Genomic DNA, 144,179 nt, shown 5'->3' on the forward strand with positions numbered 1-144,179 from the left:
CAGAACTTAAAACTCATCCACTTGGACACAGGTTGAAATGAGGGTTCAAATGAAAGTAAAGGCAAAAGTACTCACCAAGTCTGCACTGCAATTAAGAGTCTAGATGAGAGGGCGCCTGGGTGGCTCAGTGGTTAAGCCGCTGCCTTTGGCTCAGGTCATGATCTCAGGGTCCTGGGATCGAGGCCCACATCAGGCTCTCTGCTCAGCGGGGAGCCTGCTTCCTCCTCTCTCTCTGCCTGCTTGTGATCTCGCTCTGTCAAATAAATAAATAAAATCTTTAAAAAAAAAAAAAGAGTCTAGATGAGAAGATTCAGCTCCACGTTGGCTGCCAGAATGATGTGGTTTCGAGTGGTAGAGTTCAAAGACCACGGTCAAGAGAGATTTCTTGAGACAACTTTGTACGAAATGGTGGCTTTATTAAAACACAGAGACAGGACTCCTGGGCAGAAAGAGCGGCACTGGGGTTGTGAGGAGTGACTCATTATATAAGATTTTTCTGTCCTATGGAGAGGTGGTTGATGTTAGGACTCCAGGAAATTGAGTCGATAGGTTTCTGGAGATTGCTTTTTTTTTTTTTTTTTTTTTTGGTAAATCATTAAGACAGTTGCAAACTGATGTGTCCTACAGGACTGTGATCTCTATCAGTTAACTACTTGCTTTTTCCTTTCCTTTGTTCTTAGGCAGCCAGGAGTGCCTGAGGAACATCACACATATGGCCACCCCCCTCCATCCCCGCCACCCCCAGGGGGTTGCAATTTTTGTGCAGCAGTTCTGTGCTTTGCCTTTAGCTTGCCTTTTGCTCCCTAATCACTGAGATCATAACCTTTTTGGTTTTTGTTTCGTTCTGTTTTTGTTTTTGTTTTGCAATCAACAAAGCTATTATGAGCAACCTTTACGTCTTCATGTTAGATTTCCAAAAGTGGAAATTCACTCTTAACGCCCTGGATGTCTCTTGTCAAATTGCACTTATGAAGGGTTAAGAAATGAAAATTGCAATTCTTCTGAAAATTCCTATTCTCTAGATTTTTATCATCATTATTATTATTTTGTCATTTTTTTAGAAGAAAAATCTACATTTTATTTTATCTTCTTTTGACTTTTAGTATGGGTCAATCATATTTCCTTTGTGGTAAATGCCTATTTATGATTTACTTATTTTTCCTTAAATGGGCAGCCTTAAAATATTTATTTGTAAGCATTTTTTTAAACAGCAAGCATATTAGCCCGTAGTTAAAGTTGCAGACTTTCCTGTCTATTTGCTTTTTCTGACATAGAGGGAAAAAACATTTTAGTTTAATGTATTTAGATCCATCAATAGTTTTCTTTTTTTTTTTAAGATTTTATTTATTTATTTGAGAGAGAGAGACAGTGAGAGAGAGCATGAGCGAGGAGAAGGTCAGAGAGCGAAGCAGACTCCCCATGGAGCTGGGAGCCTGATGCGGGACTCGATCCCGGGACTCCAGGATCACGCCCTGAGCCGAAGGCAGTCGTCCAACCAACTGAGCCACCCAGGCGTCCCTCATCAATAGTTTTCTTTATGATTTTCTTTTTTTGGAGTATCACCTGGGAAGGCTTTCTGATGGTAAAAAAAAAAAAAAAATGGGAGTTTCCCAGCTATAATCTGAGAGGCCACACCTCCCCCATCCACTGGGAGTGCAGGGAGAGAAGGAAGAGGCATACCACTCCAGGGAACTAGGTGACATGTTTTTGTTTGTTTGTTTTTACAAGCATCACTGGGGGACAAATAAAGATGTCTTTGAAATAAGATGTTTTTTAGCCTTAGCCTTAAGCTGTTTCCTCTTAGAGTTGAAATATCCCCAGAGTCCTTATTATTCTGTAGAAGGAAAAAAGAAATCCTTTTCTCGTAACATCTTATAAAGGTCCTTCTGGTCAGTCCAGTTTGCCAACTTAGGTCACTTACCCATCCATGGACCAAGCTGACTTCCCAGCTTCTGTGTTTTGGACTGATTGGATGCTGTGTCCTGGAACTAAAAATGATTTTCTCTCTCCTAGAATTATGAGTATAGGTGTACACTTAAAATGTGTCTACTGAGGGGTAAAACTAAAGGGAGTCATCTTTGGTGGAAATGTATTTATTGTGCAACTTAATACTCTAATCTTTTTGACTATTTGCCTTTTGATGTCAAAACTTGGATTTTTGTTGCTTCAGGGAGGTAGTCATATTTCCTTGTTGCCTTTTTAAGACATATTATGGTAATTTGGAATACATTTTCAACAACTTTCTGTTAAAGAATGATAATATATTTTTGGTAGAATAATAGAAAAAATAAGCTTTATTTTTTAAAGGAATAACCAAGTGAGTACAAAAATAGAAGATGCCTGGGTGCCTGGGGGACTCAGCCAGTTAGACATCTGCCTTCAGCTTGGGTCATGATCTCAGGGTCCTGGAGTCAAGCCCAGCATCAGGATCCTTGCTCAGCAGGGAACCTGATTTTCTCTCTGCCTGCTGCTCCCCCTCATTGTGCTCTCTCTCTGCCAAATAAATACATAAAATATATTTTTTAAAAATTTACTTAGTATGATTTTTACTCTGTGTATGTTGGCCATGAAAATAATGCAAGGAGAATAAATCCACTATTTCAGAGTTACAAAACATAAAACCAAAGACCAATAATCAAGAAAGTCCACTATCTAAAATTTATTAATTGTATAATCAGAATGTTTAATAAATCTTAACTCAGGTAAGCAAATAATTGGGATATACAATATCAAAGTATTCTTAAATTTTTAATGGTTTTTTTAGGCTTAATTGAAATACACACTGAGGATTTTATCATCTTTTTAGATTTTTTTTTTTTAAAGATTTTATTTATTTACTTGACAGAGAGAGATCACAAGTAGGCAGAGAGGCAGGCAGAGAGAGAGAGGAGGAAGCAGGCTCCGGGCAGAGAGCCCGATGCGGGACTCGATCCCAGGACCCTGAGATCATGACCTGAGCCGAAGGCAGCGGCCTAACCCACTGAGCCACCCAGGCGCCCCATCATCTTTTTAGATTTTAATAATTTTTTTCAAGTATTCATCCCATCCTGTGTTGAGCCTTTGGTATTATAAACAGTTTTAGAAGACATGGAGCTTTCTCCCATTAGCCCATCTTACTTCCACACCAAGTTTTGTGACACACTAATTACCTTAAAGCTTGAGGCATTGACCGCTGGTAGGCAGCAGTTTGATAAACAGAGGGAACACACATAGAAGTCTTCCTTGGGTGGCAACAAGATGAATGAATCCCCACACCAGCCCACCAAATCTTAAAAGTTTATAAAAAGAAGTTTTAACTAGGTTCAGTAACATATACTGTCAGGTGTTCTTAACACCACATCATTATGTCAAGCCTGGGTCCTTGGATCAGTCTCTGGGAGCAAGAATGGTAAATGGAACCCACATTTCAAGGGGGCGCCGATGGGTGGTGAGGAGGCCCCCACCTCAGTGCGGGGGTCCAGCACCTGGGTCAACCAGCAATTATTTTTTTCTCTCTCTTTTTTTTTTAAAAGATTTTATTTATTTATGTTAGAGAGAGATAGGGAGAGGGGTAAGACAAGCACAGGGGAGCTGGAGAGGGAGAATAAGGCTCCCCTCTGAGCAGGGAGCCCTGAATGGGGCTCCATCCCAGGACCATGGGATCATGACCCAAGCCAAAGGCAGATGCTTAATGACTGAGTCACCCAGGCTCTCCAAACAGCTGTTATTACTTTTCCATGACCTTTCCCAACACTTTCCCTACTCCAGGATAATTGTAAAACATACCTATTTACATAACCTTGTAATGTCATTTCTTTAAAAATTCTTGTGAAAAGAGTACGTGGCTGGCTCAGTCATTAGAACATCTGGCTTGATCTTGGGGTTGTGAGTTCAAGCCCCATGTTGGTGCAGAGATTACTTTTTTAAAAAATCTTGTGAAAATGACATGCAACATTCATCCTATTTATCTATGAATGTTTACTTTGTACAAAAAGGCAAAAAGAAAAAAAATGCATAGTCATAGTCTTACAACTCTGTTTAAGAAATAAAACTTCACCAGTGTAGTTGAACTCTGCTTCAGTGCTTTTCTTATTACAACAATCCTTGGTAGATTAACTCCTACCCAGAAAGTATTTATCACGCCCATAAATTTCTTTGTACTTTTATGACATATATGTGTATCTCTTTGCAACATTTTTTATTAACATATATTGTATTATTTGTTTCAGGGGCACAGGTCTGTGATTCATCAGTCTTACACAATTAACAACATTCATCATAGCACATACCCTCCCCAATGTCCATAACCTAGCCACCCCATCCCTCCCACCCCACCCCCCACCAGCAACCCTCAGTTTGTTTCCTGAGGTTAAGAGTCTCTTATGGTTTGTCTCCCTCTCTGGTTTCATCTTGTTTCATTTTTCCCTCTGTTCCCATACGATCCTCTGTCTTGTTTCTCAAATTCCTCATATCAGGGAGATCATATGATAATTGTCTTTCTCTGATTGACTTATTTCACTTAGCATGATACCCACTAGTTGCATCTGCATTGTTGCAAATGCCAAGATTTGGAGGGGTTTTGATGACTGCATACTATTCCATTATACATATTGGGAAATATTATATATATTACATTACATATATAATTACTATATATAATATATATTATATATTATTTATATATTGTATTTATATATTATATATGCTATCTATATTTTACACATTTATTATATTTTATTTGTATTATATATGTATATATATAAAATATCTTATATATAAATATCTTCTTAAAAAATATATCTTCTTTATTCATTCATCTGTTGATGGACATCTAGGCTCTTTCCATAATTTGGCTATTGTGGACATTGCTGCTATAAACATTCGGGTGCACATGTCCCTTCGGATCACTACATTTTTATTTCTGGGGTAAATACCCAGTAGTGCAATTGCTGGGTCATAGGGTAGCTCTGTTTTCAACTTTCTGAGGAACTTCAATGCTGTTTTCTAGAGTGACTGCTCCAGCTTGCATTCCCACCAGCTGTGTAGGAGGGGTTCCCTTTCTCTGCGTCCTTGCCAACACTTGTCATTTCCTGACTAGTTAATTTTAGCCATTCTGTCTGGTGTGAGGGGGTATCTTAATGTGGTTTTGATTTGTATTTGCCTGATGCCGAGTGATGTGGAGCACTTTTTCATGTGTCTGTTGGCCATCTGGATGTCTTCTTTGCTGAAATGTTTGTTCACGTCTTCTGCCCATTTCTTGATTGGATTATTTGTTCTTTGGGTGTTGAGTTTGCTAAGTTCTTTATAGATTTTGGACACTAGCCCTTTATCTGATATGTCATTTGCAAATATCTTCTCCCATTCTGTCAGTTGTCTTTTGATATTGTATACTGTTTCCTTTGCTGTGCAAAAGGGTTTTTTTTTAAGATTTTATTTATTTGACAGACAGAGATCACAAGTAGGGAGAGAGGCAGGCAGAGAGAGACGTTGAGGCAGGCTCCCTGCTGAGCAGAGAACCCGATGCGGGGCTCGATCCCAGGACCTGAGATCATGACCTGAGCTGAAGGCAGAGGCTTTAACCCACTGAGCCACCCAGGCGCCCCATTTTTAACTTTTTTTTTAAAAAGATTTTATTTATTTATTTGACAGACAGAGATCACATGTAGACAGAGAGGCAGGCAGAGAGAGAGAGGAGGAGGAAGCAGGCTCCCTGCCGAGCAGAGAGCCCAATGTGGGGTTCAATCCCATGACCTGGGATCATGACCCAAGCCAAAGGCAGAGGCTTTAACTCACTGAGCCACCCAGATGCCCCTGTGCAAAAGCATTTTATCTTGATGAAGTCCCAATAGTTCATTTTGCCCTTGTTTCCCTTGTCTTTGGCAATGTTTCTAAGAAGTTGCTATGGCTGAGGTTGAAGAGGTTGCTGCCAGTGTTCTCCTCAAGGATTTTGGTGGATTCCTTTCCCATATGGAGGGGTTTCATCAATTTGGAGTCTATTTTTGTGTATGGTGTAAGGAAATGGTCCAGTTTCATTCTTCCGCATGTGACTGTCCAATTTTCCAACACCATTTGTTGAATGTCTTTTTTCCATGGGACATTCTTTGTCAAAGATAGTTGGCCATAGAGTTGAGGGTCCATTTCTGGGCTCTCTATTCTGTTCCATTGATCTATGTGTCTGTTTTTGTGCCAGTACCATGATATCTTGATGATGACAGCTTTGTAATAGATCTTGAAGTCTGGTATCGTGATGCCACCAACTTAGGCTTTCTTTCTTTTTCAACATTTCTTTGGTTATTCAGGGTCTTTTACAGTTCCATATAAATTTTAGGATTATTTGTTCCATTTCTTTGAAAAAAGTTGATGGTATTTTGATAGGGATTGCATTAAATGTGTAGATTGCCCTAGGTACCATAGACATTTTCACAATATTTGTTCTTCCAATCTGTGAGTATGGAACGTTTTTCCATTTCTTTGTGTCTTCTTCAATTTCTTTCATTAGTACTCTATTGTTTTCTGAGTATAGATTCTTTGTCTCTTTGGTTAGATTTATTCCTTGGTATCGTATGGTTTTGGGTGTAACTGTAAATGGGATGGACTCCCTAATTTCTCTTTTTTCTGTCTTGTTATTGGTGTATAGAAATGTAATTGATTTCTGTGCATTGATTTTATATCCTGACACTTTACTGAATTCCTGTATGAGTTCTAGCAATTTGGGAGTGGAGTCTTTCCAGTCTTCCACATAAAGTATCATATCATCTACAAAGAGTGATAGTTTGACTTCTTCCTTGCTGATTCAGATGCCTTTTACTTCTTTTTGTTGTCTGATTGCTGAGGCTAGGACTTCTAGTACCTTGCTAAATAGCTGTGGTGATAGTGAACAGCCCTGCCATGTTCCTGACCTTAGGGGAAAAGCTCTCAGTTTTTCCCCACTGAGAATGATATTTGCTGTGGCTTTTTCATAGATGGCTTTGATGATATTGAGGTATGTACCCTCTATTCCTACACTTTGAAGAGTTTTGATCAAGAAAGGTTGCTGTACGCATCCCTTCCTGATTAAAACTCTTCAAAGTGTAGGGATAAAGGGTACATACCTCAATATCATCAAAGCCATCTATGAAAACCCCACTGCAAATATCATTCTCAAGGGATAGAGGGCACATACCTCAATATTATCAAAGCATGGTACTTGATGATGGTACTGGCACAAAAACAGACACATAGATCAATGGAACAGAATAGAGAGTACAGAAATAGACCCTCAACTCTATGGTCAACTAATCTTCGACAAAGCAGGAAAGAATGTCCAATGGAAAAAAGAAAGCCTCTTCAATAAATGGTGTTGGGAAAATTGGACAGTCACATTCAGAAAAATGAAATTGGACCATTTCCTTACACCACACACGAAAATAGACTCAAAATGGATGAAGGACCTCAATGTGAGAAAAGAATCCATCAAAATCCTTGAGAAGGGGGCGCCTGGGTGGCTTAGTGGGTTAAAGCCTCTGCCTTCGGCTCAGGTCATGATCCCAGGTTCCTGGGATCAAGCCCCACATCGGGCTCCCTGCTCAGCGGGGAGCCTGCTTCCTCCTCTCTCTCTGCCTGCCTCTCTGCCTGCTTGTGATCTCTGCCTGTCAAATAATAAATAAAATCTTTAAAAAAAAATCCTTGAGGAGAACACAGGCAGCAACCTCTTCTACCTCAGCCGCAGCAACATCTTCCTAGGAACATTGCCAAAGGCAAGGGAAGCAAGGGCAAAAATGAACTATTGGGATTTTATCAAGATCAAAAGCTTTTGCACAGCAAAGGAAACAGTTAACAAAACCAAAAGACAACTGACAGAATGGGAGAAGATATTTGCAAATGACATATCAGATAAAGGGCTAGTGTCCAAAATCTATAAAGAACTTAGCAAACTCAACACCCAAAGAACAAATAATCCAATCAAGAAATGGGCAGAAGACATGAACAAACATTTCAGCAAAGAAGACATCCAGATGGCCAACAGACACATGAAAAAGTGCTCCACATCACTCGGCATCAGGCAAATACAAATCAAAACCACAATGAGATATTACCTCACACCAGTAAGAATGGCTAAAATCAACAAGTCAGGAAACGACAGATGCTGGCCAGGATGCGGAGAAAGGGGAATCCTCCTACACTGTTGGTGGGAATGCAAGCTGGTGCAACCACTCTGGAAAACAGCATGGGGGTTCCTCAAAATGTTGAGAATAGAACTACCCTATGACCCAGCAATTGCACTACTGGGTATTTACCCCAAAGATGCAAACGTAGTGATCCCAAGGGGCACGTGCACCCGAATCTTTATAGTAGCAATATCTACACTAGCCAAACTATGGAAAGAACCTAGATGTCTATCAACAGATGAATGGATAAAGAAGATGTGGTATATATACACAATGGAATACTAAGCAGCCATCAAAAGAAATGAAACCTTGCCATTTGCGACGATGTGGATGGAACTAGAGGGTATCATGCTTAGCGAAATAAGTCAATCAGAGAAAGACAACTATCATATGATCTGCCTGATATGAGGAAGTGGAGATGCAACACGGGGGGTTAAGGAGGTAGGAGAAGAATAAATGAAACAAGATGGGATTGGGAGGGAGACAAACCATAAGTGACTCTTAATCTCACAAAAAACTGAGGTTTGCTGGGGGAGGGGGGTTGGGCGAAGGGGGGTGGGGTTATGGACATTGGGGAGGGTATGTGCTATGGTGAGTGCTGTGAAGTGTGTAAACCTGGCGATTCACAGACCTGTACCCCTGGGGATAAAAATATATTATATGTTTATAAAAAAAAGAAAAGAAAGGTTGCTGTACTTTGTCAAATGCTTTTCCAACATCTACTGAGAGTATCATATGGCTCTTGTTCCTTCTTTTATTAATGTATTGTATCACATTGATTGATTTGCAGATGTTGAACCAACCTTGCAGCCCAGGAATAAATCCCACTTGGTAGTGGTGAATAATCCTTTTAATGTACTGTTGGATCCTATTGGCTTATGATTTCATTTTTTTAAAAAGATTTTATTTATTTATTTGACATAGAGAGAGAGAGAGATCGATCACAAGTAGGCAGAGAGGCAGGCAGAGAGAGAGGAGGAAGCAGGCTCCCTGCTGAGCTGAGAGCCCGATGTGGGGCAAGATCCAGGATCCTGAGATCATGACCTGAGCTGAAGGCAGAGGCTTAATCCACTGAGCCACCCAGGCGCCCCTTATGATTTCATTTTTAATGCTCAGTCATCAGCAATTCATTTTAGAGTGCATGAGATAGGTATTTAAATTATTTTCTCAAAAAGTAACCAGTTGTTCCAATGATATTTGTTGGACAATCCATGTTCTTCATATGTTTGAAATGCTACTCTTGCCAGAGCCTGAAGGTGGGCTTCTGGATGTGCCTTTCTGTTTCACTATTTATTCCTGAACAACGCATTCTGGATGGTTATGGCAATATCTCACATTTTAAAGTTTAAGATGAATCATTTTTTTCTGTTTGCTTTTCAAAATATTTGTAGCTATTCTTCATGTGTATCCTTTCAAGTGAGCTTTTGAGATCGTTTTGTGATACTTAAAAACAAACTCTTGGGGCATGTGGGTGGCACAGCCAGTTAAGCCTCTGTCTTTGGCTCAGGGCATGACCCTGGAGTCCCCAGACGGAGCCCCACATCCAGGGTCAGCTGGCTTATCCCTCTTCCTCTGCCCCTCCCCACTCATGCTCTCTTACTTTCTCTCAGATAAATAAATAAAATCTTTATAAAACTCTTACTAGGAATTCGACTGGGAATACATTTAGGTTTACATGAGTAGTTTTCGAGATTGACACCTTTTAAATTTTGTCATTTTTTTCATCATCTATTCATGACTCTGATTAAAGTTTTGTAGCCTTTTATCTCTTGGCATGCACTTATATACTATTAATTTTTAAAAGTATTTTGGATTTAATAATTATCTTCAATTAGATCTTTTATTATTTTTTTAAAAAGGTTTTATTTATTTATTTGACAAAGAGACATCAAGAGAGGGAACACAAGCGGGGAATGGGAGAGGGAGAAGCAGGTTTCCCTCAGAGTGGGAAGCCAGATGCAGGAAATGATCCCAGGACCCCAGGAACATGACCTGAGCCAAAGGCAGACACTTAATGACTGAGCCATCCAAGGGCCCCTGAAATAATTCCTTTTCATGTTACAAAGCCATCAACTTTATAGATTACAGGCGTATTTGTTTCATTTTGCTTTTCTTTTTTGAGGAGAGTCTTAAAATTTTTGATTTATTTTTATGGCTAAAATCTTGTGAAATATTTACATGTTTCTGAATTCCAGTCTACAGAATAAACTATATTCAGAGAAGTCTAGAGCTCAGAGGAGGTGTCCCATGGAGCTAGGAATTAAACCTTTGAGGGGACTGTTCCTACCTGGGTGCTCAGTTACTGGTAACCCTGAGGTGCACAATAAGGGTGGTTGATTATTGGAAAAGAGATGCAAAGTGAAACCAACTGCCAAGTAAACGAATTGATGCTGCCTGGGCAAAGCGCCACTGTTGGGATGACGCTATGGGAATGGAGCCAGTCGCTTCTCCTTCTTGTCTCAGTCTCCTTCTAGTCCCCACTATGGATGGAACCTAACAGGGCCAGTTGAATAAAGCAGAAATAGTTGGCAGAGTCTCAGTATCATGGAATTGAGTATAAAGGGGTGAGTATGTGGACATGAGAGGCAATAAGTAGCAATACGTGCTTATGTTTCTCTAGTGTCATTGAGAATCAAAATCACTTAGTACAAAATCACTTAGATCTTTACATTTCAAATTTTATTAGACTTTTCTAAAACTCACACTTAACAATTTTGATATGAAAAGGGGGGCGGATTTAGAGAATATCACCTAGGGCACTACGTCTCAAATTTTAACACCACCTGGGAATCTTGTTAAAAATGCCGAATCTGGGGTGCCTGGGTGGCTCAGTCCATTAAGTTTCTGATTCTTGGTGTCAGCTACCCGCCCCCCCCACAAGGAGCCCCCCCCCTTTTTAAGGGAGCCCACTTTTTAAAAATGCAGAATCTGATTCAATAGTCCTAAGGTGGACTTGACAGTCTGCATTTTTTTAAAAAAAGATTTACTTGTCTTTTTGAGAGAGGGAGAGCGCGCACAAGGAGGAGGGGTTAAGGGGGAGGGTGAGAGAACATGAAGCCCACTGTTGCTGTGTGCACAGAGCACAGAGCCAGAGACGGGCTTCAATCCCAAGATGCCCAGATCAGAACCTGAGCTGAAATCAAGAGTGGTAGCTTAACCAAGTGCGCCATCAGGGGGTCCCTCTGCATTTCTAATACACGCCCAGGTGATTAGAATGATTGCATTTTGCGTCAACCATTTCCCTGTTTCCACAGCCACTACCGTGTCATTCTTCCACTACCTTTACGTGCAAATGGACATAGTACGGATCATCCTAATTTCCTACCGGCTAAGAGAGGAACCAATCCGGTTCCTTGAAAGCGGGAAAAGACAGGATTTGAAGCTTCAGGGCTCATGCTTGGCCTCTTATTGGGCACGGATGACGTCACTCATAAAGGCGGGGCTCTAGTTGTGACGTTTCCGGCGGCGGATGATGAAGGACGCGGCGGGAGGCGGGAGCGGAAGTGGGGCGGTGGGAGGGCGGGGTGGGTGGCGGAAGGGGAGGGCCGGGGAAGTCGCTCTAGTCGGCCCTTTTCCGGCGACAGGGGCCGGAAGTTGTGGCCCGGCCGTGTCAACCAGGGGGCTGCGGGCTGAGAGTGCGGGTGAGACTGCGACCATGGGCGGGAAGAACAAGCAGCGGACCAAGGGAAACCTGAGGGTGAGTGCGGAGTGGCTCGGCGGACCGGGGAGTCCTCACTTCGCAGCCGCTGTCTGCACCACGCGCGCGTCCAGAGGGCGTGTGGAGCGCGGCTGTCGGGAGGCGTGTGTTTGCGTGTCGAGTGTGACCTCTCTGTTGTGTGTTCGTCCCCACGAACGGGGTGGGTTGTCTGTGAGCAGATCGGGGATTTGTGAGAGAAAAAATGTCCCATGCCAGAGCTGTCTCCACCCGAGCACACATCCTACAATTTCCATTAAGGAATGGTTCAGTATCCGTTTCAATGGGAAGGTTACCTGGCCAGGCTGGCGGGGGTGGGGGTGGCTGGCACTGGGAACAAGGGAGTTGGGTAGAAAGCATTGAAAGTGAGCCTCGTGTGCAGGGCATTTCGGATCATGTCGCTCTGTTGCTCAAAAACCTGCTGGGGCTCCCCAGATTCCTCGGGGTAAAGGCCAGATCCCTAAACGATGGTAAACATGGTATGTGGTCACCCTCTGGCACCATCTTCAGCTTCCCTCCTCGCTGGCTCGATCCAGCCACACTGACTTCCTCACCGAGCCTTGACCTTGCCTGGCAGGCTCCCTAACGCTCATTAGAAGGCTACAAATTTTGCCTGAGACACCCCAGTGAGGTCTGTCATGATCGTCCTATTTTAAATAATAGCCCTCATCCCACTCCCTGTGCTCTTTTCCTGCTTTATTTTACTCTTTTGCACTTAGGACTTCTTACAGACTGTGTAACTTACTAAGTCTGTCTTCATTTACTGCCATGCTTCACTGAGATGTATTAAGAAGGCAGGTGTTTTATGAAGGCTGTTGTCCTAGGAGCCTAGAACAAGGATTAGTGTGTAGTAGAAGCTCACCAAATACTCTGTTTTTTAAAAGATTTTGTTTGTTTATTTGAGAGAGAGAGAGAAGCCACACGTAGGGGGAGCAGCAGAGGGAGAGGGAAATGCAGGATCCCCACTGAGCAGGGAGCCCACCACCGGGGCACTCTGTCCCAGGACCCTGGTATCATGACCAGAGCTGAAGGTAGAGGCTTACGGACTGAGCCACCCAGGTGCCCCTAAATACTTGTTTAAAGAGGACCCAAAAGTAGATTAAACTTATGATTAGGGATATTATCATAATGTATTTTTACAGTATTTAGCTTGTTTTGGCACAGTTCAATGTTATGAGAAAGCATTTTTCCTGTTTCTGATCAAATTCTAGTGATATCAGTACATTTTGTTAGATCTGTCACTTAATCTGTTTTTGGCCTATAGTACCAACTGTAATAATAGTAACTTGCCTTGTGCTGGTCTTGTGTTAAGCACTTTACTTGCATTTTCAGTTAAGTTTAATTTTCTTATTTAAACAATTAAAAAAAAATTTTTTTTTAAAGATTTTATTTATTTATTTGACAGAGAGAAATCACAAGTAGATGGAGAGGCAGGCAGAGAGAGAGAAAGGGAAGCAGACTCCCTGCTGAGCAGAGAGCCCCATGCGGGACTCGATCCCAGGACCCTGAGATCATGACCTGAGCCGAAGGTAGTGGCTTAACCCACTGAGCCACCCAGGCGCCCTAAACAATTAAAAATTTTTTAAAAAATATTCCAAATATAAGGATAAGTTGCAAAAATATTAGACTGACAAGCCATATGTTTTTTTTTTAAAGATTTTATTTATTTATTTGACAGAGATCACGAGTAGGCAAAGAGGCAGGCAGAGAGAGAGAGAGGGAAGCAGGCTCCCTGCTGAGCAGAGAGCCCAATGTGGGGCTCAATCCCAGGACCCTGAGATCATGACCTGAGCCAAAGGCTGAGGCTTTAACCCACTGAGTCATCCAGGTGCCCTAGCCATATGTTTTTTACCTAGATCCATCAATTGTTAATATTTGGTCACATTTAGAGATGGTCACATCTCTAAATATATGTATTTTGCTGAACCATATGAGAATTGTTGCACCTATCATGACATTTAACTGCTGAGTCCTTCAACACATATATTTGAAACAAAGGCAGTTCTTTTTCATAACCATGAACAATTACAACATGCATAAAATTTAACCTCAGTGTACTACTGTCTAATAATATGTAACATTGTATTCAGATTTCTGTAGTCATCTCAATAATGTTCTGTATAACTTGTTTTTAGATACAGCATTTTTAAAAACACTTAGGATACAATGAAGGATTGAGTGATTCCATTCATTTAACCATTTAGCTCTAGGTAGTTTTCCTTTGGGTTTTTTTTTTTTTTCCTTTTCTTTTTCTTTTGAGGGCAGTTTTTTAATGACGGACAATTTGGGAAAGTCTAGGGCACTTTTGCTTATTTAGAATTGTCTGATTGTTCCTTATGCCTAGAGTCAAGGTAAACAGTTTTTGATAGGAATGCTTCATAGATGATATATCATCATCAGTGCATCAGGGTGCACATGCTGCTTGTTTGTTCCATTTTTGGTGTTGTTTAATCAATTGGTTACCATGATGTCTATTATAAAGGTATCTTTTTCTGTCGGCTATTAACAAATAACATGGGGAGTGGTATTTTGAGACTGGGAGCAATCTTTTTTTTCTCACAAACTTTCACCTAATGGTTTTAGCATCCTTTGGCGATCCTTGCTGGAATCAGTTTTAATGGTTTAAACATTTACATTTAATTTTGATAATCCAAGAAATGACTTAGTTACTATTTCCTCATTTTAAAGTTGATGGTACTGGGGCATCTGGGTGGCTCAGTTGGTAGGCATCTGCCTTCGGCTCAGATCAAGATTCCAGGATTCTGGGATCCGAGCCCCACTTCGGGCTCCCTGCTCCACAGGAAACCTCTTCTCCCTCTTCTGACTCCCCCTGCCTGTATTCCTCGTTGTGTCTCTCTGTAAATAAATAAATAAATAAAATCTTAAAAAAAAAAAAAAAAAGATGGTGGTACTAAGGCTTAGAGAAAGGGCAAGTTGCTTAGTTGAGATTTGAATTTAAGAATGGCATTCTTGGGTGGCTCAGTGGGTTAAGCCTCAGCCTTCAGCTCAGGTCATGGTCTCAGGGTCCTGGGATCAAGGCCAACATCAGGCTCTCTGCTCAGGAGGGAGCCTGCTTCCCCCGCTCTCTCTCCCCCACTGCCTCTCTGTCTACTTGTGACCTCTCTCTCTCTGTCAAATGAATAAATAAAATCTTAAAAAAATTTTAAAAATGGCATTCTTTCATTCAGCAGAAGACTTTGAGTACTGAATGCCATGTACTCAAAGATCATAGATTTTTTTTATTTTTGAATTATTAATTTGTTGATAGACATATAAGTAAGCAAATGATTATAATGTATTAAAGAATTATGATATAGGTATGAATAGAAAGAAGATGGGAGAACAGAAAAAGAATGGTAATTGACCTGAAGGAGGCAAGCAGTGAAAACAAGAGTGTGTTTTAAACGATGAGTAGTCTGTCAGGCAGTGAAAAGGAAGAAAAGGTTTTCAGGTGGAGAGAAAAGATTACACAAAGATCAGATTGTGAAAGGCATAGCGTATTCAGAAAACTGAATTGGGATGGAGCATAAGTGGTGGTAGCAAAATTGGGAGAAGAGCGGGGGAACCGTGACAACGGAAGAAGAGTGTCAGAAGATAAGCCTGGGGAAAGCTAAGGCCAGATGGGGAAAGACCTTGTAAGTCTTCCTGAGTTTGGCCTTTGAACTGTAGACTTAGGATTGCTACCTCTACTACTTCGAGAGGACAGGCACAAAAGAATGTAGGTAGAAGAAAATTAACTTCCAGAAATAGAATCAAGGTTCTTATTCTTGAACTGGGGGTATAAGCATTTAACATGCAGTAGAAGAAGTAACAAGAAACAGTAACTATATTTTATCTATCTATTTATTTATTTATTATTAAAAGATTTTATTTATTTATTAGACAGAGATCACAAGTAGGCAGAGAGGCAGGCAGAGAGGGGGAAGCAGCCTCCCCGCTGAGCAGAGAGCCCCACGCGGGACTCAATTCCAGGACCCTGAGACCAGGACTCGAGCCGGAGGCAGAGGTTTAACCCACTGAGCCACCCAGGCGCCCCCCCCTTTTTTTTTAGGTTTTATTTTAAATCTTAGAGAGAGAGAATGCATGTGAGCAGGGGGAGGGCTAGAGGGAGAGAGAGACTCTCAAGCTGACTCCACGCTGAGCATAGAGTCCAGTGCAGTGCTCAGTCTCACAACACCTGAGATCATGACCTGAGCTGAAACCAAATAGTCGGAGGCTTAACCAACTGAGCAACCCAGGCGTCCCAGAGGTATTTTTCTATTAGATGACAATGAATATGTTACATTCTTTCAGCAGTTTAAATATTTTTTTTTTGTTAAAACCAGCTCCTTAACTTTTTGTACTAGAAAGCTACTATATTGAGTATCCATCTAACAAAGTACTGACTGTGGTTCAAAGGAGTGTGTCTTATATGCTGACCATTGAATTGATTTTATGTCCATAGTAATGTAATTTGTATCCATTATAGCTTAAAGAAGTTAGGGTAACTCTGTATGTGGAACTGAGTGTGCCTACCTTCAAGGAGCTCCTAATCTTAAAAACAGCCGTCATTAGACTTGTCCCATGGTGGTGGTTTAATAAATATTTGTTGAATGGATGAATGAAAAGATGTAAGTCATGTGTGAATTAATTTTATATCATTACTTAGTACACATATGTGTGTGTGTGTATATATTTAATTTGGAAATTAAAAATTTTATTATATAGTACTTATTCTTACCAAATGTGATGCATTCTGTGTTTTAAAGTTTTATTCTATTTTTTTCGAAATGATACTGTGAGCCACTAATGGATTGTATCTAATTTAACCAACATTGTTTTGATGTTTAGCAGACCAGGAAATAGCACTAGGGTCATTATTTTTTTTTTTAAGATTTTATTTTATTTATTTGACAGACAGAGATCACAAGTAGGCAGAGAGACAGGCAGAGAGAGAGGGGCAAGCAGGCTCCCTGCTGAGCAGAGAGCCTGATGCGGGGCTCGATCCCAGGACCCTGGGATCATGACCCGAGCCGAAGGCAGAGGCTTAACCCATTGAGCCACCCAGGCGCCCCGCACTAGGGTCATTATTGATAGGTTCTTGGTGATGGGAACATTGCAGTAGATGAAATCTTAGGCTCGGAAATAAGAAGTTCTCAAGTAAGGGTGCCTGCGTGGTTCAGTTGGTTAAGCATCTGCGTTTGGCTCAGGTCGTGATTGATTCCAGGGTCCTGGGATCCAGTCCCATGTCACGCTCATTTGCTTTTCCCTCTCCCTCTCCCCCAACTTGTGCTCTCACTCTCTCACTCTCTGATATTAAATAAATAAATAAATAAAATATTTTTTTAAAAAGTTATCAAATAAAAGCTTGTTCCTCTCTGAGAATTGTCAAGGACAAGAACACAAAGTTAAATTTTGAATGCTTTCTGTACTCTGAATTTTTTTTTTCCCCAACTTTCTTATCAGCCTTCAAACAGTGGCCGAGCTGCAGAACTGCTTGCCAAAGAACAGGGAACGGTGCCTGGATTTATTGGTTTTGGAACATCTCAGAGTGACCTAGGCTATGTTCCTGCTATTCAAGGAGCTGAAGAAATCGACAGTCTTGTAGATTCTGATTTCCGAATGGTGCTGCGGAAACTTTCTAAGAAAGATGTCACGACAAAATTAAAAGCAAGTTTTGTGTTTTTCATAAAAATGATAAAAAAAAATCCTTTTGTTAAAACAAAATGTCATTGGTATACTTTATGTAAAGAAAAATGAGCAATGATTTATCACTAAAAAGTTATTTTACAGTTGTATTTTTTTCTGACACACAGATGTAAGCTTAGTTTTTACCTTTTATCTTCTGGGTTATAAATTAGTTTGTAGTTCTGTGCGTATTTGAATCACTTTGGAATTCTGGGTGTATGGTTTTCCCATCACAGAACATAATTTTGACCGTATCGTATTAAATGGAGTTTTTAATTTGTATACATTTTATTTAAAAAAAAAGAAAAGAAAAGTTTCTGTGCTGTGAAGGAACTCTTCAGATTAGTCCCATATGGCATAAACAGAAGCAGTGTATTCTCCTGTTGTATAAAATAGACTAAGCTTCTGGAACAGAATAAATGTAATCAATAGCCAATATTGTGTCTGTTGGTCCTTAGTAATGTTGCTAATTTATTTTTAGGCTATGCAGGAATTTGGAACCATGTGTACAGAGAGAGACACAGAAATTGTGAAAGGAGTCCTTCCTTACTGGCCAAGAATTTTCTGCAAAATTTCACTTGTAAGTATTCAAAACGTATGCTAGGGTTGTTTGTTTTGTTATAGTTTTTGATTGAAGTCATGGGGACTGTTAAATTTATATGATTCATTTTTGGTGAAAATTATAAAATGTTATGTCAGTATTATGCAGATTAGATCATGTTAGTTGTATAAAGTATATTGGGAGTCTGATTTCAGAAATTAGGTAATTACTAGAGAATTACCTAGATACTTTCTAGTCATAGTAAAATTTGACAGTTTAATTTCTTTGCATCTTTGCTGCAAAAGAGTGAGTGTGACTTGCTCAGTATTCAGTGCCTAATCTTGAGTCTATCTTGAATAGTTTTTATCCCATGCAAGAAGGGGAAAAGGAAAAATTAATCAAATTCTTATAATTTTTAAGCTTAATAATTTTAGTTTAGCACTGCCCATAGGTGAATTTTTATTAATGGGTCATCATAGCATATCCAGAAATGTCTGTATTTGTATTTTTATGGGCTAGAGCTATTTTAAACTATGTTGTATTTTCAATAGGACCATGATCGCCGGGTTCGAGAAGCCACACAGCAGGCTTTTGAAAAACTTATTCTTAAAGTGAAGAAACACTTGGCTCCTTACTTAAAAAGTTTAATGGGCTATTGGCTAATGGCTCAGTGTGATACTTACACACCAGCTGCATCTGCAGCAAAAGATGCCTTTGAAGCAGCTTTCCCTCCAAGCAAGCAACCTGAAGCCATAGCATTTTGTAAGGATGAAATTACTAGTGTAAGTTCTTAGAACTGTTCTCTATTTTTTTTTCCTCAAATATTTAAGGGATATAAGGCATATTATAATAATAACTCTTTTATGTGGCCTTGTAAAAGAATAAGTAAGTGAAATATTTCTAATGGAAGATGACCTTTTAAAAATGGTGTTTAACAAAATTGACCATTTTTGATTTTTTTTTTTTTAAAGATTTTATTTATTTATTTGACAGAGAGAAATCACAAGTAGGCAGAGAGGCAGGCAGAGAGAGAGAGAGGGAAGCAGGCTCCCTGCTGAGCAGAGAGCCCGATGTGGGACTCGATCCCAGGACTCTGAGATCATGACCTGAGCCGAAGGCAGCGGCTTAACCCACTGAGCCACCCAGGGGCCCCGACCATTTTTGATTTTTAACTTAAGTAACATTTTGGATTGAATCTTTATAAGTTATTTAAATGTTTCATCTTTAATTTATAAATCTTAGTTATAGTACTTAAAAGGTTTATGCTTTATGTTACAAAATCTGAAGAAAGAATACATCTAAAAAATCTAAATTTATTTTTCCTCACATTTCTATATCAGTACATGTGTATAGATCTACTTCATTCTTTTTTTTTGGTTTTCTGATATGGATGTACAATGGTTTATTTAATTCCTTTTATATTAATAAACATTTGAGGTTTTCCCTCAGTTTTTTATTATAACAAATACTGCTTCAGTGAACAATCCTTGAATAGATCTCTTCATACCCTGTGGGAGTGATGGAATTTATAGTAACCATATGTTGGGTCAAAGGATAAGAACATGTAAAATTTTTGTAGATAGTGATAAATTACCCTTCAGAAGACCATAAAAATAGCCTTATATATCTTTCCACCTAACACCTCTCCTACGTACACATGTGTGTTCTGTTTCCGTGTTTAAGTTCTTGGTTCTTCCATTATTTTTCAGGTTTACCAAGTTTGTTTTTCTAGGGACAGGGTTTGTAACTTTAGTCGTATTCTCAAAGGGAGTTCTCTAATCCAAGAATCATTGGTTTATTTAAAATATCAAAGTGATAAGTGTTTTGAGAGTGAAGTGTGATGAGTTGGAACACCTACGGGTTTTAGAAAATGGACTTTGAGACAACTGATTTGGCTGTTCATAGTTTTTCATTTGGTTGATTTTTTTGTTCTTGATTTTATTATGGATGGGTAACTGTTCACTGAATATGTGGATTGTTTCCTCCATTATTCTCCCTTTACTTGGTTATGTATACAGATACTGAGTTTGAACTTTTCCAAGTTCAAAACCAATTTTGTAGAGAAGAGTTAGGCAAATGAAGACCAAAATGTCAGATTTATAGGTATTACATTATACTCTACATAAGAACATAGATTCTGAGTCATACCATTGGGTATGCACCATTAGTTTTGCATGTGACCTTGGGCAAGTTTCTGTGCCTTCATTTCTTCATCTATTAAAGTGGAAATTTTACCTTATTGTGTAGTTATGAGGATTAATTTAATTAATGGATGAAGTTGTTCAAAGCAATACTGAACATGTGGAAAAGCTAACTAAATGTTACCTGTTGTTATTGCTGATAAAAGGGGTACTAGAACAGTAGATTGCCTAGTCTGCACCCTGGAAGTAGGCAGACTTACCCACTTTGAATGGAACCTTAGACTTTCCTCCATGATGAAGCAGAGCACAACATGTGGTCTCCTGTGAGCTGGGAGGCACTCACAAAGGGGTGGGGAGAAGAAAACAACCCAATTTCTCTCCCAAACTTGCTCATCGGGAATTCAACTGCTGCGTAGAAGAGGAATGGAGGAGCAAGAGACCAGGAATATTTAAGGGAAAATTCCTCTTGACAGGTATTGGGAGATGTTCAGAAGAAGTACCCTCTCCTTTTTAGCCCCAAAGCAGTCAAGCTTGGGGATTGATAGGGAAAGAAAAATAGGTAAAGTTCAAATCTTTTAGTTTGCTCCTTAATTTGCTACTTTTTTAGGATAGGGGTAAACACTTTAAGGTCAGATAAGGTTTATGCTTGGACTGTTCACCATTGACAGTTCAATAAAATCTCAAGGCTATGGAATTTTCACCCCACTATAGGTGCTGCAGGATCATCTTATAAAAGAAACACCTGATACACTCAGTGACCCACAGTAAGTTATGTTCTATCTATGTAACTCATGTTAAGGATTTCTTTCGCTTATAAATAATAAGATGACCATTTCAAGGTCACATTTTTTTTTCCCCAATTTATTTATTTAAGGTCACATTTTTTAAAAAAGGGTTTGTAAAAGTAAAGTTGGAAATACTTAATATAATGCTATATGTTAGGTGCTGTTTTAAGTGTTTTTACTTGCAAGTTGTCCTGTTATTGGAATTATCTGGAAGTTATGTTCATATTCTTTTACAAAGAAATATTTTTATATTTTTCCCACATTTACCTTTTGATAGTCCTAGCAGGAATCATTTTAAGGTCTGGTTAAAATAGTGAAGAACTATGGATAGTTCTGTTGAAAGAGTAGTAAAATGTCCCATTTACTTGTATGTACTAATAAACGATTAGAAGTTCATAATGGGAAGTAATCTTAGATGCACTGATACCCGTTTCCTAGCATCATTTTGCTACTGAGAGCAGTATATTTGCAGTTTTTTTCAAGCCACAGCTTTTAATCTCTTTGACCTTGTATTAGTTGAAAATATGTGATTAAAATTCTGTTTATGTTTGTATTTTAAGGGAGAAAGTTTGACACAGGGAGATAGAATGTAGAAATAAATCAACTTCAGTAGCTGTTTAATGATAAAACATTTAAAATAGAAGTGCCAAATATGTAGTTTGGCTTATTCTCAATCCTTATATATATTTATTTTCTTTTCACATCAAGAACGGTTCCAGAGGAAGAAAGAGAAGCTAAATTCTATCGGGTTGTAACTTGTTCCTTATTGGCATTAAAAAAACTGCTTTGCCTGTTACCTGATAATGAGCTTGATTCTCTGGAGGAGAAATTTAAGTCTCTTTTATCACAGAATAAGTTTTGGAAGTATGGAAAACACAGTATACCTCAGGTATCATAATCTTTTATCGTAAGCATTTCTGTGATTCTTTTTTTCCACGTTGATATTGTTTATATTTTTGCTTTATGCATATTATTTGTGTTTAAAACTCTGTGAACATATCTTCGTGGTGGGACGGAATTCCTCTTTTACTGCAATATTAATGTATTTTCACTTTTTTATTTAGTTATTTAGACCTCAAATTCTGAGTTATATTATCATATTCCTCTGTTCATGGCGCTTCAAAATCGTTTTGTATGAGGCTCTTCTAACTTAATGCATTTTTTTCTCTTTTGTCTCCGCTTCCCTCTCCATCCCCTGCTTCTACCAGCTAACCATTCTAAATGTGCATAGCGTATGTCCTTTTGTATAGAAAGTTGGTGCTTGTTATTCATGGTAATTAGATTATGTGAAGAACCTAGGAACATCGAATTAGTGAATACTGAAGCATTGCTCTTAGGGGAAATACAAGATTAGATGCCTGCGAGTCTTTGGTCTCATCGTTTTTTTTAGTTGGTCAACATATAACCTTGTTTAATGTATGTTTAAAAACATCTTAATATGTATTGCTTACTCATTAACATTAAACTCGTGGACAATAGCACTAGAAGTCCCACCTGAATGAAGCTTATCTAACACGAATTTTATCTGTTAGGCGCATCACAGCCTTTTTCCTTGTATTTTTAATTCACATAACTGGTATTATATTTCATTCCATTTATTTTTTACTTAGTAGTTCTTTTTTTAAAGATTTTACTTATTTATTTGACAGAGAAGACAGCAAGAGAGGGAATACAAGCAGGGGGAGTGGGAGAGGGAGAAGTAGTTGGGAACTCGATGTGGGGCTCCATCCCAGAACCCTGGGATCATGACCTGAGCTGAGGGCAGACACTTAACGACTGGGCCACCCAGGCACCCCTTACTTAGTACTTCTTAAGTACTGGGTGGCTCAGTTGGTTAAGTGTCTTAACTGTTGATTTTGGCTCAGGTCATGATCTTAGGGTCATGAGATTGAACCTTTTGTTGGGCTCAACTCTAAGCATGGAGCCTGCTTAAGATTCTCTGTCTCTCCAAAAAAAAAAAAAAAAAAAAAAGGAAAGAGTACTAAAATACTTTAAATCTATCATGTTCTTATATGTATATTTGGGCCATGCCTTCTAACTACTGTGTAGTATTCAGAAATTTGCATCCCTTCCATTTTACGCGCACTGCCTTCTCTCAGTGGTTGAGACCCTGATTGCCTCCACCACCCTGCCCTTACAAACAGTGCGGCAGTGGACATCTTCATATACCTTCAGATCTGCAAGGATTTCTTTTTCTGAAATTCTCTTAACTTCTGAATTGCTGAATCAGAGGGTATATGCATACTTAATTTTTTAAGTGATGCCAGATTGTTCACCTGAATATTAGTCTCAACTGTCATTGCATGATGAGCCCTATATATGTCCTTATATTCCAGCCAGAACTGAGCAGCATTCAGCCCCCCAATTTTTCTCTCTCTAACAGGAGTTCAAGTGATAGTTGTAATTACTCTGCTGACTGGTGACTTTTCGCATCTCTTCATAAGCTTTTAAAATTTTTGTGTTTCTTCTGTAAACTACTTGTGTATATCTTTCTCTTCTTTCTTTTGAAGTTTTCTTATTTTACAAGAGTTCTTTGTATATCCTAAATACTTCTGTCATTTCTAGGCATTGCAAGTAATCTACCATTCTGTCACCTTTCCTAAGTCGTCTTTATTTATTATTTATTAATTTTAAAATATTTATTTTTTTATTTATTAGAGAGATAGCAGGCACAAGCAGGGGGAGAGGCTGAAGGAGAGGGAAAAGCAGACTTCCCACTGAACAGGGAGCCTGATACAGGGCTTGATCCCAGGGTCCTGGGATCATGTCCTGAGCCGAGGGCAGCCGATTAACTGCTAACCCAGGTTACCCTCCTTTGTCCTCTTTAGAAAGAAATTGTGATTTTCCTGTAATCAAAGTCACTGATTTTGGCGTATGAAGGCCTTTTCCACTTTAAGCCATAAAAACCATTTTTAATAGTTATATCTTTTATAGTATTTTTACTTCTCATATGAAGTTTTTAATCCATTAATAATCTACCTTTTTATACAGTGTTAAGTAGAGATCTAGTTAGTTACCTTTCTCTTCATGTATAATGAGCCAGTTTTCCCAACATTACCTAGTAAACTGTTCATTCTTTTCCAACAAATTTATGATCCTGCCATTGTGGTACATTAAATTTCTACATGTTCATGGGTTTATCTCTAAACCTTATCTTCTGGTCCATTAGTTTTTTTTTTTTTTTTTTTTTTTTATGCCAGTACCAGAAGTTTGCATCCATTCCATTTTAATATGACATGTTAACATGACATTATGATATATCCTAATACTACGTGGTCAGATGAGTCACTTTTTTTTAATCCTTGTCTTCAGGATTGACCAAGTTGTTTTAGAACTTTATTTTTCCAGGGCACCTGGCTGGCTCAGTCAGTACAGCTTATGACTCTTGGTCTCAAGGTCACGAGTTCAAGTCCCATGTTGAAGTTAGAGGTTGCTTAAAAAAGACAAAACAAAACAAAACCACTTCATTCTCCTATATAACTTTCAGTAAATTTATTGAATTCCTCACTGGGATATTGATTGGCATTGTAGTGAATGATTTGGAGGGGCTTGCTCTCTGTTGCTCTCTTTATGATGAATCTGGTGTATCTCTCAAATTATTCATGGATTTAAAAAACATTTAGAATATATTTATTTAAGATTTTATTTATGTATTTTAGAGAAAGAGCAAGCAAGGAGAGTTGGGGAGGAACAAAGGGAGAGGGAGACAGAGAATCTGAAGCTGAGCATGAAGCCCACACCAGGGCTTGATCTCATGACCCTTAGGTCATGACCTAAGCCGAAGTCCAACGCTACCCAGGCGCCCTCCTAGAATAATTTTTAAACCAACTTTATTGTGGTATAGTTTACTCATAGTCAAATGGGGCCATTTTAGGCAGAGAGTTTGATAAGTTTTGACAAATGTATATACATGTACATATCCATATAAATACTATAATCAAGATATAAAATATTAAAAAAAGATAAAATGTTGTGTCATCCTCCCCGTAACTCTAGGCAACCAATGATCTGCTTTCTGTTACGACAGATTAGTCTTTGTGGGTTTTCATATAAATGGAGCCAGACATTACTGTTTGGCTTCTTTTGCTCAGTATAATGTTTTAAGATTCATTCATTGTTGTTGCATGTATCAGTAGTCCATTCCCTTTTATTGCTTAGTTTCATATAGTCTTTGTATGAACATAGGTTTTCATTTTTCTTGGGCAAGGAAAGAAATCAGTTGATAAGGTACATATATGTTAAATTTGTAGGAAGTTTCCAAACTGTTGACCGAAGTGATTGTATACACTTTCATCAGCAGTGTGTGAGATTTTTAGTTGCTCCATATCCTTATTGCAATATTGTCAGTTGTTTTAATTTAAGCCATCCTCATGGATGTGGGATCAGGGATTAGTAAACTATATATATATCTCATGTGTCAAAATCCTGCACATCTATTTTTGTAAATAGCACTCTGTATTGTCTTTGGCTGCTTTCAAGCAAGTAAAGCAGAATTAAGTAGCTGAGCGAGAAACTAGATGGCTTACAAAGCCTAACCTGTTTCCTGTCTGGCTCTTTTTTTTTTTTTATTTTTTTTTTATTTTTTATTTATTTGACAGAGAGAGGAAACACAAGCAGGGGGAGTGGGAGAGAGAGAAGCAGGCCTCCCACCCAGCAGGGAGCAGATGTGCGCCTTGGTCCCAGGACTCTGGGATCATGACCTGAGCTGAAGGCTGACACTCAACAACTGAGCCAAAATTGGTGCCCTTACTGTCTAGCTCTTTAAAGAAAATGTTTACTGACTCTGGGATAGAGATTTTTCATTGTGATTTTAATTTGTGTTTTACTGATGGCTGATGATATTGAACATCTTTTAATGTGTTTCTTGGCTATTTGTGTATCTTTTTTGAGGTGTTTGTTCCAACTTTTCTCTCACTTTTAAATTTTTTATTTCTAAAGTTTCTACTGGCTTTTTGTATTTTTTTTTTTTTTAAGAGAGTGCACATACAAGCAAGCAGTGGGGGGAGGGGCAGAAAGAGATGGGGAGAGAGGGAATCCCAGTCTCTATGCCCAGCACGGAGCTGACATGGGGCTCCATTTCATGACCCTGAGATCATGACCTGAGCCAAAATCAAGAGTCAGACACTTAACTGACTGAGCCACCCAGGCACCCCATTAAAAAAAAAATTTATTTAAAAATTTTAAAGTAAGCTTCACACCCAGCATGGGGCTTGAACTCAAACCTGAGATCAAGAGTGCATGCTCTACCGACTGAGCCAGCCAGGCACTCCTCTTTTACCTGTGTTAAAACTGAGTTTTTGGTTTTTATTTTTGAGTTGTGAATGTGCTTTACATATTGTGGATGCAAACATTTTGTCAGATAAAGAATCATGAATGTTTTCTTCTAGTCTGTGGCTTAACTTCTCATTTTCTTAATGTTTTTAGAGAGTAGGTTTTTAATTTTTATGAAGTCCACTCTATCATTTTTTTCTTTTATGATACTTGCTTTTGATTTCTTATCTAAAATCTTTGCCTACCTCAAGGTTGCAAAGATTTCTCTGTTTTATTCTAGAAATTTTATAGTTTAGGTTCATTTAGAATTAATTTTTGTGTGTCACATAATGGTGAGAATCAAATTAATTTTTTAAAAGATTTTATTTATTTGAGCAAGAGAGAGAGCATGAGGAGGCAAGAGAGGGAGAGGGAGAAACAGATTCCCCACTGAGTAGGGAGCCTGATGTAGGGCTCAATCCCTCAACCCTGCGATCGTGACCGGAGCTGAAGGCAGAGTCACCAGCTGAACCTCCCATGTCCCCATGTTAACTTTTTACATAGAATTATTCTGAAAGTTGAAAGACTGTCTTTTTTTTTTTTTTTTTTAAGATTTTATTTATTTATTTGACAGAGATCACAAGTAGGCAGCGAGGCCGGCAGAGAGAAAGAGAGGAGGAAGCAGGCTCCCCACGGAGCAGAGAGCCTGATGTGGGGCCTGATCCCAAGACCCTGGGATCATGACCTGAGCCGAAGGCAGAGGCTTTAACCCACTGAGCCACCCAGGTGCCCCCTGAAAGACTGTCTTATCCTTATTCTGGCACCTTTGTAAAAATTCAGTTGACCGTCTATCTTGGATCTTAATTTTAGACTCTATTCTGTTCCATTTATTTATATGTTTATCCTTACACCAATACCATACTCTCTTGATTATTGTTATTTTGTAGTAAGTTTAGAAACCCTCCAACTTTATTTATTTTTCAAAAAATTTTAGGCTATGTTAGGCCCTTTTCATCCTAAAATAATATTTTATAGTGTGTTCTATCCTGAACAAGTTTATAGTTTTTGGTGCTATTGTGAAATATGGGGTTTTTTTATTACATTTTTATTACATTTTTGTATTTTGTTTGTACTGATGTAGGTATTTTATACTTTTGTATGTTAATTTTATATTCAGCAACTCTCTCAAACTCTTGTTAGTTCTAATAGCCAGTGTTTAGATATTTTTGAATATTTTTCATAGCCTGTTATTTTGCTATGACTATAGTTACTTACTTGGGTTACTTTCCAATTCTTTTTTTTCCCTTGTCTCTTTGTATTAATTAGGTCCTCTAGTTGAATAGAAGTGATAGCTGGCATGCTTTTCTTGTTTCTAACCTAAAAGAAATAGTTGTAGACTCTTAATATTTTGAGTATGATGCTTTCTAGATTTTATAAGGCTTAAAATTTCCTTTTTATTCTTAATTTGCTGAGTAGTTCTGTCATAAATTAATGATCAAATTTCCTTGATTGCTTTTTCTGATATGTTTAAATGATCATATAATTTTCTAGCCTAGCATTTAAGAGAGAAACTTAGTCATGCTATGTATTTATCTTTTAAAGTACATTGCTAACATTGATTTGGTAGTATTTTATATAAAATATGCAGAAATAAAGTGCTTTATGGGGTTAAGTATGTATGTATATGTATTTTTCTAATCCTGGAAAATATTATTAGTATACTTTGAATCTTCATTTAGATTTACCTACATATTTGTTGCTTTGTTTGCTCTTTATTCCTTTTTTCATCTCTTACCTTCCATTTGGGATCATCTGCCTTATATGTAGAACATGTATGTAGAACACAAGAACATGTCTTGATTTTATACAACAATGATGAAATCATTTTCTTTCCTCTATCAGATATTTTTATTTCATTTTCATTCTTTTTTTTTTTTTTTAAGGTTTTATTTTTTCAAGTAATCTCCACGAAATGTGGGGCTCAAACCTACAACCCTGAGATCAAGAGTCTCGTGCTTTACCAACTGAACCAGCTAGGCACCCCTTCACTCTCATTGACATAAATTTTTACTGGGTACAGGATTAAATACAGGCAGTTGTTTTTTGTTGAAGATATTCCACTGTATTCTGACTTAATATTGTTGCTATTGAAGTTAGATGTCAGTCTTACATTCCTTCCTTTGAAGATAGTTTGTCTTTTTCCTCTGGCCACTTTTAAGGTTTATTCTTTGTTTTGTTTTTGTTTTTGCTTTTGTTTTTTTGTAGTTGCACCATTATGTGTCTTGTTGTGGCTTTTTTTTCTATGTATCCTGCTTGGGATTTTTTGGATTTCTTGAGCTGTAGATTGGTGTATTTCATTGGCTCTACAGAACGCTCAGCTATTAACCTCTTCAGATATTTCCGTTGCTTCATTCTCTCCTCTCGCTTTGGGATTCTGATTTAATATATATTAAACCTTCTTTATCCTCTGTGTCTTATGTTGTCCTTGCTGTTTTTCATTTTTTTTCTCTTTCCGCGCTACTTAGTGGATAATTTCTTTTGCTCTTTATTTCTCATTATCTGTTCTTAAACTGTGAATTGAATTCTAATCTATCTATCATGTATCTATATTTCTTTCTGCCTCTTTATTTCTAGTTTAGAAATTGTGCTTCATTCTTTTTCACATTTGCTGTGCTTTTTCTGAGATCCTTTTTCCTTTCAGATTTCTTTAAACCTTTATTTCTTTAAATATAATAAAAATTGTTGATAAGGAATTTATAACTGATAATTCTAAGATTTTAAGTCTCAGATCTCTGTGTCATCTTTTGTTTCTGTTGATAGTGGCTCATGGTTTCTTAGTTTTTGTTTGTTTGGATGTGTTTAACTTTGTGCAGCCTCGTAGCCTTGTGCATCAATAGGAATAATATGAGGCCCCAGCTGAAGGCCTCAGCTACTGGAGAGGATCTGTGTTTGCTTCAGCCAAAGAAATAGAAGGTTGAATTCTTTCTGCCTTCCCTTTTATGTGGTAATTTCTAATGTCTTTTCAGCCCCCATACTCTATGGAAGACTTTAAAATGTTTTTTGTAGTCTTTTTAGTTTTATTAATGAGAGGGCTAGTATGAGTAAACTATCAGCTATTAAGTAAAAAATTTCGTGGTAGGTCTGTTAGGCTTTGATTTAATCCAGCTTTTCGTTTTTTTGTTTTAGATCCGCTCAGCTTATTTTGAGTTAGTTTCTGCTTTGTGCCAGCGTATTCCACAGTTGATGAAAGAGGAAGCATCTAAAGTGAGCCCGTCTGTTCTACTTAGCATTGATGACAGTGACCCCATTGTGTGCCCAGCTCTCTGGGAAGCTGTACTTTATACACTCACAACTATTGAGGTGTGTAACACAGGTACATTTAATACATCGGGGAGTATTTGTTGTCTTAGAAGTTTATATTTTAGAAGCCTTAGATATGTGTGAGAGAGAGCCTATCAAATTATACTATCTAAAACTTACTGGGAAAAAAATGCTTTCTTAGAAATAAAATACTTAATCCGAAACTTGGTTTAAATCTTTAAACTGATTATAAAATGGCACTGAGTTTTTATTGTACTTTTTTGTTTAGCCAGTATCAATTATACTTTAAACCTTATGTGGTCCAGTCAAGTCAGTATATCTGAATCTTATATTTAAGATTGAATACTGCTGCCCCTTTTATAGAACAGCTTTTATAGAAGTCTTTTACGTTAATTATTTCTGATCAGTTATGTCCTAAGCATGTGGGGTATATGATTTCTATATGTAATAAATTTATTAAAGTTTCTGAGTTTTAGTTTAAATTTAGTTTTAGTTTTAGTGTGAGAGATTTTAGCCTAAGTAGAATACATGATTAATACTTCTGAGAGCCTGTATGTCTCCTAATTGGGAAAAGTATTCTATGATCTCTAATTATTAATATAATCTTTCCTTTGTTAGGACTGTTGGCTTCATGTAAATGCAAAAAAAAGTGTGTTTCCGAAGCTGTCAGCTGTGGTCCGTGAGGGTGGTCGGGGTCTGGCTACTATCATATATCCTTATCTTTTGCCATTTATCAGCAAACTTCCTCAGACCATTACAGATCCAAAGTTGGATTTTTTCAAAAATTTCCTCACCTCTGTTGTTGCAGGGTAAGAAGTTTAAATTTCTTGATCGTTAAAACGAGAGATTTTTCTTGTTTGCATACATGGATAGGATGACATACTCATTATTGTCTTATTTAAATTTTCTCCATATTGTTTTGCTCTTCATTAAACACTTTTATTAAAGTTTTCAGAGAATTACAATTGGAATGCTTTTCTTGGGTACTTCTAAGGCTTCAGTGGTAATACACAGTAGAAAGTGCAATGAATATTGTAAGACCTTAGATGGACATAGACCATTTTTAAAATGTCATTTTTTGGTATGTTGATAAATACAAATGCCCAAATGGAAAAAAATAAACCTCTGAAGAGTTTGTAACTTCCATAAACTTAAATATGATAGCTATTTAAAGTCATAATTAAAACAAAAATTTCACTGTACTTATTGAACTTAATAAAAGATACTCAGTTTTATCTAGTAAAATATACTCAGTTTTTTTAAATGATTACAAAATTATTTTTTACTACATTATTATCTTTATTTAAGTCCTGTCATTAAAATTTGGAGGTGGATTTGTTTCTGACTAGAAAATAGTTGTGTATTCTCTTTTGTTGACGTATTTGAAATTGTGCTTTTTTCACACTTCAAGTTCTTATTGTTCTTAGTTTTCATTTTAAGAATTTAACTGTAAAAAATTCTCTTCTTTTGGTATGATCTATGTCTTTATTTTGGTGTTTTTGAGTTGCGTATTTTCTTTTTTGTGAAAGAATAAGCCATAATTATTTATTATTTCTTAGGCTATCCACAGAAAGAATAAAAACCAGCTTTTCAGAATGCTCAGCAGTAATATCAGCTTTTTTTGAATGCTTACGTTTCATCATGCAACAAAACTTAGGTGAAGAAGAAATTGAAGAGATGCTCGTCAATGACCAGGTACTTACAAATGTAAAAATCATCAGTGCCTTTGCATGTTGACTTATAAAATTAAGCTCATTGTATCTTGTCATTTTATTAATTAGTCTTCATATAGATTTCATTTTTAAGTAATGTGTATTTCTGACCAGCTAAATAAAAATTCCATGTTGTTGGTTGCCAGAATAATACCATAATTTCTGAGTACTAGTTAGTCTCTGGATGTGCAAACCCTGTTTTGTAGAGTTGTAACACAAAACATAATTACAAAGTTGTTATTTGTGGTCTTTTATATTATATGTAAATTATACAATAATTTGTTACTTCTAAAATATTTAACTCCTTTTGTGAAATATTGTGCTTGGCTTTTAGAACCAGTGATGAAAGCAAGTTCTGGAATATGGTTCCTTATGTTAGGAAATTAATGAAGTTACATAAGCATAGATCCTGGTTGATATCTCACTTAATTACTCTTCGCAATTTAAGAAAAAGGGTTCTGAATTCTGTTAGTCCTATATGTCTTTCATATTGATTTAGAAAAAAGTAAAAAACTTGAATAAGTTCAGGGTATGCGAAGAAAACTGTATTATTTGTTAATGACCAATAATTTTGGTTAATTATATCATAAAAAGAATAATTTAGGGGGAATGCAGTGAAATCTTTAACCTCTTTGTATGTTATAAAAACGACCTTCAAGTTGACTCTTCAGAATTTTGAGGGGGAAAAATTCAACATTTTTCAGTTATTAAATATGGAATTTTATAGTGTTTTACAAATACCTTGGTTTTTTTTTTCTTTCTTTTTTTTTTTTTTTTTTTTAATTTTGAGAGAGAGCGAGCAAGCAAGCAAGCAAACGAGAAGAGGGGCAGAGGGAAAGGTATAGAGAGAATATTAAGCAGGCTTCATGCCCAGCTCAGAGCCTGACTCTGGACTTGATCTCAAGACCCTGAGGTCATGACCTGCGCCAAAATCAAGAGTTGGCAGCTTAAGGACCTCCCCGCTCTTGTTTATTTCATTTAATTTATTTTTTTATAAATACCTTGTTTAAACTTTATTTCTCCTGAAAATGGAACTTTTCCATTTCTACCTTCTCTTTTAGTTGATTCCTTTTATTGATGCAGTTCTCAAAGACGCAAGATTGCAAGATGGGCAGCTGTTTAACCATTTAGCAGAAACTTTAAGTTCCTGGGAAGCCAAAGCAGATGTGGAAAAAGATGATAAAAAAGCTCACAGTTTGGACAAAGTGCTGCTAAATTTTTGGGAAAGACTGTCAGAGATCTGTGTGGAGAAAATCAATGAGCCAGAAGCTGATGTGAAATCCGTGTCAGGTGTATCTAACCTGCTACAGGTCCTTCAGAAGCCAAAAAGCTCGCTGAAGTCGAATAAAAAAAAAGTTGGTAAGGTTAGATTTGCTGATGAGCTGCCTGAAAGTAATAAGGAGAATGAAAAATGTGTTTCCTCAGAAGGTGAGAACAGTGAAAGCTCTGAATTAATGACTGAACCTTCTCTCACTCATAATTGTTCAGAGCTTATATCGCCGCTAAGGAAGAAACCTTTGGAAGACTTGGTCTGTAAACTAGCAATGATGAGTTTTAACTATGTCAATGAGCAAAAGTCAGAGCAACATCTAAGGTTCCTTTCTACTCTGCTCAGCTCTTTCTCTTCAACCCAAGTATTTAAAATGCTGTTAGGTGATGAAAAACAGAGTACTGTCAAAGCCAAACCTCTTGAAATAGCCAGACTTGCACAAAAAAATCCTGCAGTGCAGTTTTTATACCAGAAACTGATTGGTTGGCTAAATGAAGATCCAAGGAAGGATGCTGGTTTCTTGGTGGATATTTTGTACAGTGCCCTCCGTTGCTGTGACAATAATATGGAAAGAAAATATATCTTGGATGATCTCATTGAGGTATTGTTGTTGTCTATCTCTTTATTTATTTATTTAAAGATTTTATTATTTGACAGACAGATCACAAGTAGGCAGAGAGGCAGGCAGAGAGAGAGGAGGAAGCAGGCTCCCTGCTGAGCAGAGAGGCCGATGCGGGGCTGGATCCCAGGACCCTAAGACCGTGACCTGAGCCGAAGGCAGAGGCTTCAACCCAGTGAGCCACCCAGGTGCCTCTGTCTATCTCTTTAAACTGTAATGGTTTATATTGCCACAATAATTATAGATGAAAGTAGAATGAGACCCACATGGAGGTTATTCTTGGGTGGTTTCTTGGGTGTGAATATCTATTTAAAGAAGAGCAATATATTCTTTCCAATTTTAGTATATGTGCTGCCGAAGCAAGCACAAGCAATGTATTCTTGATTGTGATGGGGAAGTGTGTGAGAACAGTGTGTGTTCAGTAAGTATGGTAAGTTGATGAATGCTTGGTAATAAAAGGCAGAGGTTTTTAGTCTACTTTTTAAAGTTGAAGTTGCTAAAAAAGTTTTTAATTTTGTAGTGATTACATGGTGACTTCATTCCGTCTAGCAGATTATTTCTCTCTCCTCTTTCAGGGGGATCTGAAGTGGAATTCTATTCTTCAGGTCATCGAAAAGGTATCTTAGGGATTTTTTTCTCCTTTTTTTGTATTTGTGGGTATAGGAAAATTAAAACCAGTCATATTCACATGCTGTTAGAGAACTTCCTTCTTATTGTACCTTTCTTCCCATATTGGGAAAGCTTTTGCTGTTTGCTTTTCTGAGGTATTATTTTTCTGGATAGGAGTATCCGTAAAGAGGGACTAGACTCTGGAAAATCCAGTGTTTCTCCCCTAACAGATAACAAAGGGAGAGTTAAACATTTGATTACCTTTAAATTAAGACTATAGATTTTACCCTTAATCTAGTTACGCTTTCTTCTATAGACATGGATTGAGTGGTTTTAGGTTTGGCTAGAACACCTCAGGAAATTGAGTTTGTCCCACTTTGGAATACTGTACAGGTAAATTAAGATCTTGCAGGCTTTGTCTGATTGCCAGTTGACTAAATAAGAAAATTAGTGATAAAAATAATGAAAAGAAATCAAGGAACCTAAGCCATTTAGAAGTTTTAGAAATGGCTTAAGTGTTTTATCCTAATGAAGATGTGATGACACAATACTTCCAACCATAGAAATGTTTAGACTAGTTACCTAAAATTTTATTTTAGCATTTTTTATTATTTTTAAATTTTATACAGATAACTTTTTAATTTACAGTTTTTTTCCCCTCTATCTTTATTTCAATTATGGTAAAAGCTTCATAATAAAACTTGCCATCTTAACTATTTCTGAGTTTACAGTTCAGTGGTGTCAACTGTATTCATAGTATTGTGAACCAGTCTCCAGAATTTATCTTGGAAAACTGAAACTCTATGCCCACTAAATAGTGACTTTCTATTTCCCCCAGTAGTTTTTTTTTTTTTACAAAATAAATACAGAATATTAATTTACTGCTTTCCAGTCAGAGATATAACATATCAGAGCGCATTTGCATTAGTTTATCCAGTACCTTCTCTCTCAAAAGGCAGGGTATATGAAAAGCCAAATTATCAGAAAACTACTTGGTAAGTCTAGAATCAGAGCAAAAAGGGTTGGTAATTTGATAAGAGAAGACCATTTCCAACCTAGGAATGCACTTGGCAGGTAGTTCAAATATTCATATCCGTTTGGAAGACTATCCCTTCCTGACTACCTGGTTCTTCACCCCCTTAAAGCTGGTCAGTTTCTGTGGATTTGTTAAAACATTAGTATTGTACTTCATGTCTTGCTAACTTGAGAGACATTTAGAAGTTTACTTCCTGGATTCTATAAAATAGATCAGTTTTATTTAGTAAACTGTATTAGCAAAGCCAATGTTATAGCTATCCAGACTCTAGTTTTTCTTTTTTGTGCAACTTTATACTTTATGATCAGAGTTATAAAGTCAGCTTCTTTAAACACAAACCTGAATTTTGTAACCGGAAAAGGACTTTAGAGATTTTCTAGGTTAATTTTCATTTCTAAAATGAGGAAAGAGGCCCAGGTTGGTTAAGAGATTTGTTCAAGGTCATAAAGCCAGAATAGTGGTAAAGCTTGGGCTAAAATAAAAGTTCTGGTTACCTAAGTTTCTTAAATAAGAGGATTAACAGTTTTTTAGGCACTACCAATCCGCACTTGGATTTTTTTTTTTCCAGATTGCTTTGAAATGAATCAAGTTGCAAATTCCTTTCTTGTCAGCCCTAAAGCAAAAGAAGCTCTGGAAACATGGATCAGCATGCTTTTGGGGGTGGATTTACAGTTTTTTTTTTTTCTCTTGCTTTCCCACTCCATGAAAATAAACCAGTTGCTGTTAGGTATCTGGCCTCAGTTACTATTGCAGAGAATAAGAGGAAATAAGAAGGCCCATTGTTCATATTGAAGTAGCTTACCACCATTAAATAATGGTTTTTTAATTTTAGTAAAATTAATGAACAAAAATTTAAAATATAGAGCATTTTAAAATCTGTCTTTCAAGTTCATCCATTCATTATTCATTGAACATATCTGCAGTGTTGATAGCAGGTATCAAAGAAGTTTAAGACAGTCTCTACTCTCAAGGAGCTTACAATCCCATTGGAAACAAGACATACACAGATGAAACATTATAAATAATAATACAATCCAGTAAGTGCTTTAGAAATTCAGAGAAAAGCAGTGCAGAGTATGGACTAGAGTGGATGGGGGAGATTTCGTAAAGCAGGTGGGCTTTGTAACAATTCCGAGAGAATGGATGGGATTTTGATAAGTGAAGAAGAGGGGAAATATTTGTGGTTGGGAAGATAGCATGAGTAAAGCATGAAAGTGTATGTAAGCAAGGCCTAGTGGGGAACAGGGACAATACCAGCTTTCTTAGAACTTGAGAAAGAGTGGGGGGCCATGATGATGAAGGGAGGTAATATAGTTCAAGTAATATTTTAGGCAGATACATTTTTTGATCTTCCTTCTAATCTTTGCTTTGATTTTATGGTTTTAGGCATGTTCTAGTTCAGATAAACATGCTTTAGTAACTCCTTGGCTAAAAGGAGAAATCCTTGGAGAGAAGCTGACATCCTTGGCAGATCACCTTTGTAGTAAGGACTTGGAATCCTCAGGATCTTCTGAATCTTACTTCTCAGAAAGATGGGCTCTTCTAAGCTTGGTGTTATCCCAACATGTTAAAAATGGTAGGCAAATATATGGCTTTTGTTTTTTAGTAGGGAATAAATTTTCACTTTTGGGGAGGGGTTCCACGTTTGCTTGTAATTGATTGAAAACAACAAGACTTCATTCAGATATTTTAATCTTATTAGCACCCTAAATGTTTATTAATCTTTCTAGCATGACTTGGAAGACATTGTAATACTTTCAGTTTTATATTCTAAAGGGTTTTAAATAACAAAGCTGTTGAGTAATTTTGTAGAGCATTGCTTTTTTTCTTTTTACTTAATTAAAAATTTTTTTTTTACATGAGGGCTTTTATGTGTGTGAGATCAGATTAATTTGTTGGTATAAGTTCTTTTGTCTACTACATTTTTTAATACACAGATTTAATATTTTTTAAATTTTTAAAATATTTTTAAATATTTTTATATTAATATTATAATTTATTTTTTAAAGTTTTTTGTCTGTGTGAACTTTTTTCCCTCTAGATTACTTGATTGAAGAAGTATATGTGGAGAGAATTATTGTTAAACTTCATGAAACTTTATCCAAAGGAAAGGAATTGTCAGAAGCTGAAAATAATGACTTGTCAGTGTCTTTTATCTGTGATGTGGCCTATAACTATTTCAGCTCAGCAAAAGGATGCTTGCTAATGCCATCATCTGAAGACTTATTATTAACTCTCTTTCAGTTATGTGCTCAGAGCAAAGAAAAAACACATTTGCCAGGTAATAGCCTACTGCTCAAATGTTTTGTTGGGAATCTCCGGCTCTGACCTTCATAGTGTAAGTGCCCAGGCTTTATTAATTGAATCATAATGTACTTGAAAGTTGAAAGCATTTTGAGTAAAGGGATACAAATCTTAAACACTTTCAGCTTCAGAAACCAAGTTAAAGATGGATATAGACATTGTCTAAGTTCTTTCTTGATACCAAAGATAACAGTTTAAAAAGGGGCCATGATAGATGAGTTAGAATCTTAGCCTCCTTACTGAGTGGCTGTGGTTTGGCAAGTTGCTTAATTTCTTGATGTCTCAAACTCCACACTCATTAAGGGGGAGGTATTAATATGTCTTTCTCTTCTTCACTGTTGGTAGATATCAAAAAGAAATTGAAATTGCCTTTTTAAGGACTATATTGCCTTATATATTAATTGAGACTTACTTATGAAAGGAATGTTAAAAAATACTACTATTGTTACCCCTCCTCCCACACCCTTTTATACTAACTTCTCTATTTGGAAAAGGTGTGATAAATTTTCACATCTCCAAAAAGAAGAGTGCTCTTGTAAATAAGTTCAGAGAGGAAGAAAGCTAACTTTAAAAATCTTAACTTTTATTTACATGGCATGAGCTACCTTGTATTATTACAAATTTATGATATAATTTTTTTGCTTTGGAAAAATTTTATATTTTCCTTTTTTAGCAGTATCTTAAAAATCTCGAGTCTGCACTGAGTTATTTCAGACATTTTGTATGGATGATAGTTGCTTCACAGGGATTACAAATTACTGTTGACATCTTGATTTTAGACTTTCTTATCTGTAAACTGAAAAATACTTGGCTCTCTGGTGTGAATTTATTGATCCACCAAACTGGCAATACGTATAAACAGAGTACCTTCCTACGTTTGTCTGCTCTGTGGCTGAAGAACCAAGTTCAGTCTTCATCTTTGGATATCAAAAGGTAATTAATGTCTTTTGTGCTCATTTGCTCATTTGCTCTCTCTTTAATGCCTGATCACTGTCTTGAAATAAGATCCCATGATTAATATGAATGAATATGAAAAACAATTTGCTATATAAGAAATCTCTAGGATATAAGAAATCTATGGGACTTGGGGCACCTGGATGGCTCAGTCGGTTGAGCATCTGCCTTCAGCTCAGGTCATGATCCCAGGGTCCCGGGATCGAGCCCCTGCATCAGGCTCCCTGCTCAGCAGGAAGCCTGCTTCTCCCTCTCACACTCCCTTTGCTTGTGTTCCCTCTCTTGCTGTGTCTCTCTGTCAAATAAATAAATAAAATCTTAAAAAAAAAATCTATAGGACTTTAAGAGAAGATCCAGACAAAAAGATTTTTCCAAAAGGAATTTGTTTTAATGATCCTTCATTTAAACTCCCTTAGTTGAAGAGTGATTTGTTTTAGAATATCTGCTGGACTCCCGATTTATGCTCAGTGATGTGCTGATGGTGCCATCCTGTTTCTTGTGGGCTGGTGTGGATTATAGCAATGACCTCTCATGGCCACCACACACAGTGATTATTCTTCAGTATTTTGGGGGGCCTGGTAGCCACTGTTTTAAGGTGTTGAATTGCAAATCTATTTCACAACTCATGCCTAAATCCGTATGTAAAAGTGAAAAACCAAGAGAATGCTTCCAGAGGCTGTCAGGGTTTAGGTCATATATTTTTCTGAACATCATGGTTTTGTTCATACAGTAAGGTATCTGTATTTCAGAAATATTTGATCTGAAATAAGTTAAGGCCCCTTCATTCTGAGGTAGAAGCAGCACTCAATTCCAAATCATAAATAATGGATTAAATCCACAGTTTTGCTGTGTGTATGTTGAATTTAGGGTAGAGGAGTTGCTTAGCTTCATTTTTCACTAGGCTTTCATTCAGGTAAGTTGTTAACCTGCCACAGGGTATTTAATGTGTACCAGGGTGTTCAAGTTAGTCATAGCGTAACCATAATAGCTACATTGTTTGCATTATTTTCAGTCTTCAGGTCCTCTTGTCTGCTGTTGATGACTTGCTAAATGCACTTTTAGAAAGTGAGGATACTAATCTTCTGGGAGTATATATTGGAAGTGTAATGCCAAGTAACAGTGAATGGGAAAAGATGAGACAGTCTCTTCCTATGCAGGTATGTTTAAGATTGAACTGTGCTTGTCTTATTCTGAAGTTTGGACTTTGTGCAGCCTTTGACATTTTTATTTTGTTCTGGGGGAAAGAAAAAGTAAACAAACTGTCTTCTTTTGTGGGGAGGAGAAAAAAAGATGAAATGAGTATTTGCCTTGCCTTTATATCTCTGAATGCTCATATATTGGATGTTTGTTTGTAAGACAGTGGCAGTTGCTGTGGTGAATTGAAGGAGTCTTAAATACACATGTTGATAATTTCCTAAAGTAAAACCCAAACTTGTAAACTTCTGTGATTTTGCTAATAAACTAGTAATAACTTCACTTTTGAAGTAATTCTAATAACATTTTGAAGGTACTCTAATAATTTCATTTTTCTTCCCTGTCTTAATTATATAGGTAGTAAATAATTTAGAATATCTAATGATTTTGTATATAATTTAATGTATTCTTTTTACAGTGGTTGCATAGACCTCTTTTAGAAGGAAGATTGAGTTTGAATTATGAGTGTTTCAAAACAGATTTTAAAGAACAAGATACAAAGAAACTTCCCAGCCATTTGTGTACTTCAGCATTATTGAGCAAAATGGTATTAGTTGCACTGAAAAAGGAAATAGTCCTAGAAAATAATGAGCTTGAGAAAATAAGTAAGTATATATGAGCATTCAGATATAATAGAAATGTTTTGAAATAATTGCAATTTTGAAAGAATTTTGATTAACCTCCAATTTAGATAAGAATCTTCCATTCCTATTAGCTGTTTTAGTGATTAAAAACCTGAGGTTACTTGAGTGATGAGTGGTAAATTGCAGATTGGGTGGAAACATACTGAAATCTTGCTATAATCTTGTTAGCTGTAGAGCAGAATTTGGTATAATATCAGTTACTGAAGCTGGTAAGACAGGTTCATCCTATGGCATATATCCTTAAAGAAAGTGGTTAAGTGAGTCTAGTATTTCATCAAGGATTCTGAATTTTCAATTCTTGAACCACTATATCTTTGTGTTCATAGGGATATGTGTGTATCTATATACACACACGCCACACACACACATACATTTTTTTCTTTTTTTTTCTGGCAAACAGAGGTTCAAATGTTGAATTCCAAGGGGATTTTGGACTTCAAAAAATTCCCCCATTTCAGGAAATGGTATAGAATTGTAGGAAGCAGTGTGACCTATACAAAATTATTAAAGGTACATAGGATTTGCATAATTTCTCTGTCTTGTTTGTAAGCCTTCAGCTATAGCGTAGTTACTAGTAGAAGAGAACATATGTCCTGGGGAAGAAAGCTTCTCCACAGGCAGTTAAGGGCGAGGAGTTGAGTACAGTTTCCATTGCCCACAGAGTGAATCTATACAAAATAGAACTGGAAATCGGAGTGATGATCTTGGTAATACTTGTTCTTGTTAACTGTGTTACTAATGACAAACTGACCACATTATGTATTTAATCTCCTTATCAACCCTATCAGATATTATTACTGTTGTTTTTCTCACCTTGTTGTTTTCTTATCTTGAGTTGATTAAAGTTACTTAGCTTGTAAGGGAGAGGATTAGATTTTGAATCAGGTCTCAACTCTTCTGACTGCAAAATCTATACGTGGCTTTACAAGAGAGTGTTGTGACTAATTATGTGGGCTACTATGATATGCTAGGTTTTGTGATAGGTACTGGTCATTGAATTCTCACAGCACTCCCTGTGGCAGATTTTCACACTCTAATTGATAACTATATGTACAGCTCATTTGAATCCAGACCAGTCAGTCTGTCGTGGAGATCCCCACCCTATTTACTATATCATGGTATTTCCCATTTCTTAACATTGGCTTGACCTTCTCATTTCAGGTGTTGGGTTCCTTAGTTGTTTTTGCTTTAAGTATCTTGTTAACACTTGTGGCAAAAATAGTAGGAAGATTCTTCCAGTGTTTCTGGTAACTTAGGCTTGTCGCATTCTTAACTAATCAGAAAAGGGACCAAGTAAGATTTGGGAGGAGACTCATATTTTGTATCGAATATTCTCAGAATTCATTATCATAAAACATCTCAAAGCAGATTTGAAAATCAGTTGATAGACTGATGGACATAGCAGTATTAGAAAATGGGACAGAGAAGTGAAAATGATCAAAGGCCTCTTCACAGAACACTCTTGATGTGTTGTCCATTCTATAGTTGCAGAACTGCTCTATTCACTGCAGTGGTATGAGGAATTAGATAATCCACCTGTTTTTCTAACTGGATTTTGTGAAATGCTTCAAAAGATGAATATTACATATGATAACTTATGTGGACTTGGTAATACTTCTGGCCTTTTACAGCTGTTATTTAACAGGTAAGAATTCCTTTCAACTTCCATTTTTATATGATAATTTTACTCATTTTTGGCTTTGTTTCTGTAAAATGTAAGCTGACTTCATGCTAATCCTTCAGTCAGAGGATTGATCTAAATTAAACCCAATTCTTTTTTTTTTAAAAGGTTTTTTAAAAAGATTATTTATTTATTTATTTGACAGACAAAGATCACAAGTAGGCAGAGAGGCAGGCAGAGAGAGAGAGAGAGAGAGAGAGGAGGAAGCAGGCTTTCTGGACTCTGGGATCATGACCCGAGCCAAAGGCAGAGGCTTTAACCCACTGAGCCACCCAGGCGCCCCTAAAGATTTTATTTATATATTTGAGACACAGAGAAAGCGCATGCAGGGGGAGGGATATTAGGGAGAGGGAGAAGCAGACTCCCCGCTGAGCAGAGAGCCTGACTCTGGGCTAGATCCTGGAGTCCCAGGATCATGACCTGAGCCAAATAAAGGCAGGCACTTTACCAACTAAAACACCCAGGTGCCCTACATTAAACCCAATTCTTAATGACAAATACTTTGTGGATTCAAGTTCTCGATTTACTCATCGAGATATTTGAACTTTGCCTGTGTTCTTAAATCCATAAATACATTCAAGAATGGGACAGATGACAATGAAGGAAACAGAAACTTTGTAGAAGTTGTTTTGGTATCTGTGATCCATCCTTCCGCTATTCTCAAATCTAAGCTTTTACTTTGCATGTTGATACAGATGTGTCTTTTTTTTTTTTTTTAAGATTTTATTTATTTATTTGACAGAGATCACAAGTAGGCAGAGAGGCAGACAGAGAGAGGAGGGGAAGGAGGCTCCCTGCTGAGCAGAGAGTCCGATGCGGGGCTTGATCCCAGGATCCTGGGATCGTGACCCAAGCTGCCCGCAGAGGCTTTAACCCACTGAGCCACCCAGGTACCCCCCCAGATGTGTCTTAAGATTATAACCACGGGAGCACCTGGGTGGCTTAATGGGTTAAGCATCTGCCTTCAGCTCAGGTCATTACCCCAGGGTCCTGGGATCGAGCTTCGTATCAGGCTCCCTGCTCAGCGAGTCTGCTTCTCCCCTCCTTCCTGCTCATGCTCTCACTATCTGTGTCTCTCTTAAATAAAAAAATAAAATATTTAAAAAAGTTATAGCCACAAAACCTTCTTACCTGGTTGAGGAAGTAGGTATTACAGTAATCATACTGGTTTTAGTAGTTAGTATTTAGCCTGTTGAAATTACTGTGTTGAACTGCTTCCCTTTGTTTTTCCCTAGCCAATAGTGTTTTGAGTGTGCTCTATAGTTTCAGGGGTCCCAGGTTGAGCACATCTTTCTCTGCAATCTCAGTCCAAGTACTTGACACTTAGAACTTTCGCCGGATGATATTAATACCTTGGTTCTTCAGCATTAACCAGCCTCAGTGTGCTGTGGAATATGTCCTTTTCCCAGCTGCAGACTCTGGTGCTCAAGCCTAATCTCCTCTGTTGGGATTCGAAGGGCTTTGGGATGAGAGCTCAGTACCAGTTGTAAAGGAGTGTTGGAAGCCCAAGTCTCCCAGTTCATTCAGTAATGACCATTGTTTTGGGGCAAAAGCCCTATGTGAATTGATACCCTCATGAGATAATTTACTTAATTCTGTAAAGGAATCAGGCAAACAGTCTTTAAAAATCTTAAACACTATGAAAATGGATTTTTTCCTTTTTCTTTTTTAGATCCATGGAAAATGGCACTCTTTGGTCTCTCATTATTGCTAAGTTGATCCTTTCCCGAAGTGTTTCATCGGATGAAGTAAAACGGCATTACAGGAGAAAAGAAGGGTATTCTTACTTAAAATGTTTGTACTTTGTAGTTTGTTGTATTTGGTTACTTTGGCAACCCCAACTAATGAATAATCTCTAATCAATCAAGGAAACAAGGTTTAAGAAATGAAATTAAATGAAAGGAAATGAGAATTAAAAGATTTTATTTGTTTATTTGTGGGGGGAGAGAGAGAGAGAGTGAGTGAGCATACACAGAGGGAGAGGGAGAAGCAGACTCCGTGCTCAGCAGGGAACCTGATGTCGAGCTTGATCCCAGGACCCTGGGATCATGACCTGAGCAGAAGGCAGAGGATTAACCCACTGAGCCACCCAGGTGGCCACTGAGCCACCTGATTCTGATTATAAAAGTGATAGGGAATTAACTAGAGAAGTATTAGAACTAATTACTAATGATGGATTTATACTTGACAGAAAAATAAAAAACTATTCTATTCAGTAGTAATTAAAAATGACATAGGAAAAACGAGAGTCTATTCACAATGACACCAAAACTGTACCTAGAAATAAATTTACAAAAAAAATACAATATAAAACTTTAGTAAAGATTACAAAAGAAGGTGGGAAGATAAATTATAAAAATGGTTATATCAATCTCTAATTGCAGTGCAATCTCAATAAAAATTCCAGCAATATTTTTTGAAAAACTTGACAAACTGCCTTTGAAGAAAAAATGCTCAAGAATTGATAGGGGGGAAAAAATGGTGGGAAATTTCTGAAAAAGTGAAAAGGACTTGCCCTACCAATAAAATAAGTAATATTAAATTGGTGAATAGATAAGTCATTGGATCAAGATACAGTCTCCAGAAACTAATCCACACAGATACGAGAATTTAGTTTTTGATGCAGGTAGCCTTTCAAATTAGAGGTGTGAGTCAATAATACATGATGTTAGGAAAACTGGATATGTTTGAAAAAAATAGCGAGGTGCCTCTCTCTTAACATTAAACACAAAGATGAAGTCCAGATGAGAGCTAAATGTAAATAACAGATCTATATAAAAGTATCAGGGGAAAATAAGAGACTCTGTATAATCTTATGGAGAAGATCTTAAAGCACAAAAACCCAGAATCTGTAGAACAAGTGATAGATATTTTTGTAAAAATGAAAACTTCTAGCAACATAAGTACCCATCCACAGATGAATGGATAAACAAAAAATGTGGTACACACAAACAACGGAATAGTATTCAGCCTTTAAAAGGAAGGAAATTCTGACACATCTTATAACGTGGATAAACCGTGAGGACATTTATGCTAAGTGGAGAAAACCAGGCCTAAATGACAAATATTATATGATTCCTTTTATGTGAGATATCTAGAGTAGTCAAATTCATGGAGACAGCAGATCAAATTGTGGTTGCTAGGAACCAAGGAGAGGGGAAGTGGGGAGTTCTTGTTTAGTGAAAATTTGGTAGAAAATTTAGCAGATATGAATTTTGTGAACTGAAAAGACTTCCAGAGATTGGTTGCACAGCATTGTGAATAGACTTAACACTACTGAGCTTACACTTAAAATAGTTAATTTGGTAAAAATTTGGTAAATTAATGTGTATTTTACCCATAAGTAAAATTTTTTAGAAAAAGAAAACTTCTGTATGACAAAAGTGGAGTAAACAAAGGTTAAAGGACAAGTGACAAAATGGGAAAAAACATTTATAAATTAACAAAAACTTAATGTCCATGATATACAAATAGCTTCTATTAATCAGTAAAACCATCCAAATTAAAAAACCTATCAAGGACTTTAATAGGTAATTCATATATTAAATAGTCAGATAGTCAATGGTCATTTCATTTGTGAAATGTGAAATATGAAAGGATTTGCCATAGTAATAATGATAGAAATACAAATTAAAAGAAGCACATTTTATCTGTCATCTTGCTAGAAATTAAGAAGATCCATTAAAGTGTGCAGTCACACTTGTTTTGGTGACAGTATAAACTGATTATGCTTTTTAGGAAAGCAGTTTGAAATTATCAAAATATAAGACATACATATCCTTTGCTCTTGTAATTTCTACTTCTAGGAATCTATCCTAGTATTTTGTTTGCGCATATGCAGAATAATACCTTGCTCACAGACATTTATTGCAACTTTATTTGTAAGGGCAAAATTTGGGAAAAAAAATCAATGTCCACTACTAGGGGCAATAGTTAAATTACGATAGTATGGGATGTTTTTCTTTTTGTTCTTAATTTAGTTATGTAGCTTTAAAATAGAAAGTAATTTATACTATATATTCTGATATAGAAAATTCTGATACTCTATATTCTGATATAGATATATATACTGATATAAGTGGCAAGTGTATTTAGAGTTAACAGTATATTTAGAGTGATCTCATTATATGAATAAAATTCAAGTATATATATGCACTTATATCAACTATCAACTCATAGAAAGGACACAACTGGTATTGTTTAAATGAGTCTTTTGACTTTTAAGGAGAACATAATCACCATATATTGTATAATTAAAAAAATTATACATGGGGGTGAAGTTATATATGCTTATGTTAAAAATTAGAAGCCTGGGGCGCCTGGGTGGCTCAGTGGGTTAAGCCACTGCCTTCGGCTCAGGTCATGATCTCAGGGTCCTGGGATCGAGCCCCACATTGGGCTCTCTGCTCAGCAGGGACCCTGCTTCCTCCTCTCTCTCTGCCTGCCTCTCTGCCTGCTTGTCATCTCTCTCTGTCAAATAAATAAATAAAATCTCTTAAAAAAAAAAAATTAGAAGCCTGTAAAAAGGAGAAAAAAGCAGCAGAAAATATCCACAATTCCATCATCCAGAACCAACAGCTGTCAATCTCGTCATTGTTTCCTTTTTTACCCCATACACTTATTTAATATAGTGGCATTATTAGTCTTTTTGAATATTCTGAAGGAGAAAGAATTTTCTGAAACCACTGCATGTTTTGGATAAATATAATTCATATTTTTCCTTTTCTTTGAACAGTTTTTTCCCACTAACAGAAGGTAATATGCATACCATTCAAAGTCTCTGTCCATTTTTGTCAAAAGAAGACAAGAAAGAATTCATTGCTCAATGTATACCTCCCCTTTTGGCCTGGACTAAGGAAGATCTTTGCAGTACTAATGGTTAGTGCTTGATAATAAATATTTCTTTAATTATTGCTTGAGATAAAAGAAGTGTTTCTTAACATCTAAATCCAAATCTAGCAGAGATTAATTGAATTGCAGCTGATTTATTCCTACTTCAAACTTTTGCTACTTAACAAGTTGACAGTCAATAGGATGAGTGTCATTGTAGACTGTTAACCATTTTGTAGTGCAGAAATGCTACAGACTTAAGGGAAGATTAAAAAGATATCCTTTCATTGTTTATTTGTCCATAACATTTTTAGCTATGCTTAATTTCTCCCTTGTCAACCAATGATTAACATCTAAAGGTAACAGAGAAATAGCTTTTGTTTTATTTTTAACTTTTTTGGGCCCTCTGTACTCTTATTAGTTCATTTGTTTATTAATTTAATAAACACTTACTGAATATGGCTCTTTGGCAGTTCCTTTTGTAAAGAGGACAGATAGAAAGTTACATCGTGATACCCGATGTATCAGAAACATGTCCTGCTTTGTGTGTCAAAGCAGCAGACCAGGAGTTCCCCACTCTGAGTTGAGGCATCAGCAGTGATTTCATAAAGAAAAATGTAACTGGGTGATGAAGAATGGTTTTTCATATGGATGTAGTTGGGAACAGGCATTTGAGGTACACAGACACATGAAAGAGTGTATAGAGTTCAGTGTGGCTGGCATTTGAGGTAGAAAAGGCTGGGGACAAAGGGTGTAAGATGCACAAGGATCTGGATTTTGGACTTTAAGAGGTAGGCAGTAAGGAGCTGTTGGCTCAAATTAAGAGCCTACTAGGAGAGCAGTGGTACGGTCTCATTAGAAAGATTATTTTGGTAACTGTGACAGGTGGATGTGAGGGAAGAGAGATTGCGGTAGCAGACAGACAGGAAACTCTTGGAATGTCTTTATTTTTTTTAATGTTTATTTTATTTATTTTTTAGAGGGGGGAGAGGTAGGGGGAGAGAGAGAATCTTAAGCAGGCTTCTTGCCCTGCGTGGCAGTACTCATCTCCAAACCCTGAGATCATGACCTGAGCTGAAATCAAAGAGTTAGAACTCTTAATTGACTGAGCCATCAGGTGCCCCTGGGATAATCTTTTTTTTTTTTTAAGATTTTATGTATTTATTTGACAGAGAGAGAGAGAGATCACAAGTAGGCAGAGAGAGAAGGAGGGGAAACAGGCTCCCCGCTGAGCAGAGAGCCCGATGCGGGGCTCAGGACCCTGAGATCATGACCTGAGCTGAAGGTAGAGGCTTTAACCCACTGAGCCACCCAGGCGCCCCGACCCTGGGATAATCTTAATGAGAGATAAACAGAGCTTAAATCAAGGCATACATGAAAGAGAGGGGCTGGAGATGAAAGAGATTAAGGAAATAGAATTGATGGGGGTCTGTGATTCTATTTCTGAATTGGGTAGAAGGAAGTAGGGAAGGGGTAAACAGGGAGCCAGTGTTAAATTAAGCTGGCTGTGGAGTATTACTCAAAATGGAGATTGTCTGTCGACTAGATGGAAATACTGCTTTCAAAGGCCAGGTCATATAGGTGGTAGCATAATCTGTAAATGAGGATGAGCTTGTCCAGGGAGAGGGAAGAGTGAGAAGAATATCAAGGGAACATCAGTATATAGACATATGGGTTGTGTGGGTGGGGGAAGATGTGAGAGTAAGGACTAAAGATAAAAGCAGAGGAGGAAGTTTTCGGTAGTATTCACCACCTGTGTTAAATGCCGCAGAAGGTCAAATAAAATTCAGGACTGGAAAGTGTCCATTAACTTTGGGATTATTGGAATGAAGAGTAGTGAGAAAGGGGAGGCAGATCGTTTGTTCTAAGTGTTCAGTGAAAATGGATGTAGAAAGAAGGCGAGAGCTGGAAATGAATTGAAGGTCAGAGGGAAAATCGGTATTGCAGGGAAGAAGCAGTAGAAGATAGAGAAACTGATGATAGCTCCCACTGAGAGGAGAGGGTGGGATCTACTGAGAAGATACTAACCTTTTGTAGGTGGAGTGACTTTCTTCTAGGAGAAGTTAGGAGAAATGTAGGATGGATGCAGATGTGAATAAAGAGAGGGTAGGGAACTCGATGTATTCCTTACAAATAAGCTTTGTGTCTCTTTGGGCTACGTCATTTCATGAGTGAAAACTGGATTGCAGATTTTAAGAAGGATAGTGAAAGTTTGAACGTAGGGGAAGAAGAACACACCTATCAATAAACATTTGTCAAAAAGAATTATTGTGGCATTAAGCTGTGTAGTTGTGTTCATTGACAGAGTAAGATTGTAGGATCAGGCAGGGACTTGGAGTTCTGGAATGGGGATGCAGTTGAACTGGTTGTGCATAGAGGACAGGAGGACCTAATAGGAGTGCGGGTGGTTTCTCCAGCACACATTATAACTGATGGATGGCCAAGGGGAAAAGGGGGCAGAAGACAAGGCTGCAGTGTCACACAGCTGTTTGCAGTCACACAAACAGTTGCGTGGAGGCCCTCTAGGAGGAGGAATGTCTTTGAGATTTGACAACTAATTTTGCTCTTTCAACCAAAACAATGCAGTAGAATTAGCTAACATAGTTTTAAACATATAGTTGTTAGAAAATCTGTTCTTTCTGATTACACTTGAGCTCAGCCTATTCAGTTTTGCTCTGTTTCATTTTGTTTTAAGAGGACTTAAAAAATCCCTCTGCCTTTAAAGGAAGATTAAATATATCATAAATTTTTTTTTTTTCTTTATTCCTTGGTTCCTTTTAACCTACAGGATAAAAACCCAAGTCCTTGGTTTGGCCTATTGGACATTTTACAATCTTATTGCAACTGATTTCCCCAGTTTTACTTCTTTTTGCTTCCATCCTGGATCCTGACCATGTTAAATCTTCATGAGTTTTGAACATTATATACTTTTTTCAGTTTTATTGAAAAATTATTGACATACATCACTATATAAGTTTCAGGTATACAGCATGATGGTTTGATTTACATATATTGTGAGGTGATTACCACAGTAGGTTCAGCTCACATCCATCTTCTCATATAGATATAATAAGACAGGAAAAAAAATTTCCTCCTGATGTCAACTCAAGATTAACTTTTAGCAGCTTTCCTATATATTATATAGTAATGTTAGCTGTAGTCATCATGTACTTTATATCCCTAGTAATTATTTATCATATAACTGGAAGCTTGTGACTATAATCCTTCCTCTAAGCCCTGCCCTTCCCCTTCCTCTCCCCCTGGTAACCACAGTCTAATCTCTTTTCTATGAGTTTGGGTTTGATTTGGTATGGTTTGGTTTGATTCCACGTACAAGTTAGATTATACAGTATTTGTCTTTGACTTATTTCACTTTAGCATAATGTCTTCAAGGTCCATCCATGTTGTCACAAATGGTAAGATATCCTTTCTTTTCTGGCTGTGAACAGTACTCCATTCTATATATATACTACAACTTCTTTTCCATTTCATTCATTGATGGAGCCTTGGGTTGTTTCCATGTCTTGGCTATTATAAATAATATTGCTATGAACATGGGGGTGCAGATACGTTTTGGAGTTAGTGTTTTGTTTCCTTTGGATATACATTGACCCTTGGACAACATGGGTTTGAATTGTGTGGGTCCACTTCTATGTAAACGTTTTTTCAGTAAATACAGTATAGTATTATAAAAGTATTTTCTCTTATGATTTTCTTGGCATTTTCTTTTTTCTAGCTTACTTTATTAGAAGAATATAATTAATATATATGTGTTAATGTCAGTGTAATTGTTAAGGCTTCCAGTCAACAGTAGGCTGTTAGTAGTGAAGTTTTTGGGGAGTTAAAAGTTATGTACAGATTTTCAAGTACATGGATGGGGGCTTGGTGCCCCACCCCCACATTATATGAGCTTTAACTGTATTCTCAGAAATGGAATTACTGGATCATATGGTAGTTCTATTTTTAATTTTTTGAGGACGTCCGTACTATTTTCTGTAGTGGCTGTGCCATTTTACAGTCTCACCAACAGGGCATAAGGGGTCCATTTTCTTCACAGCTATGCCAGCATTTGACATCTCTTATCTTTTTGATGATGTCCCTTCTGATAAGTGTGAGATAATATCTCATTGTGGTTTTAATTTGCATTTCCCTAATGACTAATGATGTTGAGCATCACTTTATATATCATTTGGCCTTAAGAATTTTTTTGGAAAAATGTGTATTCAGGCCCCTTACCCTTTTTAAAATTGGGCTAATTGTTTTTTTGCTGTTAAGTTCTGTGTGAATTCTTTATATATTTTAAATATTAATCCCTTACTGGATATATGGTTTGCAAATAATTTTTCCCATTCTGTAGGTTGTCTTTTTACTTTGTTGATGATTTATTTTGCTGTGCAGAAACTTTTTAGTCTGATGTAGTCCCACTTGTTTATTTTTTATTTTGCTTGTGCTTTAAGAGTCGTATCCAAAAATTAATTACCAAGGTGCATGTCAAGAGCTTTATTCCTGTTTTCTTCTGGGAATTTCATAGTTTTATATACTTAAATCTTTAATTGATTTTAGTTAATTTTTGTAAGTGATAAAAGATATGGGGCCAGTTTTATTATTTTACATGTGAATAACCAATTATCCCAGCACCATTTATTGAAGGGACTATCTTTCTCTATTTAGTATTCTTGGATCTCTTGTCAAATATTGATTGATCATATTTTGGGCTCTCAGTTCTGTTTCATTTGTCATTTGTGTGTTTTTTGCCCTATTATACTGTCTTGATGACTGTAATAGCTTTAGAGTATAGCATGACATCAGGAAGTGTGATACGTCCTGCTTTGTTCTTTCACAGGATTTCTTTGGCTATTCAGGGTCTTTCATGGTTCTTTATACATTTTAAGAGTGTTTTCTCTGCTTCTGTAAAAAATGCCAGTGGAATTTCACATAGGGATTTCATTGAATCTATGGATGGCTTTTGGTAGTATCGATATTTTTAACAATATTCTTCCAATCCATGACATGGAATACCTTTTTACTTATTTGTGTCTTCCATTTGTGTCTTTGATGTCTTTCATTAATGTCTTGTAGTTTTCAATGTAGAGAAATCTTTCGTTTTCTTAAATTTATTTCTAAGGGGTTTTTTATGCCATTGTAAATGGGATTTCTTTCTTTTTTTTTTTTTTTTTCAGAATATTTGTTGCTGTTGTATAGAAATGTTACTGATTTTTTAAAAAGATTTTATTTATTTATTTGACAGAGAGAGAGAGATCACAAGTAGGCAGAGAGGCAGGCAGAGAGGAGGAAGCAGGCTCCCCATGGAGCAGAAAGCCTGATGCAGGGCTCGATCCCAGGACGCTGAGATCATGACCTGAGCCAAAGGCAGAGGCTTAACCCACTGAGCCACCCAGGCACCCCGAAATGTTACTGATTTTTGTATGTTCATTTTGTATCCTGCAACTTGACTGAATTCCCTGATCTAATACTTTTTTACTTGAGTCTTTAGGATTTTTTCTTTATATTATATCAGGTCATCTGAAAAGAGACAATTTTCTTTCCTCCTTTCCATTTCTGGTACATTTTATTTCTATTTCTTGCCTGGTTGTTTTAGATAGGACTTCTAGTACTATGTTGAACAGGAATGATAAGAGCAGGCATTGTTGTCTTGTTCCTAATCTTAGAGGAAAAGCTTTTAGCCTCTCAGCATTGAGTATGATGTTAGCTGTAGGCTTGTGATTTATGGACTTTGTTATAGTGTGATATGTTATTTCTATACCTAATCTGTTAAAATTTTTCATTATGAATGAATGTTGAATTTTGTCCAATGCTTTTCTCTGTGTGTACTGAGATGATCATATGATTCCTTTCTTTCATTTTATTAATGTGATGCATCACATTGATTTGCATTTATTGAACCATCTTTGCATTCCAGGGATAAATCCCCCTTGGTCATGGTGAATGATCTTTTTAATGTGCTACTGTATTCAGTTTGTTAGTATATTATTAAGGTTTTCATCTATATTCATTAGGGCATTTGCCTGTAGTTTTCTTTTCTAGTAGTCTCTTTTTCTAGTTTTGGTATCAGGATAATGCTGGCCTTATAAAAGCAGTTTGGGAGTATTCCCTCCCCTTCAGTTTTTTTGGAAGAGTTTAAGAAAGATTAATGTTGGTTCTTCTTTAAATATTTGGTGAAATTTACCAGTCAAGCCATCTGGCTCTGGGTTTTTCTTCATTAGATTTTTCATTGGTGATTCAGTTTCCTTATTAGTAATTAGTCTATTCAGATTTTGTTTCTTCCTGAGTCAATCTTGGCAAATTGTATGTTTCCGAGAGTTTTTCTGCTTCTCCGAGGTTGTCCAGTTTGTTGGCATATTGTTGTTCAACAGTAGCCTCTTACAATCTTTGGAATTAACCAGGTGATACCAGTTGTAATTTCTCCTTTTTCATTTTTAGTTTTGTTGATAGGAGTCCTTTCTCTTTTTTTATTCCCCTGGTTAGTCTAGATAAGGATTTGTCATTTTTGTTCAAAAACCATCTCTTTGTTTAATCTTTTTTTAATAATTTTTCTATTCTCTGTTTCATTTATTTCTGCTCTAATCTTTATTTTTTTCTTTCTTCTGCTGACTTTAGGCTCACTTTATTCTTTTGCTAGCTCCTTAAGGCATAGAGTTAAGTAGTTTATATGGGGATCTTTTTTGCTTCTTAGTGTAGGCATTTATTACTGTGAACTTCCCTGTTAGCTGCATTTGCTGCATCCCGCAACTTCTGGTATGTTGTGTTTCCGATGCTTCTGGTATGTTGTGTTTCCATTTTTGTTTATCTCAAAAATGTTTTAGTTCCCCTTTATTTTCTTCTTTGATCCATTGGTTGCTTAGGGGAGTGTAGTTTAATTTCCTTGTGAATTTTTAATTTTTCACTTGTTACTGATTTCTAGTTTCTTGCCATTATAGTCAGAGAAAGTACTTGATATGACTTCAGGTTTTTTGAATTTGCTGATTGTTTTGTTGTCTAGTCTATGGTTTATCTTAGGAAGTGGTCCTTGTGTGCTTGAGAAGAATCTGCATTCTGCTGTTGGATAGAATGGAAGCAAAAATGTTCTAAATATTATCAACATAGGAATATAAGATGTAATTTTGTTTTAGTAAGTACATATATATTGTTTAGGATGTAGGAGTCTTTTCTTCTGTTTATGTCTGTTAGGTCCATTTGATCTATAGTATATTTAAGTCCACTGTTTGCTTATGGATTTTTTGGATAATCTATCTTCATTTTTGAAAGTGCAGTATAAAATTTCCAACTATTACTGTATCATTATTTCTCCTTTTAATTCTGTTCGTTTTTGTTTTACATATTTAGGTGCTCCAATGTTGAATGCATAAATATTTACAATTATAATATCTTTTCGATACACTGAACTTTCATCATATTATAACCATCTTTGTTGCCTTTTACCGTTTTTAAAGTCTGTTTTGTCTAAGTAAAGGCACATCACATTTTATTGCCTTTTGCTTTATTATACTTTGCAGATATGGTGTTTTTTTCCTTTTTATAAATTGGAAGTTTATGGTAACCGTGCATCAAGCAAGTTTGTCACCTCCATTTTTCCAACAGCACTTGTTTACTTCAGGTTTTTATATTTTGGTAATTAAAATATTTCAAACTTTTTCATTATTACTGTATTTTTTCTGGTGATGTGTGAGTAGTGATCTTTGATATTACTGTTGTAATTGTTTTGGGGTGCCATAGGCTATGCCCATGTAAGATAGCTAACTTAATAAGTTGTGGTGTGTTCTGACTATTCTATCAAACTGGTCATTCCCCTGTCTGTCTCCCTCTCCTTAGGCTTGCATAGTCCAGGCCAATTAATAACTCTATAGTGGCCTCTGTGTGTTCAAGTGAAAGGAACAGTCACATGTCTCACATTTTAAATCAAAGGCTAGAAATGATTAAACTTAGTGAGAAAGTCGTGTTGAAAGTGAAGATAGTTTTGAAAGGTAGACCCGTCATGCCAAATAGCTAAGTTGTGAATGCAGAGGAAAAGTTCTTGAAGGAAATGAAAATTGTTCTCCATTGAACACAAAAATGATAGGGAAGCAAAACAGCCATACTGCTGATGTGGACGTTTTAGTGGTTTTGATAGAAGGTTAAGCCAGCTACTACATTCCCTGTAGGTCCTAACTTTCTTCAGTTCGAAGAAGGCTAAATGAGGTGAAGAAGCTTCAGAAAAGAAGTTTGAAGCTAGGAGAGGTGGATTCATGAGGTTTAAGGAAAGATACCATCTCTGTAACATAACAGTGCAAGGTGAAGCAGTAAATCCTGACACATAAGCTGTAGCAAGTTATCCAGAAGAACTAGCTAAGGTAATTAATGAAAGTGGCTACACTAATGATAGGTTTTCAATGTAAATGAAACAGCCTCTACTCAAGGATACCATTTAAGACTTTCATAGAGGAAAAAGTCAATGGCTGGCTTCAAAGAATAAGCTGATTCTCTTGTTAGGGACTGATGCAGCTTATGGCTTTAAATTGGCGTCATTCCTCATTTACCATTGTTGTTGCAGTTCACATTTTAAAAATATTGTATAATTAGTAGCAAATTTTTAAGTTATGGTTATTTTTACTAATTTTTTTAAAAGATTTTAAAATTTTATTTTAGAGTAAGATTACAAGTGGGGGGAAGAGCAAAGGGAGAGAATCCTGAGCAGACTCTTCACTGAGCTTAGAGCTTGATGCAGGGCTCAGTCCCATTACCCATGAAACCATGACCCAAGTTGAAATCAAGAGTCAGATGCCCAACCAACTGAGTCACCCAGGAACCTCTATTTTTACTATATTAAGACAATATATATTTTATTTATTTATTTTTGAAGAGAGAGAAAGTGCATGCATACATGCCCAGGAGTGCCAGTGTGTGGGCAGAGGGAAAGCAGGAGAGAAAATCTTAAAACAAGTTCCATGCTCAACACAGAGCCTGATGTGGGGCTCATGACCCTGAGATCACGATCTGAGCCAAAATCAGTAATCGGAGGCCTAACTGACTGAGACTCCCAGGCAGACTCCTAGGCTTAATTTTACTATATTTTTTAAAAACTTTAAACTAGAGTTGTGAGTTATATACCACAGTTACCATATTGTAGAATCCAACTACGACTATATATTTACCATTACCAATGAGATTTATACCTTTTAATATTTTTATGTAGCTAACTAGTATTCTTTTATTTCTACTCAAAAAACTCCCTTTAGCATTTTTTGTAAAGTAGGTCTGGTGGTAATGAACTACCTTAGCTTTTATTTTGCCCAGGAAAGTTTTTATCCCTTATCCCTCCTGTATTTCTGAAGGACAGCTTTGCCAGGTATAGAATTCTTTCATTATTTTAAATATGTCATCCCATTCTCTCCTGGTCTGAAAAGTTTCTGTTGAGAAATTCGCTGATACTCTTATGAGGGTTCCCATGTACATAAATTTTTGCTTGTGCTGCTCTTAAAATTCTTTTTTTGTCTTTGACTTTTGACATTTTAATTATGACTCAGTGTAGCCCTGTTCACATTCAGTTTATTCCCAAGTAATTATCCTTATGGATCTAGATGTCCATTTCTCTACAGGATCAGAAAGTTTTCAACCATGATTGTTTTAAATATACTTTCTGTCCCTTTCTCTTCTCCTGGAATTACCGTAATGTGAATTTTTTTTTCATTGCATCCCACAATTTCTGTAGGCTTTCTTTTTCTTTTTGCCCCAGTGTTTATCCGCAAAGTCTCTGATTCTTCTGCATGGTTGAGTCTCCTTTTGAAATGTTTGAATTCAGTTCAGTTACTGTATTTTTCAACTCCCAAGATTTCTCTTTTTTTTTTTTTTTTTGATAGCTGCAGTTTCCTTATCAAACTTCTCAATTTGTTCATGCATTGTTCCTAATTTTGCTTAGTTTCTTTTCTTGTAGTTTTCCAAACTTCTTTAAGAGAATTATTCTGAATTCTTTGTCTGACAATTTATACATTTTCCTATTTTTAGGATCAATTATTAGAGTTTTACTATCCTTTGATGTCATATTTATCTGATTATTTGTGATCCTTTATTCCTTACTTTAGTATCTGCACGTTTGATTGTCCTTCTCTTCCAAACGTTAGTAATTTATGGGTTTGTTTGCAGAGAGAGTTCTTTACTGGTCAGCTCAGTTTGGGTTTTTAGGTGTGTCTGCTGGTAATGTTCTTGTGCAAGTAGGGCCTGTTATCACAGTCTGTTTTGGGGCAAATGAGCTCTGAGGAAGTGGGGTGGAGTGGCAGGGGAAGGCTAACATTGGATAAGGCCGCTAGCTTGGTTCAGTAGTTGCCTGGGTTCTCTGGTTGGACTCACTAGATAGTTAGGACTGGGTACTGTATTCATTGGTGGATTGGTCTACGAATTAGCTTCCCTGCCCTTGCAGGGAAGCAGGACGGATTCCAGAATCTGTACAGCTCATTGTTTGGGGACTAGAATTGGCAAGAGTGTGCACAATTCCCTTGTCAGGTGATGCTCTGCAAATGGGGGAAGCCATGGGTTGTGCTCACTATTCAAGAGCCACGGGACACAGGGCTGTTGGTTGGACTGTGGAGCTTCCTGTGTGCTCTGGTTAGGTGCTCTGGTCAGGCAGACTAAAGGTTGTATTTGGTGATGAGTGGGGCTACAAATTAGACTTCCTGCCTGGGCACAGTGGCAGAAGGAGGTCTAACACCAGTAAAGCTCTTTGTTGTCTAAACTCAAGTAGAACTGCATCCCAAGTTCCTTGACTGAAGAGGGCCACTAGCTTTGATCTGCACTCTATCAGCTCTGCCCGCCCGCCTCTTGGTTGTAGTGCCGTTGTGCTGCAGAGCTTTCAGGAATTTTTGCTAGCCCTTCTGGTCAGATGGCCTGGAAGACTCTCCACAATGTGTGGGGCTCTGTCTCAGCTCCCTTGCCTGGGTGGGAGGGCAGGGGCTGGGAGTGATCCTCAGCTTTGTCTGTGAATTAATCACTCTGCCCATGTGAAGCAGGGGAAGCGCCAATGTGTGGTACTGACTTTGCTCTGGAGTGATTATACCTGCTCAGCTGCCTCTTGGCTTGAGTGCTATGGGGTCACACAGCTTTCAGGAATTTTCTCCAGCCCTCTGGTCTCATGGGGCGGGAAGATGCTCCACAGTGTGTGTGGATGGGGGTGTGGCTCAGCTCCTTACCTGGGAGTGGGTAAACTGGGCTTTAGGGCTGTCACAACTCCTCCTGTAAGGATCAGAATCAGGAAGGTCTGCACCGTGCTGTGTTCACTGGTCAGTAGTGTGCCCCAGTCTAGGTTGTCCAGATAAGCAAAGCCACTGGTCGAGATTATTACTGGGCACTGCAAGTATGAACTTGCTCTTCCAAGATCTGTGTGCTGATTGTTAAAAGCACTTCATCCATTCTTTGACAAAGTCAGATGCCCAGTGGCTGAGCCCTGCAAATTTCCCAGAAATCACAGTGCTGTAAGATCAAAATAGGAGCTCCCACAAGTGACTCACAATAATGGGGGTGTATGCTGGTTTCCCATCTGGGTTCTCTTTTCCTACTGAAGGAACCAGAGTCTCACAGGGGACTTCTCCACATGGTGCTGCCCTGTCCAGGGGAGGGACAGTGCAGTCAGTGTATAGCTGCTTCTCTTACCTTCCTATTGCATTCTGTCTTGGTCTCAATGATGATAAGGGGGTGTTTCAGCCTCACCCCTATAGGAGTCTCAGTGATACCTTGTTCTTGAATAAGAACAAGTTGTTAGTTGTTTTTCTTGTGAGGGGGAGCAAAGTTAAGAACAACTTATATCGCCATCTTAGTGATGTCTCTCCTCTTCTATACTTTTTTACCACTTTGTGCCTTAGCTAGAGTACCTCTTTGCTACTCTTTCAGACTTGTTTATCTTTTGGTAAATCCTGGTTCAGACGACAGCTTTGGGAAGCCCACCCTCCCTTCCTTCCTTCCTTTGATAAATCCCAGTTCAGACAGCAGGTTTGGGAAGCGCCTCCCACACTCCCTCCCTCCCTTCCTTCCTTTTGTAAGATTTATTCATTTATTCGAGAGAGTGAGCAAGTAGGGGAAGGGGCAGAGGTAGAGAATAGCCAAGCAGACTCCCACCGAATGTGGAGCCCAGCTCGGGGCTTGATCCTACAAGCGCTCTTCTGACTCAACCTAGATGAAGATAGTTGTTTCCTTTTCTGGCCTCCCATTCTTTGCCACATTATATTGTAATTTGTTTTTAAGTCTCCTAGTACTACTGGATGAGTCCCTTCAGGGACTTGATTTTGCTCATCTTTCCCCAGCATCTAGCAGTGCACCTGGTATTATTTATTCATACTCATTTAGTCAGTCAAAATAAATGTCTGTATCTTAGAGATTGTACTAGGAGGAGGTATACAGTGATAAGTAAAACAAACAAGGTTCCTTTGTGGAGCTTACTTTCTCTTGAGATAACAGTAAATAAGTGACAAATATTAGTGCTGTAAAGGCAACAGGCGCAAGATAATTGAGACCAGAGAAATGCAGAGGGCTATACTTCATGCATGTGGGGATTATGCAGAGTGGAGGCACTATTGAAGCTGAGCCTTGAAGAATAAGAAGGAACCAAGGATTCTTAAGAGCAGTGAGTCTATGAGAGCTTTCCAGACACGGTATGCCTATTGAGTGAATGTATGAATTATGGAACAATATATTGTTTTCCATCTTTATTTAACTTTATATTCTAGCAATGTTTTTTGTATGTTATGTTTGTTTTTATTTGAGAGGTGGGTATACTGAATGAATCCTATACTAAAGAAGCCAAGAATAAAAAACGAAACCAAAATAACCCAGCACGGTTAGTTTAAAGCACAATTTCGTCTACTCACCCCACCTGCACCCGCACCCCCACCCCCACCGCCACTCCCTTTTCTGTGTTAAGTGCTTGGTACAGAGACAAGGTCTCTGCCCTGTGAGCTTACACACTTATTTATTGACTCTTTCATGTAAGTCCTTTTTAGAATTCTTAACCAGGACATTTTTGGAGAAGGTTTTTGACTTATTTCAAAATAGACTATTTTTTATAGTAGCAATACAATTTTTTTTCTGTTTTTTTTTTTCATTATCTTTCTTCTTTCTTTTCTTTTTTTTAGTCTGTTGCACACAATTTAACAATATGATACAAGAAATGAGTTGGTAGCTTACCATTCTATATATCATTCACTATATATTCTATATAGTGATTGATTTTTCTTGAATTTTCCCATTTATAGTAATTATAATGCTTAATGATTTGCACTAGAATTGCTTTTCCTCATTCGAATTTCATATCGAAAGAAAAGAATTCTTCTTTTTAACATTAGCGTGGTTTAAGAGAACAATCATCCCTATTTTTTTGTCAAAAACCTGTTTTATCAGAAACAAAGCAATAATTTCTGCATCTATAAGACGAGACTTTGGTTTAAAGGCAGTGTGTATAGATAGGTGTGGGTGTGTATGTGTGTGCATTTTAATTTTCATTTTGAATTTTACTTTAGGAGGTTTTGGACATCTTGCCATTTTCAATTCTTGCCTGCAAACCAGAAGCATAGATGATGGGGAGCTACTACATGGTATATTAAAAATTCTGATATCCTGGAAGAAAGATCATGAAGATGTTTTTCTTTTCAGTTGGTAGGTGATATTTTATGCTGGGTCTCCCCCTCCCCATTACAATGTGTATCCGGATTGTGTACCTTATAGTCACAGTTTTGTACAGTAATAGGATAATAAACATTTAAGTCAGCCTTTTATAAGTATATAAGATTTAAAATAAAATCATTTCTAATTGAATGTCCATATGATTCTTTCATGTTTTGTTTTTGTCCTTATCACAGTAATCTGTCAGAAGTAAGTCCAGAGATACTAGGTGTAAATATAGAAATAATCCGGTTCCTTTCCCTGTTTCTGAAATACTGCTCATCTCCTTTGGCAGAGAGTGAATGGGACTTCATCATGTGCTCCATGTTGGCTTGGTTGGAGGTAAATTAACCCGATATATCAGCACCTCTCTTAGGTCTTCATGCATATTTGAATACTAGAACCAATTACTGATCTTACTTTTTAAGAAATTATTGTAATTCGCTCTTCGGCGAACATCGAAACACTTTATAGATGTATTCCTCACCAGTTACTATTTGATAGAATACTGAAGTGATAGAGGTTTGATATCTGCCAGTATCATTCAGTGACCGAATCTTCTGCTATTAAAGTGTTCTCTCCACTAGCTCATTTTAATATAATATTTTAGCACAGCCATTGGAGGGCTTATCTTTCATGATCAGTTTTTTTTTAATCTTTTTGGCTCTTAATTAAATTATTAAAATGAACTGTGTCAGGAATACATTGAAGACTAAACAAATTCAGAGGGAATCAATGTTCTTTTTATGACACAAAGCAAGTATAATATTTGTGGGCTCTAATGGCAGCAGACCATTGGGATTGAATTGGTCTGAATTTCTGCTTTGTTTTTATTAGCTGTGTGGCTTAGGGTGTTCAGACTTGATCTACTTGAACCTCAGTGTCCTTATTTTATTTTTTATTTTTTTAAAAGATTTTATTTATCTTAGATAGAGAGAGTGTGAGCAGCGGAGAGGGGCAAAGGGAGAAGAGGAGAGAATCTCAAGCAGGCTCCCTGCCAAGCACAGAGCCTGACTCAAGGCTTAGTCTCATGACCTGAACCTAAGTTAAGAGTTGAACATTGAACTGACTAAGCCATCCAAACACCACCAGTGTCCTTATTTTAAAATAACTTAATAATGCCCAATTAGTAGGGCTTCTGAGAAGATTATAAATATGTTTTTCTATATTTCACTTGGTAAATGGTAATTGATATTTTCTTTCATAGTTTTAGAAATAGAATTTCAGAATAAATGGATTGATTCTAATTCTTAGTACTTAATTTTTTTTAAGTTATTTTAATGTAAAACGTATAAATGTCTCCTGAGATTCTACACTTCAGCTGCTTTTTATTTTAAAATTTAGAGAACTGAGAGAGTTTTCTTTATTGCCTTGATTTGTGGTGTGCTGGCAGATGTCTTACGTGTTTCATTTTTGTTTCTTCAGACAACAAATGAAAATCAGGCATTGTATTCTGTTCCACTTGTACAACTGTTTGCCTGTGTCAGCTGTGATTTGGCCTGTGAGCTCAGTGCTTTTTTTGATTCTGCAACTCCGGATACCATTGGCAATCTCCCTGTAAATCTAATCAGTGAATGGAAAGAATTTTTTTCCCAAGGCATCCACAGTTTGCTTTTACCTCTTTTGGTGACTGCTACAGGCAAGTGAAGGGGGAATCGAAGTGGAATTCATTGCAAATGACTAGTTGTAAAAGTCAAAACAAAAACTTAGGCTGCTTAAGTCAAACAGGACAGAATAGTAAAGTAAAAAACCTGAGAGGAAGCGTGGCATCTGAGAAGCATCATATACGCTTCTGACAAAAATTGAAAACTAGCAAAGTATCCAAAGACTTGCAAGTTAAAATGGTAGTAATTCAGATAACCTGAAGAGGTTATTTATAACTCAGGCTCCTCTCCTTTTTAAGGATGAGGTGGTAGAAGTTATGACTACTGTTTAAGGTTACATTAAATGGTTTCTAGCTAGGACTATTAAATTAAAATACTAATTTGTCAGTTTTTTATTTCATTTTCTTAAATGACATTTGACCGTGAATCAGTCAAGTTCTATTATTCACTTTGTTTTGGGATGTGCATGTTTCTTTCCTTTTTTTATCAGAAGAAAGTGAAGATAAATCTGAAACATCCTTTCAGAATGCAATGCTGAAGCCCATGTGTGAAACATTAACATATATCCCAAAGGACCAGCTGTTGAGTCAAAAACTCCCTTCAAGATTGGTTGCTGGCCAAAAAACAAACTTACCAGAGTATCTCCAGACTTTGTTAAATACATTGGCCCCATTACTCCTCTACAGAGCTCGGCCTGTGCAAATTGCTGTTTACCATATGCTATACAAGTAAGAATTCTTCCAATTGAATCAATGTTGTAATGGTTCCAAAAACAAAATATATAGAGTATATATTTAACTTGGTCATTAAAAAAAAAAGTAAACTTAACCATACATTTTAGTAACAGGGATGCCAAATTTTGGATCATTTAGGTCACTGTTCTCTATACACAGTTTACTTTTAGATAGTCCTGGACACAGGTGATTATTTCAGGAAACAATCATTTAAAAATATACTCATTACAAAGTGAGTATTGGTCTTTCTGCTCTTAAGCATGTGAACAGTTTAATGTTATATAATATGACATTTATTCTGACTGCAGATTGATGCCTGAATTACCACAATATGATCAGGATAATCTAAAGTCATATGGAGATGAAGAAGAAGAACCAGCCTTGTAAGTTTTTTAAGTAATTTGTTTTATTAAATTCTTATAATCTATCTCCTTACAATAACTTCAGAAGATGGATAAACACAAAAGCTCTAAATTTAGAGTATATATTCATTTAATAGGTCATTTAAAGTCATCTGTAAGATAAAAATGAAAGTTGGAGTCCAGCCACAAAGAAAGTTTCTCTCATTAATTGTTCCTAAATCATATTTTCAGTTTGGTACTATTTAGCAGAGCTTTCATTGACCACATGGTAGCTGTGGAAAGAGTATGTCAATTCAGATATCTATTTGGCACCTACTTTGTGTAAAGTTTTAAATGCTGAGGAGAGAATATGGTGTTTAGTAATTATTCTTACTCATAAGGAGCTTATCATCTACTATAGACAACATTACTCTGTAATGGAAGACAGTGTGTGGCAAGTGCTATGGAAAAAGATACATAGCCTTCTCGGGGAACACAACTCCATGCACTGGAAGAGAAGACTTTTTTTTTTTTTTTTCCCCAATTTATTTATTTTCAGAAAAACAGTATTCATTATTTTTTCACCACACCCAGTGCTCCATGCAAGCCGTGCCCTCCATAATACCTACCACCTGGTACCCCAACCTCCCACCCCTCCGCCACTTCAAACCCCTCAGATTGTTTTTCAGAGTCCATAGTCTGTCATGGTTCACCACCCCTTCCAATTTACCCAAAAGCACATACCCTCCCCAATGTCCATAACCCTACCCCCCTTCTCCCAACCCCCCTCCCCCCAGCAACCCACAGTTTGTTTCGTGAGATTAAGAGTCACTTATGAGAAGACTTTTTTTTTGAGGAAGAGACATTTATGCTGCATCTGTCAAGTTAGGTAGCACTTCAGTAGGGCAGGGAAGACTATAAATTAAGGGAATACCATGTTTTAAGGCATGAATTTGAGGATGTGACAGAAGTGTCAAGTAGTTCCCACTTAACATATTTTTTATTGTCTATGTGTTCCTCTACGGGAATAGAAGCTCTGTAAAGTCAGGAATTACTGTCTTTTGTTCCCGACTGTATTCATAGCATTCAGAATGGTCCCTGGCCTAACGCAGACTCATGAATACTGCTCATTTGTTTAATGAAAGGATGAATGAATGAGTATGTATGGAGTAGGTGGGGAAGGTATAGTGAAAAATAAAGCTGGATGGGTACCTAAGATAATGAAGGGCCTTACAAATTACATTTTCTGGGATTTAGGGCATTATTTGGTAGAAGATAGGAAAAGTACCAGCTCATTCTGGCTATAGTATGAATCATAAATTATAGAAGAATCACACAGAGGTGGAGACTATTCTAGAAACAGTAACAGTGCATGAAGGGCAACACGGAGATAGAGAGATACCTAAACTGGTATTTGTAAAATTCAGTGACTGTTGGTATTTAATAGAGAAGGGGTGGTACTGGGATAGTGGTGTTGAAGGTAAAAATCCAAGGGCAGAAGCTTGAAGACCTGTGTTTATGGGCTGGAAAAAGGAAGCCACAAGAGAAGCGTTGCAGAGGTGAAAGGGAAAGAACTGAGCTACAGTGTCAGAGTTTGACAGGATATACACAAGTTCACTTTTGGAGACTCTCTCAAGTTCATCTGAATGATAATGAGTAGAGTAGTTCAGTAAAGAAGAAGATTTATTTACATTGTCGTAAGTTAATATGAATATTGAATTTACTTCCCTGAAAAGACATACAGTCTTATTATTATTATTTTTTTTTTTTACCTTTTATAGGGATCTGGTAGGACCCCATATCTTTCGTCATTCCCCTGACTAGCTGAGGGTCTTGAGATTAATCATTAAGCCTCTCTGGGTGTGTGATTATTTTTTCGTCCATAAACAGGTTGAAATATATGTTTTCTAAAAGCGTCTTCAAGTGCTAACAGGTAGAGCTTAGGTTTTGTAGTATTTTTCACATATATTTTAAATGTATAACTGAAAAATATTTTACATATTTATGAATATAACATTTGTTTTATGTTTATATATGTTAATGTATTTGTAATTAAATATCTTTAATTAGCAGAGTTAAAACTGGATCTGTAAGGGGGGAGTTTTAAAATGATTTTTGGAAAATAGAAAGATTTTTCTAAAATGCTTAAAGTTCATACATGCTTTTAGTTTTTTAAGGAGTAAGTTATGAAGAAAATTGTGGTGTTTAATCATTGATTCATAGGTCACCACCGGCAGCGTTGATGTCTCTTCTTAGCACTCAAGAGGACTTGCTAGAAAATGTTTTGGGGTGTATTCCTGTTGGACAGATAGTTACTATTAAGCCACTGAGTGAAGACTTCTGCTATGTTCTGGGATACCTTCTCACCTGGAAATTAATACTCACTTTCTTCAAAGCTGCTTCATCTCAGGTAAATAAATATGTGATAACTTTTGATAGTTCTGTCCTCTGTGTGTTTCTGTTACTATTCTAAATCCTTTGTTTCCCCTCTTTTTGAAAAAAAAAAGGGAAATGCCTCTCATTTTAATCTAATCTTTTCTGGCTAACTTCAGACATTCTGCTCTTTCTGTCCCTTAACTTCCTTATCCTCCCCTCCTTCCCCACACGCACGTGCACAGACACAGGTTTTTGCAAAAGTTATCTCTGGAATGTGCTGGAGTTAATTTTTTTCTAACTGAATGTAGCTACCAAGGCTTTTTAGTGCAGGAAACAAGATTTATATAAATCTTGTATTACCATATAATATAATATAATATATAAATATATAATATATAATAATATATATAATAATATATATTATATATATAATATATTATATATATAATATATATAATATAATATATAAATCTTTGTATTACCATAATAATAATTCCAAAGAAATTGGCTCTTGCTGGTTCCCCCCCCACCCCCACCGTGGTCAACTTCTGACCCTATGGAGATTTCAGTTAATAAATGATTGCGGGGGTGCCTAGGTGGCTCAGTGGGTTAAAGCCTCTGCCTTAAGCTCAGGTCATGATCCCAGGGTCCAGGATCCCAGGGTCCCAGCCCCGCCCCTCCACTGGGCTCTCTGCTTGGCAGGGAGCCTGTTTCCTCCTCTCTCTGCCTGCTTGTGATCTCTCTCTGTCAAATAAATAAATAAAATCTTTTAAAAAAATACATCATTGGGAATTTATCTTATTTGAGAATCAGTGTTTAGAGCCAGATTTGTGAAATGCTACCTATGTAATTCAAACAGTTAATCTCCAAGTGGTTAAGAAAAAAAAAAAAATCCTAAAATAATTATTTTGCCCAAATTATTCTAGCAGCCACTAGATGTCTCTGTTGTCTCATGTTTAGGAAGAAAGACCTCAATGTCTCGGAAGAAAGCTGGAACACTGGAAAAATTTCCAGGTTTTTTCTTTTCTTTTCTTTTTCTTTAGGCAGATCCCCACTTAGAAAGTTCCAATTAAATGTTGATTGAATCAGTTAAATAAACTGATGGGTTTTTTAATATAAACAATGGCTTTTTTTGACAGGTTAATGCAATAAAGGTTTATTACCTTACATTTAAGTTGTGATTAAATATGGCAATCATTTCCAATGTGATTTTTCAGGATTCCTAAGTTATAACTTATGTTGTTGCTAATAACTCATACCTTGGTACAAATAAATGAACATGAATGCATTTTTGCATTCATATATCTAAAGGAAAGATGAAATTACAGAGGCAGCGATGATCTAGGCCAGCCACTTATGTTTGTGACTTGAGTTCGTTGTATTTGTTGGTGATCTATTTCAAGTAATCCTTTTGGGGCTTTCATATTTGTTTCTTACAATATTGTTGATCTCTAAAAAATTACAGCAAAGTGAGCCTTCCATGTGTAAGAGTTTTCTTTTTATCATCTTACATTCAGAGATTTAGAGAATGTCCATGCGTCACTTTTTCCAGAATTGGGGTACAGCAGCATTTAGTGAGCCTGGAACTTGAACTGAACTTTGATAGTTAAACCAGAATAACTCAGTTAATAGCCTAATTAGATAAATCCTAAAGCAAACAATTTTTTTTAAAGATTTTTTTTTTTTAATATCTCAGAGAGAGAGAGAGCACAAGCAGAGGGAGAGGCAGGCATGCACTGAGCAGGGAGCCCACACAGGACTCGATCCAAGGCCCTGGGATCATGTCCTGAGCCGAAGGCAGATGCTCAACTGATTGAGGTGCCCAGGCGTCCTGCAAATGGAATTTTTTAAAAAGCACTGTAATTGGTCCTAAATTTGGGCCTTTTAAAAACCTTTTTCTTAGGAAAATCAACAACTACTAGTGAATCAGATTGAATTGGAACAAAGCCATGAGCTTCGTGTTTCATAGCTTTACTAATAATATGCTTTTCACATACTATCAAATTTACTTATTTAAAGTCTGCTGTTTGGTGTTTGTGCCATATGCACAGAATTGTGCAAATATCACTACTTTCTAATTTTAGAACATTTTCAACATCTGAAAAAAAAGAAACCTTTACCCATTTGCAGTCAGTTCCCATTTCCTTTCAGACCCTCCAGCCCCTGGCAGCCACTATTCTGTGTTCTGACTCTATGGATTTGCCTCTTGTGAACATTTCATATATGTGGTCTTTTGTGTCTGGCATATTTCACTTAGCATAATGTTTTCAAATTCATGCATGTTATGGCATATATCCATACTACATTCCTTTTTATGGCTGAATAATATTCCACCATATGATGAGTATACCACATTTTGTTTGTTTGTTTTTTTAAAGATTTTATTTATTTACTTGACAGAGAGAGATCACAGGTAGGCAGAGAGGCAGGCAGAGAGAGAGAGGAGGAAGCAGGCTCCCCACTGAGCAGAGAGCCCGATGCGGGGCTTGATCCCAGGACCCTGAGATCATGACCTGAGCTGAAGGCAGCGGCTTAACCCACTGAGCCACCCAGGCGCCCTCCACATTTTGTTTATTCATTTATCCATTGATGGACATTTAGGTTGTTTTGATTTTTTGGTTGTTGTGAATAAAGCTACTGTGAACATTGTATATGGATTTTTGGGTGGACATATATTTTCATTTCTCTTGTATTGTATGCCTAGGGGATTTCTGGGTAATATACATGTGTTTTTAAAAGTCCATTGATTTTTTTTTTTTTTAAGATTTTATTTAAATTCCAGTTTGTTAACTTACAGTGTAATAGTAGTTTCAGGAGTAGATAGAATTTAGTGATTCATCACTTAAATATAATACCCAGCGCTCTCACAAATACCCTCCTTAATACCTGTCACCCATTTAGCCCATCACCCTACCCATCTCCGCTCTAGCAACCCTCAGTTTGTTCTTTATAGTTAAGAGTTTCGTGGGGTGCCTGGGTGACTCAGTCAGTTAAGCGTCTGCCTTCCGCTTAGGTCGTGTTCTGGAGTCCAGGGATTGAGCCCTGCGTTGTGCTTCCTCCTCACTCGGGAGTCTGTTCATCGATCTCCCTCTGCCCTGCTCATGCGCTCTCTCTCAAATAAATAAATAAATAAATTTTAAAAAATAAATAATAAAATAATTCTGTAGTTTCCCATTTAAAAAAATTTTTTTAAAAAGATTTTATGTATTTACTTGACAGAGAGAGAGATCACAGGTAGGCAGAGAGAGAAGGAGAGGAAGCAGGCTCTCCGCTGAACAGAGAGCCCGATGCGGGGCTCCATCCCAGGACCCTGAGATCATGATCTGAGCCTAAGGCAGAGGCTTAACCCACTGAGCCACCAGGTGCCCCCCCCTTTTTAAAAGATTTTATTTATTTATTTGAGAGAGAGCATGAGTGAGGGGAAGGGCAGAGAGAGAAGCAGACTCCCCGTGGAGCTGGGAAGCCCGATGCGGGACCCGATCCCGGGACTCCAGGATCATGACTTGAGCCGAAGGCAGTTGTCCAACCAACTGAGCCACCCAGGCGTCCCTGTAGTTTCCCATTTAAAAAAAAAAATTTTTCGGGGCGCCTGGGTGGCTCAGTGGGTTAAAGCCTCTGCCTTAAGCTCAGGTCATGATCTCAGGGTCCTGGGATTGAGCCCCACATCGGGCTCTCTGCTCAGCAGGAAGCCTGCTCCCCCCCCTCGCCCCCCGCCTGCCTTTCTGCCTACTTGTGATCTCTGTCTGTCAAATAAATAAAATCTTTAAAAAAAAAATTTCTTGAGGCACCTGGGTGGCTCAGTCAGTTAAGCGTCTGCCTTCAGCTAAGGTCATGATCGCGGGATCCGAGGATTGAGACCCACATTCTCCCTTTCCCCTTGTTCCTCCCCACTGCTCATGCTTTCTCTCTGTCAAAGAAAAAAAATCTTCTAATGGTTTGTCTGTCTTTCTTTTCCCTCTATGTTCATCAGTTTTGTTTCTTAAATTCCACATTTGAGTGAGATCATATGGTATTCGTCTTTCTCTGACTTACTTTGCTTAGCATTATACTCTCTAGCTTCACCTATGTTGCTGCAAATGGCAAGATTTCATTTTTCTTGATGACTGAGTAATATCCCATTGTATATATATGCCACATCTTCTTTATCCATTCATCAGTTGACGGACATTTGGGCTCCTTCCATAATTTGGTTATTGTAGATAGTATTGCTGTAAGCATCAGGGTACATGTACCCCTTCCAATCTGTATATTTGTATCTTTTGGGTAAATATCAGTAGTGCTGGATCGTAGGGTAGTTTTATTTATTTACTTATTTTAATGGAATGCAACAGTACTTTGGTTATTTCAGTGCTGCAGGTCAGTTGATCTGTGCCACCCACAACAGACCTATTTTTCTTTGAAGATTACCTGACATTTTTTTGTTAATGTTACTGTTTTTTGGTAGGCTCTACGCTCAACATGGGGCTTGAACTCAACCCTTAGATCAGGGATTGTGTGTTCTACTGACGGAACCAGCTAGTCATCCCAGGGTAGTTCTATATTATCTCTTTTGAGGAACCTCCATACTGTTTTCCAGAATGGCTGTACAGTTTGCATTCCCACCAGCAGTATAAGAGGGTTCCTTTTTTTGCGCGTCTTTGCCAACTTGTTTCTTGTGTTTTTGATTTTTGCCATTCTGACAGGTGTGAGATGGTATGTCATTGTAGTTTTGATTTGCATTTCCCTGATGATGAGTGATACTGATAATCTTTTTGTGTGTCTGTTGGCCATCTGTATGTCTTCTTTGGAAGAATGTCTATTTATGTCTTCTGCCCATTTTTTCAACTGGATTATTTTTGTTTTTTGGCTGTTGAGTTTTATAAGTTCTTCGTATATTTTGGATACTAACCTTTATCAAAAAAATCCATTGATATGTATCATTAGTTTTGTTTTGTTTTTTTTCTTTTCTTTTTTTTTTAATTTATTTTTTATTTATTTTCAGCATAACAGTATTATTTTTTCACCACACCCAGTGCTCCATGCAATCCGTGCCCTCTCTAATAGCCACCACCTGGTTCCCCCAACCTCCCACCCCCCACCCCTTCAAAACCCTCAGATTGTTTTCAGAGTCCATAGTCTCTCATGGTTCACCTCCCCTTCCAATTTCCCCCAACTCCCTTCTCCTCTCCAACTCCCCATGTCCTCCATGCTATTTGTTATGCTCCACAAATAAGTGAAACCATATGATAATTGACTCTCTCTGCTTGACCGATTAGTTTTTAAAAATTCTACTTCCAACTTTTTTTTTTTTTTAATTCAGACTTAGGAGGTGGGAGAATAATTCAATGAAAAGTCATGTACCTTTTTCCTAGAGTCATAGATACTTAATGTTACTACCTTTGAAGATTTACTTATTTATTTTTGGAGAGAGAGAGCGCATATAGTAGGGAGAGGGAGGAGAAAGAGAATCTCATGCATACTGAGCAGGGAGCCTAACACGGGGCTTGATCTCATGACTCTTGAGATCATGACTTGAGCTGAAACCAAGTTGGACGCCCAACCCACTGAGCAACCCAAGCATCCTAATGTTGGTACCTTTGTACATGTTTTCTCTGTATTTACTTTTTTCTGCTGATCTATTTGAAAGTTGCAGACTCATGATGCATTACAGAAAGTATTTAAACATGTGTCTCCTAAGAACAAAGACATGTTTCTATAAAAATGTATTGATATAGTTATTATACACAAATTTAATTTTAATGCAATATCTAATTTGTATTCAGATATTTTTGGTTGTCCCTATAATGTCCTTTATGGTTTTGTTCCCTCTCTGTTGAGGATTTGATCAAGGATCATGTTTGTCATTTTTCTTTAACCCATAATTTCCCTTTCTTTTCTTTATTGTCACTGAGGTTAGTTATTTTGTAGACTCTCTTAGGATGTGGATTTGTCTGATTGTTTCCTCATGATCAGTTTCTGGTTAATTTTCAGCAAGAGTACTTACTGCGTGGTGGTGACGTGTCCTCAGTGTGTCACCTCAGGAAGCATAGCATGTTTGTGTCCTTTATTGGTAATAGTAAGTTTGGTTACTCAGAAAGGTGGTGCCCTCCAGATTTCTCCATTGCTAGGTACTTTGATCAACATATTTTATTTTATTTTTTTAAAGATTTTTATTTATTTATTTGACAGACAGAGATCATAAGTAGACAGAGAGGCAGGTACAGAGAGAGAGAGGGAAGCAGGCTCCCCGCTGAGTAGAGAGCCCGATGTGGGGCTCTATCCTAGGATCCTGGGATCATGACATGAGCTGAAGGCAGAGGCTTAACCCAGTGAGCCACCCAGGCGCCCCTGATCAACATATTTTAAAAATAAATTCTGTATCCTGTGACTTGATACTTGTATTTGAGCATTTGTAGTGTTTAGAAAATGGTGTCTTACACCAAGATAGGAAATATATGCTTTAGTGGGAAGAATGATTTAAAAACCTGTAGATATACTAAAGAGTTGCAAAGTAAATGTGAACATATAAAAAGTGGGTTATTGAGGAACGAGTTCTAAGGCACACAGATGCCTGTAGTGCGCCTAGTGGTACCAGACTTTCCTATGTCTTAAAATTGTATTTTAATCCCTGTACAGTTAGTGTATAGTATCGTATTCGTTGTAGGTGTACAATATAGTGATCATTAAGTCTGTACATCACCCAGTGCTCGTCACAACAGGTGCCCTCCCTAATCCCCATCACCTGTTTCACCCACCTCTCACCCACCTCTCCTCTGGTAACCATCAGTGTTTGTCTCTGTAGTTGAGAATCTGTTTTTTTGGTTTGTTCCTTTTTTTTTTCCTTTGTTTTCTTAAATTCCACATATGACTGAAATCATATGGTATTTGTCTTTCTCTGACTTATTTTACAAGCTTTTCCTATTTTTTAAAAAAAGAACCAGAAATCCATATACTTTTTTAAAGATTTATTTATTTTGAGAGAGAGAGTTTATGTTTGCGCTTGTGGGAATGAGTGGAGGGCAAAGGGAGAGATTCTCCAGACTCCCCACTGAGTGGGAGCCTGACGCAGGACTCAGTCCAGTGACTCATGAGATCATGACTTGAGCCAAAGCCAAGAATTGGACACTTACCTGACTGAGCTGCCCAGGCGCCCCAGAAATCCATATTTTTGACTGAAATCCTGCTTTACAAAACGACCCTAAGACATTTTGGACTACTAGTTTGTGCTCTCTTTTCTAAAGGGATGCTGGAGTGTTTGATACAGGGTGAGGTCAGCCATAAAAGAATTAGTTTTAAGCAGAACTACTGTAAGATTAAGGACTATGGTGCAGAAGGGGTATGTGGAAAACTTGGGAAGAGAGGGAGCAAATCATTTGTGGGAGTAGATTATCTTAGAGAAAGCAGAGGTGAACTTTTTAACAAGGAGATAGTTTGAGAACGATGTTAGAATATGTCTGATAGTGAGAAGATAGTGAAAACTGCTGTTTATGAAGAAAGGGAACAGTGCCATCAGCTGACTTGTTTGGAAAGTAAGAATGTGGCATATATTTTGTAGTACTCTTCCATGTAATTCTAAGTCTTCAAATTAATACCTTTTTCATTGTGTTCTTGTGCTATCTGTTGTGCTTTGATTCGTTCTTCTCACTGACTTGGTTTATAACAAAAATTCTTTACTCTCCACCAGCTTCGGGCACTGTACTCAATGTACCTCCGAAAAACAAAAAGTTTGAATAAATTGCTCTATCACCTGTTCAGGCTTATGCCAGAAAATCCAACTTATGCAGAGACCGCTGTTGAGCTCTCAAATAAGGATCCTAAAACATTCTTTACGGAAGAGCTCCAGTTGAGTATTAGAGGTCAGTATGATGTGTGTTTGTGTTCTTTCTGGGAGACTAGGTCCAGATTAGGTTGTATTTATTATGCTGTACTCTCCAGAGTTTGGAGAGTAACCCAAACATGTGTCCTGGCTATGAGAAGGTTGAACTGCACGATTTTCCATATTTGTCTAAATAGGACATGCAGTTAAATCTTGTGTGAAGGGTAAGAAATGTATACATTTTTGAAGCTTTGTTTGTTGAGACTGTTATCATTTGTTCTGTAAGCAAATATTCGTTAGGTGATAATGTTTTGTAGGCCTGTAAATAAGTAGTCTTCAGTTGGGGAAACGGAGATGAGTAAAATTTATTTCCTTCACTCCAGGAGCTCAGATTTTAGCTCAGGGGATAAACATGCATGCATCTAGTTGTACTTCAGAGTTTTAAGTGGCTTCCTTAGAATTGAAATTTTTTAAATGTATTGGAGATGTGAGGAGGGTACTATGTCTTGCGAGTACTGAGACGGATATTCTGGGATTTTTGTGTAACACATCAGTGAGGTCTGGGGAAAGTATAGGGACCAAACTCCTTTTCATAATTTATAAGAAGACAGTCTTTAAATTTTTCCTTTTTTTTGTTTAAAGTTAATTTATTTATAATCTCTATACCCAATGTGGGATTCAGACTCATGACCTGGAGATTGTGATTTGCATGCTTCACCGACTGAGCCAGACAGGCACCCCTAAATTTTTCTTGCTTTTTATTTAGCTTCTTTTCCTACTCCCTGGGTGTAGGGGGTTGGGGTTGTCCTTTTTAAGATATGTATGTTCCCCTTTTTTGTGATCTAGCTTGTGAGATAGAGAGTGCTATGTCTAGGCAGATTTTTCAGTGTCATTTGGGATCTTCTTTCTTTTCACTTCTTTTTGCCATTCCAGTGATTCATTTTGAATGTGTGAGAGAAAGTGAATATTCTAGAGTTGTGGATTCTTCAGTATATTTGTTTTTTGATCTCTAGCTCCTAGTGTTAAGGAATTAAAAATGATTTTCTGGTCTGTTATTCTGTGTAAGAAATACATGTTACTAATTAAGAATTTGTTTTTTCCTCAGAAACATCAACTCTTCCCTACCATATCCCACACTTGGCTTGTTCAGTCTATCATATGACATTAAAAGACTTGCCTGCCATGGTTAGGCTATGGTGGAATAGTAGTGAGAAGCGTGTTTTCAATATCGTAGATAGATTTACAAGCAAGTATGTCAGCAATGTTCTTTCCTTTCAAGAAATTTCTTCCGTGCAAACAAGTACACAACTATTTAATGGCATGACGGTTAGTATTATATTGAATTTTGTCCAGAAAAGTTGTTTGAATACTGGTTATGTCTATCATTTGTAGTGAGTATCATCACAATATTAACCGTTGGTTCAGAATTTACAGAAGTTGTCTACTTTATTTTCTGATTCTTGGGTATCAAGTCTTAGTGTATAGATTGAAACAATGTTATAATTTCATTTATTCCCATCAAAGTTTTTGGACATTCATTAATTCGTTCAAAATATATATTGGAATACCTGTAGATTCCAGACACTGTGTGTCAGTCACTTGGGAAATGGACAGTTTAGAGGTCAAATTCCTATTGTGTAATAAATATACCATCTAATAAAGGGAAAAGTGTTACTGATATGTTTTTTGCATTGGAAACTGGAAAGTGGCTCATTAAGAGGAAGAGTGCTCTGCAGTCAGCGTGGGAAAGATTCATCTGACTGAGGGGGTTAGATGCACCTTTATGGAGGATGATTACTTTGAAGTGGGCAGGGTTGTGTTTTAGGGGCAGTGAGGAGAAAGGTGTTGTATATAGAGAGAACAGTATGGCAAAAGCAAAAAGCGTGGAGATGAGAGTTTAATTTCTGCGATTGCCCTAAGAAATGATGAATAAGCCAGCATTCATACAGAGCAGGATTCCTGAAGGTAAATAGAGCATCAGTTGCTTCCATGATGAAGTAGGGCCATGTTGGAAAAGGCCTCAAATGATGATCTAAAATATTTGGTCCTATTTGGCCACAGGTAATTTTCCTTTGAGGCAAGTGACACTGTCAGTGTAATAATTGGTAAAATTGCTCTGACTGCAATATATAGTATAGGCTGTTGACATGGAGCTTGGGTTCAAATACACAGTCAGGGGAGATGCACTGGTGTAGACATTGTGAATAACAAGGAGGGCCTGAGTGAGGCAGTGTCAGTGGGAATGTCCCATAAAAGGAGAGGTATGTTAAAAATTTTGTGATGATTTATCCAAACTTGTAGCTATTTAATATCTGGGAGGAGGCAGAAGGAAAAATTTAAGATGATGCTATGGCTTTTAGCTTGGAAATAGGACAGTCAGAAGAGTGCATGGGTCAAGCGTGATAATTTGTGTTTTATGTTGTTTGCAATGCTAGTATGAAAACTATAAATCTAACAGTTGATGGTTGACTTTAGAGCTTAAGGGAATTCTGTGGCAGAGAAAGATTTAGGGGACTTCCAGATATAAATGATATTTGATACCCTGGGTATGGAAGAAAAGCAGGAATTAACTCATTCTGTCCTGGTCTGTTTCAAACTTACGCGACAAGCCTAATATCATAAAACATACTTTTTTATGAGCAGGATTTCTTTTGAAACTAACTTTGAATTTCATAAGAATCACTATAAAATGTCAGGTATATAATCCTGTGTATTAAATATCTCTTGTCCAGTAAACCAACGTGTTTACCTCGGACTTTGAGTGAAGACTGACTGTTAGTAGTCAAGCGATCAAGATGTGTTTTGAATGAAAGGAAAGAAATGTACAGAAAGTATTCCCTTTCGTGTGTTGCAGGTTAAAGCTCGAGCTACTACTAGAGAAGTGATGGCTACTTACACTATTGAGGACATAGTTATTGAACTTATAATACAGCTGCCTTCCAATTACCCCTTGGGTTCAATAACTGTGGAGAGTGGGAAGAGAGTCGGTGTGGCTGTTCAGCAGTGGCGGAACTGGATGCTGCAGTTAAGCACTTACCTCACCCATCAGGTAAGTTTCTGTGTGTACACTCCCCTTTCCAGATAGTCCTTCCGACCTCCTCTTTGAAAGGGCAGGAAGACAAAATAGATCACTTCTGATTGAGGTTGGAAGAGATACTGTATTTCCTTGGGTCAACACAGATGTATGCCCGAATGACCTGAACCTACCTACTGAGCTGTTTTCCTTTTTAAAGTTCTGCATTTCTTCTTTTTTTTTTTGGTGTTTGAGAGGAGTTGACTTTACGCCTCTCACATTGTGGATGACACAGAACTATACATGGTGTTAAAGAAATTGTTTGAGAGGGAATCTTTTTGTAAGATACTGGATCGATGAATAACTTTGGAGCTACTTTTAGTCTAACTTGCCAACTCTCCTTTTGTGATGAGAGAAATCCCAGTACTCTCAAAGAGCTTTGACTTTTAAACATGCTGTAGCTGTTTGCACTCTGAAGCTATAAAACTTGATATATTGGTGCCAAACCTTTCTTTCAGGTCTTTCTTTAGTGGAGAAAAATTCTATCTGGTTTCTAAAACTTGGCAGGTCCTTTTAAAAGCCAACATTCAGAAAACTTAGGAGATGTGAATATAGCCAGGCAGATTCTCTCTTTCTAAATTAAAATTTAGGGGCACCTGAGTGGCTCAGTTGGTTAAGCGTCTGCCTTCAGCTCAAGTCATGATCTCAGGATCCTGGGATCGAGCCCCATGTCATTGGGCTCATTCTCTCTCTTGTGCTCACTCTCCCTCTCTCTATCTCAAATAAATAAAATCTTTTAAAAATTAATTAGTTAATTAAAATTCAACTTTAAAGTTTATGAAATTGAATAAAAATAACTTTGGTCTTCAGAGTATATTTACTCTATTTTTTTCCTTTTTGTTAACAGAATGGAAGTATTATGGAAGGCCTAGCTTTATGGAAAAATAATGTAGACAAACGTTTTGAGGGTGTTGAAGATTGCATGATATGTTTCTCAGTCATTCATGGCTTCAACTATTCTCTTCCCAAAAAAGCCTGTAGAACATGCAAGAAAAAGTTCCATTCAGCCTGCTTGGTAAGCCCAAAGAGAAATTAACTTATTTATATTTTATGTATATTTATATGTATGCTATCTAGAAAAGAAAATGAGGTTAAACTCGTAATTGTAGTTAATTAGAGGCATATCAAAATGATTTTTCAAAATCTGTAAAAAATAATTATTAATTTATGGAGATTGGTAGCATCAAAGCACTTTAATAAATGGGTGTTTTTATTATAGCTCTCTCACACAGTAGATGGTCCTGTCAGATGTAGACCATAAAGGAGACTGAAAAAACTAGGGGCCATCTGGGTCTTAGAGCTCTTTACTCTTTTTAAACATCATATTGAAAAGAAAGCTGCCCAGTGTACAGTCTCTTCATAAGGAGGTCTTTCTGACATGTCTTAGTGGTTGGGTGGTGTGGGAGCCTAGGGAGAAAGAGTCGTACTGTAGCCTTTGGAAGTAATACTGAGTTGTGTTGATTTTGGAGAGGAATGGGGGAAGCTAAAATTTTGGTATCCTCCCTTTTCCACTTAATCATTGTTAAGCTTACCTTGGATGTATATGTAAAATGACAGCTTTAAAAGGTTCTTTAACATTTAAAAAAACATTTTTTTTTTCCCAGTACAAATGGTTTACGTCTAGCAACAAATCCACTTGTCCACTCTGTCGTGAGACCTTTTTCTGAAATTTTTTCCTTCCACTGGAAGTGATCCCTGAAGAAAATCAAACAAGGACTGTGGATCTGGATCCATCTTAAAGTGTTGATGGGAGGAGGCCAGTGAGCGTTACTTTGAAATAGGACCTTCTCTGGAAAATTATTTTGGTTAATGTAATGATCCTAAAATCAGGTTTACTTATCTTTAGATTGCTTTGTAAATGTTTGGAAACCTTTTCTTTTACATAAGAATATTACATATTTGAGAGAAAATATTTATATTAATAGTTTAATCTTTTTGTATATTTAAAAATAAATATGGAAATACCCTAAATTACAGAATTGGAATTTGTGAAAGCACTGTACAACTGTATTATACTAAAAAGCCCACTAGGTTTGTTGACCTATGTTCTAGAAGAGTCCAAGTGAGGCAGATGAATTGAGAGGTTTGATTTATATCTACAGATATTTTAAGATTTATTTATTAGTTATCAGAACAAAATTAATTAGTATTCTGATATTTGTAGATTATTTTAATGATAAAAATGAGGCTAAGCTATTAATATAGCTTATCATAAGCTATTTGAAGCATGCTCTGAAATCCTATATAAAAGTGTAAACTGAAATTTAAGGTGTCTCCATTAATCAAGGGTTTTGAAATTCAGAAAATTAAATTCATGGCACTGACCTTTTGCTGTGGAAGAATTTCCGTTTGTTAGTGAAATATGAATTGCATTCTTGTCAGTGAGCTTATTACTCCGTTTGAGTGAGTCTCTAGAGGGTATGAAGTTGAGAGAAACAGAATTAGATTATTTCATTCATGAAGCAGAGTGGTAGTTATCCCTCTATTGAGAGGGAAGAAATAAGTATTTCTGAAACTTAAGACTGATGGAAAAAACAAAAATTTTAAAATGTTGTAGAAGGCTTTCAATTTTGTAAGCAAATTTTGCTATTCTTACTGGCCAAAGTTACACTAAATTAGAGATTTGGGGGAGCTTATTTTTTCCAGCCTTTAGAAGTACAAGTTAATAATTTTAGTACTAAGTAAAATTCAGTATAATGGGCTGAAGTGGAATAGGTGAATATGTTCCGTTTGCCACAGCACTGTTACCCTTAAAAAATTGTGCCCAAGTTATAAAGGTATGGAAGTTTGGAACTTGGAATAATTTTAATGCAGTCTTCCATTACATGGGAAATATTAACATATCTGATAGCAAGTTTACTTGGAAGATCAGCTGATCATCTCTGTTGCAAATGTTTAATTGGCAAAAAGAAGTCATGTTAAATAAAATCACTGCTTACCATCACCTGGGTAAAATGGTTATTATTGAAATAGGATGAATGTGGTCAGAGTATCATAGTCGAGAGTGAAGTATTATGCGTGAATTATAGATCTCTTGAGTTGAATATGTAGATGCAGTGTCCTACCCAGTTTTGTGTGTCTCTTGGATTTTTCTCCCTAATGTTTATTATCTTATAGCCTTGAGACTCAAGGAGTCAGTGAGAACAGATAGCAAAATTCTACTACCTCTTCTTAATCCCTTTCTTAAAATATTCTCTATGTGTCTCTCTGACATAGTAATCCCAAAGGATTGTGTTACTCCTCTGTGAAAGTTGCACACTTTTCCTTTAAAAATGGTTTTATAATAAGACCTTGTTTATAACTTTTCCAATATTGGTACTTCTTGGCTTCTGATCCAGACCTCAAGTAGAACAGAAAAGGGAATAATGGAGCATTGTTTTTCCATGTTAGCATCTAGGGCGTCAAGTTCTTGCTGAAACACTATAATTCAGTGGAATACCTACTCTTCATACTTAGGACTCTTAACACATTTCTTTGAGACTTGTAAATATAAGTGTAAAGCTTGTTACTGTTTATATGCTTAAGAAAAAGCTTTCCAGAATAAGACTGAAATTCAGAATATCATTGATTGAAGTTTTATTTATACAGCTTTAACAACTGCAGAGCATCCCTTAAAATTTTAGCATAAGGACATTAAAAATTGCATGAGATTCAAAGCCCATTAGCAAAATTATTAATTTAAAATCCTAATGTAAATTGCAAATTCTAGAATTTATTTTTAACTCTTATTTATCACATGTTCTAATGTATGTACATAAGTTTCTGTGGCTTAATATTATTTGATAAGTTTTTGTGGTGTGGACGATTGTTATTATTTGATTGTTATACCATATGTGCCCATTAAGATTCTTTTTAATTATAAAATATTTCAAATATACAGAGTAATAATAACAATAATATAAATGCCCTTGTACTCCTCACAAACTATTTTGCCATATTTGCTTCTGATTTTTAAAGAAATAAAATCTTCCTCTTTTGTACTCCCTGATGCCATCTCCTCTTTCCCTCCCTAGAGCCAACCTACTGTTCTGAAGTCGGTGTAACTCTTCCCTTTTTAAGATTTTATATTTTATCATGTGTTTCTATCCATAAATAATATATAGCAGTTAAAAAAATTTATTTGCAATAGCCTATTGTATGTAATCTTTTGTGACTTACTTTTTCACTCAGCATAACTGCTGTTTAATTAGTTTACTTGCCAGTTCATTTCAATTATTTTTTTTGGTTATTTTGAGCAGTGCCGCAAGTGTACATCCTTGATAACACTTTCTCATGCACATGTCCTAGATGTTTTGGACATTTGCCCCCAAATGGATTTTTCGGTAGTTGATATGTATAGTCTGTGATTTTAGACCTTGTCAAGTTGCTCTCCAAAGTGGTGTGCAAGTCTGCGCTGCCAACACTAAGGTAAGAGAGTTCTGGTTTTCTTGCCTCATCACCAGTATTTAGTCTTCTCGGATTTTTAAGTCTTTCTAGTAAGAGCTGTGAGAGCATGGCTTTTTGTTTTAATTCATATACCCTTGGCTAAAAAGAACATTAGCTTTATTTCGTATACTTACTGGTCATTGTGAATTTATTATCTGTATGCCTACTTTTCTCTGTTACGTGGCTGCTTTTTGTTTGTGGGTTGACTTTAACGTGGTTTGTGGCGGTCTTTAATTATATAGAATTTTGCAGTTAAATTTAGTCAAATTTATCATCCTTTTCCTTTACGGTTGAGCCCTTTTTGTGTTAGGTTTTAAAAATTTATTACTTTCCTGGAGTCTGAAAAATTCTAGAAAAAAGTTTTTTTTCTAAAAACATTTTCCTTCAAAAGGTATAAATTTCAAAATATGCCTAATTCACCCCAAATCAAATTTTGTGATTGTTTTAAGTTAGAAATCCTACCTCATGTTGATAGCCAGTTCTCATAACATCTTTTATTAAACAATACTGCCCGTTCCTCATTAACTTTATAGTGACTCTTACATTAACCAAATCTTACATGGGCAGTTTGGTTTCTGTACTCTGTATTCTGTTCTACTGGCTTACCAGTGTCCATTCTACATAAAAATTTTTTTTAATTTAAAAAATAGCTTTATAATTAATTTGAAGAGGAGTTAAGTAGTCCTCTACTCTTATTGTTCCAAAAATTTCCTTGGATAGCCATATGCTCTGCTATCCAAGTACTCCCCTTCCCTTGCTTGTTTGTTATCATGGCTGGTTTGTCCTCAACTGTACGAAGTTGTTTTATGAAAGAAATTTGGTAAGTGCCCATGGTAAGTTTTATCTGGTGCAATAGGGTGGCTCTTTCGGCTTTGCCAGATCTTATCCTTAAGGCCTTCCAACCCAATTATTCTCTGTTTGTTTCAAAATTGGAAACAAAAATTTTGTATATTTGTGATGGAATGCTTGAACTTCTCCATGAATTTGTCTTTTTGTTTTATAAAATTCCTTGCAAAAAAGACTTTGGGCTCAACAAGGTATTTAGCATGGGGGTCTGCTAATCTAAGAAATTTCATGTCTTTTTTTTTTTTTTTAAACTCTGGATTTCTTTTTAAGGATAGCAGCTTCTTTGGATGGCACCAAAGCATCAATAACTTGTATATTTCATATCCAGATTTTATTACGAGGTTAAGGAACCTCTGTTTCTGTGGCATTCCAAATTGATATGTTATTTCAAAAATATACTGGCTATTTACTCTTTTTAGCAATGTGATGTGTCTTATAAAATACTCTTAAGAAGAAACCTGTAAAAGACTGCAGGTTTATCCACTTGAGCCTATTTGGTTTGTTAGGTATGGTACTGGATTCTGAAAGATTCCGGTGTGTTATATGTCCAGGTAATAGTCTTCCTTTTCATTTTTTAAAGATAAAATCTAGGGGCACCTGGGTGGTTCAGTGGGTTAAAGCCTCTGTCTTCGGCTCAGGTCATAATCTCAGGGTCCTGGAATTGAGCCCCCTGCATCGGGCTTTCTGCTCAGTGGGGAGCCTGCTTCCTCCTCTCTCTGCCTGCCTCTCTGCCTACTTGTGATCTCTGTCTGTCAAATAAATAAAATCTTTAAAAAAATAAATAAATAAATAAATAAATAAATAAAATCTTTAAGAAAAAAATAAATAAAGATAAAATCCATTAATAAGCAGTATTTGTAAGAATTTAGTAGTGCAGTGTTCAAAAAATGTCTGTTCTGGGCATAGGCACTTCTTGACCTGCAGAACCATAATCGGGATTCTTCATCAGCTAAAGATAATAGAATTAATGAATTTGAGAAGGCTATACCAGTGGATGGTAAAACGAGAAAGAGAAAGTGATAATATACTTTATGTGTTATCTCAGATTTAATATGCGTATTGATCTTGTACCTTCCAACCTTGCTGAACTAATTTATTCTGAGTATGTGTGTGTGTGTGTGTGTGTGTGTGTGTGTGTAAATTCCTTAAGATTTTCTATTATATACAAGAGCATGTCATTAGCAGATCAGGAGTTTTACTTCTTTCCCAGTCTGGATTTGTTTTGTTTCTTTTTCTTTCCTACGTTCTGTGGCTAGAACCTCCAGTGTTGAGTAGAAGTCTTGAGAGTAGATATCCTTGTCCTGTTCTTGATCTTAAGGGGTAAGCTTTCAATCTTTCAGCATTGTGGTATTAGCTGGAGTTGATAATATTCAGACTTAAAGGTGAACTTAGTACAAATGTGAAGATGCTTTAACTAAGTATAATTAGTCTAGCCTGAAGTTTCTTTGATGCAAGGGAAAATAAGCTATTGGAACAAAGGATAACCTAATAAGAGACAATGGATTTTTAATGTGTGCCATGCTGTTGAAAACAATTAGAGCTGAGTTTCTCAACCTCAATACTTTGGCATTTTAAGGTGCATAATTCGTTGTTTAGGGAACTGCCCTATGTATTACAGGACGTTTAGCAGTATTCCTGATCTCCGTCTATTAGATGCCAGTGCAGCATCCCATTTATGACAACCAGAAATTTCCAGACATTGCTAGATGTTGGCAAAATTGGCCCTAGAGAACCATTGCCTTAGAGCATGGACTAATTAAGCCCTACTGAATAAAAATATAGTGTGAGCCACACGTTATTTTAAATTTTGCTAAGTAGCCACATTAAAAAAATGTAGGAAGGAATAGGTAAAATTAATTTTAGTAACATTATAACTTGGTATCCAAAATACTATTTCAATATGTAATCAATATAAAAATTAGATATTTTACATTTTCTATATTCTCTTTGAGATCCAGTGTGTTATTTTAAATTTATAACACACTGCAAATCAGATAGGACATTTTTATCAGAAATACTTGATCTGTATTTAGATTTCAGAAAATTTACATTTAAGAAAGTAAATTCACATACCTAAGTTTTCCAAACATAATTAAAAGTTTTCCAGTAACTGGATTGCATGTCCATTCTTTTTTTTTTTTTCCAATTTATTTATTTTCAGAAAAACAGTATTCATTATTTTTTCACCACACCCAGTGCTCCATGCAAGCCGTGCCCTCTATAATACCCACCACCTGGTACCCCAACCTCCCACCCCCCCGCCACTTCAAACCCCTCAGACTGTTTTTCAGAGTCCATAGTCTCTCATGGTCTAGTCTCTCATAGTCTCTCTTCACCTCCCCTTCCAATTTACCCAAATTCCCTACTCCTCTCTAACGCCCCTTGTCCTCCATGCTATTTGTTATGCTCCACAAATAAATGAAACCATATGATAATTGACTCTCTCTGCTTGACTTATTTCACTCAGCATAATCTCTTCCAGTCCTGTCCATGTTGCTACAAAAGTTGGGTATTCATCCTTTCTGATGGAGGCATAATACTCCATAGTGTATATGGACCACATCTTCCTTATCCATTCATCCGTTGAAGGGTATCTTGGTTCTTTCCATAGTTTGGCAGACTGTGGCCATTGCTGCTATAAACATTGGGGTACAGATGGCCCTTCTTTTCACGACATCTGTATCTTTGGGGTAAATACCCAGGAGTGCAATTGCAGGGTCATAGGGAAGCTCTATTTTTAATTTCTTGAGGAAGAGGCTGGCAAGATATATTCAGGGCACTAAATGAGAAGAACATGCAGCCAATAATACTTTATCCAGCAAGACTGACATTCAAAATGGATGGAGAGATAAAGAGTTTCCAAGACCGGCAAGGCTTAAAAGACTATGCAACCACCAAGCCGATACTGCAGGAAATATTAAGGGGGGTTCTATAAAAGAGGAAAAATCCCAAGAATAGCATTGAACAGAAATTTTTTTTTTTTTTAAGAAAAATTTTTTTAAGTTAATACTTACTTGACAGAGATCACAAATAGGCAGAGGCAGGCAGAGAGAGAGAGGGAGGCAAGCTCCCCGCTGAGCAGAGAGCCCGATGTGGGGCTCAATCCCAGGACCTTGGGATCATGACCTGAGCCGAAGGTAGAGGCTTTAACCTACCTGAGCCACCCAGGCTCCCCTGCATGTCCATTCTTTACAGAAGAGCTCCAGTTGAGTATTAGAGGTCAGTAAGATATGTGTTTGTGTTCTTTCTGGGAGACTAGGTCCAGATTAGGTTGTATTTATTATGCTGTGCTCTCCAGAGTTTGGAGAATAACCCAAACATGTGTCCTGGCCATGAGAAGGTTGAACTGCACAATTATGTCCAAAAATAGGACATACAGCTAAATCTTGTGGTAAGGGTAAGAAATCTATACATTTTGAAGCTTTGTTTGTTGAGACTGTTACCATTTGTTTTGTAAGCAAATATTTGTTAGGTGGTAGTGTTTTGTAGGCCTGTAAATAAGTAGTCTTCAGTTGGGGAAACAAAGATGACTAAAATTTATTTCCTTCACTCCAGGAGCTCAGTCACACTTGGTGTATTTCAAATGCTTATTAGCACCCTGTACCTTGTGACTGTTGCATTGGACGGTTAGAGTTCAGATCTAACTTTACATATATAAACAAAAAGAAAGGTTTATGATAATCTAGGAAGACAGTCTGGACTGTTAAATTCAGCTCTAAATATGTCTTGAGAGTCTTTTACCTGTAAGAATTCTGGGATCATAGCTTATAATTTGATTATTTTTGTAATTGCATACACAGTGTAGTTATATGTCCAAATCAGCTATACTTTAATCATATATAGAATTTTCCAGAGCTTTGAAAAAAAAAAATCCTGCAGTGTTATCTGGCAGTTTCATTTATTAAGTAGGACATTACCTATTAAATATTTGTGTCATAAAGAAAGTAATATATCCTGATTGGTCCCAGAATAATAGTTAAAGATTTAGACATTCCATTATTTGAGTGGTTTTAGTATTCTGAGGGATCTGATGTTCTGTGGTAGTGGAATTATCAGTGATAATATCTGTTCAGTGACCCATATCAGTGACCCATATCTGTTTTATGTTGCGCATCACTATTTATAAACTCTGTTTCCCTAGTTTAGAGTATCTTTGTCCAGAGCTGCCTAATTCTTAAAACACAGAACCTTTGGTCATATTTTTGATACCACTTGTTTTATTTTGAGGGTCAGAAATTTGTTTTGATTTCTAGCTTTTTGAAATGTTAAGCAACATCTAAATTGGCATTTTTTTCAGTGATTCTTTTTTTTTTTTAATCAGCATTTTTGAGTCCTATTTTCATTTAAAAAAAAATAAAAGGCAAGCCCATCTACCTTTACAAATTAGCTCTTGAGGATACTCCAGAATATTGTTTGAAATTTTTCTTGGGTCAGGTTTCCTGGGTTTTCAGCATCTGCTACTTATTCCTCTTATTTTGTTTATAATTTTTAATTTTTGTCCAATCTATCCATGAGGGAAAAGCTTCTGGAATGGCCTTATATAGAACATTTCCTATTTGCTTCCCCTTTCAGGGTCATATATTGAATTATGAAGAACTGGGTATTTAAACCATCTCCTAGTTTTTGGATCTTTGTTGTTATTGATTTTGCTGCTTTTAACTATTTTGTTCCCATTTGAAGGGGTAAAAATTAAGTGAACTTGTTGGTACAGACTCCTGGACAATATCTTAACAACATTCTGAATTCTTCAGCAAATTTGTTTTCTGAAGGTTAAGAAAACCCTTGATTATAGCTCTCTACTTGACTCCAGACCAAGGTTAAAATACCAGGTTTCTTTAGACCTGCATTTTTCCGTAATAGTTTTAAAGGGATGTGATATGATATTATTATTTTGTCCTAAAAAAAACTTTGAGCAAAAAAAATCACCCTTTTGGAGGTAAAAGAAGGTGCAGAAAGATAGAAGGAGTTTGATACAGATAAAGCTGGGTAGAGGGAAAGGTGTGATAAGGTGGATTTCAGAAAGTTTGAATGGCAGTGAGTTTTCAGTGTTTCAGTTTGCAGTCTCAGCATACCAATCAAAAGTTGACTGTTGGGGCACCTGGGTGACTCATGAGTTAAGCCTCTGCCTTTGGCTCAGGTCATGATCTCAGGGTCCTGAGATTGAGCCCCACGTCGGGCTTTCTGCTTGGTGGGGAGCCTGCTTCCCCCTCTCTCTCTGCCTGCTTCTCTGCCTAGTTTTGTGATCTCTCTCTCTCTGTCAAATAAATAAAATCTTAATTAAAAAAAGTTGACTGTTGAATACTTTAGACTTTTCCCCCATGATTTTTCTAGAGCTATGTTGAATGTATTAATTTTGGTCAGAAGTTGCTTAAAATGGCTATAAGTAATTCTGAGTCATTTTTAAGTAAAATTTTGCCACTTACCAAGTTAAACACAAGAGTTAGGTTTGTAGTGAGAACTGTCAGGAGGGGGTGGTGACTTTGACATAAACAATGACAAGGAAAAGGCACTGCATTTGTCCAAAGTGTGTTTGTTAATGGTATACGAGGGTCCCCAACCAAGCAGAGGAAAGGAAGGAGCTTCTGATCACTGACTGCAACCACTGATGATCCTAAAATAAGCACTAAACCAAGTGAACTTCTACAAATTGCCAGGCCTTCAGGAATACTCATGAAGATTTCATAGAGGACCCAAAGCAAAATTTGACCAATCATTCTAGCAGCCAGTTGTCATCACTCTAATGGGACATTAGTCTTTAGGGCCAGTTTATACTGATTTGGAGCCTTAGCCTGTTTCCTCTGTCTGTTCCCATGAAGTACTTCCTTCTACATTTGATACGTGCAAGACAATAAGGGACAAAACAGGGATACCTAAAACGAGATTTTGTATAAATAGATGGGAAAAAAAAACATGAAAACAAACCAAGCAGTGGGAAAATAGGATAATGGCAAAAATTTTTACCAAATGGTTCACTTCTAAATTAGAAGGTAGTGTTATCATATAGACAAGACAAAGTATAAAAAATACACTTATATGACTATCTGTTTGTTTGGAAGTCTCAGATAAAGTAGATTCAGCAATAAAGCACTCAGTGAGACTGGTCAAAGTTAAGATTGTTTTCGAGAGACTCATCTGGCAATAGGTCTGACACCTCCTGGAGTGTGGGGCTCAAGAAGCCACTGATCTTTCTTGTTGGTACAAGGATCTGCTGGAATACTGTCAAGTGATGTATTCTAAATCTTGTGAGGATCATCCAAGAAAGAGATAAAGATTGCCACTTGATAACTGAAACAAGAGCTGGGAAAGGGGAGTTAACGCTGGTTAGGCCCATCATTTTGAGTAAATCCAACTGCTAATTTTATATAAGGCTTTTGAGTCGAGGGAGGGGATGGATGTCAGACTTAAAATCGTGGTTATTCTGGGAAGATCTAGGGCCAGCTGCTTTCAGCAGATTTACTGCTAAGTTTTTGTTGAATGAAGAATGAGACTATTACTGAAATGATTGGCTTCCAGGGGCAAGTTGTCATTGATCAGTTAAGATTAAACTGAGGTGGGACACCTGGGGCACCTCAGTGGATTAAAGCCCCTGCCTTCAGCTCAGGTCACAGTCCCAGGGTTCTGGGATTGAGCCCCACATCAGGTTCTCTCCGCTCAGCATGGAGCCTGCTTCTTCCTCTCTCTGCCTACCTCTCTGCCTACTTGTGTTTTCTGTCAAATAAACAAAATAAAAAAAAAAAAAAGATTAAACTGAGGCAAGTTGTGATTGATCAAATAGTTTTAAAATAGATTTAATCAAATAGGTTTAAAACAGTTTCAGATTCACTTGTTACTGACTATAGAACAATCTTTTATTAGGACTTTTACTAGACTCTTTTATTCCTAATAAAACCTGTTCCTAATAGGTTTCCTGGTTCATAGGTTTTGCTAGATTTACTTTTTAAAAAATGAAGTGAAATTCACATAGCCATTTTTAAATCGAGAGCTGAGTGGCATTTAGTACATTTAATAGTTACTCCTTAATCTCCCACACAACCCCTGGTAATCACCAATCTACTTTCTGTCTCTATGGATTTACCTATACAATATTCTGCTTTCTTTTACTGGGTGTGTTTTCAAGTCTTATCCACATTGTGGCATGTATCAGTACATCATTCCTTTTTATGGCTGAGTAGTATTCCATGCATCTGTATACCATAGTTCATTTAATAATTTCTTGATGGGCATTTGAATTGTTTATTTTTGCTGCTGTGAACAATGCACCTATGAACATTCATATACAAGTATTTTTATGAGTACATGTTTTCAGTTCTTTGGGGTATATACATAGGAGCAGAATTGCTCCAGTTCTGTTTTTAACTTTTTGAGGAAACCAGATTTTTTCCCTAGCAGGTGCCACATTCTATACTCTCAGCAATGCACGAGGGTTCCAAAACCTTTCCATCCTCACCAACACTTGCTATTTTGTTTTCTCCCAACTGTAGCCACCCTACTGGATGTGATATGGTTATCTCATTGTGGTTTTGTTTTGTTTTGTTTTTAAAGGTTTTATTTATTCACTTGACATAGAGAGAGATCACAAGTAGGCAGAGAGGCAGGCAGAGAGCGGGGTGGGAGGCGGGGGAAGCATGCTCCCCTCTGAGCAGAGAGCCTGATGTGGGGCCCGATCCCAGGGCCCTGAGATCATGACCTGAGCTGAAGGCAAAGGCTTAACCCATTGAGCCACACAGGCACCCCTCATTATGGTTTTGATTTGAATTTCTCTACTGATGTGCATCTTTTCATGTGTTCATTGACCATTTGTTTATCTTCTTTGGAGAAATAGCTATATAAATCCTTTGCTCATTTTAAAATTTGTTGTTGAGTTGTAAGACTTTAAAAATATATATATGTATGTATATATGTATATGTGTGTGTGTGTGTGTATATATATGTATATATATACATATGTTATATGTATATACATATAACATATGTATATATATACATATAACATGAATATATATACATATACATATACATATACATATATATATATAACATATGTATATATATACATATAACATGAATATATTTTGGGTTCTTTACCAAGATCTGCTTTTTAAAGGGATGTTAATGCTCTTTAATTTGGGGAAGAAGTTCTTGAGAATTCAGTATTAGTTAGATTTGGCTCTGAATGACAGAAAATCCAAAGCAAATTTCATAAACAAGAAATGGCTCTCCTTCCTAAACGAAGTCCAGATGCAAGCAGTTCAGGGCTGTTAAAAAAGCTCCATAATCACGACAGACCTAGGTTTCTTCCGCATGTCCACGGACCTAGTTTCAGTGGTGGCTTCACTAGGCTCAAATTGTGAGTTCACTTCGTGGTCCAAGTTGACGGCTCAAGCAAGCTCCAGCTGTTCTGTGCACTTCGCAGTCAGCACAGAGGAGGAAAGAGCAACATGCTCGCTTGCTGTGAGGATGCTCTTACAAGTCACATACATCACGCACTTCCATCCTTCATGGAGAATTTTTTCTCACGTCGATCCCTAGCTTCAAGAGTAGCTGGAAAATATCTTTATTCCTAGTAGCCATATGTCCAGCTCAAAGTCAGGAGTTCTGTTGCTGAGGAAGGTGGGGAGAACAAATACGGAAGGTCAGCTAACAGTGTCTCTCTCTTACAACTGTTCTGTACTTGTGTGAGCGCTCTTGTCTTTCCTGATGTTAGTCAATATTTGCAAACCTGGATGACCATAATTTCCTAGAGTTGTGCATGCCTTTAAAATGTCAGTGCTCTCTATCCAGTCTAACAATCTTTGTTTTTTTAATAGTAATATTTCACTCATTTACATAATATAATCTTAGATAAGTTTTATAGTTTTCTAAATGTCTCATCGCTTTTGTATTCCTTTTTTGTCTTCTTTTGGACTCATGAGGTTGTTTGTTTGTTTTCCAGGCACCTGTAGTGTTCATGAGTATTTTTTTATCCTCATATCCTTCTATTACCTTAACTTTACATTATAAATAAAATATGTACGGCTTATTATTCAAGGTTATCGTACAGTTTATAACAATTCATACTTGATTTAATATTCATATAAATTAATACTTTAACCACTTCCTGGACAATTCAAGTCCCTTAGAATAACTTCAATACTATTGGTTTTTTGTACTATTGTTTTCAAGTATTTCTTTGTATTTTAAAACCCACAAGACATTACTGCTTTATTAGCCCGTATATTAGTTTGTATTTGTCATATGTACACTTGGTATTGATTTGTACTGATCTTCCTTCTTCTCTGCATCTTTGGCAGTTCTTGTCTTTCATCACAGGACAGTGTCTTGCATCTTCTGGTATTCCACTGTGTCTGTTGCAAAGAATCGGAGTTCTATTGCCCTTCTAAGGAATGTGTTCCTCTCCCCACCCTCCCCCAGCTGCTCTGACTTTCTGTTTGTTTTTGGTTTTAAACAGTTTTACTGTGGTGTCTCTAGGTGTGGATTTTTTTGTTTGGGTTTGTAAAACTACTTGAATCTGTGATTTGATGTCTTTAGTCATTTTTTGGAAAATCCTGAGGCATGAGCTCTACAAATAGCACTTTGCTCCATTCCTTCTCTCCTGTTCTATTCAGTTTTCACCATAAACCATATGTGTCTTAGATTTTCTGTGTTGTTCTTGTTTTATTCTTTTTTTTCTCTTCATATTTTTATCATTTGTGTTCTAGAAGTAGTTTAATAACTGGAAAAATATATTTTTAATACCTATAGTCTGGTCACAGGAAATTAACTTCTATTCATATTTTGTTACAGAACAGTATTATGGGGGTAATTATAATATTTTAAGCATTAAAATATGCTATAATTCTGTGAGGAAAATGAAATAAAAGTACTGACCCAATGAATGATGTTAAATGTCTGACTATTGAAGAGTTTGTTCTCATATTATTTTTTATTTATTTATTTTTTAAAAAGATTTTATTTATTTATTTGACAGACAGAGATCACAAGCAGGCAGAGAGGCAGGCAGAGAGAGAGGAGGAAGCAGGCTCCCCGCTGAGCAGAGAGCCCAATGTGGGGCTCGATCCCAGGACCCTGGGACCATGACCTGAGCCAAAGGCAGAGGCTTTAACCCACTGAGCCACCCAGGCGCCCCTGTTCTCATATTATTATATTGATGATGGTATCAGGAGATCAGTTACCTGGGGGTGGTATGACCACAGATGGTATGTTGATGGTGGTGGGAATCAAATTGCTATTTTATTTAGATCCTATTAGATACATTTAGAAGAAGGATATAACAGTTTTTAAAAATGTAAGTATAATATGCCACTGGAAATGATCTTAAACTTATTTATATTTATGATGGTAAATGTTAGTTATCAATTTAAAAATAATATGAATACATATTTTCCCAAAATGTGTTTAGAGGTATGCAAGCAATAAAGTTTGAAGATACTGTTCTGGCAGATGCTAAGTATATGGTGGTCTGTCAGGTTCCCATATCAGACCCACACAGATCTTTATTGATAGTTTTATAGAGATTTAAAAATATTTCTTGAGATCTGGTGCTAGGGTATCTGATATGAATAGCATGTCACGCTCTCTCTCTTCTAGGTGAGCTGGTCAAGTTATGGTGCTAGAAATGAAACTACCTTACCTCTTGAGTCTAATCTTCCAAAGGCTCTGTGATTAGGAGTCTAGCCATGCCTGGAAAAGAGAGAAATCAAACAGAAATCTGTGTTGTCAGAGCTTCATTCTTCCCTAGTAACAAAACTGACAGCCTTTGGGAAGTGAAAGGTTACATTTTCTATCAACAAAAGAATATAGATTTTGACATGTCCTACTAGAAATGGTTTTGTAGTTAATTGTCATGAGATTACAATTAATTACATTTTGGGGAAAGCACTTTCCTTAATTCAGCACCTCCTCATGCCTACATAACATGGAGCTTTGTCACGGTCGACTTGCCAGTAGTTCTAAGGACAGTGCCTATAGAATGTCACATCTTTTTTTCTCTTCTTACTGTGCTGGTAAGACCTCTTAGTAAACAGTCTTCCTTGTTTCTTGATTGGCTTTAAGATGGAATATTTTAAGTACTAAATGCCATACACATGTATAGTTTTGGGGTACATATTACTCTGTATTAGGAAGTACCTTTCTATTCTTTTCTTATGTTTTAATGTCCTGAATCGATAAGTTTTATCAAATGCTTTTTCTAGCTCTCTTTAAATGACAAGTGGTTTTCCTTCCTCTGTCCTTTAGTTGGATTACATAAATAGATTTTCTAATGTTGAACCCTTCTTGCATTCTTGGGATAAGCCCTACTTGGTCATGACAGTGCTATTATTACTAGTAATATATTTGTGAGTTTAAAAAAATTTTTTTTCAAATTTTGCATCTTTTGTTTACAAATAAAATCAACCAATGATCTTTCTTATATTTATTTATATTCATGAGTGAGTTTAACCTGACTTTTCTTCTGTTATTTCCATTTGGTTTTGCTATTAATGATATACTAGTATCATAAAATGAGTTAGGATTCTTAATTGTTTGGTAAAACTCTCCTATAAAATCACCTGGTGCTTTTATTTTATGGGGTGAGGGTAGAATGGGCAGATACTCAACTAATTCAGTGGATTTAAATATCATAGACTCTTTAAAGTGTTCTACTTTTCACAAGTTAGTAAGTTTTATTTTTTTAGGAAATTATCCATTTCATCTGTTTTCAAATTTATTGCTATAAAGTTATTCATGGTATTTTCTTACGATTTCTTAAATATTTATACCCTATTTGCAAATATGATCTTTTCATCCGTACTATTTATCTGTGCCTCATTTCTCTTTTTCTTGGTCTACTTTGTCAGATGTTTATCTTGTTAATTTTTCCAGAGAACATGTTTTTGTTTTTAACTCCTCAGATTCATTGTGTTTTAACAATTTCTTTTCCTTTTTTTTCCCCCTTGTCTTTTGGGATGCATTCCTTCATCTTATTACTTTCTTTTATTATTATTATTTTTTTAATTTATTTTTTAAATTTATTTATTTTCAGAGAAACCGTATTCATTATTTTTTCACCACACCCAGTGCTCCATGCAATCCATGCCCTCTATCTTTTATTATTTTTAATACTTCCTGATAGTTTATTTTTATCCTCTTTGTAAATTGTTGAGTTGAATGTTTCCTTATTTTTTCTATTTTTTTGTTTTGTTTTCTGATACGATGCATTTGAGGGGTGTATTTCTCTCTACATACTTGAACTGTATTTCACAAGAGTTGACATGTGCTTTTTCATCTCATGATTTTCAGTATGATTAATTTGACCCAGTTACTTAAAAGGGAGCAGTTTTTTATTGCTTGTTAATATAGGAAGCATTTTGGCTATTTCTTTTATTCTCACTTTTTGAAATAAATTTCTATATAAGCTTCATTGTGGTTACAATTTCTGCTTCATCGTGGTTACTGTTTTTCCTCTGGCATGTGGTCATCCCTAGATGGGAATTACTAAGCCCACTTGGGGTGCGGAAGTAGGATCCACCTTTTGAATATCAAAGAATTTGTAGACATAATTTTAAAATCCCTACAATGGAAATAATGCATATACAGATTTTGATGGGGCAGTTTTATGCCAAAAACAACGTTCTTTTTAATTTAGGAGAGCTATAAAAGAGAAATGAATTTCAAATTGGTTGAGGCAACTATATAATTTCGGATTATATCCAAACTGTGATATGCTATCAAAGAGCCTATGGTTAATTTATAGACACACACAGTCTTTATACTAACTGAACGCTATAAACAAACATACAAGCTGATATTAAACAATATACTTCAGCAGAACAATGCATTCTCTTTCTCTTTGCTGCCTGTCATAAATTAGGATTTAGATACATTGGAGACTGCATGCTGTAATTCACTGTAAGTATCCTACAACGGCATCAAAGCTTTTCAAAGTCCTTTAAATTTTGATGACATTTGTTTAAACTCAGAAAACTAATGAAAGGAAATGGCATTTACTCTACACCATAGGAGCCAGGGAGACACCAGCCACTTAGCAAATCCACTAAATAAGAGGCCCATCTACTTCAAAAATGCCTAATTATTTTAGTAGGACTGCTCAAAGACCATTGTTTCAGCACATGCTACTGCAGAAAGCATGTTTATTTATCACTTTGTGAAACATGACTTTTCATTTAAGTAATTCAAGTGATTATTCTAAAATAATTTCATTTTCCATTCCAGTTTTTCTTATTTCACATGTGAGAAGCAAAGCTACAATTATTGCTGTGTTTCATTAGCAGAGCTTTGGAGTTAATTGATGCCAGTTTTATATTAACGTAGTCAGATACATCAAAAGAAATTAAGTCAATGCCAAAATTGGCTCAAAACTTCAAAAATTCAGTACAAGGAACTGAATAAAGGTTTTGGAAATTCATTCTGTTGAAGATTCAACGTCTGACAATATTGCGCATGTTATAAATGAAGTTGAAAAGCTCCACACTGAATATAAACCTGGTTGTTTTGACGGTTTTATGAGTTCTCTATTACTGTGTAACAAACCACCCCTCACACAGAAGCTTGAAACAACAAACATCTATTACCTAACGCAGTTTCTGTAGGTCAAGAATTCGAGGATGGCGCATCGGGGCAGTTCTATCCTGAAATTGAGGTCAGGAACTTTGGCTGTATCAGCAGTCATGATGTGAAGGCCTGCCTGGGTTGGAGGATCTTCTTCCCAATGATTCAGTCACGTGGCTGTGGGCAGGAGACTGCTCCCTCACCACATGATTGTCTCCATGGGGCCACTTGAGTGTCCTCACAAACATGGTGTCTGGATTCCTCCAGATTGCATGATCCAAAACAGTAAGACAGACGCTGTAATGCTTTTTATGACCAGCTGTCAAAGTCTGTGTCATCACTTTTGGATTCTTTATGACCAGCCCCCCGTAGCTGTGGCACACTTGATTAATGATTACTTTCACCTGAAATAGAATAGGTCTGCCAGGTGCTTAGGGACTGACTTAGCCCATCAACACAGGTTACGCCTCCCTCCTGGGAATAGAGACTGGCACCAACTGTCAGTTCTCTGGCTTTTGTGTGAAATATTATGGTGAGATGCTTAGCTAGCACCAAAGCAAGGGATTTAATGGCCGTTGGTTCAGGCTCTCATCTTTGGTCTAATGTAGGTATCCATGGGGCCAGTTCAGGGCTAGACCAATCCTCAACATAGTGTCCCCCTTTCCTTTACTCAGAGACAGGGGGAGTTGCCCAGACTTCTACCTTCGTCACTGCGCCTGTGAAAGATATGTGCCTCCCTTCCCAAAGCCTGTATTCCTGAGGTTATCAGTGCTGGCTGCATATTAGAGTCATACCGGGAGTTTGGAAAGCATACCAGTTGTCCGTTCTCTTTCCCCAAGATACTTATTCAGTGGTCTATGATGGAGCCCCAGCATCACTGTAGTTTGAAATAGATTCAGGTGTTTACAGAGTGCAGCAAGAGTTGAGAAGCATTGCTCTGTTTTCTTCCTGAGTACCAAAAACAGAGGTTGGCAAACTTTCTGTAAAAGGTGAAACAGTAAATACTTTAGGCTTTCAGTCAACTATTCAACTCAAAAAAGCAAATGAGTGAGTGTGGCTGTGGTCCAGTAAAATCTCATTTATGAAAACGGGGTGGGCCAGATTTGGCTTGTGAGCTGTGATGTGCCAGCCCTTGAGCCAGATCAACAGAATGTGAAGAGCACCCTGAAGCTACAGCCGAAGGCTCTGGTAGGGCCACCACGCTGCAGGAGTTTCACTGGTGTGTCCCGAGTTCTGGCAATGGTAGAAAGTTTAATTTCCCTAATCTCTACCCATTTGAACTAACTGCTTGGTGGAGGCCCACTGGTGGTGTCATTTGTCTTGAAGAATAGGACTAGACGTAGCCTACCATTACAGTATTTTGGCAGGGTCATGCAGGGGAGATAGCCTCTGAGCCAGAAAGACCCTATCTCCAGGACAGCTGTGATACTCACTGCTCAGTCTCACCAGGCACGTACCGCCACTGCTCTGGGTCCCTGGCCTCCTTTCCCCCACTTGGCTGAAGATCCATGTTGGAAGACAAGCCTTCATAGGTCTCTTGTAAATGTTTCTTCATGTCTAGCAAGCAAGGCACAAACTGCCCTTTGCTCTATGTTACATATTCAAGATTATGTGTCTGGTAACATCCTTGGAAGATAGGGATAGTGTCTCCAAAGCAAAGAGAAGACACTTGCGAAGCAAAAAGCAGGCATTCTTACTCTTCAGACTCATAAACATAGTGTCTCTCCACAGCAATGGGAAGGCACACTTAATGCCAATAATAAAAAATTAGGATTCCCTGAGTTCAGAGTTTCTTTCCAAGGATGCAACCCCCATGTGTGCAGGGTTTTGTCAGGGCCCATCCATAGGACTCAGTATCCTATTGGACTCAGGTTCCTATTGCTCCCATAGGACTCAGGGTCCAGGAGAAACAGATGAATGTATGCTGATACTCATATAAATCGCTATGCTGAGTAATAAAGTTCTTTGTCTCTGATCCAGAAGCTTTCTTCTGCCAAGCATGAAACTGTCAGACTGACCAGTTAGCTTCAAGTAGGGTAAAAACTCAGATCCTTTCCATTCTGCATGGTGCAGTGTCCTGCAGTTTTCCCTCCTTGGTGCTGGCTGGCCAGAGCCAGTGGGCCTTCATGTGATAGTCCACTCCCAGAACATTGTTCTGGCATGTTTTCACATGCACTCCCATAGTACCCACAGCAGCAGAGAAACAAGCAAGCCTCCTTGGTGACCACAGAGAGCTCTCACCTCTATCTCACTCCTACCCCAATCTTTATGCATGAGGTTTTCTTGCCAATCCCACCGCCTCTGCCAGTGAGCTACGCCAGTGTGGTTGGAGATTTCTGAAGAAGATGGTGAGGCTCAGTCCAGGTTGTTTTCTCTGTGCCATCTTGAAGAAAAATAAAATTCAGGGCATGCTCAGAAAGCCATGGCCAGAAGATGAAGCTAAAGGTATGACCATGAAATCCTTCTCTATGTCCTCAGAAGCATGAGGACATAGAGAAGGATTGGCTCCTTCCTATGCCCTGAGCCATAGGAAGCATGGCTCAGGGCATGTTCTGTCAGAATAAAGGCCCTCTGAATATTTTATGGATGCACCTCACAAACTCAAATAATCGGGCCTCCAGGAAGCTTAAGGGCATCCCCCATAAGGCATCTCAGCACAAGACAAAGTAATGAAGAAATTAGATTTTATTTATTTATCTGACAGAGATCACAGGTAGACAGAGAGGCAGGCAGAGAGAGAGAGGGAAGCAGGCTCCCTGCCGAGCAGAGAGCCCGATGCGGGACTCGATCCCAGGACCCCGAGATCATGAGCCGAAGGCAGCAGCTTAACCCACTGAACCACCCAGGCGCCCCTGAAGAAATTATCTTGAGACATGTGTGTCACATACTAATGGAATTAACTCCAAAAGATTGTTGGGAGACTATAACATTTTAAAGAGGCTTCTATCAGTATGAATAGTTTGGACTCTAAAGGACAGAACATACAAAATGAAAAAGAGGATTTGGACCTCTACACATCTATAAAGCGGGATCCAGCCAGAGAAAACGACCGAGATGCAATCACTTGCTACTTCAGTGATGAAAGAAATCAGAGGACAAACCAAGGGCTTAGATGAGGGACCAGGAGACATGACGAGTGAGTTCTGGGCTTTAGTAGGACCAAGTCCAATATTTGCTTGGCTGAATTTCGAATTGCTATGGACCAGTAACCCCTTTGCATCTCTCATTTTCTGTCCCTTTGAACAGAAATACCCATAGCATTTATTGTATACTTGGTCCAACATTGTACGCTGGGTGTGGGGGAAGGAACAACGTATCTCTCTAGCACATGGGTCAACAGATAAAGAGTTGCTGCATTTGCTGCAGTTAAGGACCAACACCTGAGGGGTCTCATCCACTCCTAGACCTGAGCTTTTTTTTTTTTTTTTTTACTAAAATATAATGCATTATTTGTTTCAGGGGTACAGGTCTGTGATTCATCAGTTTTACACAATTCATAGCACTCACCTCAGCACATACCCTCCCCAGTGTCCATCACCCAGCCACCCCATCCCTCCAACCTCCCTCACTCCAGCAACCCTCACTTTGTTTCCTGAGATTAAGAGTCTTATGGTTTTTCTCCCTCTCTGGTTTCATCTTGTTTCATTTTTTCCCTCTCTTTCCCTATGATCCTCTGTCTTGTTTCTCAAATTCCACATATCATTGAGATCACATGATAATTGTCTTTCTCATTGACATTTCATTTAACATAATACCCTCTAGTTCCATCCATGTTGTTGCAAATGGCAAGATTTCAGTTTTTGATGGCTAAATAATGTTCCATTGTGTGTGAGTAATATATATATGTGTGTGTTTGTATATATATATATACATATACATATATATGTGTACATATTTGTATGCATATATACATATTATATATATGCATATACACATAACATGTGTGTGTGTGTGTGTGTGTGTAACATCTTCTTTATTCGTTCCTCTGTTGATGGGCATCTTGGCTCTTTCCATAGTTTGTTACTGTGAACATTGCTCCTATAAGCATTGGGGTGCAGGTATCCCTTTGGATCTCTACATACCCAGTAGTGCAATTGCTGGGTCATAGTGTAGCTCTATTTTCAGCTTTTTGAGGAGCCTCCATACTGTTTTCCAGAGTGGCTGCATAAGCTTGCATTCCCACCAACTGTGTAGGAGGGTTTCCTTTTCTCTGCATCCTTGCCAACACCTGTCGTTTTCTGACTTGTTAATTTTAGCCATTCTGACCAGTGTGAGGTGGTATCTCTTTGAGATTTTGATTTGTATTTCCCTGATGAGTGATGTTGAGCACTTTTTCACGTGTCTGTTGGCTATTTGGATGCCTTCTTTGCAGAAATGTCTGTTCATGTCTTCTGCCCATTTCTTGTTTGGATTGTTTGTTCTTTGGATGTTGAGTTTGAGAAGTTCTTTATAGATTTGGATACTAGCCCTTTATCTGATATGTCATTTGCAAATATCTTCTGCAATTCTGTCTGTTGTCTTTTGGTTTTGTTGACTGTTTCCTTTGCTGTGCAAAAGCTTTTGATGTTGATGGAGTTCCAATAGTTCATTTTTGCCCTTACTTCCCTCGCCTTTGGTGATGTTTCTAGGAAGAAGTTGCTGCAGCTGAGGTCGAAGAGGTTGCTGCCTGTGTTCTTCTCAAGGATTTTGTTGGGTTCCTGTTTCACATTGAGGTCTTTCATCCATTTGAAGTCTATTTTTGTGTGTGGTGTAAGGAAATGGTCCAGTTTCATTTTTCTGCATGTGGCTGTCCCATTTTCCCAACACCATTTGTTGAAGAGGTTTTCTTTTTTCCATTGGACATTCTTTCATGCTTTGTCAAAGATTAGTTGACCATAGAGTTGAGGGTCTATTTCTGGGCTCTCTATTCTCTTCCATTGATCTTTGTGTCTGTTTTTGTGCCAGTACCATACTTAGACCTGAGTTTTTAGCCCCACTCTACACTGGTGCCTTATTAATGTGCCAGTCACTACATCTTGGGTTCTCCACTTGAGCATATTTATGATGATTTGCACATCAGCTGTCTGCTAACTTATATAGACTAGGGCCATTTAGTAGGGCATCTGGCTGGCTCAGACCATGTTGCATGTGACTCTTGATCTTGGAGCCATGAGTTCAAGCTTCATGTTAGGGTGTGGAGGTTGCTTAAGAATAAAATTTTTTAAAAAAAAAAAGCAGAACCATTAGGTGCTGTAGGCTAGAAACAAGAAGATGAGTTCCAGATACTGAGCTGATGTTGTCATGGGGTGAGAATTTGGGTGGCTTCACATGGCCCACAGAATGCAACAGAGGTGATATGTTACTTCTGAGATCAAGTTACAGGAGATACCAGCTTCCATCTTGGTCTGGCTCTCAGATCCCATCTCTGGGAGAATCCAGGCTGTGAGCAGCCTTATGGAGAGGCCCAAATGCCAAAGAACTAAATTCTCCTAACAGCCATATGAGTGATCTTAGAAGTGGATCATTAATCCCCATTTGAGTCTTGAGATAACTATGACCTTAGCTGACCACTTTATTGTAACCTCAGAGACCCTGAGCTTGAACCACCCAGATAACCTCCCAAATTCCTAACCCTCCAAAATAAAGGTTTGTTGTTTTATGTTGCCATTTGGGAGAGGTGGTGGTGGTACTTTGTTATGCAGGAATAGATAACTATAATGAAAACATGGACACTAATGTAGCTGTCAATCAGCTTAAAAACAAAATTAGCAATGTTTGAAGCCTCATACACCGTGTGTGCATCTCTCTAATTCAATCCACTGGAGCAAGTTCTCTGCTCAAGGGCTCATGTGATTAGATTGGGTCCATCAAGATAACCTAAGACAGTCTCCCTTTGTTAAGGTCCATATCTTCAATTACAGCTGTAATGTCCCCATGTTATGTAACATATCCACAGGCTCTAGGGAGTAGTGCATGGACATCATTCTGCCTACTGCAATGTGTGTGTACATCTCTAAGCAATATATAAATGAATTTTTAACTATTAAATACCTTTTTATAAATATTTCAATTTGAGTTTTCTGTTTAATATTTTGTGCAATTTATTTATGTTGATGAATAATTCACTCATATTCACTGATACATTAGCACTACTAATTAATCCATTGAATGGTCAATGAACATTAGGTTGCTTCCAACTTTTCCTATTATGGATAATGTTGCTGTAAAGCATTTTTGTATATGCCTGTTGGAGTTCTAGTATCAGTATCTAGAAGTGGAGTTTCTAGATAATGCAGTATAATTATCTTTCACTTTATTTGATAATGCCAAATTGCTTTGCAGAAAGGTTGGGCCAGTTTGCTTAATTATTATTGTTGAATAATCCTTGACCACTGGGTAGTTGAAGCTCCTCATGCTCTTATTTGAGAGTATATTGGTAGTTCTTGTCATTTGTTCTAGATCTATGAAAAAACCCTCCTGGGATTATTTTTCTTAAGATTTTATTTATTTGAGAGAGAGAGAGGGAGAGAGAAGGAACAGAGGGAGAGGGAGAGGGAGAAGCAGACTCCACGCTGAGCAAGGAGCCCAATGTGGGTCTATCCTGGAACTCTGTGATCATGACTGAGCTGAAGGCAGATGCTTAACTGAGCCACCCTGGCACCCCACCCTCTTGGGATTTTGACTGGAATAGTACTGTATCTTCAGGAAGAACTGGTATCTTTAAGATACTGAGTCTTCCTATTCTCGGTCATTCTTGAGTAACTCTCAGTTTGTTTAGGTCTTTAAAATGTCTTTTAATCAAATTTTTAAAATGTATGCATGCTAGTCTTGTGCAGATGTTAGATTCACTTCACAGTGACTAATTGTGTCTTCATTGTAAATGGTTTTATTAAAGCACAATTTTCTTTTTTGGGGGGCCAAGTGCATAGAAATACAAATGATTTTTGAATATTGGTCTTTTAGGCAACTGTTTTCTTAAGCTCTTTATTCTTGCTAATATTATCTCTGTAGCTTCTTTGGAGTTTTCTTGGTAAATGATCTTATCATCTGCTAATAAGTGCAATTTTGTTCAACCTTTCTTATCCTTTTTCATTTATTTTTCTTATTTTTCTGGCTAGAAACTCCAGTGGAAATATTGAATAGGAGTGGCGATAGGTGGCATCTTTGTCTTGTTGTTGATTTTTAAAGGAGAAGGTAGATGTTTCCAGAGTTTTTCCTTAAGAATATTTGTCATAGTTTTTGGTATACAGGTCATATCAGGTCAAGGAAGTTCTTACTCATCCTAGTTTTCTGAGTTTATTAAATCTTAAAAATGGTTTTCCACATCTGCTGAGGTGATAATGTGGGTTCCCCCCCCCCCATTTAATCTATGAGAATGATAAATGGAATTTATAGATTTTTCTATTAAACCATGCTTACACTCCTGGGATAAACTCAACTTGGTCATGGGGTATCATCTGTTTTATATATAATGCTACACTTAGTCTGTTGAAGTTTCATTATTTTTTCCTCTACATTGATGTGACTGGTGATAATTTTCCTTTTTTATACAGTCCTTACCTGGTTTTGTTATTAAGGTTAAACTTGCCTCATAGAATTAGTTGGGGAAAGAATCATCTCTTCTTCTTGGGCATACAGTTCAACTATATTGGTAACATCTGACTGAAAATTGGCCAATGGAATGTGAAGTGACTTAAGCTATTTCCAGGACTGGTTCATAAAAATCTCCCATGCATAATCCACCATTCTTCTTTTCCCTAACCATGTTCACTTAAAACCTGAATGTAATGGTGGTACAAAAATAGAAGAACCCCAAGTCTCTGAATAATTGAAGGAACAGAGAACACACTCCACCCTCTAGACAAACACATAAAGTGAACAGGCAACAAAAACTTCTATTGTGTGTCACTAATAAAGAACTTGGCACATTGAAGTGAACTGCAATTTTGATAAAATCCCAAGATATGTCATATTAGTTTAGTCATTTGCAGGGTAGGGAAAGGTGAAGGAACTGATAACAGAGACTGATTAGATGGTAGCCTATGTTCTATACTGGCAAAACAATTGGTAGAACTGTGACTGGCAATATTTAAGTACTGCTGAGCTTTAGGAGGAGAGGTTGCAAAACTGTGACTCTTATATGTTGATTGTCACTAACTACATTTGGCAAAGTGTGATCGGGAAAAACAGACCTGTTTATAGGAAACAATGGAAGGTCACAGAGAGTCTAGAAATGCAAGGTACTGAATGATTGAAAACCTGGCAGTCTCTAGATCCCAGATAGTAAGAATAATCAGTTTTATTAAGAACAGATCAAGAATGCTATCTTCTCTCCCAGTTCTGTCATTTAATTGAGATGAAGGCACAGGTGCAAAGTAAAGCTATAAAGCAGGTTTAAGAACTATGCCTAGGAACAACTAAGTTGGCTGTAGTGATTAGCAAATGAGACTGTCAGCAAATGTATCAGAAACAGTACTACTAAGTTTTTGAAGAAATCTATTGTGAAAGAAACCCAGTGTTTACCCTCCCCCCAGCAAAAAAAAGGACCAAAAAATGAACAAACAATGCGCCTTGTGACTCTTGAATGTGCCTTACTTAGAGCAGCCCTCGGTTGGGCAGGAAGCTGATGGCAAAATTTCTCACCCTCAAGATGTTGTAACTATTGGAATGTGAACAGAAGTCAAAGGTGCTACTTCCAAAACTGGCCCATAAAAATCCCCATGGGTGCCCCTCTGTTCTCTTTTCTTTCTTCGTGGTGACTTAGAGGTTGTGGGCCATATGAAGCAGTGCAGATAACACCTATGTCAAATGTGGCCTCAGGGAAGAACAGACAAGGCAGAACTGAGTCACAGAGAACGATGACGGACATCTCTCCCCAGAGCGCAAGAGCTGCTCATGCTCTGCCTCATCTTGTCATCTTCTCTCTTCCCTGAGATGGCTAAATTAATTTGGCAGACCTTGGAAATTAGGTTGGGGTCGTATGTCGGCATTCTGGCCAATGTAATTAGGAAGAAATGAAGAGGTGACTTATAAAACCAGCCCATTAAAACCTCCCACAGGTCATCCTCCAACTTTGGAAGTTTGTGTTGGAGATGGTGGTGCCACAGGCTGGCCAATTCTGGGTTCCTGCTTTAACTGCCCACAGTAGAGCTCTGCTGTCCTCTCCTCCCACAACAATTCTGGCCCGTGACCTGAGCAAGCAATTTTGTCTTGCTTATGTTCTTAAGCCATAGATTTGGAGATTGCTACAGCAGTCAGCTTACCCTCACTACTCCAGGAAGTAGGCACTCTTTCTTGATTCTCTGGAAGAACTTGTATAAACCTGAAAAATCTGATCTTTGAAGATTTTGTATAGCTCACATTTGTAGAACCATCTGGACCTGAACTTTCAAACTTTTTCAAGGGAGAGTTCATAATAAGCATATAATTATTCAGGCTTATTATTTCTCATTAGTTTTTTTTTCTTTAAAAAAATTATTTTATTTAAATTCAATTTATTAACATAAGTTTCAGAGGTAGAGTTCAGTGATTCAGCAGTTGCATATAACACTTAGTGCTCATTACATCCCATCATCCAGTTACCCCTTCCCTCCACCCACCTCCCTTCTAACATCCCTGTTTGTTTCCTGTAGGTAAGAGTCTCTTATGGTTTGTCTCCCTCTCTGATTTTGTCTTATTTCATGTTTCCTTTCCTTCCCCCATGGTCCTCTGTTTCGTTTCTTAAATTCCACATATGAGTGAAATTGTATGATAATTGTCTTTCTCTGACTTATTTTGCTTAGCATAATACCATCTAGTTCCATCCAGGTCATTGCAAATGATAGGATTTCTTTTTTGATGGTTGAGTAATATTCCCTTGTATATATATAGTACATCATCTTTATCCATTCATCTGTGAATAGACATCTGGGCTCTCCGTAGTTTGGCTATTGTGGACATTGGGATGTAGGTTCCCCTTCGGATCACTGTTTGTATCCCTTGGGTAAATACTTACTAGTGCAGTTGCTGGGTCATAGGGTAGCTCTATTTTTAACGTCTTAAGGAAACTCCATACTCTTTTCCACAGTGGCTGCACCAGCTTGCATTCCCACCAGCAATGTAAGAAGGTGCCCCTTTCTCTGCATCTTTGTCAACATCTATCATTTCCTGACTTGTTAATTTTAGCCATTTTGACTGGTTTGAGGTGGTATCTCATTGTGGTTTTGATTTGTATTTCCCTGATGCTGAGTGATGTTGAGCACTTTTTTCATGTGTCTGTTGGCCATGTGTATGTCTCCTTTGGAGAAATATCTGTTCATATCTTCTGCCCATTTCCTGACTGGATTATTTGTTTTTTGGGTGTTGAGTTTGATAAGTTCTTTATAGATTTTGGATACTAGCCCTTTATTTGACCACTGTTGTTCAACACAGTACTAGAAATCCTTGCTTCAGCAATTAGATAACAAAAATAAATAAAAGGCATTCAAATAGGCAAAGAAGAAGTCAAACTCCCACTCTTCACAGATGACATGATACTCTATGTGGAAAACCCAAAAGACTCTACCCCAAAATTGCTAGAACCCATACAGTAATTCAGCAAAGTGGTAGGATATAAAATCAATGCACAGAAATCAGTTGCATTTCTATACACTGAGACAGAAGAAAGAGAAATTAAGGATCTGATCTTACTTACAGTTGCACCAAAACCCATAAAATACCTAGGAATAAGCCTAACCAAAGAGGTAAAGGATCTACACTCAGAAAACTATAGAACACTTATGAATAAATTGAGGAAGACACAAAGAAATGGAAAAATATTCCAGGTTCATGGATTGGAAGATCACACATTGTTAAAATGTCTATGCTACCAAGAGCAATCTACACATTCAATGTAATCCCTATCAAAATACCATCAACATTTTGCACAGAACTGGACCAAACAATCCCAAATTTTGTATGGAACCAGGAAAGACCCTGAATAGCCAGATGAATATTGCAAAAGAAAACCAAAGCTGGTGGCATCACAATTCTGGACTTCAGGCTCTATTACAAAACTGTAACCATCAAAACAGTATGGTACTGGCACAAAAATTAAGACATATAGATCAATGGAACAGAATAGAGAACTCAGAAATGGACCCTCAACTCTATGGTCAACCAATCTTCAACAAAGCAGGAAAGAATATCCAATGGAGAAAAGACAATGTCTTCAACAAATGGTGTTGGGAAAATGGGACAGCCTTATGTAGAAGAATGAAACTGGACCATTTCTTTACACCATACCCCAAAATAGACTCAAAATGGACGAAAGACCTAAATATGAGACAGGAATCCATCAAAATCCTTGAGGAGAACACAGGGAGCAACCTCTGGGACCTTGGCTGTGGCAACTTCTTACTAGATATGTCTCCTAAGGCAAGGGACACAAAGGCAAAAAAATGAACTGTTGGGATTTCATCAAGATAAAATCTTCTGCACAGCAAAGGAAAGAGTCAACAAAACCAAAAGACAATGTGCAGAATGGGAGAAGATATTGGCAAATATCTTATCATTAGTTTTTGTAAGCTTTTTTTCTCTGACACCAGCAGCGTCAGTATCATCCGGTACGTTAGTTTCTTATGGCTCCTGTAACAAATTACGGCAAATGTGGCGGCTTCCAACAATTGAAATATATTCTTTCACAGTTCTGGAGCCTAGGAATTTGAAATCCGTTTCACTGAGCCAAAGTCAAGGTGACAACATGGCCATGTTTCCTCCGGAGACTTCAGGGGAACAAATTACAACTATTCTCATCTCTTCCAGAGAAGATGGCTGTTGTTGTTCCCTGACTACAGCACTCCTGCCTCTGCCTCCCTGGTCATGTCACCTTCTCCTCCTCTATGAAGGCATCTTCCTCTTCCTTTTGTCCATATAAGTGGATATACTTATGATTGCATTTAGGACCCACATAGATCATCCAGGATAGTTTTCCCCTCTGAAGATCCTTAACTACATCTTTTGTCTTAAAAAGTAATAATCACCCTTTGCTGTATAGGTAGTATTTACAGGCTCCAGAGATTAGGATTTGATACCTTTAGGGAAAATTATTTAAACCTATCACTCCTGGGAACCTGTTAGAATGTAAATTCTCAAGTCCTGCTGAATAAGGAACACCAGGAGTGTCTTAACAGCAATCTTGTGGTTTAACAAGTCCCTCAGAGGATTCCAGGAGAATCCTGAAGCTTGAGTACTACTGCTTTAGGACATTATCCATTTCATCTCTGTTTAAAAATTACTGGCATCAAAGTATTCATAGTATCATCTTCCCATTTGTGCCTTTTCTTTTTATTAAAATAAACATTTTTTTTCAAATTTCACCCTTTGACATTATCTCTTAAAATTGTTTTTGCTCTTATGTTTATTATAGTCCCTATTTTCTATTTGAACATATTCTAAACTTCTCAAATTGGACACAATATATTAATCCTGAGCTCTTTTTTTTTCAATAAGCACTTAAGACTGTAAATTTCATTCTCAGTTTTACTTCCACTGCATTCCCTAAATTCTGATACTGAACTTTTCTTGTCACTAAGTAATTTTTAAAATGCCAATTATTATTCTTTGAACCATGAATTATTCAGAAGCATGTTTTGAATTTTGCAAATGTATGACTATTTAAAATTTATCTTTTTCTTAGTGGCTTATAACCCAATTGGATTATAGTCAGAGAATACAGGCTTTATGATAGTGATTCTTTGAATTTTATAGGGACTTGCTCTTGGCCTAACATGTAATTAGGTTTGTAAACATCTCATGTATACTTAAGTATTCTCTGTTGATTCTAGAATTCTATATTTCTATATTGTAAATCCCCCTTATATCTATTGTTCACATCTTCTTCCTCTATGGTTTCCATATATCCCCTTGATGCAGTAATAACTGAAAGGTGATGTGAAAGCTTCCTGTATGAAAGATTTGTCCATTTATACTTGTATCTCTATTTTTATTTTATGGATTATGAGGCTAGTTTACAGGTGGCACTCAAGTTTAGAACTGTGAATATCTGCCTGGTGACATGTAAATCTTTTATCTCTCTTTAGGGCTTATTCCAACCATGTTTGTACACCAACGTCAGTGTCTGAGCTTCTCAGAGGTGCTGTAACAAAGTGTCATAGAGTAGGTAGCTTAAAGCAACAGAAATATGTTCTCTCAGGGTCCTGGCAGCCAGAAGTCTGAAGTTAAGGTGTCTGCAGGGCCACGCTCTCTATGAAGGCTCTAGGGAAGAATCTTTTTTTGCTTCTGCTAGTTGCTAGAAATCCTCGGCATTGCTTAGTCTGTGGATTCATCATTCTAATTTCTGCCTCATCTTCATGTGGCATTTTCTGTCTCTCTGTCTCTCTACATCCACATTTCCCTCTTCTTACAAGGACACCAGTCAGACTAGACTTAGGGCCCGCTCTAACCCAGTAGGAGGTCATCTTAACTTGATTACATCTGCAGAGACCCTCTTTCCAAATTAGGTCACAATGACAGGTTCTGGTTGGACACGAATCCAGAAGAGGCACTATTCAACCCAGTACAGTGAGCTATTAAGGGAGCTATCTCATCATGTTGATTCATCTAACATATCTTCCTTCATCACTTTATTTCCAGTCTTTTTCTTTTTTAAAGATTTATTTGAGAGAGAGAGAGAGAGTAAGTGAGCGTGAGCAGGAGGGGCGGAGGGAGAGGGAGAGAGAATCTCAAGGAGACTGTTCACTGAGCACAAAGCTGGACGCAGCCTCCACCCCACGACCCCGAGATCATGACCTGAGTGGAAACCAAGATAATGCTGCTTAACCAACTCTACCACCCAGGCACCCTAAGGTCTTTTGTTTTCTAATTTGCTGTTTACCTCTCCTTGTTTCTACTATTTTCTAGTTACTCTTGAACTCTGACTACACTGTGTTACTTTCATAGGGCTCCTGGAACAAATTACAACTTTAGAACAAGAGAAACGTATCCCCTCACAGTTCTGGAGGCCAAAAGTCTGAAATGGATTTCTTGGACCTGGGTCCAAGGTGTCAGCAGAGCCTGAACTCTCTCAGGAGGCTCTAGGGGAGAATCATTTCCTTACCTTCTATAGCTTTTAGAGCTCATTCCTTGGCTCATGGTCCCTTGCTCATCTTCAAAATCATAATTCCTTCTCCTCTTTTAATTTAAAATCTCCCTTTTTCTTATAAAACCCATGTGATCCTACTCACCTGGAGAATCTAAGATAATATCCCCATTTCAAAATCCTTAATCACATCTGTGATGTTCCTTTTGCCACGCAGAGTAATATTTATAGGTTCTAGGGATTAGAACATGGATATCTCGGGGGGGTTATTATTTAGCCTACCACACACACACATATTAAAATTAAGTCATTCCTTTGCCTCCTGAACAATACAAAGAATTAGTAGAACACTTTTACCCTATTGGTTAAAATGTCCTACTTAATTTATATGCAACTCTTCAGGATTTTAGCTGTGATTTTCAAGCCAGATAAATCAAACTCCAATTATTAGTAGTATTTTATATGTTTGTTTGCATTTATGTACATATTTTCCACTTTGCCATTTATCAGTATTTCTTTCATTTGAGACTTATTATTTATTTTTTAAAGATTTTATTATTTGAGAGTGAGAGAAAGATATAGAAAATGAGCTGGGTGAGAGGCAGTGGGAGAGGGAGAAGCACCCTGCTGAGCAGAGAGCCTGATGTGGGGCTCAACCCCAGCACTTTGGGCTCATGACCTGAGTTGAAGGCAGACTGAGCCACTGAGGTGCTCCCCATTGAGACTTCTGGGATGTTTTTCCTTTTCCCTGAAATACACCTTTTATTTTATTTATTTGTTTGTTTGTTTGCTTGCTTATTTAAAGATTTTATTTATTTATTTGATGAGATAGAGTGCAAAAGCACAGGCAGGGGGAGGGACAGAGGAGAGAGAGAACCAGACTCCCTGCTGAGCAGAGAGCCCAATGCGGGGCTCAATTGCAGAACCCTGAGATCCTGACCTGAGCCGAAGGCAGAAGCTTAGTTAAGCTTCTCAGTAAGTTTACTGAGCCACAGAGACTCCCCTGAAATACACCTTTTAGAACTTCATTTATTGTTGATCTCTGGTTAGTAAACTCCCTCATTTTTATCTATTCTGAAAACCTTACTTGTCAGAGTTCTGTTGGAACACGGCAGAGTGACCATTACTCCCAACACTTCGAGGATGTTCCTCCACTAGCTTCTGGCTTCCTGTGTTGTGAGGGTATTGTTCCAAGAGCTTTTGGCTTCCTCTGTTGCTGTTTAAGAAATCTGTTGTTACTTTAATTATAGTTCCTTTACAGCAGTGTTGGCAAACATATTAAAGGGATAAATGGTAAATATTTTGTGTTTTGTGGGCCACGTGGTTTCTGTGGTCTAAGCTCAACTACTCAACTCTGCCTCTGTAGGCCAAAGCAGCCACACACAATACATGAATGAACAGCCAGGGCCATGCTCCAATATTTCAGTTTGCCAACCCCTGCTTAACAGTGAGTTGTTCCTTTCCTTTATCTTTTTAGATCTCTTTGCCTTTGATGTTTTGTAATGTCACTACTCTATCTAGGTGTGGATTTCCCTTTATTTTGTTTGTGCTTCCAGAATCTTCTTTTTTAAAAGTCGATTCTGGAAAAATATTAGCCTTTATCTCTCCAAGTACTGCCTTTCTTACATTCTTTTTGGGATTTTTGTTAGTTTTAACCTTCATAATCCTTACTGTTCCTTCATATTTTCCTTTTATCCCTTTGGGCAACACTCAATGAATTTTTTTCAATCATTAATTCTCCTTCCATCTGTTTACCCTGTCCATTGTGGGTTTTGATTTTAAGAATTCTGTTTCTCATTTTTTTTTTTTAAGATTTTTTATTTATTTGAGAGAGAGAGACAGTGAGAGAGAGAATGAGCGAGGAGAAGGTCAGAGAGCGAAGCAGACTCCCCATGGAGCTGGGAGCCTGATGTGGGACTCGATCCCGGGACTCCAGGATCACGCCCTGAGCCGGAGGCAGTCGTTTAACCAACTGCACCACCCAGGCGTCCCTGTTTCTCATTTTTTAAAGGGACTTTTGGGAAACCTGTTTTTATTAAAGCTGAAGATTACTGGTAGGTATGTACTTATCACAAATGCATATATGTTCGCTGAAAGATACAAATGTGGTCACAGTGATACAAAATTAGAAGCAATCCAAATGTTCAACAGTTGAATGAATACATTTTGATATCTTCATACAATGGAAATGAGAATATACAAAAGTGAAAATGAATAAGTCATTGCTGTACACAAGTCCATGGAAGAACCTCATAAAAACACTATTGAATGAAAGAATCTAGACACCAGAGTATATATCATAGGATTAATTAATACACGTTCAAAGTAGGAAGACCAGAGCTGTAGTATAAGGAATGTAGCAGAATTCTAAGACAGCCGGCAAGGCTCACCCCCACTGCTGTACATGCACTGGGTCACCCCTATCCTTTGACTATGGGTAGGACTTTGAATAACTTGATTTCTCTCTGTAATTAGGTTACATTAAATGGCAATGGTGAAGAAACTTTGCAGTTGTAATTAAGGTTCCTAATCAGTTGAGTTTGGATTAATTAGTTAAAAGGAAGATTATACTGGGTGAACTTGACCTAATCAGATGAGCCCTTTCAAAAAGATTCTAGGCCCTCACTGTCGATTTGAAGGTAGAGAAATCCTCCTGCTGGCCACAGAGAAGCAAGGGACCATTTTGTGAACTGTGGAGGTGATCATGCACAACAATCCAAGAAAGGCCTGTAGAAGGTGAGAATTACCCCCAGCCGACAGCTAGAAAACAGTGACTTTAGTCCCATGACCACATGAAAAAGGATCCTGAGCCCCAGATGAGATCACAGTCATGACCAAAACCTTTATTACAGCCTGGTGCAATTCTAGGCAGAGAATCCAGCTTACTATACGCACACTCCTGACCCAGAGACTATGAGACCACAAATTTGTGCTAATACCAATAAAGTTAGAGCTGTTAGCTACCCAGGAATAAAAAACTAATATGAACAGCCAGGCAGTGGTTTCCCTTGGTGAGTGAGAGGTGATGATTGGGAAGGGAATCTGAAGGAGATTCTGGAATGCTGGTAATGTTGTATTTCTTGATTTGGGTATAGCCTAAATGGATGGATGTTGACATCATAAAAATCCATCAAGCTAGACACCTATGATATATACAGTCTATCAGGTATGTTCCACCTCAATACAAGGTTTACATAAAAAGAAAAATGAAAACAATGGATATAGGCATTGGTATGTATTGTTATTTTATACACAAAGTCATTTTGGTGTATGAATCACATACTACAGCTACACATAGAATGATTTACATGTTATCATAAGGGATCTTAGCATGGTTGTATTTCTCTTACTCTTTTCCTGAGTTTTTTCAGTGCTGTCAGAATTTTTCTCTTTTTTTCCAGTCCTATTTTAATTTGTATTTCTTTTTCTTCCCAGTATGAGGGAAAAAGGAAAAAAAAAAAAAAAAAGAACTGCAACTAAATTTTGGAATGGAATATTATCACTCCTATGTTTTAAAATACACTGTAGTTTTTTTGCTTGCTTCTTTTTTTCTTTTTGGTAAGCACAAATTAACACTAATGCATTTCCATGTCTCTATTTCTCATTTTTAAAAGTCCACTTCAATTTGTTCTTCCCAAACAGTATCTTTTTGTGAGCTTTATGTTAATTCTTTAAACATATCAAACATTCCACAATCTGAATATAACAATTCCACTCTTTATATCCCTTAGGTATGTTTTGTTTTTTGCTTTTTTTTCTGCACTCATTGATTGTAGCTTCTCGGTAATCAATAGTTTAGATAATTTTAATGTTAATTTTTTCACGTTAATGTTGCTACCTCACACAGATAGGCTGAATTAAATCCTACAACAGAGGGTAGCACAATTTATAATAGTAACAGATTATTACTATTTTTCTTTTCATTCAAGTTATGATAAAGTTCGTTTTTTTGTTTCCCTCGGGCCAAATGATCAAATGATGTGGTTTTACAGGTCCTCTTTCTTCGTGTATTTACTAGTTCTTTCTTACCACAAAGAGAGCTGGATCCGCACCCCCCCCCCCCGCAGGTTACCGCCCACCAGCACACCACATGCACTTTTCACCTAGTACTGCTTCCTCGTTTGCAGAATGCAGGTATTTCCCTGTCTTTAATTACTGTTATTAGTCTGCTGGGGCCACTGTGACAAATACCACAGGCTGGGTGGCTTCGACAATGTGAATTTATTTTCTTACAATTCTGGAGGCTGAAGTCCAAGTGCCAAGCGTCAGCAGGCTGGGTTTCTTCTGCAGTCTCTCCCCTTGGCGTGTAGAGCTGCCTTCCCATAGCTGAAGGTGCATCTGACCCTCCTCTTCCTCCTCCCCACCTCATCCCCAAGGCCTCTCCCTCCTCCTCCCCTACTCATCCTTTATTTAGCACTTACGCCCTTTGAAGCCCTGTGCCCAGCGCTTTGTGAGGGTTCTCTCACTTACTGGTCTTCAGGCTCTCCCAGGTGAGTACGGTGAGGGGCTCCTTTTCATAGGTAAGGAAACCTGGCCCGAGAGGCTGGGTCATTTTCTGATGTCAGCCAATACAGGGTGCAGCTGGTATTTTAGCACCGGAGACGCATGAGCAGGCACAGCACATACCCACACGCCCACTGGCAGAAGGTAATGTAACATACAGCGGAGATGTACATCAAGGAAGGCTCCGATGCTATCTCCAAAATCACATCACAGAGGGAAGCAGGCCATGCAGAAACGCGTCTCATGTGGTTTCCTTCTGTGTGCAAACATCCCTGGTGTCTCCGTATGCTCTCATCTCTTCTGGTAAGGAGGCCAGTCAGACTGGATCAGGGCCCACTCTGATGACCTCCTTTAACCTTAATTATCTTCTCGAGGCTCATCTCCAAATACACTCACCTTCTGAGGTTCTGGGGGTCAGCACCTCAACATATGAATTGGGGGGGACACAGTTTAATCCATTAACAGCTATGCAAGTGAAGTTTGGGAGTCATTTATGTAGCATTTCTATGTTTTTTAATCTATGTTGATAGAAGTCTTCTATAGGAATTTTAAAGTGTTTGAAACATTATCTGAAAAGACTCAGGACCCCATTCTCCAAAATCATAACTAAAAACCCACAATAAACTTCTAAGTTTTTTAACTTTTTTAAAAAAAATTGTAACATTTCTATTTCTGGGAAGGGGTATATATTTACAGATATTAGATTCAAGTAAATACGAATTTAGACATCTTTACTGCTGAAAGCAGTATCAGCAAACTGAAAGAAAGCATTTGGGAGTCAGATCTGTGGCTGAGTGCTGCCATACTGGCTTAACCCTTTAACTACTGTGCTTCTTTGAACACGTTACCTGACCTTTCTGAACATCAAAGGAGAATAATTCGACTCTTTCTATGCATTGTCCTAAGCATTAAATAATAATGCAATTTAAAACAATAGTTCTAAAATTTGGCACACTACTTAAGGAACACTGGGAAGCACATTTTAAAAGATGCCATTTTTAAGTCTGTTCAGCAGAGGAGTCCATGGGTCTATGATCAGGCTTAGGAATTTATAATTTTCAAAAGCTTCTCCAGTTGATTCTGTGGCCCAGTTATTATTGTTATTTTTGTTTTCTTCTTCTTCTTTTTTTTTTAGATTTTATTTATTTATTTGACAGAAAGAGAGACAGCAAGAAAGGGAACACAAGCAGGGGGAGTGGGGGAGGGAGAAGCAGGCTGCCCATCCAGCAGAGAGCTCCATATGGGGGATTTGGGCTCGATCCCAGAATCCTGGGATCATGACCTGAGCCCAAGGCAGACACTCAACAACTGAGCCACCCAGGCACTCCTAGCCCAGTTAAAAATAAATTCTAGATTCTGCTCACTTTGACCCTACACATATAAGCGAGAAGAAAACAGAAATATATGATAAAGGATAAAAGCCAGGAAATGACCAGGGAGAAACATGGAGGCAGAAGGCATTCTAAATAATAGAAATAGAATGGAGACAATGAGCAACTGAAAGTAAATTAAAAATAATTTTTAAATGAAAACATTTTACAAATAAACAAGTCGTATGTTATCATTGTGCAAATGCTACCATAAAAGAGCAAATCCCCTGTTCCCTCCTGCCAAGTATCGTCTGAGAAGTCCCTATGTTCACATACACACATACCCTCTGCTGGGTTTCAAAATTATACACACATGTATACAACAGTATTAAACTGTTCCATAATGTTTTTTTTCACTTAATGGTATATTAGGAACACCTTCAGACCTGACTCATGTTTAGTGGCTGGATATATCACTCCTGTTCAGATTTTATATATAAAATGCAAATAATATATATCATATATGCATTTACTAGCACTTATGCAACTATTTCCATAGGAGTGATTACCTACCTACCTATGCTGTGTTCTTCCCACCTTTTTCTTCCTTCCTTCCTTCCTTTCTTTCTTCTTTCTCTTCTTTCTTTTATTTATTTATTTGACACAGAGAGGTCACATGGAGGCAGAGAGGCCGGCAGAGAGAGGGGGAAGCAGGCTCCCTACTGAGTAGAGAGCACATTGCGGGGCTTGATCCCAGGATCCTGAGATCATGATCTGAGCCAAAGGCAGAAGCTTAATCCACTGAGCCACCCAGGCGCCCCTCTTCTCACCTTTTTCTATATAACCTGACAATTTCACTTGTTAACCAAGAAATGACTTTAGTTTCAAAATATGCCAAATACATTCAGCTTCTCCCTCTCTATATATTCATATATATATTCAATATAATCAATGTTATCAATATATACATATCCAGTATAATACACAGCACACACGGTAAGTCAGGACTTGGTGAACTTCAGGACTGAGAGGAGTTCTTGGCCTGCTTGCCTGGAAAGTGCAACAGTTCCTCGTAGACCTCTTGTTGTCATTGCTTCCAAAATTTCTTCTAGAATAAAAATTAATACAAAAGGTAAAATCAAAATCATCTGGTGAAGAGTGTATGATCATTAAACAGTATGATTGTAAATGCAGACTATTTACAAATTCTACTCATCTGAGAAAATAATGTATACCAAGTAAATTTCTATTGAGACGGACTTCGGTCATATGGAAGCACCTGCATTTTCAAGGTATCATGGAGAACTCTAATCAGACTGAACCGCCTTGCTTTGCAGCGGTGGCTACTCTGGATTCAAACATTAATCACATTTCTCGTTATAGCAAATAATTAGTTTAGTTGCTTCGCTCCCATCCTGGCATTCCACACTTCCTCTGGGATGAAAAAAGTCAATGAAAGTAGGGCAAACTGTACAGTGACACTAAACAGTGCAAGTAAATGAAGTAGCTTCTTTCTTTCAGGCATATTGAAAAAAGCAACACCTTCCCTTTTGCAAGTAAGTCAGAGTAAAAAGACTGAATTAAGAAAATGGAGATACAAACAAAGGAAAACTTAGTAATCGTGATGTGATTTGAGAGGTTAAGGATGTAAGGTGTAAGATGAAAATCAAACTTCTGTCGTGAAAGAGAAGAAAGATTACGGTCAATTTAGTTACGGAGTCATCTGAAAACGAAGATCTAAAAATCCATCCCATGAGCCATATCCATGACAAAACCTCACACAAACTGAAGAGTCCGTAGCAGAATTGTTAAGGGCACGAAGACTACAATGTGGAGGGAGAAGACCGCAATGTGGAGAGAAAATCCGTAATATTCAGGGTGAGGTGTTAAACGAGGATATTACAGATTTTGTGTTTGAATTATGAGCTTATCAACTAGGGGAAAAACTGTCCTCCCCCCCTTAAAAAAATTGTACTTTCTAAAACAAGAAAAAACTACATCTTAAAAATCTCTCTCTTCTTTCAATAGGAGTGTTATGTTTGTGTGAGCTGTTGTCAGTGATTCTATTTATAGTATTTCCGGTTACTTTATATCTTTAACATTATCAAGTTTTGCTTTCAGCGAAGTGGTTAATGATAAACTGGTGGTTTATCTTTAAAGTAAGTGGTTAAAGATAAACTGGTCTGGATTACCTGGATTGTTTTCTTTGATGGTAACTAGATAGAAGAATCCTCTTGGAGACAGGAGATCTGCAGCCAGTGGGAAGAATCGGTCCATGACTTCCCGACCATTTCTGCCACCAGCCCAAGCTGCTTCTACTCCGTGACTTCCTACCTGTGACCATTTAGAAAAGACTGTTTTGTTTTGATTCAAGTTACATTTAGAATCACACACAGAATCTTTCTGACAAGTAACATTCACCAAACAAGTATATACTTTGATTTTACTGCTGTCCACGAGGCAGAAGTTGAATCTGAGCCCCACCATTTCCTAGCCCTGTGACCTTATGTAAGTTTGTCATTTTTGTGAATTAGTTTTCTCCCTTATCTGTAAAATCAGAAAAGCAATAGTTTCAACTGTAAAAGTAGAAAAATGATTACAAATTAATTTCTTCCATTGCTAGAATCATGGAGGAACTATATTTGAAGTTTGAAAACACTGCTCTGCACATATCAAGGGCTTAGTAATAGTTGTTACTATTTATGCAGTGTTTATATTGATAGACATTAAGTGTTTCTTATACTTACTACAGAAGAATCAGGAAGAAACTAAAAGGGAGCTCTTACATTACAAGAGATCTACTTTGCAGGAAGTTAGTTTCAACATGTCCTTCTCAATCTGGCTCTCTTCTAGATTAAAGTATGAATTATACAGACCTTTTTAAGGAAACCATTTAATACATAAAGGCTCACCAAAGCATTTCTTTTGTAATTATATCATAGAAGCAAAACCCATGAGATTTCATGAGGTCTTAAAAATTTTTAGATTTTTATCATTGTATATTGTTTTCAAAACTAAAGAATATTTTGAAGAAACCATTCAAATACTATTTTAACCCTAACAATTATTTTCTTTCTATATCTTTCACTGGTTTTGTCCATAGTTTAGTTTAAATTAATTGTATACAATCGTGCTTACTGTTTTGTTTTTTTTTTTTAAAGATTTTATTTATTTGCCAGAGATAGAGAGAGAGTACACACAAGCAGGCAGAGAGGCAGGCAGAGGCAGCGAGAGAAGCAGGCTCCCTGCCGAGCAAGGAGCCCGATGCAGGACTCGATCCCAGGACCTTGGGATCAAGACCTGAGCCGAAGGCAGCAGCTTAACCAACTGAGCCACCCAGGTGTCCCCATGCTGACTGTTTTTATTCATTTAAATGGTATACATTTCTTCATTAATGTAAATTTCTTTATACCTATACTAAATAAGAGAAATACATTCATTATACCTGCTTTTTTAAAAAAACTACACTTTCCCTTTTTACTGTTTTGCTTGTCTGCTCCTTCCCGATCTCTCTCTCTCTCTCACACACACACACAGATACACACACATGCACGCACACAGTTTTTTTCTTTTTTGTCCATGTTTTACAAAGACAGAATTATATTCTGTATTTTTACCCAATTATTTTGCTTTTCTCATTCAACAATACCTTCAGATGAGCTCTTCATATGATCAGGTATGGTTCTGATTTACTCTTTTAATGGCGGCCTAAGATTTTATAATGCAAAAGTATCCTATCTTATGTAGCTATTGATGAGCACCTGATGCATTCATTTGCTAAAATTTTTTTGCATCTAAGTTTTTTTAAAAGATTCATTTATTTGTTTTAGAGAGACAGCAATGGAGCAGAGAAGGGGCAGAGGGAGATATATCCAAGCAGCCTCCTGCTGAGCGCTGAGTTCCATGCGGGCCTGACTGCACCACCCATGACATCAGGACCTGAGCCGAAACCAAGAGTTGGACACTTAAGCAACTGAGCCACCCAGGCGCCCCTTTTCACATCTAATTTAAATTATTCCCCTATCTATCATAAACGTCCTGATACAATTTTCCACCAATTATGTTAGGAAACTTATCAGTTCCTCTGTTTTCTGTCAAGACTTTCCTCCTAGAGACTTCTCTTTCCTGGCATTCCTAGAATTACTTCTTTTTCTGGGGCTCTTGTCTTCCTTTTCCTTGGTTTACCCTTGTATTTTGGTGCAGCCCATTCTATGGATGTTTCATCAGGTAAAATGGTCTATGGACACACTGGATGGTGATAAGCCTGTGTCTCGTTCTTCTCAACTAGGACCCCTCTGTGCTAGACCCTGTTTCTGTGCCTCCCCAGGGATGCTAAGCCAGGTTTATCTGCTTGAATTAGAAATGACCCTACAGGGAGATCTCTTGGCACAAGCAGATTCTTACAGACCACAGAAGGAGTGTTTCCATCTTTCCAGGGAGGAGTCATGCTTGGTGGTCTGCTGGCTTGCCTGCTACCTGAGCCTTGCTGGGCCTGCTCTTGATCCTTCATGGCTCACGGGCACACACCAGAAGTGCCTCAGCTCCTGTTTCTAGATATACCAGTAAGTACAGCCACAATGGTTTAGATGCACAAATTCCCATTATTTTTATATTATGTCTCCTGGATCTAAACTCTAAGTCTCTTATCTTTTGCCTTCATAATTTCCTTCTTTTTATCTTCATGCGCTGTGCACTAAAATCTTTCATCTGGTTTCCAGGACACCGATTAGGTCTTGACAGAGACCAGATCCTCTTTTAATTCATTTCCTAATGTTTTATTTTGTAAAACATGTTTTTAAAGCTCAAGGAAATCTTCATTGTCCTACACTTTGATTCTGCCGTCCAGCTAACTGCTCAGCTCATGGGAATTATGACACTCGCTCTCGCTGTTGATACTGTGAAAGAGCAGAGGTCCTGCCTCCTCTCAATCATCTCCATGTTCCAGCAGCTCAGGAGAAGCAAGAATGTAGCTTGGTAGTGGAAATGTGGGAGATAGGAAGCCCATTCGTGTCCCCATGTTCCCAGAATCTCCTCTTCATTCACTAGTCTTGCCAGAAGTTTATAGATCTGATAGACCATGATTTACTTAACTGCATTTCCTCTGTTACATATATAGGTTCACATTATTTGCCATCATAAATAAACATGCAGTAAGCATATTTTTGTGAACATCAACTTTTATTCTACTGTTGAATGATTTTTTCTTTCTTTTTTTTAAGATTTACTTATTTATTTGTGAGAGAGAAAGCAAGCAAGACAGAGTGCACAAGCAGGGGAAGCGGAAGGCAGAGGCAGAAGCCACCGAGCAAGGAGTCTGACACAAGACTCCAACCCAGAGTCCTGGGATCACAACCCGAGCCAAAGGCAGAGGCTCAAATGACTGAGCCACCGAGGCGTCCCCTAAATGATTTTCTTAAATTATATCTCAAGGACTGAAATTATTGGACTGAAACATTTTTATCATTCTTGAGATTTATTCACACAGTCCCTTCCTAAAGAGTTGTACTAAGTTGCATTGGCCTCAACCTCTGTTAACCCTGTAACAATGACTTTCCTTCTCATAGGCGTTCCTAGTCAGAGGAGCAAGAAGTTCTCAGTTGCTTAGCGCCCTTTGTAGTAATAGCAGCTACACAGACTTTGCCATCTCGGCAGAGGACAATGTAATGTTTATCAGCCTTGCCATGATTCACTGATGAATAAAACAGGATCATGAAAAGTTCAGGAAAGCTGGCCTTAGTTCATTATTAAACTTTGTCAGCCTTGACCATTCTCTTTAAATTCAGATATGATTTACCTCTTCATTATTGAGATTTTCCAAATCATGTATTTCAAAGATGTTTCTTTTCCCTACCTGAAATAAGAATCAGCGCCCCCACACCTGTGAAAGGAGGAAATTGTTGACTTTCAGAAAGAATTCCTATAATGAATTTAAGGATGATTAAAAATATTGTTTTGCAAATTTGCCATTCATGATAAAAGGGACACATACACAAATTTAAACATATGGCTTGATTTTGATAGGAATTTTAAGGATGAATATGGGTCACTGTATTTCCATTCATTTGAGATTCCTTTCCTGTGTCTACCAACATACCTGACTATTGACAATTATGAGTAATATCAGACCGGTCTGTATTAATCAGCATCTGATTAATGTCATATAATGAGTTCCTTTGATTTTATAAGGAAAATACCTGAAAATATTAATAATTAAATCTTGTTACCCATCTTACCTCTTCAGGTGGAGTCACTACATAGGGGGGATTAAACACCAGAAGATCAACTTTTTCCTTCAATCTTGGTAATAAGCCTTTGACCTAAATGTTTTAATAGTCAGAATTTTAAACTGGACTCAGAATTAAAATAGATAAATACATAAATCTTTAAAAATATTTTCTTCCCATGTTTTTAAGAAAAATATGTTAGAGGACTAAAATTATAGAGATAATATTTTTATATTTTCTTTAGATATAGGTTAAATGCATTTACCTAAAAACAGGAAATTAAAGTATTTATCAGAATGAACATAAAATGTACAAAAAGCCTCTGCTTTTCAACAGCTCATATGTTTACTTTTGGGTTCCTTTTTGGAAGATTAAATAAAGGAAGCAAGCTCTCCTATGTTCTATATAGATATACATATGCTTTTTAACCTATTGCTCTAACTTAAACATTTATTTTCTGTAACCAAGAGAAATGTTTTATGAGATAACAAAAAACATGAGAAAATACATATGTGTAAAAACAGATATACATATATGTGCATATATATATATTTGCTTTCTACATTACTCATAAAATAAAGATATATAAATAAATGTATTGGCTGGAACAATTAGATATCAAAGAGAGGACTGAAAAAAGTGGAAGAGACACTGAAAATCTCAGTTTTTGGGCATTCTGTAAATCTTTAAACCATTGGGTGCAATTTTTTGTGAACCCACAACAAAAATGTCTTTTTAAACAAAGTGCTTTCAGGGCACAATGCCATTGAAAGTATTCCTGTGGTTCCTCTGATGACTGAATTATATACACACTCACAAACCAGGTCTCGTCATGCCACCCTGCGCTGTCACAGGCACAGTAAGGTAAAAACACCGTATGTGGTTGGGACATCACCCCTAAAGCCATTTCCTTCAATTGCCACTTTGTACAGACTCTCATCCATGAATTCTGAGGCTGTTTCTTTCTTTCTTTTTTTTTTTATGATTTATTTATTTGAGAGAGAGATAGACGCAGAAAGAGCACGCGCACATGCACACATGCCTGAACAGGGCAGAGGAAGATGAACCAGACTCCCCGCTGAGCACGGAGCCTGATGTGGAGCTCCATCCCACAGACCCTGAGATCCGGACCCGAGTTGAAATTAAGAGTCGGTCACCTAGCAACTGCGCTTAACCAACTGCACCCACCAGGCGTCCCATGAGGCTGTTTCTTGAGATGGAATAGCTGAAGTACTTCAAGGCAGGGTCCAAAGTGTCAGGTATTTTGTTAACATTCTTAAAATTCTCCCATATAGGCACAGAGACCTACCATTATTCATTAAATATTTTTCTTTAAATTGACCTTTTTTTTGTTGTTGTTGTTAAATAAATTTGCTCTAAAGGGAAATAAGTATTACTTCCTGGAAACAGAAATGACTACAGGATAAATGGGATATAAATTTTAAAAAATGTCATGGTTATAGTTACTGCTTCCAGTCTGAGAGTGATGCAGGCCTTCTGCCTCTTTGTTAAATCACCTGAGTACCTTTCTTGATAATCTAGTTTTTAATAGCAGTAACAAGTTCTAATAGGTAAGAATTTCTTACATATTTGGCCTAATTCCTTCTAAGCTGAAAAAATCACTTCTGAGTTTAAAAAAGCAGAAAAGCTAAATACTCTTAACACTAAGAATACACATCAAGAAGCATGGAAAGCATTTTTATTTCTTATCCCTATCTGGTACATGGTGTTAAGATTTTTTGCTTACAAAAAAGCACTTAAAACAACAACAAATATCCAAAATTATCCAAGTCTTACTAATGAAAATATTAAAGGAAAACTGCGACTGTTTTTCCTTTGATGGTTCTGTAATTGTGATGTGTTTTTTACCTGTCCAGGCCTCATTCCCCTCTTCCTTCTGATTTCATCTCCTTGATCTCTAATGGGTAACTTCTCTATCCTCTCATTCTCAATCCATTTAGCTTGGGTTGGGCCTATCCCAATGCAGCTGTCCGGGGTGGGACTATGACTCAGGCCTAAACCAGTCATCTGCATATTTCAATCCCCTTTGGCCACAGTGAGAGAGTTTGAGATGGCATATGATCCAAGATGATCCAAGCAACACTCATTCTGGGGCTTGTAAGACTAACTAAATAGAGTTTCTTTCCATGGAAGGATAAGGGAGGTGTTTGCTGAGAAGCGAGAAATAGACATGCAAGTATCTTCTTACCAAGAAGAAAAAGACTACCTAGACATAGAGCCAACAGAGAAGTTCAGAGCTAAGAAAAAGATGCCTGTCATATCATTTGAGTTCCTGAGGCCAGCTGGCACAGCTGTGTGTGTGAAGCCACACACTTTACTTAAGCCAGTTTAAACTGGATTCTCTGTCACTTCTGACCAAAAGATGACTGATCCTTCCAAGAGAGTAGAAATTACCTTTGAATTTTGGACAAGATGAATTCCATCAGTTAAGAATTTACTTTGTAAATTATGGGGTATAATATTTAGTGGTTAAAAGTTAATTAATTTATCACTCAAGCTTCTTTGACCTCATCATCTTAACCTTAACTTATTTGAAAAGGAAATGAAGTATTATTGGACAAGGATGAATAGCTCACCAAGTCTGTAATTACTGGCTGAATGTGGACTTTGTTACAGTGTGCTGTCTCCAGAGTGCAAGCTGCTGCTTCAGGGTTGATATCAGTGCACCTAGAAACAGAAAAGAAAGAAAACTGTATTTTATGAACACGAGGCAACCTATTACTCCACTGCTTTTTTACAAAGCAGATTTAGAAAAAAATGAAAATGCTTTAATAATGGTGAAGGAAAAAGAAGTAAGATGTTATATTAATGAAAAAGATTGTTATATTGATATAATGTGCAAGAGTAGAAACTACACATACATGCATACACATCTGAAGGAATTAAATTATGAATCTAATGAATTCTATGCCACCACAAAAATGAAATTTAAAAGGAATTTTTGAAAAATAGTCATGATACAATATTAAGAACATAGGGAATGGGAAAAAAAGAAAGAAATACCCTTGGGCCATGTGTGGTAGAATTGGAAATGATTTTTATTTTCTTCTTTAAACTTTTCATATTCTCAAATTTTCTTAAAAAATTAAGTAATTTTCAATTTTTTCTGGTAATCATTGCCTAAAAAATTTCAAATTTAGAAATACCCTAAAAATTATTTTGTTGCTTCTATAATTATGTAGTATGATGGAACAGTTTTGGACATGCAGTTAAAATGTTTAGGGAAGAATAATTTATAATGAGTCCTTACTACACTTAAGTAGACCCTTTCAGATATATACCATTCATTTACAAAATATATATATACCATTCATTTACAAAAATGATTTCAGTCGGGCAGTCATACCACTAATGAATTTCTTAGTGGAAGATGTGGATCAATTTGATATACTTATACTTACATGTACAAAGCTTGAGGACCTATCATAGAGGCTAGGAATGCAGATACCACTCCAGACCCTGATCCAACTTCAAGGCATATTTCCACTCTAAAAAAGCAAAATAAAATAAATGAATACAGTAGGATAAAAATATACATCACAGAAAATGATGCTCAATCTACTTTTAATGTGTATTTCTCCAGCATCACTCATCTGCAAATATACGGAAATACAAAAGAAATTTATAAACACACTAATTTCTGACAACCACTTTGTGCTCACGTAATACTATTTAACTCAGAATTGTTTGGGGTGTGTAATTAAAGTCCATAAAATAGATGTCTTGCAATTAATTACTACAAAACATTATATAAAACTATGGAATAAGGTTGAGGGTTGAAAATATTAATATGAAAAACATCAACCCTTCTCACAGGGATTTAGTAGTTTAGTACTTCCCTAAAATGATAGGGTTAGTTATTATACTATTTATTTATGATGTTTTCTCTATCATTTAAAAGTACGTAACATTCACAAATCCATTAACATACCCTAGGGGAAAAAAAATTCCCCCTTTCTCTTAATAGATTTAGAGCAGGAATAAAATTTGTTATTTGTACAGCTGTACACTGAACTGAGAAAATCTCACAGAATCTGATCTTATAATATTAGTATAATTTTAAAATGCTTTTGAATAAATTGTTTATTACACTCTATTTTATCCTTCAATTAATTACTTCTCTGTCTATAATCCACATATGCATCAGAAGCACTAGTTTTCTCCAATCACAGAAATGGGTTTAATGGGATTTAGGTCTTGCTGGCTACTAAGGCCTCAAACAACTATCCAAAAATAAACTCTAGCAGCTTCTAATTTTTGGAATCAATCCACATTATCTGACAAAACTTTATTAATCTGTGGGAAGGTCTGTTGAAACTTATCAGGAGGCTTTTATTTGAAAATAACTATTATGCTTTCATAAACAGAATCCCAAGAACAGAAATAATCTGACTTTATAACAAAATCAGCTCCTTTCACAGCATACTTTGCAGTGCAATTTGTGCTTGTAAATCTTTCTGGGCTATCTTGAGACTAAAAGACAAATTACAAAAAGAAATATACCGTTCTATATTCCAGTAAGTCCCAAAGTTCCATCGTTTACAATGAGAAGCTGGTTTAATAAGCGTTGGGGCACTTTATAGATGGAAAAATCTGACCAGGTTGAAGAGAGAGAAACACAATACAGAAATACAGATCTATGAAGCCTGACTGCGGTTTCATCTTGAGATCACCAACTTCAAGTCTTGATCTTTAAATAAATCTAATTACTCAGATTACTTTCATTAAAAAAATTACAATGCAGGTATTCATTCTTTTAATGTCATTTAAAATTTATGGGGGGGGCACTTCAACAAGTCAATTTTATTATTTACAGAGTGCTAGGGAAAATTCCACAGGCTGCTAGCTCTGTAGCTATTTAAAATTTTAAGTTAATGAAAAATTACGCTCTGCAGTCACACTAGCCACGTTTCAAGTGTTCTGTAGCCACACGTCGCGAACCGGCTAGTGGTTCTGGGCGGAATATGCCGTTCAGTGGGTTTCAAAATACTCATCCACGCCACGATCCCACAACCTCACTTCATTTTGTGCCCTTCCCTTACTATAGGGTGCTTTTGTACAGTGAGTAAATTAAATGCCACGCAACTTTTAATATTGACGAAAACATTTTATATTAATAAGCCACGTTTTCCGGAATATTTGGTTTTTAAACGTGTTATCACATCACTGCTCTCGGGGGCTTGTGGACAAGATACGCGCTGGCGTAGTAAGGAGCGGTGGAGCTCCTGGGACCAAAGCAACATGATGGCAAAAGTAGAGAGATCCCCGGCCCGCTCATTACAGGAATCTAAAGGGAAATCGTCTGGAACGGTTCTGGTATCCATGCTTGCCAACTCTGCGGACACCGCCTCCTCTCGGGGCAGACGGCATCCCTTCTTTCCCGGGCTCTCCTTCACCGCTGCCTCTGCAGGACGCCCGAGCCCTCTCCCGCGGGGACCCTCGTCCTCCTCGCACCCTGTCAGCTCGGCCGCTGCTGCCTCGAGCGCGTCCAGCAGCAGGAACGTATCCTCCGCGGGCTCGTACACATTGGTGAAGGCGCCGCGGCCCACGTGCCCATACAGCGGTGTGGGGAAGCTGGGAGCCGCCATGTTTCTTCCCTCTGTCCCACGCGCAGGCGCCGAAGTTCCGCGCGCGCAGGCCCAGCAGCGGGGGGCGGGGAAGTAGGGGGCGGAGCAGTGGGGGCGGGGCGCCAGAGGCGGAGAGACGAATCTGGGCTTGTTATTTCTAACAGTTTGTCGGTGAACGTTCTTGGAGTTTCTAAGTAAACAGTTATGTAATCTGCAACTGCTGACATTTACTTTCTTATTTACAATATTTAAATTTATTTTATTTCATAGGTTAGCCCTTGATGCAGGGCATCCTTGATTGTTTTTGACTAAAGGAAGTATTTTTTCCTTTATATTCAAAAGTTTTCTTCTATTTCTTGTTTGCAAAGAATTGAAAAAATACATAATGGTTACTAAATTTTACTTTTTTAAACATCAATTGAACTTTAAGTTTTGAGCTTTAAGATTAAATTTTTTTTCTCACTTAATTTTTTACTGTAGTATATTATAAAAATTACCTTCCTAATGTTGAATCATGAAGGCACTTTTTATAAGTCTCACTCAAGCAAGATGATTTTTTCTTTTAATAGCCTGCTGAATTTGGAATGCTAATAATCTAGCTCTGTTTTGATTATGCTGTCCTCACCAGATGAGTTAGGACATAGTTTCTGGAACATTTGGTAGAACTCACCCATGAAATTGGATGGATTTAGTGTTTTTTTTTTTTTTAGTGGATGGTTCTCTGCTGTTTTGGGGCATCTTCTATAGATTGTTACATTCTTCAGACATTTGTACTTTTTTGAGTCAATTTTTGCAATTTTCCAATAAAACATTTCTACATCTAGTTTTTAAAACTTGAGTAACAAAAAATACAGGTAAATACCTAGATACCATTTTTTAAAAACCTGAGTACCTATCACCCAGAATTGATAATTAATACTACTTTCTCATATTTCCTTAAGAGCATTTTATTTTTAAAATACATATTTTTACTATTTAATACGTGTGTTAAATGTAATATTTATGATAACGAATTAGCTTACATTATCATGGAGACTCACAAACCCAAAATGTGCAGAGCCAATTTCCTATCCTTAAAAGAGTTTTTAAATATAAGAACTAACATAATACAGACGAAGTGAATGTTTTTTCTGTATGCATCCTCAGTTCCATTTTGTAAACCTCTCTCCAACCTGACTTCTCTCATGAATTTAGCGTGTATCCCTCCAATCAATGTTTTTATGTTTTTACGTTCAGATATTCATGAGCAGTGAATGGTTAGTATGTTTTCAAATTTGTTTCGCTGGTAATAGTTTGGACAAACTGTTCTTCCCATTTCTTTTTCACTGAAAATTCTCACTCTATGTATATATATATATATAGTTTATATATATATATAGTTTACTCCTTTTCATTCTTTTTCAATTGCCAGATAGTATTATATGTAAATATAAAATATCCTATCTGGAATGGATAAATATCTATTGGTAAACATGTAATCCTCTCCAGATTTTCATTATTTTAAACAACACTGTGATTAACTTTCTCAAACAAGCTTTTTTCTGATCCTGTACAAAAGTTTCCTGGGATCCAAGCCAGAATGGATTAGCAGTTTTGTATACACATTTTCAATTTTACTAAACATTTTCAAACTTCCAAATTTCTTTCCAAACTGTGTTTAGTTGGTGGGAGACTTAATATTTGATTTATTATTATTAGACTTATTTTTTTTTTTTTAAGATTTTATTTATTTATTTGCCAGAGAGAGAGGGAGAGAGAGCGAGTGAGCACAGGCAGGCAAAGAGGCAGGCAGAGGCAGAGGGAGAAGCAGGCTCCCTGCCGAGCAAGGAGCCCGATGTGGGACTCGATCCCAGGATGCTGGGATCATGACCTGAGCCGAAGGCAGCTGCTTAACCAACTGAGCCACCCAGGCGTCCCTAGACTTATTTTTAAAATTTATTTTAAACTGAATTGGCCTGGTTGTGATAGAGTTTAGGCATGTGTTCATATGTTCTTCATTCGAATTTCTTCCTTTGTGAACTGTCTGTTCATTTTTGCCTATTTTTTCCTTTTGAATTTTGTTTTTTATTTCCATTAAAGTTGATACATGCATAGTTTAATAGGCCAAATAGTGTTACATGAGTTATAATGAAAAGCAGCCCAGTCTAGTACACCAAGATCTAATTTCTCATGTCTCAATCTCCAGAGATGACCATTTTCAACTTTTATCTATTTCTTTGGCCATTTATCCATATCTCTATATACCAAGCTTATAACAATATTACTTCATTTCTCAATTTTCACATTATCTATTGAGTTCTAATGATAGAAGGTAAAATTCACATGATAGAAGGCAAGAATTTGATTCTCCTGCTGCCAATAAACAAATGTAATTGCCAGGCCCCCTCTCCTTCTATTCCCAATATGGTTATATTGTGATTGATTGACTGATTGATTTTTACATTATTCTGTCTGTAGCAATGGTATCTGGAACTGATTTCTGTATTATACCTGTTACTTCCTTGCACAACTTTTTGCTTTGCCTTTAAGTTAATAATCATCTGTTGTATTACTTTCCTAGGTCTGCCGTAACAAATTATTTCAAACTAGATGGCTTAAAACAACAGAAATTTATCCTCTCTGTTCTGGAAGTCTGAAATACAGTATCCATGGTAGAAGGGCCATGGCTCCCTATGAAGGCTCTAGGGAAGAATCCTTCCTTGTCTCTTCTACCCTTTGATGGTTGACAGCCATCTCTGGCCTTCCTTGCCTTCCATCAGCAGCATAACTCCCATTTCTGCCCTGGTCTTCATGTGGACTCCTTTCCAGTGTATCTTTTCTTCCTCCAAACCTCTTTCCTTATAAGGACACCAGTTATGGGGTTTGGGGCCCACCTTAATCCAGTATGACCTCATTTGAACTTGATTACATTTGCAAAGACACTTTGCAAATAAAGACACATGTATATGTGTATGTGTATGTATATATATGTGTGTGTGTATATATATAAATATATACATACACATATATGTATAAATATATATATATATATATATTTAGGATTTCAGCATATCTTTTTGGGGAATGTGATTGAACCCACAATATCTAGTAATAACTGCTCTTTCATTTGCATAGTTATCTACATATCACAGTTCAGCCTCAAAGTCTTTTCTAGTCGTTTATCCCCTGCCTGACTCTACCCCATCCCAGTACATTAAAGACATTGAGCATCCTGGTTATTTCTGTCTCATCTATTTAGGCACCAGTATGTCTCTGGGACTCATCCCTAGGTTCTGTTTCTTCAGCTCTATCCTCAGGCTAGCCCTCGCTCTGATGCCGGGATGGCTGCGGTTTACGGCTTCACTCCATAAATTCAGTGGCAGAGTCCTTTTCAGTCACTTGCACTCAAGTCCTGTCATTCACTCCCTCTTACTGGCCCCAAATGGGTCCTCTGCTCATGCTTGAATTGATCCAGTGGCCAGATATATCATGAATTGATTTCCTCACACCTGCCCTGGGCCTGGGAGGAGGCCTCGTCACCACAAGACAGCCAGAATGGTACCCCAAGAGCAAAACCATAGTGCTGATGTAAGTGCTGGGCAAAACCACAAAATACATACTACATTGAAGCGTCTCCTCTGGTTTGCTATTGCCTTTTTGTTTTGTTTATAATATCTCTTACTCTGCAGATATTTAAAAATGATTAAATCTGGTTTCTGATTTATGTGTTGTGCTAAGAAAACACTCTCTAAGAAAAGTTTATTTTCTGGTTTCAAAGTATAGATGTCGCTATATTAATTGGATCTACCTTATTAACTAGGTTGTTAGATTTTTTTTTTTTTAAGATTTTATTTATTCACTTGTCAGAGACACGAGCTGGGGCAGCTGTAGGTAGAGGGGGAAGCAGGCTCCCCACTGAGCAAGGAGTCTGATGCAGGACCCCATCCCAGGACCCTTGTATCATGGCCTGAGCCAAAGGCAGATGATTAACTGACTGAGCCACCAAAGCGGCCCCATGCAAGTCAACATATATAATATATAATATGTGTTATATACATAAATTAACTTTTCATCTTGTTGGTGGACTTTTTCAATATGATCAGTATCTTTCTTTCATCAATTCTGGGAAATCTATTTATATGTTCTTTGTTTTTTCCTTCCCTTCCCTTCTGTTCTTGTCTGCTGGAATTCCAATCATATAGATGGAGATGCACTCGATGTCTTCAGGTCTTTTTGTTTTTATTCTTTCTATCTGCCTTAGATTGGGCTACCTGGAAGTGGATGCTGAGATGGAGATCTGCAGTTAGAAGGCTTATTGCTTAAGTTCTCTCAGAGACAATATCTGGGAGGGAAAGATAAGGAGGGTAGGGTAAAAGGAGAAGTTGAACTGTGATGCAGTTTTAAGAAAGGCCTCACCTGACTGTTCAGGGAGCTTTGGGGCGGGGATGACCCTTCAGATTGTCCTGAATCCAAGCAAGGGGGTCTGTGTGCCTTTAGAGGAAGGACATAAACTTGGGCAAAGCAGTTCTCTTTCCCAAGGTAGTTCCTGGAGAGAGACTTGGCTGTGAGTTGCCAGCGGCCAGCAGGTGGCAGAACGTGTGGGTCCCCGGCAGGGATCTGGGTGGTGGACCACAGCACCTATAACGCCGTCTCTTGTCATTCTGAGCACAATTTAGGCTTCCAGCGAGCATGAATATATTCTGCCTTTTGCTTTACCTATTAAGATTTTTATTTGGTAAGCATTTTCTTTTTTCTAATGTGGGGTTCTTAAAAACAGTATTTTGTTTCATAGATACAGTATCCATTCTCATCTCTCTGTGGTTTTCAGTAGTACTATTTTCAAAGTTGCCATTTGTTTGCTGCATAAATTCTCCCTGAGTGACGTTCATTAGCTTGTATGTTACTCTTTCATGGTGTTTGCTTACTTTAGAGTTTACTTTCTGCTTGCATGGCTGTCCTTGTAGTTCAGGTTGGTCAGCCTGCCTGTGAAGGTATTATGTACACCAGAGTCAGCAACAGGGATTGTAGAAGAGGGGGTGTTTAGCTGCCAGACAGGGCATCCCAGTAAGCATCTCTTAGGGAAGTAGAGTTCCCTCCTCCTCCTGAGCTTGGCCTCTGGCCCAACATTTACAGCCAATGCTCCAGCATATCTGTGTTTTCTACTCTAGATGGAAGGTGATGAAATCAGCTGCTCTGGTCGTTGCTCCATGATTCCTTCCAATAAATTGTGTCCACAGCCTGGACACTTATTCTTCTGGAATTGCCCTGGCTTTCCTTGAACAATTACATGCTTTCTACTCTCTTTTCAGGATGGGTGGAACGGTGTATCACCTCACTGAGTATCCTTTCCGTCTTTCTTCTAGAAGGCCTTCTTGAAATACTGAGGCTGGAACCCTCAAAACTACATTTTTTAGATTCCTTTGAAGCTCTAGTTTTGGATGTGATCTCGGTTCCACTGATCACTTACAACACGTGAGCTTTAGAAGGCTCAAGTGGAACGCTCTGAAGCAGAGGCTGACTTCTGTTATCTCTGTTATTTCAGCAGGCAAGCCGGGCTTAGGGGAGCGTGATTTTCTGCAACAATTGTGGCGGGGGTCTCAGCGTTAGGGCTCTAGCTTTGTAGGTGTTGAGAGGCAGGGCACATCTTTATTTTGCTGCTGTGGGTGGTGGCATAGGTGGTCTGGGTCTGGAGCCAGCAAGAGCAGCCAATTCCTTTTGGCAGGTCCAGAAGCTCAGTTCTGTAATGTGGCTTTACGATGTGATCCCGGAAGTCCAGCCCAGAGCTGATCTCAGCCCTCCCAACTGCTGATACCCATTAGCTATCCTGTAATGAATCCCCTTTAGCTTATCCAAACTAGAGTGAATTTTGTATGCAGTAAAACCATCACTGATACATGGGGATTCCAGGCATTTTCTGGTATATTACAGAACTGTTCTCTTATTTCAGAGGTGTTTTAGATTTGTTATTTTAGGAGTAGTGCTAGTGGTTTTGGTGGTATGGTAGTAGGATCAAATGCTTAGACATTCTGATTTCATCTTCCTAATGAGAATTAGTTTTTCTCAGAGACAACAGAGTTTAATAGCACACTGTAACAAGAGATATATTTAATCTTAAAAAGGCTTTGGTCCAAGTCTCTTGCACTATAAAAGATAATATCCTTGTGCCTTTTTTTTTTTTTTTTGAAAGTTATTTTAACAGGTTCTTGTCCCATCTAAGCCTGGGTGCATTTTAACAGAAACCACAAGTTGCTGCTGGTGCTCTCCATGAATCCAAGACTGGCACCAATCTTGACTAGATTCCAATCTCCTCTTGATATAAGGGGACTCTTTGGGAGATTTCAGTTAATTCCACCATAGTTCAGTAGTCAGTGAGATAGCCCATAAACCTAACAGAGTCCATTTTCAGTGCTTCTTTTTTTTTCTTTTTAAGATTTTATTTATTTATTTGACAGAGAGAAATCACAAGTAGATGGAGAGGCAGGCAGAGAGAGAGAGGGAAGCAGGCTCCCTGCCGAGCAGAGAGCCCGATGCGGGACTCGATCCCAGGACCCTGAGATCATGACCTGAGCCGAAGGCAGAGGCTTGACCCACTGAGCCACCCAGGCACCCCTTCAGTGTTTCTTTAAAAACGAGTCTAAATTTTTACAACCAAAGAATTCTTTCTAGATGTTTTTTGTTTCCATAAAGCATCCATCCTTCAGGGTTGATTATTACACTTAAAGTACTATGACGCAAGCTGGGAGAGAGTATTTGCAAAAGACAAATCTGATAAAGGATTGTTACCCAACATATATAAAGAACTCTTAAAACTCAAAGAGAAGAAAAAAAAACAAATTTAAATATTTGACAAAAGTTCTGAACAGACATCTCATCAAAGAAATAATACAGATTGCAAATAAGCATATGAAAATACGCTCAACATTATATGTCAGTAGGAAATCTCAAAACAATACAATACAATGTTTACCTATTAGAATGGCCCAAATCCAGAACACTGACAACACCAAATGTTGGTGAGCGTGTAGACAATAGAAACCTCATAGACTGCTTTAGAAATGCAAAGTGGAATAGCCATTTTGGAAGATAGTTTTGTGGTTTCTTACAAAATTAAATATACTCTTACCATACAATGCAATAATTATGCTCCGTGTATTTACTTAAATGAGTTGAAAAGTTATATCCATGTCAAAACCTGCACAAAGATGTTTGTAGCAGCTTCATTCATAATTGCCAAAACTTGGAAGCAACCAAGATTATTTGGTCCTTTAGTAGGTGAATGGATAAATAAAACCGTGACACATCCAGACAATAGAAAATTTTCTTTTAAAGTTTTTATTAATTTATTTGAGAGAGAGAGAAAAAATGAGTGAGGGTAGGGGCAGAGGGAGAAAGTTTTGAAAGTTATTTTAACAGGTTCCCCACTGAGCAGGGAACCCAATGTGGGGCTTGATCTAGAACCCTGGGATTATGACCTGAGCCCAAGGCAGATGCTTTAACTAACTGAGCCACACAGGTGCCCCCAGACAATAGAATATTTTTGAGCCTTAAAAAGAATAAACTATTAAGCCATGAAAAGATATGGAGGAAACTTACATATATATTATGAAGTGAAAGAAGCCAATCTGAAAAGGTTATGTATGTTACGATTCTAATTATATGACATTGTTGAAAATGCAAAACTATAGAGACAGGAAAAAGATCAGTAGCTGCCAGGGATTAGTGAGGAGGAAGGAATGAATAGGTGAAGCACGGAAGATTTATAGGGCAGTGAAATTATCCCAGGTAATACTGTTATGGTGGCAAATATGATATATATATATATATATTTTTTTTTTTTTTTTTTAACAAAATCTTTAGAATGTACAACACCGAGTGTGAGCCTTATTGTAACCAATGGACTTCGGATGATAATAATGTGTCACTGTAGGTTCACTGATAGTAACAAATGTATGTCTTTGGTGTGTGTGTAATGTTGATAGTGGAAGAAGCTTGGTGTGTGTACGTGTGTAGGAGGTATATGGGAACTTTTCACTTTCCACTCAGTTTTGCTGTAAATCAAAAACTGCTTCAAAAAATAAAGTCTATTTAAGGGCACCTGTGTGGCTCAGTGCGTTAAGCCGCTGCCTTCGGCTCAGGTCATGATCTCAGGGTCCTGGGATCGAGCCCCGCATCGGGCTCTCTGCTCAGCAAGGAGCCTGCTTCCCCCTCTCTCTCTGTGCCTGCCTCTCTGTCTACTTGTGATCTCTCTCTGTCAAATAAATAAATAAATAAAATCTTAAAAAAAAAAGTCTATTTAAAAGAAACTTTATGTGGGGCGCCTGGGTGGCTCAGTCGGTCACGTGTCTGCCTTCGGCTCAGGTCACAGTCTTGGGGTCCTGGGATCAAGCCCCATATCCAGCTTCTTGCTCAGCAGGGAGCCTTCTTCTCCCTCTGCCCCTTATGGCACATTAATAAAAAATATTTTTAGGGACACCCGGCTCATTAGGGAGTGCATGCAACTATGGATCTTGGGCTTGTGAGCTCAAGCTTCACATTGGGTATAGAGGTTACCTAAAAATAAAATCTTTAAAAATTATAGAGTTTTGTTATTTGTTTAGACTTAGAAGGTAATTTTAAGTACCTTTACTAAAGTGGAGTTAAAAGATAAGCATGTTTTAGTTAACAAAATGCCTCCTGTTATTATCGTCATAATCATTACTATTTGACTTCAAAAAGCCTCAATAGGCTTTAGAAATTTAGTGATCAGTGATGTTCACATTGAGAAAAAACATATCTATACAATATTGCTTTTGTACTTCTGTTGTTGTTATTGCCCTTTTTTTAAAAAGATGTTATTTATTTATTTGACAGAGAGAGTGAGCGAACACAAGCAGGGCAGCAGAGGGAGAGGGAGAAGCAGGCTCCCTGCTCAGCGAGGACTTCGATGTGTGGCTTGATCCCGGGACTCTGAGATCACAACCTGAGCCAAAGGCAGATACTGAACTGACTGAGCCACCCAGGCGCCCAAGATGTTGCTATTGTTAACATTCGCATGCTATAAGGATCTCAGTTAAAAACATAGGAAAGATTCCCTCTAATACAGCATGATCAGGACAGTAAGCGGGATGCGTCCTAACCGGACAGCTTTGCTTGCATCAGCCAGTTGAACTGTCAGGATGGTTACTCATCCCCGGGATGATTTCACAACCCTCTTCTTAAATTTGGTTGCTTTTGGACACATTTTATCCTGGAAACAAAATCTAGGCTCCATAATACATTCAGAAATAGGAGATTCCTGTCTTTTTTCCAGCTGGTACTGGTAGGGTTTACACATTTACTCCTGCACCATAGGAACAGCTGTTCGAAAAGACGAGGGAGGGTGCGTTCAATTCCATTCCTTTGGCACAATAGAAGGTCACGTAAAAGAGGGAGACTCTCCCAGCTTGTCCATAGTTGGAAAATTAATTCTTTTAAGTGCTCTAAAAAAATCTCTACAGGTGGTCAGATCTTATGAACTTAGGACCAGCAATGACCTCATCACCTTCAGCTGGCTTAAAAGTTATCTTTGGCTGCTGAGCACTTTATGAAATCTTGTTAATTATGATTGTTTTTCCTAGTTATAAGTCCTTCTGGATAAATTTTTACAAAACATTTATTTTTATTGCTTACATAACTACATAAAATATTTTCATTGGTGTCAAAATGTCATGTTATTGCCAAACAGATTCCATTTCAATTTCTAGAAATTATTGGAAAGTTAATATTCACATTTTAATGGCACCCTTGCTGTAGTATTAAATCATGCTTTACTGAAATTTACAACAGAAGGCATAATTACGTTGCATTTTATACAGAATAAAGCACAGAACAGACAACCTTTCCAGTTAATCTCTATGGTTAATAATTATATTCTCCTTTTAAGGATAAATCATGAATGAAATTCGGTGTCTTTTTGAAACTGAGTTTTCACAGAAATGATTTGCCTGGATACTCATCATTCACTTCTCTTTTCAACACAGTAGCGTTTGAGTTTAAAAATCATAAATTGAATCCTTCTTCAGGTTTGTGAAAATTTACCCTATCCCTTTCTAAGTCAAGAAAAGTAAAAATAGTATAAAAAAGTAAGATTAGTTAAGAGAGTCATACTCCTTCCTAGGCATTTGGTTTTTCCTTAGAGATGCCATTTCAGGAAAACTCACTGTCCATAGACATCATTTCAAGGATGTTAATTGTTTAAGAGCAAAGTTACACTTTGGTGTAGAAAACATCCTTCGGGGTTACACATGGTTGCTCATTTAGTGATCCTGAGAAATGAGCTCAGCAGTTACCACATTTACTCTTTGTTCCCAGCCTGGGAGAAGCCCCAGGAAAGCTGGAGGATAAGGAAAGAGCTGACCTTAGTCAGGTCTCCCAGAACCTGTAGCATCACTCGGAGGCGCTCCTTTGTCTGCATCTTGCATTTCCCCTCCTATGGACTGAATAATGCAACTTCCTCACCCTCTCCCCTTTCTTTTGGAGGTGTGACCTTTGGGAGATTAAGTAGATCTATATTATGTCACGAGAGGGCAGGCTTTCATGATGGGCTTAGTGTCTGGTTAGAGGAGAAGTCAGAGAGCTTGCTGTCTCTCTCTCTCTCTCTCTCTGCCCTGTGAGCACACAGTGAGAAGCCAGTCATCTGTAAGCCGGGAAGAAAGCTCTCCACAGAACTCAACTCTGCTAGTACCCAGATCTTGGACTTCCAGCCTCCAGAACTGGGAGAAATAAATATCTGTTGCTTAAACCACTCAGTTTCTGGTGTTTTGTTAGGGAAGCAGCTGACTAATACATCCTCTGAGAGACTTGGGGCCTGAGCACATGGTGCAGTGGGGAATTCAGATGGTGATCTAGGCGGTTCAGGAACACAGTGTCATAAAATTTCATTGATTGGCTCAATCCTCTCTTTTAGCATATAAATAGAACAGCCGAAGATGATTAAGTTGAAGAGATGGCATAAAAAGGACAGCATTCTGGAGGGTTCAGTTAAAAGTTTGTAAGTCAATTACCATTTTGCCTGGACTGATTTTTCAGTGAAGGAAAATTTAAAAAGTAGAGGTTATTTTTAAGAAAGCTGAATTTATGTTTGAGCGATTGAATATTCCACCATAATATTCTCATTAAATATTTGTTGATTTGACTTAAATATTTGCTAATCTACTTTATAGCACAAATTTAGCAAAGCATAGGATTCCTATCAAAATGTTTATTACATTTTACAATGTTTATTTCCTTTATTCCTTAAGTCATCAGAGCAGATCTTTAAATTGCTTCCATCCCCCTATCTTATTGAAATGTAATTGCCTTATAACCTTGCAGTGATTATCCCAGTAGGTTTTTAGAGAATGTCCATCACCTCACATAGTCACAATTTTTTTTCTTGTGATAAGATCTTTTAAAATCTAGTCTTCTAGCAAATTCCAAATATATACTTCAGTATTGTTAACTATACCCATTATGTTATTCGTTATATTCCCAGAACATATTTATCTTGCAAGTAAAAGTTTGCATCTTTGGACATTTTTGCACCTTTTGAATTAGTGAAGGTGGTCAAAAGGTACAAACTTCCATCTTAAATTACTTTTAGAAACTGACAAATCCTACTTAATAAAAACAAATGGAGTGTGTGGGTGGCTCAGTGGGTCAAGCTTCTGTCTTCGGCTCAGGTCATGATCTCAGGGTCCTGGGATCAAGCCCCACATTGGGCTCTCTGCTCAGCAGGGAGCCTGCTTCCCCCTCTCTCTCTGCCTACTTGTGATCTCTGTCAAATAAATAAATAAAATCTTAAGGGAAAAAAAAAAGTCATGAGCCCTGATCTACAGGGTCATTATTAAAAACAAACAAAAAACCTAAAACCCACAAATGCATATGTTTAATATTTATTGTATTGCATTTTTATTCTTATGAAATATTTCTTGAAATAAGCAGGGATTCATCTAGGACATAGCTAGTTTTCGGTCACATGTAGACCTCTGTCTTAACTAAATGTTACTAAATGTGACAGTATTCTACCTGTAGACCTGAGTAGGACATATTCCACTGTGATAGAAAGAATAATGGTCCCCAAAGATGTTCACATCCTAATCCCCAGAATCTGTGACTATGTTACCTTAACCTGCAAAAGAGACATTGCAAATGTGATTAAATTAATGATTTTGATAGAGGAAGATTATCCTGGATGCTCCACAAGGCTCCTCCTAAGAAAGACTAGGCAGAGTACGGGTAGAAGATGTGATGAAAAAAGAAGTCAGGTTGAGAGGGAGAGACAGAGAAAGGGCTTGGGGAGAGAAACAGAGACAAAGGTATTGATGCTCTGTTGCTGGTTTTGAAACTGGAAAAAGAAGACAAGTCTAGGAATACAAGTGGCCTCTAAAAGCCAGAAAAGGCAAGGAAATTGATTCTTCCCTAGAGTCTTCAGGAGGAATACAGCCCTGCTAACCCATTTTAGACTTTGGACTTCCTGAATTATAAGAAAATAAATTTGTGGTTTCCTTCTTCCCTTCTTTCCTACCCTCCTTCTTTCCTTCCTTCCCTCCCTCCCTTCTTCCAGTAATCTTTACACACAATGGGGGGCTTGAACTCACCACCCCAAGATCAAGAGTCACATGCTCTGTCAACTAAGCCAGCCAGGAACCCCTGTTTTGTTTCAAGCCACTAAGTTCATGGTAATTATAGCAGCAAAAGGGAAATAGTGCATCAATAGCCACTGATTTTATTTTCTTAACATGGTACACCTAATATCAGTTAAAAGCAATGTAAACCTTAGACTCTAGTTTTCAGATCTCTAAAGAAACAAGCATGGTGGGTATTAGACTGGCTAATTTACACTTCTGACATATACTGGAACTTCAAAAGCTGGGAGGGCTGGTAGTGAGCATCGTGTGCACGTCCATTACTACTCAGCATGCCGGAGACTTGCATGGTTGACCCACCTGGGACCATTGAACACTGGAAATGGGGCCAATGAGAGGTGTGTTGCAAGTGTAAAACACAACGTGAATTTTACAAAGAAGAATGTAAAATAGCTCATTAATAATTTCTCTTGATCACATTGTCATTGAAACATTATTGATCACATTGTCATTGAAACGTTACTATTTTGTAGAAATTGGGTTAAATAAAATTTATTACTAAATTTCAATTTCACATTGGAACGTTATTGATCACATTGTCATTGAAACGTTACTATTTTGGAGAAATTGGTCACATTGTCATTGAAACGTTACTATTTTGGAGAAATTGGGTTAAATAAAATTCATTACTAAATTTCAATTTCTTTTTAGGTTTTTAATGTGAGGTGAAAAAATTTAAGTTACATTTGTGCATCATGTTATGTTTCTGTTGGACAGTGCTTCTCTAAACAAATAATTCTTTTTTTTTTTTTTAAGATTTTTATTTACTTACTTGACAGACAGAGATCACAGGTAGGCAGAGAGAGAGGAAGGCTCCCTGCTGAGCAGAGAGCCCAATGTGGGGCTCGATCCCAGGACCCTGGGATCACGACCTGAGCCGAAGGCAGAGGCTTTAACCCACTGAGCCACCCAGGCACCCTTAAACAGATAATTCTACGTAATGATGTAATTAACATACTATAGATTAACCATGTTGATTAATATATTGTTGAGTAAGGAATATAGCAATGCAGCTAAGAGAGTGGATGGATTTATACTCATCCATTTTACACATTTTAAAACTAAATCTCCAGTTTTCATAGTCAGAGCCCCCTGAGCACCACAATCTCCAATTAAATTGTGGTGAGGTCAGTCAGACTTTATTTTTTAATTTTATTTTTTAAAGATTTTATTTATTTTTTTATTTAAGAGAGAGGGACAGAGATAGTGATGGTGACAGAGAGCAGAGAGTCTGCTGAGAGAGAGAGAAACAGACTCCCCACGGAGTAGGGATCCAGACCGAGGCTGCATTCCAGGACCCTGAGGCCATGACCTGAGCGGAAGGCAGACGGTTAACTGACAGAGGCACCCAAGGACCCCCAATCAGACTTTAAAAAAAAATCTAGAGGGAAAGCCTAAGGGATGTGAGAAATACTACTAGCAGCTCAGAGTAGCATTTTTGCATGAGGAAAGGTAGGGGTTTTCTGAGATGGATGAAAGTGATCTTAGCACGCATTTTATTGTTGTTGTTTTCCAAGAAAGGAAAGGTAGTCTGTGGACATGAAGATACTATTACTAGAAAAGACTTAATTCTAGGCAATGTTTCATTGTAACATTAAAAAAAAATGTTTTCCTTTTATATAGGAGTACTCCCAGTGAAGATTTAGAGATAGAAAGAAGACACAGCTTGTCTGGATGAAATAATCCGATTGAAGCCATTAGGAAAAATCTAAAACTTCTGGGCTCATGAACACAAGACATGTCTGGATGAAAATAGAACATACTATCAAATGAATGATTAGATTAGAGATGCCTAGACCACTTGTGAGTTTCTGTATGGTTTATGAATATAGAGAGATCTAGTAAGACAGCTTCAGCATTTGGGATGCATATGCCCTTTTACCTGCAGAGAGAGTATGTTTGTCTTCTTCCAAAGACCTCATGGACATCACGTCTTTCTCTTCTGGAAGAAATATAATTTCTTTTGAAGTCCAGTTAATGTTTTATAAAGGCATCCAGCCAGTGTAATTTCCTGGATCAGATTAATGTTTGTAGGATCAAGAAACCTTAGGAAACTAAACAGAATCTGTAAACAATTATATTTCGGGTAATGATTACCTTAGAGTTCAGTGAGGAAAAAAACTATATATGTATACTAGGAATATATATATGTATATATGGAATATACATATGTATATATGGAATATACATATTTGTATATATAGAATATGTGTGTGCTTTAGGATTAAATATACCTACATATCAATACAGATAGGGGTGCCTGGGTGGCTCAGTCAGTGAAGCATCTGACTCTTGATTTCGGCTCAGGTCATGATCTCAGGGCTGTGAGATTGAACCCCATGTCAGGCTCTGCACTCAGCAGGGAATCTGCTTGCAATTCTCTCTCCCTCTCACCCCACCCCATGCTCTCTCTCTCTCTCTCTCTCTCTCAAACAAACAAACAAATAAATAAATAAGTGAATAAAACATATATGTTATGTATATATTTTATATGTGTATGTATATATGTGTTTATAAAATATATAAATTATATATATATTCCTAATGTACACACACATACATTTATATGAATGCCAAAGCAATGTGATGAATATTTCGTAAAAGACAAAGACAGATTTTGCCTCCTGGATTGTCCATGACATTTTGGGGATGCCAAGTATCATATAGGACGTGAGGATCATGGTTCAACCTTCAGCATGAGCAAATCTATATATTAAGGAAATTATTCAAACTTCAGAATTTCAGTAAGTGCATAGACACTATAAACCCTTCTCTGTGGGAGGATTTCTCTGTCATTTTCTGGATCATCCTCCCTCAACCCCAGTTTTCCACTTTATTTTGTATGGGTGGCCACACCCAGCATCTCTGTCTTGGTGTGAATATCAACCATCTCAATGGCCTATAATGACACGGGAACCTTTCAAAAGGTTTCTCTATTTCCTGATAATGTCCCTGTGTATATATATGTTATTGTGGCACATATACAGGGAAGTTATCATGGAATAGGGAAAGCTTTCCAAAGAGTACTTGCATTGGAAGGAAGTCAGCTATCAGAAGTTAATATCCAACTGGACTTGCATTGGCAAATGTCCTCATTTTTTCCCAGTGGGGTGTGGAGTGTAAATTTCTTGGCTTGCCAAGGATATGAAAACAGCCCATTCATTAAAATAACTTAGCTTTCATACTTCAAATAAATAATTTTTCTGATTTCTTAGATAAGATACCATCTAGATACAAATGCCCTGAGGCAGGGTCTATTGCAAATTGCTATGCCAAATCCAGAGTTGTTTTTATGTTTGCAAAGCAGGCACTTCAAATCTGAGTACTCTGGATTAAAACTGTCAAGGCATGAGGCTGAGTGAGGACATACCAGCTTTACCTGCCTTGGGGCACTACTAAGACTGGTTGGCTCTCTCTGAGCCGTAAAACTTTTTATTATTTTTCTGCATATATTATGCCATGGAACCATGTAGCCTTCTGGGACTTCTGCTGCTTGTAAAATGGCTCAACATTTTTGTTGGCAGGAGTGCAGGGTGAGAATTGCTCATCACTCTTGCAGAGCACCAGGAGACCTCTTTCGGAGTTCATTGGTTAACCTGCACTGGAGACCAGTTAATAAGCCAATGAAGGAAATGTTAACATTAAATTAAAATATGTGAAGGTGGATTCTTATGAGCATCAGATAAGCTACATGCAGTAGACACACTGAAAATCAGAATTCAGGGGAAACAAAAAAACCAAGTGCTTTGTTCTTTTCTGAGGTATGCAGAACTCATTATTGTTGGTGGAAAGGAAATCCACAGGGTTGAGTGCCTCAAATAAGTCAAGGGTTGGAAACCCTTTGGCTCAACTTTATTGACCAAAGAGTTTCTCTAAAGAGAAGCTTGCTTACCCTGGTGTGAGGACATTCATTATAAATCATATATAAATAAATAATAGTTTATAAATATTATTGTAAATATTTCATAAATAATCATCATACATATCTCTATATACAGTTTCATCACATTTTTTAGAACTTAGCTTCTTACTGGTATAGAAGTTATGGATGGATTAAAATCAAATGCTTAAAATTCACTCCATTGACTATGGCATTGGTCTTATAAGAAAGTGATCTTTGGGCTGATAGGTAAGTCATGGTACTAGATGTCTCCTCTTGGTAGGTCCTATTGAATTCTTAAGATTCTCAATGATTATAATTGAGCCAGTTGGAATAGCTGAAAGAGTAACAGAAAGCATATGTAGTCATGATAAATCAGGCCTTGGAATTTGCAGATCAGGTGCAAAATCCTTATTAATTTCAGTCTTATTGACATAGTAGAATTTAGCAGTCTATAGTATAACAAAAGGATTGTGCAGAGTTTTATTTAGCTCTTTGTGTTGTAAAGAATAGAGTTACCTATTCCAAGCAATTAAAGACATGTTTAATATAGCAGTTTACATATATTGCTTGGGAAGCTAGTGTCTCAGAAGCCCAAGAACAGGGTGAGGGTAGAATAATCCCTGTGGAAAATGGAACAGGAACTGGAAAATGCTTTGGGATCCAAGATGAGTCTGGGATCCCCAAAAGTAGGAGCCTATTAATTTCACTGGGTGTCCAACATTAAGGTGAAGACAATATGCATGTAGTGTCTGCTCTATGGCTACCAAATGGCCTGCTTTTTTCTGTATTTAACTATTCAGATTCCTGGAAGATGCATTTTGGTCTCTTTAGATAAGCATTTATTGGCCAGGCCAATAAGTCTGCTAGTCCCTGGGAATTTGTTGTGGTTGGGTTTGATCTATATGCCATCTTATTTTCTGATTACATCTCTCCATAATCACTGAGGCACAGGTGGAAAGAAAACAAAGACCTTCTTTATTTGAGACCACATCTTTTGAATGTCTGCAGAAGTCAATGAAGCTCGAGATACCTTCTCTGGGTAGGGCTCAACCTGTCAACTTATCTACCCTACAGTTGTAAACCATAGATTTCCTACAAGTAAGTGACAGAGCAGAACCCATCAAAGGACCAAGCAGGCAATGAGGTTTTGTTATCAGGATTATCATTTCTTCTCAAACCCAGATCCATTTTATATCCTAGCAAATTAAAGGCAGCTGTAGTTTGCTAGGAAGAGGATGTGACTTAGTGTGAGGAA

General features: G+C 37.5%; 2 protein-coding genes across 5 annotated transcripts; one reads left to right on the top strand and one right to left on the bottom strand.

Moving 5' to 3' along the window:
* Nucleotides 1-11,694: 11,694 nt before the first annotated feature.
* On the top strand, nt 11,695-78,883 carry LTN1 (listerin E3 ubiquitin protein ligase 1). Of its 2 annotated transcripts, none has more exons than XM_044251060.1 (30): nt 11,695-11,823; nt 17,266-17,469; nt 17,969-18,067; nt 18,580-18,810; nt 20,881-20,933; nt 21,663-21,843; nt 29,391-29,564; nt 30,144-30,334; nt 31,085-31,220; nt 32,299-33,108; nt 33,702-33,743; nt 36,158-36,347; nt 36,813-37,052; nt 37,855-38,008; nt 39,042-39,186; nt 39,642-39,828; nt 41,353-41,512; nt 43,221-43,325; nt 46,284-46,426; nt 59,875-60,010; nt 60,214-60,358; nt 61,442-61,655; nt 62,111-62,348; nt 62,663-62,737; nt 64,919-65,105; nt 72,735-72,906; nt 73,972-74,192; nt 75,721-75,915; nt 76,787-76,954; nt 77,544-78,883. In XM_044251060.1, the coding sequence occupies exons 1-30, from the start codon at nt 11,782-11,784 to the stop codon at nt 77,604-77,606; spliced, it is 5,301 nt and encodes a 1,766-aa protein (XP_044106995.1). In that variant the 5' UTR covers nt 11,695-11,781; the 3' UTR covers nt 77,607-78,883. The 2 variants fall into 2 exon arrangements, with proteins under 2 accessions (XP_044106995.1, XP_044106996.1); XM_044251061.1 differs by having other exon boundaries at nt 62,114-62,348.
* A 36,474-nt stretch (nt 78,884-115,357) lies between these two features.
* Nucleotides 115,358-126,444, bottom strand: N6AMT1 (N-6 adenine-specific DNA methyltransferase 1). 3 transcript variants are annotated; one of them, XM_044251062.1, is made up of 6 exons: nt 126,306-126,444; nt 124,253-124,339; nt 123,428-123,518; nt 120,840-120,923; nt 116,799-116,940; nt 115,358-115,714 (listed from the first exon to the last, which is right to left on the bottom strand). In XM_044251062.1, the coding sequence occupies exons 1-6, from the start codon at nt 126,437-126,439 to the stop codon at nt 115,608-115,610; spliced, it is 645 nt and encodes a 214-aa protein (XP_044106997.1). In that variant the 5' UTR covers nt 126,440-126,444; the 3' UTR covers nt 115,358-115,607. The 3 variants fall into 3 exon arrangements, with proteins under 3 accessions (XP_044106997.1, XP_044106998.1, XP_044106999.1); XM_044251063.1 differs by lacking the exon at nt 126,306-126,444 and adding an exon at nt 126,133-126,283; XM_044251064.1 differs by lacking the exon at nt 120,840-120,923.
* Nucleotides 126,445-144,179: the final 17,735 nt, after the last annotated feature.

This window comes from Neovison vison, chromosome 6, assembly GCF_020171115.1.
Source record: "Neovison vison isolate M4711 chromosome 6, ASM_NN_V1, whole genome shotgun sequence".
Taxonomy (NCBI): Eukaryota; Metazoa; Chordata; class Mammalia; order Carnivora; family Mustelidae; genus Neogale; species Neogale vison.

What these genes read in the sequence shown, in the direction of transcription:
- LTN1 (XM_044251060.1), top strand. Translation starts at nt 11,782, where the DNA reads ATGGGCGGGAAGAACAAGCAGCGGACCAAGGGAAACCTGAGG. An exon ending in AGAAAAAACACATTTGCCAG is followed by an intron (nt 37,053 to 37,854) that starts GTAATAGCCTAC and finishes TCTTGATTTTAG; the next exon opens with ACTTTCTTATCTGTAAACTG. An exon ending in GATGTTTTTCTTTTCAGTTG is followed by an intron (nt 60,011 to 60,213) that starts GTAGGTGATATT and finishes TCCTTATCACAG; the next exon opens with TAATCTGTCAGAAGTAAGTC.
- N6AMT1 (XM_044251062.1), bottom strand. Translation starts at nt 126,439, where the DNA reads ATGGCGGCTCCCAGCTTCCCCACACCGCTGTATGGGCACGTGGGCCGC. An exon ending in GGTCCTCAAGCTTTGTACAT is followed by an intron (nt 123,519 to 124,252) that starts GTAAGTATAAGT and finishes TTCTGTTTCTAG; the next exon opens with GTGCACTGATATCAACCCTG. An exon ending in CATCAAAGAAAACAATCCAG is followed by an intron (nt 115,715 to 116,798) that starts GTAATCCAGACC and finishes TTTTTATTCTAG; the next exon opens with AAGAAATTTTGGAAGCAATG.